Source organism: Pangasianodon hypophthalmus, chromosome 16 (assembly GCF_027358585.1).
Source record: "Pangasianodon hypophthalmus isolate fPanHyp1 chromosome 16, fPanHyp1.pri, whole genome shotgun sequence".
NCBI lineage: Eukaryota > Metazoa > Chordata > Actinopteri > Siluriformes > Pangasiidae > Pangasianodon > Pangasianodon hypophthalmus.
In genome coordinates this window covers 21291895-21434769 of record NC_069725.1, presented here as the reverse complement: position 1 = coordinate 21434769, position 142875 = coordinate 21291895, and the positions used below count along the sequence as shown (strand labels likewise).

Sequence of the window (142875 nt, the reverse complement as noted above, 5' to 3'; positions counted from 1 at the left end):
AAACAACATCTCACTTGTCTATTCGAGACTAATTATGACCTCGATTGATGTAGAACATAGACAAAATTAGCCGACCATGCTAGCAGTGCTGACATTTCTACTGCATTTAGGCCACACCCACTTTGGGTTTAAATCCAAATACAGATACAGATACAGACAGTCGCATTGCGTTGCATCTTAACTGTACACATATATATCTACAATGACAATAAAAACTGTCTTTCTAATCAATATAATGATATTACAAGCTGAAATAATTCTAAATAAATGTTGGAACTAGCACAGGTATCTTTTCCCTCATGCCAGTCTTTTATGGCTTTATAAAAGAAACAAGTTCACAGCATTGTTTGTAATAAGTCCACCTAGAAAAGAAAGCGTTGAATGAATTTTAATGACAACAAGGACAAGCAATAAGTTTTTCTGGAAAAATGGCTTGCCCTACAAAAAAGAATAACTAAATGACTCATAGTGGTCTCTTATATGGCAGTATTGCAGTATCAAGTCACTGGTGACTTGACATGATATAACCACTTCTCTTGATCTGTATGTGTATAATGTACGCAATATACCCTGAAGATTTTGAGATAACACAAATAAAGATTAGAGAGCCGGGTTGGAACGATGCTCTGTTTGTTTCCTCCAGATTCTCAGATTTCTGTATTTTTTGCTTTAGAAGAATGCCCCTAAAGGCTCAATGTTCCCAGAGACTTCAAGAAATAAACAAATGGCATTCTTTGGTAATGCAGCATGTTCTGAATGCTGCCCACAAAGATCAATAAATCAATAATTCAATATAAAACGCAAAACTAGGCACGAAAAGTGAGCTCTTTTTAATTGTTTAAATTGGACCTGCTGAAGCATCATAAATACAAGGCCTTTGTTGTATCCCCTAACATTATAACTACACCATATATCACTGTGAAAACAGGAGCCACTCCCTCATTAGCCCACACACACGCACACACACCACACACACACATACACACAAACAGCTTTTGCAAGAACAACGTGAATTACAGAGAAACGATAGGAACAAAACAAAGGCACCAAATTGCTTTATCCCTGTAATCAATTCTTCACTTCAAGAGCTCTGTCTGAACAGAAATGGCCAGGCGATGCATAATAGGGACCGTATCATGAAAAATCTTTGTCTTTCAAGATTATAAAAGCAAATTACATAGCCGTGCTTCATCAGCGCAATGAGAAAAAGCATGAGCAGGAACTACTAGCTTGAGCAACAAGATAAAAAAAGTGTAGGATTGAGATAGTCACTGAAACGTTACATACAAATTAATATGGAATAAAACACCACAGGACCTAATGTTATAGGAAAATAATCAACGATGTGAAGCAGAGTCACTGTTACCACCGTGAAGTTTTCCTCTAACAGCATTTCCTGAAGTGTTTTATTCCCCTTATACCAAAACAATTCACCAATGTTTACAATTCTTTTTATTTATTAGAGAACATTCTATTTTTTTATCCATTTATAGCTACATTTAATGGTGTGGAACATCCATGAAACAAGTCGTTCCCTCATCAACGTCTTGCTTTTCACTTTCTTGAAGTGAAAAAGACAAAAACCAAACAAACAAACAAAACAAACAGCTTTTCATGGCACAGAGAAACCATAAAGCGTAAACACTTCTGTCCTGAAGACTTTCACATGGCGGAAAACTTACTGACTGTTACAAAGCTCTGACATTGGAGACTCCTTCCATAAAAGTACATATGATACATTTACAGCTACATTTAATGTTGTGGAACATCCATCAAACAAGTTCATTCCTTTTTATCACCTATGTTTTTATCACCTATACAGCAGCTATAAACAAGCGTTTCCTTTCTTCCTCACTCCAGCTCCTCTATCAGTTGCTCATATACAGCTCCGTATTCCTTCCTCGAGACGTAACTGTTAGTTCATTTTGACACATCTACATATGTTTTCTGATCCTATCTGTTATTATTCTCTCTGGTTGCCTTGCTGTTACTTGATTACCTGTACCCATATCTCACAGGATCTTATCTTTCTCTGGTTTTTTTTTTGTTCTCCTACTCTGTCGCTCTTGTTATTTACACTTGGCAGTCTTTGCACCATTTCTAACTGCACTGACAATGGCTTAAATCTGGCCACCGGCATTTGTTCTACAAATCCGTCCCAGCCGTAGTACACACAGAGTGGGCGCCTGTATATATTACTATTGTAGTGGCTCGTTTCCTCCTTCAGTGGACAGCTAAAAGGGGCAAGTCTTTTTTTTTCTGACTGTTTCACAAACATCATAAACCAAACTGTCAATGTAGAAAAACAAAAGGAACAAGACAAAGTGCAAATTGTTTTTCTGCCTTGTTTTGCTTTTTCAAATTCTTTGAATTCATGTTATCCACTTACATACATTCATATACTTATACATGTTTAAAATAGATACATTATATATTTTCTGAAATAATTTTGTTCACATGGGTCACTCCTAGCCACATAAGGAATAAAACACTTGGGAGTGTGCTGTTCTAGGAAAATAATCAATGTTGAGGGGATGTTATTTTTACTACCATGAAGTAAATTATTTTCTTATAACAGCACATGCTGAAGTATTTCATTCCTCTCACACCACTGCAAATTGCTATGTTATTGATTAATCAATGACACATTGTATATTTTTATCCATTTAAAGTTACTTTTAATGTTGTGGATCATCTGTGAAACAAGTTAGTTCCTGCTATCACTTATAACTTGCTTCTTCACCAACCTCTCTATTATCTCTCTTTTTAGGTTAAAATGCAGCTGGTCATGTTGGTAAGAAGCCGCAAAACACCAAACCTTCTGTCCTGAAGACTATAAAGTGCTGACACTGGAGACTCCTTTCATAAATGTTGAATATCTCCTCACCATATCAACGATTGTCCTTATTATTAACGTTTTGTTTGTTAAATAACAACGCACTTTTTATTTTGTTTATTATTAGGTTTAGATTATGCAGAGTATCCAACATATAAATCCCCAACACCTTCTGACCAATCAGATTGGAGAATTCAATAGTGCTGTGGTATAAATACACATTTCACATTGTTAATCAACAGGTTTTATTTTTATTAAAGCTCCATCGGGGAAATGACAGCTCTGGTTATAGTTACTTCATGTAACAAGTGCCATCTGATGTTTTATCAGGGAATATTTTATCCTGTTTGACCATCTAATCCAAAATAATGTTGTTTTTTACTGTTTATTGAACTTAATCATTCATATTACAAATAATAGCCAATTTAAATGACTTAAAAAGACTGTAAATGTGGAATAAAGCAAAACAACATGTGAAAGCGGGTGTCCAAAAGTAGCACACAGCACCTATTTATATCACAGACAGCTGCCTGGCAGGGAAACTATGTCCTGTGGTAGAGACTGGGTAAAGAGCCTCCTGAGCACCTGTGATTTCTGTCCACTGCGTCCTTGAAACTGGTGGACGTTGCACAAATGGAGTCTACAGCACCAAACAGTGTTGTACTGTTTCATTGTGTAATATTTCAGATCATGAGCTTTTGCAAAGGAACCGTGGCCAAGCAGCAAACACATGAACCGAGCAACACCATCACAACGTATTTCTATTTTGCATTAACATTAAATCGAAACCGTCCAAGAAGACAATCAGTCTTACTTCACAGTAAGTTTATATCTCTCTTACAGGCCAGAGAAATAAGGAATAGTGAAAAACACTCAGCTGCACAGCACTTATCAGGGGTTTCTCAGGACTTTTATGTATAAAATATTTCAAATAAAGTTGAATCTTTTGTTTGTTTATGAGCACAGTCCAAGTATTCACAATCCAAATATGAATATCATTATTCAAATGTGCACAATAATATTTTGGCTATTTGTTGGAGCCAGAAAGCGGAATTTTCCTCTCCCAGAATAAATTGTTTATTAAAATTGTCATTACGGTATTATATTTATAGGCTCAATTGCTTTTGGATTAAACCATTTTAACCAAAGTGAATCAAAAACTTCTCAGAACTCAACAATACATATAATAATATGATATAACAACTATTATTAAATGATTGTTAATCATGTAATAAATTTGACAGTGGTGACATTTTATGTAGTTACAGTGATGGAAATCACAACAATTTCCTCCGCTGTAATGAAATAAAATGTCACGGACCCCCTGGCTATGCTCCGGATCTCACTTTGAGAACCATGGCCATGACTTCTTAATGAAATGGGAAACATATCTAATAACACAGACCCCAAGTTCCTCAACATTATTACTGTAGAGAGGATGTACATGTATTTAGGCTGAATCCCAAATGGCTTGTAATTCCCATTTAATTGGACTACATAACACAGGAAATAGGGATTTTACACAGTGATGTGCAGTAGGACGCGTTTTAGAATACTAGACATGAGGTTCACAAATGTTTTACAGCCAGGGATGCTTTTAACATTAAAATAAATGACATCGACCCCCACTAAACATAATCCATCTAGTAAAATGTTAGGATATAGTCATATTACATACATACATATAATATTTTCCCTATTTATGGAGCATTTTTTTCCTGAAATTTCCACCTACAAAACACATTAGGACCAAGTTTAAATTACTTATAGGTCTGTTTCCTTTTGACATTTTGGATGTGACCATTAGTAAAGGCTAATATCTGTAAGAAATCAACAAGCATAGCTGTAAGACGCGATCTGCGGGGTCCAAGCACTCTTCATAAATAACTCGCCCAGTGCCCAGTTCTTGCCAAGAACAATGTGAATTACAGAGAAACAACAGGAACAAAACAAAGGCACCAAATTGCTTTATCCCTGTAATCAATTCTTCACTTCATAATAGGGAAAGTATCATGAAAAAACGTTGTCTTTCAAGATTATAAAAGCAAATTATATGCCCGTGTTTCATCAGTGCAAAGAGTAAAAGCATGAGCAGCAAGAAAAAAAGAGTGTAGGATTGAGATAGTCACTGAAACGTTACGCACGAATTAAATAAAAGAAATAAAACACCACAGGACATGCTGTTATGGGAAACTAATCAACCATGTGAAGCAGAGTCAAATTATTCAGAGCAATAAAGAGTGTGTAGATGAGCATACTTATTACTTATCAAGTTCTGTGACTCAATTGTGTGAAATGCCTGCTGAAGACAGCTTTGCTTTTTGAAGTGATTCAGTCATCATTAAAAATCCAAACCCCAAATTTCAGTTCGAAATATAGGCCACTATCTATAAAAACTTGATAATAAATATAATAACTTATATGAATAATGTTGATGATGTTGATGATGATGATGATAATGGGTTGTGATTGCCAGCACTGTAACAAACTTACAAGAATAACCCCAAGAAGAAACCCCTTGACTATTCTTCACCTACCCTGGTGGTCCCCATATCCCACTTTGAGAACCGCAGTACTAAACTGTTCAGCTCATTTGGTAGAATAAACGATAACTCATACAGCTTATATCACAATTATCAATACACTGATTTATATACAGTACACTCTCAGAAACAAAGGTACCAAACTGTACAGGTAGCTGTTGTGGTACCATCAAGGGTACTATCTTCTGTACCTTTAGTATATATTTTTATATACTTGCATGTGATGCACCTTTAATTAGCTTTTAGGGTCATGCTTTAAAGGTACTTCAGTGGTCAGTGGACTTTAGTAGAAGGTGCACACTAAAGGTGCAGAAGATGCCTCCCTTGAGGAAACAGGTTGGTATCTTACCTGTAAGATGCACTTCATTGCCATCACTGAACCTTATAATAGCCCTATGAACCCCTATGAAGCCTTATAACCTAACTAACAGTGCATGTGAATAACACTGAAGTTTAATCCGCACTCAAATTCAAAATGCATCAGTAGACTTACCGTAAAAACGAGATGTTTAGCGGTTGCTCCTCTTATATCCTCTCCTCATTAACATGTTGCAAGAGCGGCTTGCTGAGGCTGCGAGTGTGCTCCGTGGGAGCGCGCGCTGATGTGCCCCTACATTCACGCGCTCTCTGAAATAATGACCGGGTTGCCAGATTGGAGCGGATGTGTCAACTTCACCTCAAAGCTAGCTTTATAGCACTATGCAAGCAGCAGTACAATGAAATTCTTACCTTAACAAGTAACACAAACGTCCCAATGATTACAGTACACAATTTTCTAAACAACTGTAGCAATAAAAATCTTAATACACTTTATGCTGCAGTGTTACTGAATTCTCAATTCTGATTGGTTTAAAAGGTATTGACTCATTTTTGTATAACATCAACTGTTATAATTTAATTGTGTGTAATTACTGATGTGGTGTTTTCTGTAAGGAGATGTTTATGTAACATTTATGGAATGAGTCTCCAGTGTCAGCACTTTGTAACAGTCAGGAGGTAAGGCTGTTCCGACATCTTTCCGACTCGAGAATTTTTTTGTTAACATGACAACCTGATTTCTGTTGTCTTATTAAAGTCAAGAAAGACTAAAGTGTGGCTGGTGAGAAAAACAGCTATTTACAGCTGCTTTAATGTAAGTGATAACAGGAACTAACTTGACGTTTCACAACATTCAGTGTATCTATAAATGGATACAAAATATGGCATATTGTTATTTAATAAATAAAACAATGCTAGCATTGGCAGATTGCTATTGTATAAGAGGAATAAAACACTTCTGGAACATGCTGTTATTGGAAAATTTTGGGGTGGTAACAGTAACTATGTTTCATGTCACTGATTATTTTCCTATAACAGCATGCCACCATGTGTTTTATTTCTTACTGAACCAAGGGTAAATTTAGGAAATATATCCTTAACAATAATGAACTCACACGCTAATTAAACCAGAAATACCATCTTCCCATGGTAGAGTGAACGCTTTTCTGCTGCACCACTAGGACGACTGATAGAAATTTTCGTTATGGGCTCGGCTCTTTAATCATTTTTTCCATGCTGTCACAATAAACTGAAGAACCCCTTCCCATCAACACTTGCATTATGGTTCTTTTTGGTGGGAAATGGTTCTTCCATGTAGCTCCAACAAAAATGGTTAAAGAACCATCCATCAGAGGATTCTTCCATCAGTCTATTTTTTTTTAAGACATTGAGAAACATTTTTTTTCCCCTGACAAGAGCCTGACCCCTTTCCTGTACGCCTGGGGTGTGGAAAATACAGAAGGATATTGCATCATCAGAAGACATCTGTTGCGCCATTAAGGAATGTGGAAGGGGTCCAAACACCAGTCACTATCACAGTTTAAGACAATTAAATATGACATTTGCACAAATCTATTAATGTCAAACCTTACAGTTACAGAAATCACTAAACAACAACAGGACATGTATCTAAAAACCAAAGATTCCAACATGGGCAGCATACTGGCACATATGGCAACCTGAATTTTATAAACCTAGTCCCAAGTTTATACCTAAATGACAGTTGACTTGGCTTGAAATAAACCTGGCCGGAAATAAAGTGGTGCATAAATGGATGGTGTGTAACTGCTACTATTAATAATAAGTCTTTTAAGAATACTGTGTAAGTTATAAAAAAAAAAAAAGAAGAGGAAAGAAAACAAACCATTAAAACTGTGTACTGTCTAAAATTATAAACATATTATTGTGATAAATCATAAAAATCAGTTAACTGAAGACTGTACATAGATGAAATGCCTCATGTGTACGAGGAATTGTGTTAAATGCTTTTATTATTATTTTTACATATCACCCCATTTTATGTGTATGTTTTATATAACTAATTCAGAAAGCACCTGAATGTTGCAATAATCATTTCTTCATGTCTGCGTTGAATATTTCATAACCTCTGCATTTCTTACACAATTCAATTTCATGCTTCACTTAACAGGAATGTTCATTTTGCTGTTTTGTCTGGTTTTCTGTACAGTTTCTTTCTGATATACTCATTATTTCTACATCTTCTCATAACAGCCTAATTACTCACTCTAACGGATGTTGACTGGATGATTTTTCATTTATTTATTTATTTATTTATTTGTGATTTAAATTTCCTGTTCAATGCACCACAGCCTAAAACATATTTTTATGTAATTTTGCCCCCTGTTGGTCACTTATATAACTCCAATAACAGAAAAAAATATATCAAAGAAGAAGAGACATTAACAAATAATAGAATTAGGCTATCTATTAAAATGATTATTTCCAACATGAAACTTTATATGGTTGATTCAGTTTCTCTAATAAACATGAACAATAGTTTTTAATAAATATTGTTCATATTGTTAATAGCTATGGATAAGTGAATCCCTGAAACTGAGTAGAACTAGGAATAGAAATAACTGTAATTCATTTCAGCGTGATAGTACTCTTATTAAAATACAAAAAGGAAAGAATGTGCAATGCATATTCAATAGCGTTTCCAGTGGAATATTATAAATTAGATGTTAAAATATGGGGAATAAATTGATCCACTCTTCCTTTATCTCTAGTTAGATGATTCAAAATAAGAGAGACAGATATCTAAGGTTAAGTGATCAGGATATACACTTCAGCTTCCTGGAGGGTGAATTTAATGCTTTAAGTTCATCTAATGATTGACGCTTCAGTATTGTTGTGGATTAAATAAAACAAACTAAATAAAAGAAAGAAAGAAAGAAAGAAAGAAAGAAAGAAAGAAGAAAAAGCTAGAGGTCTGGGTTTTCTCCTTTCCAAATTTCTTCTGTGGAAAAAGAATAAGAAAGGTCAGGGTCAAGCTAGTATTTAATACAGACATGAACATGAAAAAAAACCAAACAAACAAACAAAAAAAAATAAAATGTGTGTATCTATCCTATTTCTTATTAACCTTGGAAAGGAATTCTGGCTATAGTGCTTTTTGGCAACTCAAGAATTTAATTCAATACACATGCTAGCCTTTGGGGTTTTCGCTACTCAGTGGGGTCTTTGTTAGCCAGGGAGGTCCTTGATAGTCAGTGGGGAGAAAACATGTTGAATGATTGTAGATAAGGCACCAGCTCCAGCACGTTCACATCAGCACCTTTTAGTTCTCAGTCTAACTGCAATGTGTGGATCCAGCAGACTCACGCAGCATCTCGTGGAACTTGTCCTCTCGTGTCTCTTTCCAGGAGATGAGTGTACAGACGTTTGTTGGCATGTTGGTCTGCAAGTGGGTAGTGTATGCCCTCAGCACGGAATGAGCTCGGGCAATGCCCAGACACACCTCAGCTTTCTGAACGCATGGTTTCAAGTCTAGACTGCATGCCATCTCAAAGGCCTTGGTAAAATACTCACAGCTTCGCTCATACTGAGCCTACACACAAATAATAATACACAAATTAGCGGAGAAAACATCAACCACAAAGGACAAACCACATTCTCTCTCTCTCTCTTTCACGCACACACACACACACACACACACACACACACACACACATACAGAGGTGCTCTTTCTTACTTGAGAGATGTGTATGGAGCCCAGACACATGTAGGCGTCCTGTAGATTTTCATGCTGATTGTTCTCCTGACAAACCTCATGATATTTCTGTAAATGCTCAATGGCGTCACTTATTTTATCCTCACTACAAGACACACACAACCACAAACATCAAATATCAAACAGAGATATTATGTAAGTAATAAAACACTTGAAGTCCTGCTGTTATAGGAAGATCATTAACAGTGGGGTGATGTGATGCAGCCAGTTAATAATCCAAAAAAAAAAAAAAAAAAAATGCAGCTTGTCATGTTACAGGGAAACTGGAAAGTGTCTTACTGTTACAAAGCACGGACACTGGAGACTTCTTCCATAAATATTTAATGACGTCTCCTTACAGAAATCTTCACCATATCAACAATCATATATTTTTAATTTGTTCGTAAAAGTGTGTGTGTGTGTGTGTGTGTGTGTGTGCACACCTCTCCAGAGATTTAGCAATGGCCTTATAGGCTTTGCCGAGGCTCTCCATGTCTCCCAGGGCTGTAGAGATCTCCATGAATATGTTCAGGAACTGACGAAACAAAACAGTTTGATAATGTATGAGTGCATGTGTGTGTGTGTGTGTGTGTGTGTGTGTGTGAGTGTGTGTATGAGGTCAGTAACCTGTTTAGCAGTTGTTTGATTGCCCATGCTCTGATAGGCTAGTCCAAGTCTGTACGCTGCCTCGCCCTCCATTTTCTTATCACCTGCTAAAGAAGGGATGAAGAGACAGAATAGGAAAGATTAAGAAAAGTTTGTGCGTATTTCGTTCCACCATGTGATTGTTCATTATTACTATTATTATTATTATTATTATTATTATTAGATTTCTTTTAATCACTGCCATCACTGTGATCAAAATATAGCTTGGTATATTGTGTAATGAAATACTGGCTCATGACTAATGTGTGTGTGTGTGTGTGTGTGTGTTTACCTTCTTTAGTCATCTCGTAGGCCTGTTTGAGGAGCTGAATAGCCGCTACGTATTCTCTACACTGCAGCTGCCTCTGTGCCAGCAGTGTGTAAACCCTGCAGAGACTTTCACATGAGCGAAACAGGTGTGTGTGTCCGCTCTCGTCCTGCCACGACTGTCCCACTGCCAGGTGGTGAAACATCTCAAAATGCTCCTGCGCAAGTTCCAAGTCTCCTGTAACACACAGTAACACAGAGACACACACAGGCATACTTACACAGAAAGATATCTCTAATCTATAAATCAAAGGACAACCAAATTGTGTTGTATTTCATTGTGTTCTTATACCAAAGGAGGTGTTGATTAATTTTCTATAACAGCAGCTCGGACAATAGTTCACAGGTTTATATTAATGCTCGTCATTATACGTTATCGTTTCTATAGCAACAACTCACTCTTAGGGATCTGCATGGTGGGCACTGCATGTATGATGAGGTTTTCTGTGAGGAGAAGTTTATTTAACATTTACGGAAGGAGTCTCCAGTGTCAGAGCTTTTTAACTGTCAGAGTTAAAGCTGTAACTTTAAGCTTTCTGACCAGCGAAAGTCTTCAGGACAGGACTTGGTAACATGACAAGCAACATTATATTTGTCTTATTAACATGAAGAGATGGGGGAAAAATGGAGACTGCTGAGGAAAGGACTGTTTCTACCTGCTAAAACGTAAGTGATAACAGGAATTAACTTGTTATGCGGATGTTTCACAACGTTAAATGTAAATATGAATACAACTAATGGATACAAAGCATGTTATGTTGTTTTATATACAAAAACTTGTGATTATTGGTAATTTGCTGTGGTTTAAACACTACGGGATGCACTGTTCTAGGAAAATAATCAATTTCTGGGTGGTAATAGGGTGGTATATTTTCATATAATTCGTATATAATAATGTTTTATACCTTAGTTATTATACATTAATAACTAAGGTATAATAACTAAGGTATTATACATTAATAGAGACACACCAAAATATTCTGGTGATTGTGTCACATCTTTCTTTCTGGTACAAAAACTATTTTTAGCTTTAGGTCAACTTGTTTCCAATTCATTAAAACAAACACTTTGAAAGAAACAGTTCAGTAAATTGAATCAAGTGCATGTTTGTGTTACCTCGCTCTAAATACAGGTGGGCGAGGTGCGCATTGGCCTCAGCCTCCCTCCTGCTGGAGTCCATCTTGACTTCACGGGCAGCCTCGAGGCTGAGCTTGTAAAAATGACGACGCAGCCACATGTCCTCTGGCTCTGAGAAAAACTTCGCCAGGGACAAATGACTCTCATACACCTCCACATACTGATCTAGAGAATGAGAAAGAAAGGAAAGATTTGCATTTTAATTCTATCGCATTAGAGTTCAGTGTAATTTCCCTAGCTGTAGCATCACCGGCTCTTTGAGCAGCCTCAGCACGGGTCAGGTGCTCTTTCAGCTTCTCCAGTTTGTGTGGTTGCTCCTCCAGAGAGCGTGTTAGCCACAGCTTGCTGTCCGGACCTGCAGCTAAACGGTCTGCCTTCCAGCGCTGCAGCAAAGAGAAAAACTCTTTAAAGGAGCGAGGAAATCCCTCCTGCAGCATGGACACGCAAAGATTCTGGTGCAGACTGTATCGGAATCTGGAGGAAGAGACAGTTTATTATGATGGATAAGAACACAAGAAAAAATCCCAGATCTTACATAAAATAATTATTTTTCCTAAACAAAAATATGACCTTCCATATGGCTTCTGTAGCTCATACAGGTAAGTAACTATGTTGTGCAAAGATTAATAAATACAGTATGTTCAGATATTAATTCATACCAAAGGATGTGATGTCACTAGTGAGAGACATAGGATTCCCATTTAACTGTGTATAGGTCTGATTTGTAGTTGCTTCAGTAAATAAATAAATAAAGATAATAGCACACACTTGTGTTTAATAGTAATATATATATATATTATAAAATAAATCTCTTCTGCAAGTATAAAGGAGTCTGCAAATGTTTTTTTTTAACACTGAATAGGTTCCTGACTACAAAAAGTTTAAGATGTGCATATGTTACTTTGTGAAATCATGTATATAGTGTGTTGACTTGACCTACAGCGTCATCTACTGGCCAAATAATAACACGCAACAAGTTATGTGCTGAATGTTTATCTAAAGTTTTTCTTCGGTATATCTATTACTTTACATTAGCTGAAGGACTACAGATGAACAGTGGGAACAGTAGGACCTTCACTAACTGTCCACAAATAAACACTCACTGCGCTATTTCACCAGCATTCATCGTGGTGGTTTGGATCGTCTCCCTCTCACCAGAGCCTCGGTTGGGCTTTTTCACTTCCTTTCTCTGCAGGCTAGTGACATCAAATAAAACACATAAAGTAAGCAGCTACACATAGATAATAATTTGAGTGTAATGATATAATCACTTTGTGGATGTACAGAGAACACAGCAACAAGTTTCATGTGTTAAGGGAGACAGAAGTGGAAGGAGAGAAGGATTTTGCAAGTGGAAGTCAGACCTAACTATAACAGTCTTATAACTAAACCTCTAACCAATTTAATAACTATAACAGACTTATAACTAGTCTTATAGCCAGTCTTGTAACTAGTCTTCTAACCAGGGTTATAACTATAACTGTCTTATAACTAGTCTGCTAACCAGTCCTACAACAACAACAACAGCCTTATAACTTTTGGGACTAGTCTTACAACCAGTCTCACAATAACAGTCATACAACTAGGCTAGTCTTCTGAGTAGTCTTAGAAATATAACAACCTCAAAACCAGTCTTCTAACAGTCTCATAACTAAAACAGAGGTATAACTAATCTTCTAACCAGTTAAATATATCAGCCATATTACTAGTCTTCTAACCAATCTTATAATTAAGCATTCTCATAACTAGTCTTCTAACCATTTTATACCTATAACAGTCTTATAACTAGTCTTCTAACCAGTCTTATACCTATAGCAGTCTTCTAACTAGTCTTCTAACCAGTCTTATAACTATAACAATCTTATAACTAGTATTCTCACCAGTCTCATAACTACAGCTCTCTTATAACTAGACTTCTAACAAGTCTTATAAGTATAACTGTCTTTAATTAGTCTTATAACTATAACAGACTTATAACTAGTATACTCACCAGACTCATATCTATAACATTTTTATAAGTAGTCTTCTAAACAGTTTTATAACTAGTCTTATAACCAGTCTGATAATCATAACAGTTCTATAACTACTCTTTTAACCAGTATTATAATTATAGCAGACTCATAACCAGTCTTCTAGCCAATTCTACAACTATAACAGTCTTATAACTAGTCTTCTAGCCAGACTTTGAACTATAACAATTTAAAATTAGTCTTCTAACCAGTTTTATTTATGTAACAGTCTTCTTACAATGACTCTTACTCTTCTTGCCAATTCTACAAATATGACAGTTTCATAACTAGTCTTCTAACCATTCTTATTTCTATAACAATCTTCTAACCAGACTTATAACTAGTCTTCTAGCCAATTCTACAACTATAACAGTCTTATAACTAGTCTTCTAACCAGTCTTATAACTATAACACTCCTATAAGTAGTCTTCTAACCAGCTGTATAACTATAACAGTCTTATAACTAGTCTTCTAACCAGTTTTATAATTATAATAGTCCTATAAGTAGTCTTCTAGACAGTCTTTGAACTATAACAATTTTAAAATTAGTCTTATAACTAGTCTTCTAACCAGTCTTCTGACTAGTCTTCCTGGTGGTATGTTGCTATACCTGGCTTTGACAGGGCTCTTCTCATTGATATCTGGGAGAAATCGTGTTTTCTGGCGGGGAAACACTGCTGAAGCCATTCTGATGTGATGTCTAACTCCACAAGCAGCCAGGTTCTTCCACAGATCAGATAAATGATGACTTTAACCAGACAGGTGACGTAACCGTAACCTCACGCCAGGTCTCGTGCGTCTTAAATCTACTGAGCTAGGCTAACTTTCTCAAACAATTTTAAAAAGTGATTTCCCAGAAATAAAATGGATTTGTAGTCTTATTTTTAAAACATAACGTGATGTTCTGTACTTCTCTACGATGCTCTGTTGACATAAAAAGTATTTTTTAAAAAGTTTTAAAACTTTATTTAGTTGTAGCTAGCTAGTTTACCAGATTATCCGCATTCCTTGGTTTCTGTGGCGAACGTGAGAACGCGTCGTCATAGCAACATGTGCGCATGCGCTAAGCGCTTCGAGGGCCCAGCAGGATGACCTCCATTTTAATTATTCAGGTCACATTTCATCATTTACTGTATATATCATCTATTTATATATATATATATATATATATATATATATATATATATATATATATATATATATTATAACATTAAATTATAACATTAAATTTTACATATTATAACATACAATTATTATAAATTATAATGAATAAAAAATTATTATAATTATAATGTTACATATTATTATTATTATTTAGTTATAAATATTCTACATATAACATTAAATTATTATAAATTATAATGTCGATTAATAGGTACTGTGTGCCATTTAAGATGCCATTTATATACATTAACAATTAATTTTCTTTCATTTGAGAGACGTGCCACATTTTTAGATTTTCGTGAAACAAATTTTATAGATAAACAAAATTAATTAAAATTTACTAAGTAGTCATACACATTGACATTTTCATGCCTTCTCATTGGCGCCCCCTGGTGGCCCCCTGTATGAGATCCACTTTTCTACACCTTACAGTATAAAAGACAGGTGACTGCTGGGAGCCATAGTGTAAATAAATGTAAATGGTTAACAGTAGCTGGCTTTGTGGCTCAGCCTTATCAAAAGATATGGTTTTTATCTGCGTTTTACAGATATATAGTCAATTTCTCTGATGCACCAATTCACATCTGACAAGAAACTAATGGTGTATTTTTTTCATTGCAGGTGCAACATGAATATGGACTCCACTAGGTTATGGTAAACAAATTAGCTGACACACTACATCAGTGGTTCTCAAAGTGAGGCCCGGAGAACCCCAGAGGTCCGTAAAGAATAGCTAAGTGGTCTGATATTTTAATTTTTATTTACAGATTTGGGAATCCCAATTCATCATTACGCAAGTTATTAAATTGATTGAGTTCTTATACTAGTTATTAGTTGTCAGTTGTCTATCTAACTAATTGTCTATCTGACAATTAAACCATTTAAGTTCAATCCAAACCTCAAAAACAAGTAGACGTATGCAAGTAAATTATGTCTTCTTGGACTTAATGTGTTCTGTCAATGCCTATAGACAAAATATTCATGTAAATATTCTTAACTGAGTAAATGATGTTCATGAAATAAATCTGTACTGAGGGAGAAATTTATTTTACAGTTAAAGGAATTGCTGGCTACAAAACATTTGAGAAGCGCTGCACTACAGCCTGTGAAAGTGATGACCTCCCAGGAAGGCCAGATGTTTACTGTCCTCCTCTGACCCCAGAAGAGCTTCCCAGAGGACCAACTGCTTGTCCAGTGCAGTCCAGCAGAAGCAGGTTAAACAATTCCTATCCAAATGAATCAAACGTGCTTCTCTTGAGTTTGTGGAGCAGCAGTGTTTGTTATTGGAGCCAGAAAGTCAGCTCTTTCCAACCAACAATTTGTGCGTTTATATGGAAAAAATCTGGGTGGAAGTTTACCACTTAACAGGGCTTCATTTTCGTAGTGCATTACGTGGGTGTATGTATGTATGCAACTCATATCATTTGTGTGTGTGTGTGTGTGTGTGTGCTGAAATGTTCCTTGTTATCAAAGAAAAATCTGAAATGGGAAAGATTTCTTTGAACAACCATATACAACTTTAAAAACTAGTTTATGAAGATGTTTTTGCCAAGGCAACACTAACGTAACTTACAGTGGCCACAGAACAAAGAGCTCATCTGAGGCGGATTTATGAGACCAGCGCGCTTGTGTGAAAGGAAACAGCAAAGTTACATCTATTAACCAGCCTTCAGCGACTGTAATGGAAGCCACAACAGAGTGGTATTAAATGTGTAATATCCAACGAAGAAAAACACGTTTCCAACCACTCGTGGCGTATTAAGGATCTAAGTGAAAAACAAATTAGGTCTCCTTGTGGCATTTTTAAGGTTAAAGGGGTTCACATGTAATGCCAAATTAGCAGGCTACGTAATGACTTCATTACGACATGCAGTGTGGCAGATATAAAGAGGACTGTAGTACTATTACATTGTAAGATTGTAAGACAATTAATAAAAGAGACAAAATTTAATAATGGTTAAATAAATCCAGTAGAGCCAGGGGGTTTGCAAAGCGATATTTAAGACAGGATACAATCCAAGTGCACATTTTTACAGTTAAGGATGAACCCTGTTAGGAAAAACCACATTCAATTAAATGAAATTAAATGACATTTTATTTATATAATGCTTTCACAATGAAAATGGCCACAAAACGGAAATTCGGATGTAGATTTAGATCCCTAATGAGCAAGCCCGAGGCGGCTTGGCGAAGAAAAACTCCCTCAGATGATGTGAGGTAGAAACCTCGAAAGGAACCAGTCTCAAAAGGGAACCCATCCTCTTCTGGGTGACACCAGATAGTAGGATTATTAGTCATTAATCACTACTCATGGCTCATGTAAATACTGTCACTTTGTGGCATAGTTGAAGAATGGGTAAGTAAGGGTTAAGCTCCGCCCCTTGTGGTTAGAAGGGGTGAAAGAGTAAATACGCCTACCTATATGCTATCAAAAAAATCATATGCCAATGCTAATGCTGATCCGACACGTCGAAGTCCTTTCCAGATCCACGCAAAGAAATCCATAACGTGCCTCTTGATTTTCTGAACAGAGCCTTCTTCATTGTCCACGCCCACTTTGGTGTCCTCCATACCTCCTTTTGATGGAGGATTACTGGAGTGACTACGCTTATTTTCTCTAGCTTCTTGTTCTTTCATCTCTGTCTTTTCTAACCCTTGTTTTTTCTGGTTTGTCTTCCTCTGGCCCTCCACAACCTCCTTCTGTCTTTCTGCCTCTGTCTTTCTTTCTGTCTTAGCCTCCTGTGCATTCCCATCATTCTCTCTGGAAACACCTGCTTTGGCGTCCTCTACATCTGCTTCTGATGTAGAATGAGCGTTACCCTTCATATCTTTCATTTCTTCAATCTGTTTCTCCAAGATCTTTACTCTTTCCTTGAGGCACTCTTGCCTTTTCTTGGCTTGCCTTTTTATCTTTTTCTTACTATCTCTCTCTATCTCCAACTCCTGCTTTATCTTTTCTATCTCTGTGTCCATCTTCGTCTTCATTTCCTCAAACTCTTGCTCCATCAGCATCTGTCTTTCTGCCTCTCTCTCTCTTTCTAGCGCTCTCTGCCTCTCCCGCTTCCTCTCCTTCTTTAAATCCTTTTCTTTCTTTTTCCTCTCCCTCTCTTTTCGTTCAACTTTCTCTTTCTCTATAGCCTGCTGAATCATTCGCTGAATCTGTTCCTCTCCTCCGTAGCTCTGTGTCTGCACCTGTAATGAAAATAATATTTTCTTATATATTAACTTCTGTTTTTCATCATAAATGATGCACTAGTACCACCCTAAACTTGAGTAATTTCAAACAGCATATCCTGAAGTGTTTTATTTCTCTTATACCGCAGCAATTTGTCAATGTTTACAATGTTGCATACTGACTGTTACAAAGCACTGACACTGGAGACTCCTTCCAAAAATTTTTTAAATAAATACAAAATCTCACCATATCTGTTTTTTTTTTTTTTTTTTAAATTATGGCACATTTTTTAATCTGTTTATTATTAGGCTTATATTATGTGGAGCATCCACATATTAGTAGTTGTTAATAAATTTTCTATTAGTAGAAAATGACTCAACACCTTCTGACCAATCAGAGTTGAGAATTCAACAGCGCTGTGGTATACATGTATATAAACATATTGCTTACACTCTCTCTCTGTTTCTTCTGTCTCTCTCTGTCCTCTGAGCATCCTCTCACTGTCTCAGACAGCAATACATCATCCTGTATGACAAAATGTTATAATAATACATTTTATTTATAAAGCACTTTACATTTTAAAGAAAATCTCAAAGTGCTACAGAAAAGAGTCATAATAACATACAGCAATTAAAACCATCTGCCAACTGAGATTAGTACAGAAATTTAAACTCTAAATATTAAATAATGTCATTTTCCCTTGCATAGCCTATACTGTGAGTATGAATGATTATTAATGCACTATGTGCTGTATAAATAGGTTCATGTAGTATGAATGGAACTCCATCTCATTGCCTCTTGTTTGTAAATCCGGGTTTGATGATAAAGTGGAACACTTCTGCCCTCTTCGCTATTTAACTTGGACCTTACCTTTCTCTGCACTTGCAGTTTCTGCTTCTGTTCTTGTCTCAGAGTCATGCCAGGCCTTTGACTTGCTTTGCTAACCACTTCACGCATGAACCCCGCAAGGGCCCGTGTATATCTTCTGTCCACAACCTCAGACACAACCCACTGCTGTTCCCAGCCCTCGACACTGGTGGATTTCAGGATGCGGTTCCTGTGCTTTTGACGGAGATATTCCAACTCGGCTCTTTCCTCCTTGCTCAGAGGCTCCACACAGAGTAGCTTACTTATTTCATCCTGCAGGACTTGCGTATCCACGCTCTCTTGCTTTTTATTTCGTTTAACAGCCCGTCTCACTCCTTTCTTCTGTTGACGCTTGAAATTGGAGACACAGAAACATCTGACTTTGTTGTTCACAGCAAGAAAATTACATCTTAACATCTTTCAAAGTGTGAATATAGTCCAATTTATCTCATATTTCCTATTAAGATCGCAAAAACAAATATAAAAAAAATTATTAAACCTATTTGTAGACATGTGGTACTAATTTGAAAACAAAATGTGTAAAAGCATCTAAAAACAGGCTGAATAATTTTTGATTCATAATAAACTCATAACAAGAAAAAGTAAATAAATTCACCCATATTCAAGATATTTTCACTTGTTAAGATTTCATTTTTGCGGTGTATATTTTATTTAAAATGCATCTTTTTTTAAACTTTATTAGTCTCACTACGAATACTTATTTACATCACATCAGATCTGTCACACTCCTACCACTGATGGGAATTTTATCCATAGTTGGTTCCAAAATAACTAAATTGACACGATATTAATATTAAATCAATCAAACATACTTTTCATTCTTATGTTTCATGCCTCTCTTACCTCATCCTGGGCCGTTTCATCTTCTGATTCATCACTGTCAACCCTGTTCATTCAATAATATCAGTTCATTAGACAAAAAAACATGAACGGTGTGATTTTGTTTTCATGCTATAGAGCTGCAGATCATCACACATGTGCACGTTAATCATACAGTAACATCATTTCTTCTTTAATTTGTGTACTCACCTATACAAATCCTCAGCTTTCTTCTTCTGGCCTCTTGGCTTTTTCATGTTCCCAGGTTTCCCTATAGCGCTTTTCTTAGGATTTCTTTAAAAGACATTGATTTAATGTTTCATTTTTGAAATTCATATCAAATTATTCTTATTTGCTGTTAACAAATGTTTTTAAAGTGGGTTATTTTGTGGAATCAAGCACAACAGCATGTGTAATAGATTGCCCCACATTATTCCTATTATGCCATTGATCTTCACAGACCTTGTGATATCAGGCAATGTTGCTCAACTGTAATAGTTTCATTGTCAAATTATTAATAGACATTAGATTTTAGCCTAACATCTTATATCATTATATAATCTACCATCTTATATCATTATATAATTTAATGTAACATAATGCTTATTTTACAAGTCAGACATGTCCAATAAACATTAGTCTATAATGCAAGCAGTGAACATACACACCTCAGTTGGAGCTCCTCTTCCTGAGCAAATCGGCTCCTTTCAGAATTGATTGCTCTCAATTTACTAATCATTTGATCAGTGAACTGCATCTGATTTTGCATCATCTCCTGCATCACCAGAAGCTTAGCCAATTCTTCCATTCTATCCATATCTGTTACATACAGGAGACACAAACGCACAGAGTTTCAGGGAATGACTTATACTCCAACAAACGCATGATAATATAGTTTATTAATATTAATATTAATATTAATATTAATATTAATATTAATATTTTTTTTAAAAAAATTTACAGATTCCTAACCCTGCTCCTGGACATTGTAGTGTTTTCCCTGCTCCCAACACATCTACACAACTTCAACTGAGCTGATCATTAGCTGATAGGGCGCATTTCAGCTTTATTATAATGTCTAATGTATTAAAATTAACTCTGAGGTTAGTCCTGCTATAGCAGTATTTGGTGTCCCCGAAGACTGGAGTCAGTTTATTTCTGGACAGTTTGACCTTTTTGCCTTTACATCTGTAACAGCTATACTCTATCATTTATTTAATTTGAAACTCCCAGGTATTATTCAGTGTCTCAAGGATAATACATGGACTCTATTTTCATGGTCACGGTGCTAAGTATTGGTCTACAATAATGATTTAATCGTAATAGTAATGATGTCTGGTTATAAGCATCATTATAAGCAAACATGTTGTTTAAAGGGTTGGAAAATGAGTTTCTTTGCAAGTTTAGTTTCTTTTTTTTTAACAAAACATTACATAGGCAACATAATTTTAAATCTGCTTCACATTTTTTATTTCATTAAAATATTTCCTAATGCATGTGGAGTTGTTGTGGGTGAAAGTGCTGGAGAGGCCATTTGACCTCGTGTGAAGTGCAAAAGTGATGCTCTTATTATTTTTATTATTATTATTGACTATAATGTAAATAAATTGGATATTTAATACACTAACTTTATTTATTTGGGATGGGTAGACTGGTATGGTTAAAATAGAAGCTTAAATATGATTTTTTTAAATGATTGTTAATAAAATCATAATCTAACTGTGTAATTTAAACTAAAAAAGCTAGTTGTCTTCAACCACAACATACCTCATGAGAGAAACAGCAGTGAAGTAAACTCTAACACCTCCAAAACTCTGCTGATCCTCTCACTCTGTCTTACTGTCCGTCACGTGCTGTGCGTTATTGCGTCACAATCGCGGTGCGCGCTGTTGCCTAGCGACCGCGATGTCGTCATCACGTGCGCTATAATACACTCAGCCTCGCGCTGTAGTGATGCAGGACAGTGATGCTCACTGACATTCAGGTGAATGTCATAAGATTTCTTACAGACATGTTATAAAAACTTTATATATCTTAATAAATACATTAGTCTTCAGTAAGCGCTTTATTCTGGACAGGGTCATGGTAGAGAGAGAGAGAGAGAGAGAGAGAGAACTTGCATGTTTTATTTTATTGTGGTTTTGCTCTTATGATGTTAGATTTTTATATATTTATAGGTTTATATATTTAATATACTGTGCATGCTTTTTTGTCTGTGCTTCTGCTTTGCATGTTTCAGTTTGTGTTTTGAAGAGTTTTTTGAAGTGTTTTGAATTTTTTTGCATGTTTATAATATTATTTTAATCATTTTGTAATTTCAATTATTATTATTATTATTATTATTATTATTATTATTATTATTATTATTATTATATGCATTATTTCTCATTCTCTTATTAAATATATTGTTTTGCAAGCTCAAACCATCTTTTTAACATCTTTTGAAATAAATGTTTTCTTTTTTTAAAATTCTGTATAAATTCATTAAGATGCAGGTGCAGGCATTTAAAAAAAAAAAAAAAAAAAAAAAAAACTTGCTTCCGAGAGGAAAGTAGAGTCACATCCCACATTTGGCTAATTTGAACATCTGTCTTTCAGCCTCCTCTGGGCCTTCTGCTGACAAACACACACACACACACACACACTGAGGCTCATCAGTAGCAGATGTGTGTGAACAGTGTGCACAGCAGCAGATTGTGTTTACGACAAAGTGGAAGCAGAAACTAAAACTGCATTGAGTAAACAGTTAATGAAGCAGCGCTTGTTTGAAGCGATGTGTCTCTGTTTCCTCCTGTAAAAGTAAAGTAAGCAGCTTTCCTGTATTCTTACTGGGTGTTATTGCTGAAACCAGTCTGTAAGTCACATCTGTGTGAGCAGCTTTGTTGTGTTGCTGTAATTAATCAGGGTAATGGTTATGTATGAGCTCATCTGGCCGAAAGAAGAGATCATCTGAGTTAGACTTGAGGTAGTGGCATTCACTGTGGGGTCAGAGTTCACAAGGTCGTGACAGTAATTGCTTCCACAGGTTTGCCTCTTGGCACAGGGTGACCTTCGATCTGCTCTGAAAGAAGTGTGTTCGTGATTCATTCTTTGGGAAATTTCAGTGGTTGAAAAAAATGATTATAAAAAAGATATCTTCTTTATCTATGTATTCTTTCCATCCATCCATCCATCCATCCATTCACGTTTATCTTTATAGGCTTCCATGATAGCTGTAATGAAGGCATCAAACGTGTGTGGGTGTGGGTGTGTGTGTGTGTGTGTGTGTATGTGTGTGGTCCAAAACAAATTCATGTTAAATAGGAAAAAAAAATCATTGTGTTGCCTCAATCACACTATACGTAAATCACATTTACTAGCTAATAATCCTCTTATTTCTTTTACTTTCTGACACACAAACACACATTTGTCTGTTTTAATATTTTTGAGGACTTTAAAATTTTTTTGTGTTTTGAAATTGTCTTATTCTACTGGCTCATAATTTTGTTTCTTTCTACAAATAAATGCAGACGACTTTAGTCTTTAATATTTTTTTTTTATTAGATGAATTTCCTGATATTCAAGATATTTGTACTTGATATCCCTTTTTTTGGTGTATTTACATTAACCTATGAATTCAACAATAATAATAAGACGAATCTCCCTCTATACATTGTATTGATGGGCCTTATTGATGATATGAAAGATGGTAAGAAAGCGTGAAACATTTGATCGCTGTGTTGAAACAGTTCAGTGGGTTGGGTGGAGAATGCTGGAAGCTTCTTGTGGAAGCACACAATCCATCTAAGAGGTGTCCCTCGGGATCTTCCCAAATACACACCCTGAACAATGTGTCCTCTGTCAGACCCTCAAACTGAATGTGCTGAATATGCTGAGCGAATGATCATCACAAGTTTTTTTAATAATTCAGAGCGATCGAATGACCAATAAGAGTCGACACTTTTGACTCCCAAGCAGCTCTCTCATTATTTCTCATTATATCTCCCATAAATTGTTCAATTAAATCTTACTCTGCCTTCTGATGAACAAAATATTATCAACATCACATTTTACTTTGCATATTTATCTAAAATCTATTTACAATCTATTGCATTTGCAGTGACAAAAACAGTAATAATAGTAGTTTTCAAATAAAAATTGAAAATTTAAAAGAGAGAGAGAGAGAGAGAGAGAGAGAGAGTCAAACAGACATCTTAACATTCCCTAAATTGTTGCTGCTCCAAACTAATCAAGCGTTCATAATTTTCACTTGGTGTATTTCATGATTATCATGAATACAGAATAGTTATTTATTTTCAGCGTGAGTGTTACATGATTTACTTGTCTTTTCTACAATTAAAATAAATAATTAAATGACTCTTCAGCATGCGAGTCAACTCCCACCTGAAAGAACTGACTCAAAGAGTCAAATGATGATTATCATAAATAAACAATAGTTTTTGATATCCAGTGAAAGCTTACATGAACTATTTGTCTTGTCTACAATACTACTACTACTACCACTACTACTACTACTACTATTACTACTACTACTACTACTAATAATAATAATAATAAATGGCTCTATAGACATGTGAGTCAACTCCCACTGTTCACCAGAAAGAATCAACTCAAAGATGCAAAAAATATGATTATCACAATTACAGAATAGTTATTCATTTCCATTAAATGTATTGCATGATCTATTTGTCTTTTCTACAATTATATTAGACAAACAAACAAACAAATAAATAAATAAATGGCTCATCAGATATATGAGTCAACTCCCACTGTTCACCCAAAGGAGTCGACTCTAAGAGTCAAATGATAATTATCATAAATAAATAGCACATTATTTTTTCAATGAATGCTTACATGACGTATTTGTCTTGTTTAAACGACTACTACTACTACTATTAATAAAAATAATAATTATCATCATCATCATCATCATCATCATCATCATCCAAACTACAGACTCTGCAAGTCAACTAGGATAAATAAAAGGAATATTAGCAAACACTGTAGCTGAACTACGTTCTTAGAGGAAGAAAAATCTGAAAGTAAAGTTCAGTTAATGGTGAACATGCATGTAGTCTGAGGTTTGAGAGATAAAAGAATGCAGATTCTTTGTTTTAAAACATTACTAGGCTGTAGTGTGTCAGCTAGTCAAATCATTTTCATCTAGTTTTGATCTAATTTGAGAGGAAATCCACCGAGTGGTCTATGTGTGTGTCTCTCTCTTTGTTACTATAGGTTTGTTTTTGCTGACAATCAGTCATGTCTGTAGTGTTTGGTGCCTCAAGGGATATTAAATGTCACACAGTGTATGTGGTTGTACTGAAGTGCTCGAGTTGAAAAGAAAAGTCAATTGAAATGGGCTTTAAACAGTTTCCAGTTACCATTTAACAGGCTGAGCTTTGTCGTTGTGGAGAGATTTGTTAGGTTATATTAGAGTGTGTGCATGTGTGTGTGTGTCGTTGTGTGTGTATGTGTGTGTGTGTGTGTGTGTGTGTGTCTTTGTATGTGTGTGTGTGTGTGTGTGTGTGTGTGAAATGGTCTTTGGGATTGTTGGTGGGGGGTCCAGTGAATTAAATGTGAAACAAGAACTGGTGCCAGGAAAGCTACATCCCACAGATAGAGAGATAGAGTTAGAGAGAGAGAGAGAGAGAGAGAGAAAGAGAGAGAGGAGGAGGGAGGAAGGAGGAATTATAAGAGGAGTTCAACTTCTGTCTTGCCCCAGCTGTCAAAACAGCCTCGTACACACACTCCTCTGCATGCTCAAATGCAAGACGTACACTTCTCTAAACTGCACACACTCTCCCAGGACCTTAGAAGAGATTTTTAATTCAGGAGAGCCAAAAGATCCTAGAACGACATTTCCACAAGGTGAGTGAAATATATTTATTATTATTTTCCACATAAAATCTGTACTGTGGGGTGCAGAATTCTGAAATCAGTAGTGAGAATGCTCTTTTGTAATTAAATTTTTTTTTCATTACAAGGTATATTATCAGCAGCTTGAGCGAAAAGCAGAATATCAGAAATGTTTACATGAATTTCTTAGCTTTTGGTATGTCCACTTTTTGCTTTAATGACAGCATGCACTCCAGCTGGCATGGCCTCCACAAGTTTGCGTAAAACCTGATGATCCTTGTTAGGTCATCTGAACACACTGTTCAGTGGAAGGAATCAGACTTGAGGAAACTCTAACTTTTTGTGCAAAGGAGCTCACATGGGAAACATCACAAAATTGTCAAATTTCAAACTGAATAATGATTTAGAAATAGTGCAGAATGTTTCATCTTGAATATTCAAGATATTGAACATTTCCTTTCTTTGTTTTAACAATTTCCAGTTTTAAATTAAAAACAGATAAATTTATGGACCACACTATACTTGTTTTCCTCTTTGTGCTCTTTGTGTGACATTTAAAATATAATCCTAAAAATTGTGGACATTAAATATTGACTTAAATATTGTGATACATATCAAAAATTTGTGTGAGATTATATATATATATATATATATATATAGTTTTATATAATAATTCTTATAGAAATGAGTGCTGTCTAAACTTCTTTCTCTTTCTCTGTCCCTGTTTTTTGCCCTGTCTTTTTCTTTATCTCTCTTATTTCCAACAAAACCAGAACTGTTTACTTGTTCAGCTGACGCATTTCCCCTTCATTTCTTTCTCGATCTCTTCATCTCTCTCACTAACTGCTCCAATTAAATGCCTGTTACTTCCAAGAACCAAGCAATAATTTAGCAAGTGAATTACAATTTATAAAAAAAAGATAAAATCTAAAATAAAGAAAAATGTGATATCAGTAGTGCCATTCTAACATCTTGATTTTCTCTTTCTCCCCTAGTCAAATTTCAGAAAAAACACCCCTCTGGCCTTGCATTAAAGCGTGCCGTCCCACGATGCCCTGGGTCACGGTGCTAATAGCAACCATATCCTGTGCGCTGATGAGACACGGCCACTGCCAATCAAACTCCTCAGAAGACTTCCTGTTCTCTAGTGACCCAGTTGCCATCCTGCTTCCTGGCCTTCATGCCACCCTCTCACCTCTGACCCCAAGTGAGGGTGTGAGCACCGAACCTAAACCTGCCACTCTCGCCTCCTCACACTCCTCATCATCCCTCGTTTCTGGGAACGGATCAGTGCATGCTCGTCCTCTTTCTCCCCCACCAGCGTGTTTGTTGTCTATGAAAGTCGCGTTTAAGTACGTGAACACGGTGCTGTTTTGTGTCATCTTTGTGGTGGGCATAGTGGGTAATGCCACACTGCTAAGAATCATATGCTTCCACAAGAACATGAGAAATGGCCCCAATGCCCTGATTGCCAGCCTGGCACTGGGAGACTTCATCTACATCGCCATCGACATCCCCATCCACATCTATAAGGTAGAGTAGTCACCACAAAACTGCACAGAGCAGCAGTATTTGTTACTTTAAATAGTTTGGACATAAAATATTCTTTTGTTTATACCACTCTAGCACCAGCATACGCCTGTAGTCTTTCATGTTATGGAGCAGATTGTCCAAATTCTTTGTATTGTTGTTGCCATCCGAGCATTTTGTAAATCACTCTAGATAAGATCATCTGATAAAAACAAAAAAAGTCGAAGCTTGTGGTACAAACAAAGACGACATTCTTTAACCTTAAAGTGTGGCACTGTGTGATGCATTTAAAGCTTTTATTTGTTCATCCTTAGTTTAAATTAGGCTACTAGTTTGTTTGTATTTTCCGGTATATAAACCAATCCCACGCACCTGTCTAGTTGAGAACACTTATGAACTGGAGTGATGGAGCTGAGGTTGAGAAAATGTCAGAGCCAGAATTCACACACCATGCAGACAGTGCTGCAATTTCTACATCTGGGATTTTTTTCCAGTGTTTTGCGATATTTCTTGAGGCCGGAAAAAGGACACACCCACTGTTGGTTTAAGTGGGTGTGTCCTTCAAATCTAAAATAAAAAAAAAAATAAAATCAGATACAGATACAGATCTTGGCGTTCTAAGCAAGTCCTGAGTTTTGGGTTTCAGGTTTCCTTGAGATAAAATGAACACAGGAAATGAATTTGGTAGATGTAGCAAAGCTCATTGGATCCTCCTCGAGGAGTGCTTGCTTCATGGGCTGTGGATCAAATAACGATGACCAGTGGAGTGGTGGCAGTAAACCCTGTCATCTTTTGGCATCTCTTGGTTTCAGGATGCTATTACAGCTACGATTAAGATTTATGTCTATTATTACATCTATTTATTTGGTAGATTTGAAGTAAAGCAACCCAACTATTATTATATTCCCACTAATACTCCATTATTCCCAATATTACCCCATTACTACCACCACTACTCCAGGAAAAATTCTTTGTACATCCCAGGAATTGAGCTATATTATCCTGAATAGCTGCCAACTAATGCAAGGACATTGCTTAATAATATCAATAACAGTATTATCTGTTATAATGAGATCATAACTCATTGATATGTTCGCATAGTTTGCAGGAAAAGTGTACTTAATGTTGCGTCAGATCCTACGCAACATTTCTCTCTTTTTTTTTTAAGACTCTTTTAGATGTGGGTTTAACCATATTAGACCTGCGACATCCACAATATCATTTTTTAGAGCAATGAAATTTGGCTCTGGTTAATAGCACCCCAGTGAATCACAAACAAGTCACACTGAATCAGAGACTCTAGTGAGACTCGAGTGTGTCATGACTCACAGGGGATTCGGTTTGTAATGATAGTCTGTCTGATATTTTTTGACTAGTTTCAAAGGATGAAAGGATTAGACCTTGACACATAGACCTTCAGAACAATGACCCTTATGGCCAGTAGATATTTTACTCCAAATTTCCACAACATGTACAACTGAAAAACAAAAAAGTAGACTTGTATATAAATCCAGGTGGGATTTTATGGTTTATGAAAGTTTATTGCCAAAAAAAAACGTGATGTCTTTTGGTAACACATATAACTGGATCCTGCTTATAAGAGAAGCATGCTGGTGTAGCACTAACACACACACACACACACACACAATCCTCAAGAGACTCTCTACAATGCAGAGTCATCCGGATTTCAAAAGTGTTCCAGTATATTACATCATTATCTTTCACTGCCTGGGCTTCTTCACCATCACTCACATGTACTGATAATGTGTGTGTGTGTGTATGTGTGCGTCAAGCTGTCTCGGCACTAGGTCACTCTGACATGCTTATTTTGGATCTTCTATCGATGTACCGCTCAAGACACATACTACAGGACAGGAAGTTCTCCTTAAATGGTATCTGTCCAGTATTTGTGTATGTGTGTTACGGTACATGAAGACAATGTGTGTTACAGTTTGTGCGTTTCTGGTGTTAGTGTATGCTACTGAAACATCCTAAATGTGTGCTTTCTGTGTTTGGTGTAGTTGCTGGCGACGAGGTGGCCATTTAATGACACACTGTTCGGACTCTTCCTGTGTAAGCTCTTTCCCTTCCTGCAAAAGGCTTCAGTTGGGATAACGGTGCTCAACCTGTGTGCCCTCAGCGTGGACAGGTAGGACACACACATCCACACGTGTAAGCCTGTAAACAGGTGAAGTGTGAATGTAGTTAGTCATTTTTTTAATGTATGGTGTGTTCAGGTATCGTGCCGTGGCCTCGTGGGGCCGTGTCCAAGGCGCGGGAATCCCAGCCTCGACCGCAGTAAAGATCATGTGTATCTGGATTTTGGCCATTCTTCTGGCTGTTCCTGAAGCTGTGGGCTTTAACATGGTCAGCTTTGTCCACAACAATGAGACTGCACAGACCTGCATGCTCAAGCCAGAATCCCAGTTTATGACTGTAAGAACACACACACACACACTAAACACTCTCATTAGCTCTAAGCTAAACTCTGTTTTAACATCTTGCCCGGACACTGTAAAATACAGAGGCAATACTCCAACAAATATATACGCGTGTGTATTAGCATGTTTCCAGTCATAGATTAATAGTGTGTACAAATGTAACTTTTAAATTTCTGAAGGAAAAAGTGAAGTAGTGAAAACATTAGCTAGGCGAGTGGCAAAGTTTTAAGCTAATCATATGCTAGCTTCTGTATAGGCTAACCATTTTGCTAGCTAGCACTTACCTGTTAAGTCTTTTTACTGACAATGTAAAGGTACATTGACAGTAAAAACAAAACAAATCTACTGTGAACATCAACATTTTCCTCACATGTGTTGAGTGATTACTAAAAAAAAGAACTATTAAATAGTAAAAGTAAACTGTGTGTGTAGTTTTACAGAGACGCAAAAGACTGGTGGCTGTTTGGGGTTTACTTCTGCGTGCCGTTAGCATGTTCAGCTATCTTCTACACTCTGATGACCTACGAGATGCTGAATTACAGGAAAGGAAGTCTGAAAATCACACTCAGTGAACACCTCAAACAGGTGAGTCATTTGGAGATGACTCAGTGAATCTTTTATGTTTAAATCCCTAAAAATAGATGAATTGTTTCATCCTGCATTTTACGTACAAATTAGTGAGGTATTGGATAATGTTTTATGAAGCCTTGTAAATTGAAATGAGAATATTTTCTATATTTTTCGTTGATGTGGTAACGCTGCGCTGAATGTGGTGTCTTTTTGACCAAATAACTGAGACACATTTCTAATACTAATGTACATGGTGAATGAATGTGATTCTGTGTGTGTGTTTGCTGGCAGCGACGTGAGGTGGCGAAGGCCGTATTCTCTCTGGTGGTAATCTTCGCTCTGTGCTGGTTTCCTCTTCACCTGAGTCGCATTCTGAAGAAAATGGTTTACTTTCAGCACAACACTCAGCGCTGTGATCTGCTCAAGTAAGAAACATAAGCATGTGCTAAAATCAGATTACTTCACAATTTGTGACATTTATATTTATGGTTAGTTTTCCAAACACAATTTCTTTTTTCTGCAATTTCGATGTTTCCCAGTATTGTCAGAAACCAGGGAGTTTTTGTAATTGTAGTTTTTCAGAGTCTTTTGTTTTTTAGCAATTTCCGAACATATCTGAGGTAAATGTTGATATTCTCAGATTTCTTTTGTTTGCACTCTCACTGTAGCTTTACATTGTCTTAAAAGAATTACCAGCTATGTGCTAGCTAGCAAAATTGCTAACCTCCATTGTTACCTTGGTAACAAACTGACATGGCCCAATGTCTATTTTTGGTGGCTATGGTGGCTTTCCCTACACAACATTGTACCAACATTGGCTAGCAACCTCGCCAAACTTGACCCAATGGTAGCCCAACGTTGGCAAGGTGGATTTAAAGATAACTGAAATTCTGTTGGCTCTGATGGTCCAGTATTGGCCCAATGGACAAAATGACATTGGGAAATATTGGCAAGGTAGATTTAAAGATAACTGAAATTCTGAAATTCTGTTGGCTCTGATGGCCCAATGTTGGCCCAATGGAATGGTTGACATCAGTTTGTCAGTTTGCTACCTGGGCAGCTAGCTTATGGCCTGCTTCAGTAGATTTTATTTCCACCTTCCCATGTCAAAGCCACAAATGTGAAAGTTACATTTAGAAACATTTTTAATCTGGGATTGGTAACATGCTAAGAGCAACATTGTGATAAGCACACGATTTATATTATATAAATCCAGGTGTTTCTCTAATGTCTCTGTGTGTCTGCTATAGTTTCTTGCTGGTGCTTGATTACTTCAGCATGAACCTGGCGACTATAAACTCCTGCATCAACCCCATCATACTCTATCTCGTCAGCAAGAAGTTCAAAAACTGCTTTAAGGTATATATATACTCCTTTTATCACTTACTCTCACTCATCACTCATCATCTTTATTTCTTATCTGGTCTCTTACTTCTTCATATGTAGCATGATAGTAGTAAGAGATTTGTTTGTGTCTGTGATTAATAACTGCACATGTTGGAGTCTGAGGCTGTTTATAATATGGAGAGAAAGTGGGGGTTTGGCAGATGGACAGTATTTTGTTAACTTTCTCTCCATTCTTCCTCAGTCATGTCTGTGTTGTTGGTGTTATTCGGGTTCTCTGCTGAGCAGCATGGGGACCAGCACCCAGTGCAAGACCCCTGACCTACAGAATGGCCTTACAGACCGCACAACGTTGCCCAAGGACAGTTACAACTGAGGACATACACTTAAAGGATCGTGATGGTCCAAGAGCAACTGATAACACATTGAGAGGATGAACATTGGCTGCAGAGATGGCTGAAGATTCAGAAAAGAAAAAGTATTTTTTTTAATTTGTGCACATCACTTCAAATTCTCAAATACAAACCGCACATTTTGATGCTGACTTTGTCAGGTTGATAGTATTATTGTAGAAAATGGCTATATTCTATATTTCTATTGTATTATTATTGTTCTTATATTGTATTTATTCAGGTTAGAACTTTAAACAGTAACAGTAAGCCAACAACATCCTCATATACTTTTGCAATAAGGTATCTGGGGTTTCATTTAGGCTGTATTCACATTATAAGTTTGAACATTGTGGGGTTTTTTCAGAGCTGTGCAAATATAAAAATAGACTTGTTAGATTAGATTCATGTGTTTTTTTTTTACATAACACAGTTGCACATCATCAAGTGCTAGCTTAAAAGAAATGGACTGCAAAAACAGCAAAAGTTCTTCGCCTGGCTCTTTTCTACTTTCTCATCTTGGTTATGAACAGCTGCCAATCTCCACAGCACATAAATTTTATGATGAAGGCTTTCGCTGCTGCTTTGTTCATTTTATTGCCTTTGCAGTGGGCTGAGTTTCCCATTGTGGTCATTGTGGATCATTGTGGGAGAGCGAGCATCACATTGTAAAATTCTCTCTACTAGTTAAGATGATCCCGAACTTTTACAATGCTTTTAGAAAACTGCATCATGTTGGCTTGTAAGTATAATGTGCTGTTTTCATGATGGATCTGGCTCCGTTCACCTTGTACTTGTAAAACAAAAACGACAAAATCTTTTATCTACAGCATTCATCCAGTTAACCTTTACCTCTCATCATTCCTAATTGTCATGAGTAACATTCAAAATTTCCAGATTTTTACTTGGTCTGTTATTATTTAATCTAAAGATGTTATTTGTTTCAAGGCTTGCCTTTTTTTAAAAAAGGAAATCCACCAAGATCACAGGAATGTATCAGTAAAGTACTAATAATCAGACAGATTTGTGTTTATTATGCCCTGTATCATTTGTTTTGTGATTTAATGAAATAAACTATATATTTAAATAAATAAATACTTGGTTTTCTACCTCTTGAAATTCTGGATTCTGACTGATTAGAAAGTGTTGATTAATTTTCTCTAACAGCAGCTGCAAGACATTATTGTTTCTATAGTAAGAGCGCTAACTTATTAATTGTGTTATTCACTTTAAGCAAGAGAAAAAAAGAGAGGCTGGTGAGGGAGCGACTGCTTCTAGCTGCTATAACATAAGTGATAACAGGAACTGACTTATTGCACAGACAAGTTAAAGTTAACTATAAATGGATGAATTGTATGATGTCATTTGTTAATAAATTCAAATAGTTGGCATTGGCAAATTGCTGTAGTATAAGAGAAATAAAACACTTTCTGTGATTTTATTCCTTAATTGAATTTAGATGTACATCCTTCTGTGCTGAATTTCTTCCCAATGAAAAAGCGATGGAAAGTTCCTCTAAGCTGCAGTAAAATCTGTTCCTGTGTCTTAAGAATAAAGTGAGCAGTTAAAGAATTAACATCAGCACAGCTCCACTTTCATGTAGTTAACTAATCAGAGTTGTGGGTTTGAACATATGTTGTTACACATGTGAGCAATTACACTCTTTCCCCACCACTACCAACCCCCTCGTCATGTCCCCTGACTCTCTCTCACAGCTTGTCACTCTCCCTCCCTCCCTCCCTCCCTCCCTCCCTCCCCCCGCCTTGAATAAGACAGAATGCTTATGTGCAAACACACTCTCACAGGGTTGATTATTATATATTGATGGATGGAGTAGTTTGCATGTTCTCTCTGTGCTTCGGGGGTTTCATCTGGGTACTCTGGTTTCCTCCCCTCATCCAAAAAACAGGTGTTGTCTGATTGGCATTTCCAAATTGTCTGTAGTGTGTGTGTGTGTATGTGTGTGTGTGTGTGTGTGTGTGTGTGTGTGTGTGATTGTGCCCTGCAATGGGTTGGCATTCTGTCCAAGATGTCCCCCGCCTTGTGCCCCAAGTCCCCTGGGATAGGTTCCAGGCTCCCCCGCAAATCTGTGTAGTATAAACGGTACAGAAAATGGATAGATGGATGGAGTAGGGTGGGATGTTGGTGCAGCAGGTAGTGCCCACATGAGTTGATCCTTCAGTTTCTCTGTTTTTCTCCCATTTCTGCTCAAATGTGCTATTTTAAAAAAAATAAATAAATAACACAGTACTGATTTTTAAAATATTTTTTCTTTGTATTCTAGACAAAACTATACAGTATAGAGGCAGTACGATGTGAACGGATACAGTTGTCTACAGACACTGGAAAGATGTCTCTCGTCGGATTTGTCGATGCTATGCAACTGCAGCTTAAAACCCGATCAACATTTTTCTCCGCACTGCAACTGAAGTTCTAGTCACTCGCTATCCAACAATCCCTCATGCATTTTTTTCTGACAGCTGTTTCCTGTTGGAAATAAACGGGAGGGAAATTTCTGCACCATAACACTTTCAAGATTCAAACAAACAAACAAACAACAAAAAAATGCTAAGTCTCTGGTTTTGTGTAACTTGTATTTTGATTATACAATGATTCCTTAATCTACCTACTTTTAGTTTCACGTTCTTTACAACCGTGACTGTATTTCACCTCCTCAGTCACTGCTGGTGACGTGCTACAGATGTGCCTGAAAAACATCAGCCCCGAATAGAGATCAAATCTAGGGGGCGTGTCACTCTATGTAATCACCTGACATGACTGTCACTGATAGGCTGCATGAATCTACAGTCTGGGCTAGAAAGAAATCAGCCTGAGCCTTGCTTCTAGCTTATTTGTACCATTCTGTAGCCTGTTTATTCACTGTTGGTGGTGCTGTTGACTTCCGTTCCACAAAAAAAGTCCATTTTAGAACAAGGACAAAATCTTTAAAAACAACAAAATCTATTGTCTGCAGCATTCATCCAGTTTTACCTCTCAACATGCCTAACTGTCATGAGTAACATTCAAAATTTCCAGATTTTTACTTATTATTTAATCAAAATAGGTTATTTGTTTGAAGGCTTATCTTTTTTTTAAGACTGCAAATAATCTGATGTGGATGCCAGACATTAAACCTGATGTCTTTTAAGCTTTGAAAAACAAGGAGTCTAATCCTATAAAAGGCAGGCTCCATTATACACCCTTTAAATGTTTGTATTTCCACCTTGCGCCCAGTGTTCCCAGTATTCCCAGTGTTCCCAGTATTCCCAGTGTTCCCACTAAGGTTTGCAGATAAACAGTAAAACATTTCATTTGGTGTAATACACGCCTGTATGGCGGAATCGTGATTTGGATTGGCTATAGTCCATCTAATCTGACTGCACAGATTGGATGCACAGGCTGCGCGTGGTGCGTCAGCATCCTTCCGGTTGACCCAGCTTCAGTCACATCGTCAAAGCGGCAGGGCTCACAGGGCTCGCGCAGCTCGGGATGCACGGAGCGCGTGTGTAGGGGAAATGGCGCGGCTGTGCGCGGGATGGCGCCGCTGGCTCCGGCCGCTCGTCGTGACGGTGTACGCGCTGCTCGTGGCCGTGGCTTTACCGCTGGCTGTGTGGCAGCTCCAGAAAGCCGAGGTGCGTCAGTGCATTCCTAATTCATAGGCTGTTTCTATGCGATGAATATGCGCCTGTGCGCTTGTGAACACGGGAGAGGAAGTGTAACGTCCAGTGCGCATCACGAGGAACAAAAACACACCTTCTGCTGTGAGGCGGTGTTACACAATCATGTGTGTTCTTGTGTAGAAACGCTCATCAGCATCATTGGGAATAACAGATCTGTGATGCTTCCTTTCACTTGTTAATAGTGTGTGTGTGTGTGGGTGTGTGTGTGTGTGTGTTGCAGGCTGGAACACACACTAAGGCGTGGTTCATCGCGGGTGTGTTTGTGTTTTTAACCATTCCCATCTCTCTATGGGGCATTCTGCAGCATCTTGTGCACTACACACAACCTGAACTACAGAAGCCTATCATCAGGTACCTCACACACACACATAGGCAATAGGTCTCATTGTCCATACACACACATACACACCCACATACACATACACACATGCATACACACACATGAGACTGGGTGTAGATGATATCTGAGCACTCAGAGGTGTGTAAAAGGGAAAGATGTGGATTTAATGTACTAGGCTAAGTGAGCTGGGGCTGACCTGTGATCATCCCGGAGACAAACATAAGGGGTGAGGTGTATTACGCATGTCATCTTCTGTATATTCTTCAGCCATTATCCTGAAATAGTGTACGATACACTGTTTTAAACGAAACATGCATGACACACATCAAGGATTCATCATGTGGGTAACACAAAATCTGCAAAATCATTTTTCAGAAACACAAAACCCTTGGTGAGATGTGTGTGAAGACGGGTCTGCGTTTATTTTATTTTATTTTTACAACATTGTTTTCCATTTATAATCATGAGGTTGTGATTCATCCGCACTGTGACTACAGGTGATTGCACTGGTGATTGTGGTGCCATTTAGCAAGTGCAATATTTAAAAAATGTATTTATTAGCATTATACAGAGGAAAAAACAGAGAAGCTCGTGAAAAAAAATGACTGTACAGCAATAATAATACAACTGATTTGTTTTACGGCTGGACTAAAACGTTAAATGTAGCTATAAACAGATAAAAAGTATGACGTGTCGTTCTTTATTAAATACATAATTGCGTTTCTTGGCAAATCCTTGATATAAGAGGAATAAAACGCTTCAGGATGTGCTGTTAATGGAAAATAATCAACTTCAGGCTGCTAAGTGGTTTGCATTGTGTCATATAACACTACAGTGTTGGAAATTAGTTTCCTGTAACAGAATGCCCCCAAGTGTTTTATTCCTTTCATGATGTATATATATATATTTTTTTCAGAATATTATGGATGGTGCCAATTTACAGCTTAGACAGCGTAAGTAACCAACACGCTTTCTCTTCCATTCAAACTACTAGAATGTGTTTGAGCCATGTGTTTGTAAATCTGTGTGTGTGTGTGTGTGTGTGTGTGTGTGTGTGTGGCAGTGGATTGCTCTGAAGTACCCCAGTATAGCCATCTATGTGGACACGTGTCGCGAGTGCTATGAGGCGTATGTCATCTATAACTTCCTGATGTTCCTGTTGAACTTCCTGGAGACGCAGTACCCGAACCTGGCGCTTATTTTAGAGGCTCAGGAACAGCGCTCGCTTCTGCCCCCTTTGTGCTGCTGCCCACCATGGGCCATGGGAGAGTGAGTGAACACACACACACACACACACACATACACCAGGGTAGCACATGTGAGGTCTGTTTTGTCATCATCATTATGAAATGTGAGTGTGAAGATCTTGTAAGTATGCAGAGAGAAGGTCTCCATATTTATTTCATGTGAGCAGTGAATTGAACACTAAATTGTGTTTGTATTTTTTACATCATCCTCTACCACAGTAACATATTTCTATACCTCTTCCACACCTTTTCCTCACTTATCAGAATCTGCTGTGCTGGTAAAAGTTATGCTGGGAACTAGAAACTGTATAATTGATGGACAACACTGGCTGCAGTACCATTTGTAACCCTACACCCAGTCCTTATTAAATATTACTTGGGACAAGCCAAACTAACAGGACTGTTTCTGAACATTTAGGAGTCATATGTGACAACTTACTCAGCGGCCCCTCGCTCACACCAAACATATTATCGTATATGCAAGAATGAACGGAATTAATACTTCATTATCTTGGATGAGGGTTAAAATCTGGTTAATAAACAATACAATAAAAACCAAACACAAGTGCTTTCAATTGGTTCGAACACTGACGACGCACCAAAATATTTCATTACAGCACCTGAAAATACGACTAGGTACGAACCTCAGGTAAGGTTTGAACTCAGGAAAATCATTTCCATCTGAGTTGCTATAGTTCTGAAAAGAACTGTATGTGATTGACGTTTCAACCACATGAGTGATGATTATGTTTAAATTCAAAAACAGGCTACTGTTGTCATAGGGAATAGTAACAAGCTAGCAACTTTAACTTGTATTAGCCTAACACTTCTTACCTAGATACTAGCTAGCCACTATCTTTTTCCATTTCAATTACATCAGCAAGCGGAAGCAAGAATGTGAACAAATTACCTAAATCCAATTAATTAGTATTTTTTTTCCCATTGAGTTTTGGGTCCATTTCTCCTCTCTGCATTTTTTCCACCCAAGATAAATGTAAATGCTTTATCTTCACCACTTCTTCATGCTCTTCTGACATTAGTTACCTAATTTCATTACGTAAATTGCAGTTTCTGACTGCCTCACACGTAAACCTTTTCATCAAACGGTAGTAAAGTGTGCTTTTTTGCGTGTTTTAAAAATCATGGCGCCCCCTGGTGGTCTGAGGGACCTAGTTGACCACTTATAGCACTTATAGCAAGAAACGGCCCTGTGAAGTAACATTTAAAGTCAAAATTTTTGCAGGAAAAAACCCACAGTGCTCCTGAATTCTTGATTCTGATTGGTTGGAAGGTGTTGATTAATTTTTTATAACAGTGGCTCTGCCAATAATTCAAATCACAGGTTTACATATACTCGGTGTTCATGGGATAGACTCTGGGTCCACTGTGACCCTGACCAGGATAAAGTAGTTCGAAAATTTAATATCATTTATATCCTGATTTTTTTTAGCAATTTTTAAAATAAAATTATGATGGGTCTTTGTACACAGGACTACATAAATAACATAAATAAACCACATTTGTGAGTGTGTATATATATAAGATATATATTTAAAATATATTTATATATATAAAATGTGTTTTTTTTTTTAGTCTGCCTTGTAAAGCCTACCTTGATCTGCTTCATTCTATAAAAATTTATAACAATAAGTTCTACTCCCATCCCCAGGGTTCTTCTGTTCAGGTGTAAACTGGGAGTTCTGCAGTACACCGTCGTCAGACCTGTTACTACTGTAATAGCGCTGTAAGAGAACATGTTTGGACAATGTAGTGAACACACACACACTATACAGTACACCTGTAAATGCACACAAAAACACTGTGATGCTGTGTCTTTTCTATCTCTAGTGTGTGTCAGTTGTTTGGAGTCTATGATGAGGGAAACTTCAGTTTCAGGAATGCCTGGACTTACCTCGTCATCGTCAACAATGCCTCCCAGCTGGTATTCATCTTTTGAATGCACCTTCTTATCTAAGAATAAGTTAATTAGTAAATGAATAGACTTTATATTACAGTGCTGTTGAATTCTTGATTATTATTTTCTATAACACAGTAACTTGCACAGGGATGCGTATGGCAGACGGTCATGTTTGCTAAAAAAAATTTTTTTTAAATTGTTGATATGGTGAGGTTTTCTGTAAGGAGATATTTTGGAATGAGTCTCCAGTGTCAGTGCTTTGTAAAAGTAAGAAGTAAAGCTGTAAAGTTTTTCGACAAGACAAAATCTTCCAGGCAGAGGAGTTTACGGTTTCTTGGTAACATGACCAAGCTGCATTTTTTGTTGATACTTTAGTCAGTACAGGTCCTAACATATAAACATATGCTGTGTGTGTTTTCAGTTTGCCATGTACTGCCTGCTGCTGTTCTACCGCACTCTGAAGGAAGAGCTGAGCCCGTTAAAACCCGTCGGGAAATTCCTCTGTGTCAAAATGGTGGTGTTTGCCTCATTTTGGTAGGTTTCTGCCCTAACGTTATCTCTATAATTGTGGAATTTGTGAAATTTGGAGTGCATCAAATTGTCTAATTGACCACCATGTTATCAGGAGTTTGAAGCTTGACCATGCCATGTGAGTTCAAGAGAACATACATAGTTGTGATCTCTAGGTGGGATGGCTAGGACTTTTCCTCCATCTCCTGTCAATCAGAGCAACACCAGATAATCATGGGAGCCTGTTAGCTATCTATGTAGAACAGATTATTTACTGTTCTCCTCCAACAGTGTTCAGCTGCTCTATGATGATGCATGAGGGATGATTTCAAAGGTTGATTTCAAATATATGATTTCAAGGGTTGATACCTTCCTGCTCAACCAATCAGCACTTGTCTGGCACAATATACACACAATAATCTGGATTTTGGAGGTGTGCACGTCAGGCTGTCTATGCGCCTCTACCATACTGTTAAAATATACAGAGAGAGCACTTGTGCAGTTGTCCATTATACAGTTTGTGCTGTCCTGGTGGTACCAGTATGCTGCCCAAAATGGGAAACTATAACGTACGTAAAACACTACGTAAAAATTGTATTTGGATATTTTTTGGTAGACATTATAGCAGCTTAAAATTAGCACTAGTAGTAGTAGCTGTTGCTGAGTACTGGTCCACAAACATTTGTCTACAGTGAGGGTGAGGCAAAGGGGCAAGCACAGAAGAGTGTACCCTGGTCCTGTTCTGAAAAACTTTGATTGATTGAATATTGATCGAAACATAATGAGCACCTGAGGTGCCATTTTAGTTGGAAATGGAGCTCCAAAGTCAGCTAAAATGCCCGACTTCAGCACCGTAGATCACAGAGGCATGGGGCTGATGTCATTTGAAAGCTACTGAAAAGCTCTGGCGATCTGAAGCTATCAGGCACTTCAAAAGTCCAGATGATTCCTGTTTTGGTGATAGTGCAGGCTCTCTATGTGACCAGTACTCACTCTATATTTTAACTCTATGGCCTCTGCACACTACGCTTACCATAAAACTCTCTCTCTCTCTCTCTCTCTCTCTCTCTGTCTCTGCATTGTGATGCAGATAATGAGCTTCAATGCAGGAGTATGAATCATACAATAAATAAATAAAATATAGCCATTAGATTATGTTTTTATCTATGGTTCACTACAGTCACTTTTTTTTCTAAGGTATCTTTGCTTTAAACCTTTTTTTTTGCTTATGACACAGTTTTGTGACTGAGTTTACGCCATATGTTAATTCTAATAAAACATCCAAAGTGTGTCAAGTGTGTCAGAAACTGAACTGTGCTGTTTGTCAGATCGCCATGTTGGGTGCTGTGGTTCATTCTCAGCTCTTTGTTGTCCCCTGCAGGCAGGCTGTGCTCATCGCCTTTCTGGTGAAGGTTGGAGTCATCTCTCAGAAGCGCACATGGGAGTGGGAGAGTGTGGAGGCTGTAGCTACAGGGTTACAGGTACACAACCGGGGCTAATGACAGCAATAACAGATAAATGTATTGACAAAGGTTTTAATATGAAGAAGCAGCCACATCTTTCTTTTCTAGTTTAACTGTATAACAAAGGAAGTCTGCTTTTAGTTTCATTGGTTTGTCATTTTTTATGGCTGAAATAAAATGATCAATAATGCTTGTATTTCATTTCGAACCTTTTGAACCTGTGGCAAAATTCTGTACCAGCATTAATGCTAAGGAAATGTTCAGCAAACTAAACGAATAATCAGTAATAAGTGTAAAAGTAATAGTGTCGCCTGCAACATGTATATGTGTAATTAATGACTCTGTGCATGTGTGTGTAGGACTTTGTAATTTGCATAGAAATGTTTGTGGCTGCCATTGCACATCACTACAGCTTCAGTTACCGTCCGTATGTGCGTGAGGATGATGAAGGCTCCTGCTTTGACTCTTTCCTCGCCATGCTGGACTTCTCCGATATACAAGCTGATATTTCTGAGCAGGTCCGCAATGTGGGTACGTATCTGCCTTCTTTTCCATTCTGTCTCCCTTTCTTTCTCTCTCTCTCTCAGTTTCTGTCTGAATCTGCCTCTCTCTCTCTACACTATGTCTGTTTTTTTCTCTGTATCTCTATCTGCCTGTCTCTCTCTGTCTCTCAGTCTCTATCTGTGTTTTTCTTTCTATCTCTACAACATGGGTATGTATCCTTCTTCTTCATTGTCTTCTCCTCTGTCTCTGTCTCTCTATGCTTGTCTCTTTCTCCCCCTCTATCTTTTTGTCTCTTTCTCTCTCTGTCTTTCTGACTTGCTCTGTTTTCCGCACTGTTTTTACCCATTTTGTGACATATAATGAGAAGTGTGGTACAGAATGACTATTTCCTTATTAAGCTATATTGGGACAATTGTATATCATCACACTGCAGTGTTTTTTAAGTGTGTGTGTGTGTGTGTAGGGCGCACAGTGCTCGGACGTCCCCGTAAGCTGTTCTTTGGCTCTGAAGTGGACATCGTGCAGGGCGAGCACACTGGCCTCCTCTCAGGGGCATCTCACGAGCGACTGGGCGTCGACCCCCTCTCTGTCCCCGCCTCCCCGAAGGGGCAGTACCAGGGCCTTGGCCAAACAGACACACCTCGCTCTCGCTCCGCCCCCACTGGCTTTAACCCCTCCTCCTGGAGGAGTGAGAGTTGTGTAGTTCCTGCAACTACCAATCAGAACACAGGAGTTAAGTCATAGTTGTATTGTATAGATAAAACGCACATCGGCAAACACACAACACATACGTACACACACATACACACACAGAGCAGATGCTTAGCATATTTACAAGCTGAAAACACAATCAACACATACTAAAACATGTCCTAATGCCTATGAGATGAAAGCAAACTGTTCGTATAAAGGTCGTATTGCAATCTGAGTGTTTTTGAAATTATATCGTGACTTCCCGATGTTCAAACATCTGGTTTTGTAACTGCGTGCGCTGTAGTGCAGTGGTATTTAATATGGTTTGCTTTGTAAAAGTTGATGTTGAACTTAAGTGCACTGACCGTGTTATATTGTCTCTTAAGTAAAACGACAGGGTTGCAGTTTGTATTTATGAGCAAAGCTTTAATAAAAATGTATTATAATATTTCAACACTGTAATATGCGTGTTTATGTGTGAGCCTTAATTAATTAATTCAGCTAATTGAGTTAGCATGTACAGTATTCTTGATATTAACAGGAACTCTGGACTAGAAATTTGACCTTAAACCTAAATAAGCAACACACACAATATTTATTTTATTAACTAATAGAAATGAGCTGTACATAAAATGAACTAGAAAAAACAAAAGTGTGGAACAGATATTGAAAAATAAAAAGGATCTGATCCAATGGAAAAGTTTGGAATTGAATTTGGAAAAGCTTTTTTGGAACTGGAAAATGTTTAAATGTAGTACCAGTACCTACAGAAAAAAAAGCAAATATCAGACGCCAAACCTGTCTCAGCAGATTGCTGACATTCAAACTGTGTGAATGAAAATTTGGGTCAAACATATATTAAAGTTTATTTATCACATTTAATTAACACACACACACATTTTACAAAGTAACAACAAATGAAGTACAAATGAAACGCATATTCAATACATACATATAAACTACTGTAAGTGCATTTGTAAATATACACAACACACAAAACAAATCAAACCACTAAAGCAGCATTAAACCCCCCTGTACAAGCTGGTATCATGTATGCTAACAACATACAGTAATAAGGCCATTAAAGGAGCAGTTTGTATTTTTGGAGCCCTCTGAGGTGAATTACAATTGCAATGAAAACACTAACAAACCTTTCTCTTTCCTTAAGCTATACATTTAGAGTGGCAAAAGGAAAAAGAGGCTGAGCTGAGTAGCTGTGTTTCATCTGGGGCAGAGCTAATGTCTGGACTGAGGAAAAAATGTAAAGAGAAACCTGAAATTAAAAAAAAAATAATAAAAAAAAGTTCGCTGCAGGTTAATATTGTGAATGACATTCGTTTTAAAGTATTCTTATCTGTGAAATCATGTAATTAATATATGTATATAAACACTTTAAAAAAATTACAGATTGCACCTTTAATTTGCAGCCTTATCCCACTGTTGCCAAGTATGAAATGAAGAAGTAGAAAATATTTCAGATTTTTTTCCCAGCAACTGAAGACTTTAGGAAATAAGCATTTAATGACACAAACGCTTGTTTAATTTTGGACGCAATTTGCACTGAGGTTTTTGTATTTTTTCTACTCCTCCATGAATAAGTCCGGGCGTATGGAGTGTTCCTGCGCGATGGCTGCCAGCTCTTTCAGGAACTCAGCGTAAAGGAATGTGGCAAATACACCATTCCTGGACTGAGGAGGAATCTTGGGACATGGAGGAAGAGATTTCAGCAGCCGGCCGGAGACGTGCCCATTGAGAAACCAGCCGAGTCCGTTTTCCTGCAGGAAATCCCGCTCTGAGAGACAGTGAGAGTCAGGGGAAAGGGCAGACAAATGGAGGAAACTGTTTTATGTCTATTGCTAGTTTTAGCCCAATTTGGCCACACCGTAAATTAAAGCTTGTGTGGAAGGTTGTTCTTGTGTCATGAATACATTTAACCCATTTAGCTTCCATCAACCTAGAACACATTACATGTCTAAGTTTAGCAGACTCCCCTTCTGAGTAGTGGGTTTGGCCACACCCATTTCAGCCACACCCATTACTGGCGTGTCCATTGAAAGTGTCCATAGAAAGTAAAAAAGGCGGAGCTTAGAACGTATTAGAATATTAATGAGTCTGTGATGTTACACTATAAGAGAATGAACGCTAGCAGTAGCGCTCAAGTAGGACTCATCTTTGACTTGCCTTCATGCAGGAGTAATAATTTTTTTATGATCTAATACAAAATGGCCTCCTTATATACATTCACTACATTTGCTAATACTACATATACTGTAATATTATGCATTGTATTGTCGTGTGCACTACATACTGAACGCTGTTTGAGATTAAGAAGCTAAAAGTGTAAATGTAAAATCAGTTTTAGGACACATACTTTGTTCTTTTTTTATATTTAAGTTCAAGCATAAATTAAAATAAAATAAAATAAAATATGTCAGTGAATGACGTCTGTTTATATAAGTCCTGGTCCTAAATAATGCAACATAGTGTTTACAAAGTGTTCAGAAATAAAATATACAAAAATTCGAACAGTATTTGAATACTGAAATTTATTCATAGAGCCCTAACCAAGACATGCACAAAAATCATTTTCACCTCTATCCTTTAAGGCTTCGTCTCTGAGCAGCAGATACTGAGTGGCATCTCGTACCATTTGAGCAAACTCGGGCCTGGACGCTGCATGCTGCTCAATCTGGCAACCCACAGAAACCAGCACCTGAAATACGAACACGCATAAGTCGCTGCGAATACAATCTGCATGCTAAGTGAGTGATGTATTACTGAAAAATATGAGACCTGGTAGAGAGAGCGGACGCTGGGGTGGAACACGGCTTGGGTGTTGAGCAGGAAGCAGCGCAGCAGGGGTTGTGGATACGCTGCCAGCTGAGCCAGGATTCCCGTCACCAGCAGGTTCACCTCCATGGAATTCTCCAACATGTTCTCCAGGCGAGAGAGCAGCACGCTGATGAAAGGGCCTGCAGGAGGGCATAAAAATCAGTAAATTGTGTCCCTGATTCAGGCAAACTCTTTGTCTAGTTAAGGCTCCCTCTCTGAGAGCAAAAAAAAACCCCACCTGTAAATGGGACACGTTTCTTTCCATCACCGTCTCTCTGCTCTGCTCCTTCATTCATCTCACCGTCTTCATCATCAGTGCAAATGGAATTAAAGTCAGTTTCAGTCTCTTCGCCGTACAAGAGCGCAGTCAGCCTCTGGAAATAAACATTATCTCCCAGCATGCTCTGTTTATCCCATTCAATGAGCTGGAGGCACTGGGAAATAAAGTCCTCTCCAGTACATTGCACAGAGGAGGCATTGGATGTATCCTGAGGTTGCTCTTCTAAAACCGTGCTCTGGTTCTTGTGAATGTGAGCAGTTTTATCGTACGATTGGTCTGTATTCTTCTCATCAATAGGTCCGTTTAATAGAAGTGAAACTTCTTCTGATTCCTGATTTTGTACCTTATTGTTTACGTCATTCTGTGTACTACAGTTAGTGTAAAGGTGTGTGTTGCTGTTCGTTTCAGTTTGCATCGTCTTTTCATTTTGAATCCCGGGAACGTTTTTTAAGGACGCAATCCGGTCATCTCGTGTATCCCTCTGCGCAATGAGATTATAAACCAATACATCATCCTGGAACTCGGACTCTTCGACGTAAGACCCATGAATCAGCATGATGGCACTTTTCCGCATCTCCTGAATGTGTTCCGGAGGTTGAGGATGCTCTACAATGTGGAAATTCTCGTTTTCCTCTCTGTCTGGAGCTGCGTCATAACTGTCGTCCCACTCCAGCTCTGGTGTCCGACTCAAACTCGTGTGCTGTGGGGTTGGGGGCTGGAGTGGAGGAGTTTTGAGAGGTGGACACTCATCCTCATCCCTCTCTCCATCCTCTTGCGCCTCGAACTCCTCCTCTCCTTGGTAGTCATCAGGTGAGGGATTGAGTCCGTCGTAAGGGGCAGACCATACCTGACACGCCTGCACACTGGTGCCGATGATGCTGCGTGCGTCACTCAGGTACTGGAGGTAGTTTTTGTACATCAGTAGCTCAAAGTTCATCCAGCTGGAGTCTCCGAAACCATCCACACCCAGGAAAAGATCTTCAAACCCTGGAAAGAAAATGCACACCAGTACATTTATAGTAGAAATATTAGAAATATTGCATTATAAAGATCAAGATAATAGGTACCACAGTTTATTAATATTCCTCATGCTAATTTAATTGCTGTATTTTTTTTAAAGTTTGGTCCGCACTGATTGAAGGTTCAGGTTGAAGAAGACTCACTAGTACACAAAAATAAATCGTTTTAATGAATTGTGGTCATTTGTGTTTTCTTCTCTCTATATATTCTCTAGGGATTCTGTTAGCAACATCCCTTTCTCCACCATTAACCTTAACGACAAGTTATTCTGCACCCAGCCCGGGAGCTTTCACACATGGTAGGAGTTGACTTGGACCAGCAATCATTTCTGGACAGCATTTGGATTTAAACAATTTCAACACTCAAGCAACTGTTTTGTCATTACCCATGTTCCCCATTAGCAGCCCTTCGGTGACCTTTGACCAGAGGATATAGTCTGGTTTAGGGGGCAGTGTTGGAGAGGTGCAGGGTCTGTCCATGAGGAACGAGGGAGTGAGAGAGATAAGAGCAGCAGCGCTGGAAGAGTAGCAGTCTCGCTCTCTGAGTCTACGCCGTCCCTTGCACTGCAGGTGAGAGCACGGAATCAGATACCTGAAGGAGGAGAAGAAGATGTAGGACACAGAGGAGGAAAAAAAGTCTATGATATGATTCACCACATTAGGAAAAATAATATGAATAAATCTATAATATAATATTATTACTTTCTCATCAAACTCAACAGGAAGAAGGTAGGAGAAACAGGAAGTCTTAGTGTTCACCTGAGAATGAGCTGCAGCATGACGTCCTCACAGTACAGACCAATCAGAGTGCGAAACAAAGCCAGAGATACCGTTCCCAACTACAACACAGAGAAAAAAATAGATACTAGTGGGAAATAGTCTAAAGGAGTGTCTGATGGGGTCGGGGCTAGTGACACTCTTCACTGCTGATTATGATGTTTAATGTTGGCACATGACAAACATCACACACAAACCTGAAAAGGAGTGTTGATTCTGCTGACGAGCGTATCAAGAATGTTGACATTGTCATGACGATGCTTGAGGATGAAAATAAGAAATGTCTGGAGGAGGGCGGGGTCAGAGATATGCCGCAAAAAGAGCTCCAGATAAGCTGTTGTTGTCATCACTTCCTCCAAAGTCAACTAATCAGTTAACACACAGAGCAGCACCAGCTTAGACCAATAAGAGATCACAGGGCAAAATAAATAAGGGCACATTATCAACCAATAATCACCTTGTGTAATGCAGGAGCCATGACTGGCACAAGGAAACCGTTATAGATGTACCCAAGCAGCTGATCTCTGACAGAGTGATGGGCCACCTTGAAACAAAAAAAAATAAAAATCACAAAACAGTAGGTCTCGACTGGACTGAGAAACAGTTATTGGAACTTAACCACACCCCCTAACAATGACCACGACCCAAACTTGGCAAATTTTCTCAAAATCTTTTCCTGAACAAACTTTTCACTTTTCATGCAAAAGCATTTAGCCTATCATGAGTTACAGCCATTTGAGTAAATTAGACTCTGCATAAATTGATTAGCATGTTGTGGACATATTTTTACAAATCTCACAAGTTGGATAACTTCTAAGGAACAGACACCAATTTTTTTGATGATAGTCCAGAAGTCCTAAGACTACTTGGCAAAAGTAGGTGTCACATATTATGCAAATTAGTAAAAAAAAAATAAAAATAATAATAATCGTGGTGGAAATTATTGGGTGGGGCCTAAATGGATTTGACTTCAGCCAAGCAATAAGAGGAAAAAGGAACAATTTAGGTTTGTTAAGATAAAGGGCAAAATGTAAACAATTGAGCTATAGTGCCATCATGAGGTGCAACTTGGTAATTTCATTTTTCACGTGGATGAAATTTCACGGTTTGATGGTTTGGGATGCATGTTTCTGACATGGGCCTCACCTTACACACGGTGCTACAGAAGTGCAGAGAGTTGAGGAACTGTACGAGTGCTGGCACCTGCATCCAATCTGCTTCCTCCAAACGGTGCCATCCTTCACTGTAGGCCTCGAGCTTAGCCGGAAGCCAGGAATACAGACCACTCAACCCTGTGGCCAAGACCTACACACACACACGCACGTAGTATTGGTAGATTACAGATTACAGATTACAGATGAATTCATGTAACATGTGGTGAGAGGTGGGAGTCAGGCGCGTAAACTCGGTATTATAAAATCAGAAGTCCATAACTTGTGGGATGCGACCATCACCATCATGAAGTTTTTTTTTTGTTTTTTTTTTGTATAACAGCATGTTCTGAAGCGTTTTATTCCTCACGGCTAATTGCCAATGATTACATTTTTTATATATTAAAGAATGACACATCATACATTTTTCATTTTATATGTAACGATTATAGTTAATATAGTCCACTTGACAAGTTGGTTCCTGCTATCACTTACATTTTGGCTGCTATAAACTGATTTTTTTTCTCTCTTTTGAAGTTAAAGAACAAACACATGTAGCTTGTCATGTTGCTGAAAAATGAGAACGTGCCAAATCCTCCGTCTTGAAGATTCTTCTGTGGCAGAAAACATAATGGCGCTCTTACATATGCAGTGTTTTCCCCTTGGAGTGGACCAAAATAAGTGGACAGTTAGATATTGTATGAGCCAGGAGATCTCGGTCCAGTTCCCTGAATCAACCCTGAATTGTTTACCTTTTCCCTTTGCATTTTCCATTTAGTTCTCACCACTGAATGAATGGGTTTTATGACTATATGCACCTTTTAGGTATGTTCAATATGAAAGCCAACCAAACAACACAGCAAACCAACCAAAAGTATGAATTTCACTTTTGCTTGGCAAACGTGCTAGTACTGACTGCTAGCATGGGAGACTCCTTCCATAACTGTTCAAAAAGTCTCAAGTATACATTTTTCTTCGTTAAAGAACAGCACATGGAGCATCCGCTATACTGCAATACTTCAGAAACTATAACACATTAAGAGAAAGTTGTGATTTGCCTTGCAGCCGGAACTATGATCAGAGCTACTGTTATAGAAAATTAATTAACACCACCTGACTAATCAGATTTGAGAATTCAAAAGTGTTGTGGTGCTTCTGTCTGCTTGTAGGACAGGGATGTGAAGGGCAAAAACTCTGAATAATCCAGTAAAAAAACAAACAACACTCCATTTACCAAGTGCAGAGATTTGTGTATGGGATTAACATCCATCATGGATTAAAAAGGGGGGTGGGGACATGCTACCATGTGGTGAAGGCTTAGGAATGAAATCACTAGTGTGTGTGTGTGTGTGTGTGTGTGTGTGTACAGAACTGAATGGAGTTGTTATGGCTTTGAGCCAGTGATTGTAGTAAAGCCAGTTCTCAACACGTCCCTCTCACTTCTCTCTCTCTCTCTCTCTCACTCTCTCTCTCTCTCATCATAACATTTCACAGGAACAAGTCAAATTCGACAGAAGTCACTAGTAATTCCCATAAACACGCATCTAATAAATACTAGTCATGGACTTAACAGTAGGCATTTATCATCGTTTTTCCCGGAACAGCATGGCTGATCCAACAGAGCGTCTAAGTTATTGGGGTAAGAAGCATTCATTATTCTCTCTCGTCCCCTCTAGAAGAACGGCTGGATGTCACACTAAGCCTCCCCTCCCTTTCCTCTTTCCTGTAATTACAGTAATGCTGTTATATAAGGGTTGAGTGTGTATGTGCCTGGCTCTGCACTCCCAATAAACATACTTCATGAAGTTTTTACTGTTACACAGAGAATTAAAAATATTCCACCCACTCAGTCTACAAGATGCAGAAGCCCATAAACATAGACCAATATGAGATGAAATTAAAAATGTTTCATAACAAGGTAGTTGTGGGATGAATGTGGTCAGTTTAGTCTAGGCACCAGGTCACTGTAAAGTTGTGTCTCTTGTAGTAAAAAAGTTACATTTAATTGGCCTCATTTATCAATCTTTTTAGTGAAGCTGTATCTAAATGTTTTCGTACACTAAACTGAACGTAAAATTCCCACCCAATTTGTTTTGGTAACACTGATTTTCTTCATACTCCTGTCCATATGCTGATAAATTACAAAGAGGGTTCATGAGAGATTTACGTTTTATGAATGTGCACAAAACTCCATAAAAGGCAAAGCACGCAGAGAGCTTTTGAAAAGACAAAATGACAACTAAAGGGTGTTTTGTGCGCATTCATAAAACGTAAATCTCTCATGAACACTCTTTGTAATTAGCGCCTCCTAAGTGCGGTGTGTGCTAAATGCCACTGCGGAGTGTCGGCTACCATAGACAAACGATGACTCGTCCTCTATTTATAGGGTGCCATAACTTTTGACCTAATTGAATAGGCTTATTAGTCTTAATTTATGAATGTTTTGGATTGCTTTCTTTCAAGTCAATAATATGAAACGACTCAAAATTTGTGTGTGCAATTTAGACAATAAGTGATGTAAACTTGACAGCGAAATCTGTTTATAAATTTTCTGTAATTCAGAACAATTATATATTTTGAAGCCAGTCAATCAAGGTTAACGTAAGTGAGTCTTCTTTAATGTAAATTTATAAACTCGGGAGCTCTTGTAGGATACAAACTAATGTGAACACCACATTTATTGTGTAAATGCTCCTGCTAACGATTTACGAATAAATTTGTTCATATTCAGTTTGACAAACAAAGCCCAATGTTAGCAAACATGACAGTAAGAAATATATATAACACGACTACGCTGATACCACTCACCGGGCAAAAGTAGGTGTTCTGGGTGATGTAATTGGCCACAGTGATGTCACGTGCTGACAACGCCACAATGAGGGCGAGAGCATCCCGGGCCTGCACACCCACCGGCCCGTCTCGATGCACGAAAGGCAACAGCAGTGAAAAGAGCAGGAAGTTGGCAGCACCCTGATCCTGCCCACTGTGGAAGAGGAAGAGCTGGAGGGCGGAGTCATCATGTGCCAGCATGCAACACAGCCGGTGAAGCAGTCGCACCAACTCGGCCTCCACCGGCGCTGAGCTGGAGCCACAGGAGGAAAGCAGCATGGCGAATGGACGCAGGATGGGCTTGTGGTGCAGCAGGGGCTGTCGTGCCCGTGCCACCAGCATCTCATACATACACAGCTGCTCCAGCTTCGCCGCCTCTGTAAAGTCACGACGCAGGCTCCACACGAACAGGCGCTCCATCACGTTCTCCAGCAGCACAAACTCCAGAATGGGGCCCATGGCTCCGCCCACACCGCACTCCTCCTCCGTCAGGAGGAACAGCATGTGCTCCACATAGTTTTGCACAGCACTTGCTTCATCACAGGAGATCGGGCCTGAACAGAGATGGCCGCCGTTGCGGGTCGGCTCGTGCTTTTCCAGGATCCGCAAAACCTAACAACATGGTGGCGTGTTAGACGATTGACAACTTTGTTTTTGTAAAAATACTTGTTTTTATGTCAGACTGAACTGTTCAAATAGGACAGCAGTGATGGTATTCCTAACTGATTGAAAACGATTGGATGATCTTGCATTACCTGTGCCCAGTGGTTTTTGAAGACAATCATGCATGTTTCTGGATCTACGCCCCTAAGATTTAGGGTCTGCCCCCTGGTACCACTGGAGACCACAGACGCCATCATCTTGCCAGTGAGTGGGAGGAGCTAATCCATAATGCAGTTGACATCTGGATCCCTTCCATGACGGCCAAACGACAGTAGCACGGCCAGATACAGAGGAAGCATACTACTGCTGGTTAAGGACAAAAGAGGTCAAAGAGAGGTCAAAAAAAAGTTCCCTGGTGGTCTAGGAGCTAAAGATCCCGCGCTCAAGCCTGGATAAAATTGGAGGGTTGCATCAGGAAGGGCGTCTGGTGTAAAACCTGTGCCAAATCACCATCATGACAACAACATTAAAGATACATGATAACTGGCTAATCACTACTTGCCCAAATTACACACAAAATATTTTACTTCTTAAAACGCATGCATCTTGTGTCTCTTTTATAACACTTTATGCAACCAAGTAGACTGATATCATTGTTTAATGCACCAGACTCAACCTTGATAAAAAAAAAAATAAAATAAAAAAAAAAAGATTGATTGTGCAGTTTTACTACTATGTTAAACCAAAGAAGAAGGAAAAGAACACATTTGCAATGTTGTGGAATGTCTGTGAAACAAGCTAGTTCCTGTTATCACGTACGTTATAGCAACTATAAGCAATCATTCCATCACCAGACTCTCTTTTTTTCTCTCGTGAAGTTAATATGTCAAGGAATGCAGATTCAAAATGGAGAATTCAACAGCACTATGATGTAAAGTTCAATAACAACATATGGGATGTTTAAGACTCATAATGTTCTCTTCTATGTAGCTTGAACACTTATTACTGATATATTAAACATTTGATTAACTAATACTTAAAGATTTGAACGAGTATTTATAGTTTAAGTGTTAGATCTAGGCTGGACCTCCCGACTTCCCGACTGTTTTGTTCATCCTTGGCGGCCCCTAGCTCGTCCCTATAGGGTGGAGGCCCTGATCTAACATTCCCAGCATTCCTCACCATTCCCCAAAATTCTAACCTCAGCATGGCCATGACTGTGAGGAGACTTCTGTGCTGAGACAAACGAGAAGAGAGGTTTAGATACAAATGAATAAACAGAAACATTATCCATTAAACTGTAAGAAATGAAAGTGCTTTAGGGGAATGCCTGTGTGGGAGGGACGAGGAGATCTGTAAATATGAGTCTCATAACTAGATCACCTCAGGGACAAGAGTGTGTTGCCAGATGTTGAAATGGTGAATGGCTAATTTTTTATTAAATCTCCAGGGGGTAAGGTTAGGGATGAGGACCCCACGTGCACACACACACACACACACACACACACACACACAGGTACCTTTATAAGTCCATAAGCAGATAGGATATTAAAAAAAAGAGAGAGAGGGAGAAAGACATATTTGCCCAGATGTGGTATTTTTAAAAAAAATAAAAAAAACAGATGTTAATACTGGATTAAGTGATTCACTTAAACCCACAAAAAGCTCATAAAAACTCATAGGACACATATTACACAAAATATGAGAAACGTTTCTCCTTTAGAAACCTAATCAGCACATTTTGACTTCTTTTATGAAGCAGTGCTTTTAAGCTCACAGGTCATTTTCAATCAAATGTTAAATGTTAATTAAAATGTATTTTAAGACCTGAAAGACATTTCAACAAGCTGCATGTGAATGTGGGCGAAATGATATTATAATGATATGTTATAGCATTGTGCTGTTATGATTTCATGTTACACGTTGATTAATTTTCTATAACTGCAGCTCTAACGGCTCACAGGTTTATATTGATGTACTCTTTCTAATTCGTTATCATTTCTATGGTAACAGCATACACAGGGACTTGGATGGCATATTTTTAAAATGAGTGTAATCGTTGATATGGTGAAGGTTTCCGTGAGGAGATGTTTATTCAGCATTTATGGAAGAAGTCTCCAGTGTCCAAGTTTTAACTTTATGCTTCCCATCACAGGAAATTCAGGACCTAGGGCACTCCAGTTTTTTTCTTTTTTTTTTTGGTAACATGACAAGTTGTATGAGGGAACAAATGTTTATCACTATAATGTAAGTGATAACAGGAATGAACCTGCTTCGCAGACGTTCCAAACCAGATTCACATCTGATCTGTATCTGAACCACTTCAGTATTACAGAGGAAGCTCCTTTTTGGGGGATCAATTCTTCTTCTTCATCTAGGGTCAGAACTCTGCCTTCTGCCATGCTTGTTCTTGTTCTTTGTGAGATGCCCACATTGCGGTACATAAACATGTCATCAACTATATCGTCAGTATCACGGGATGACAAATTATTATCATGGGAAGGAATTGTACTGGTATATCAAGGACAATATAATACAATACAGCACAGCCCTAGTGTCAACCCATCACAGGGTGCTCTTGCTCACACACTATAGACAATTTGTAAATGCCAACCAGACTACAATGCATGGCTTTGGGCTCGGGGGTGGGGGGGTGCCAGGGTGCCCGGGGGGGCCCCCGGGGCACGTGAGGAGGATCTAAGCTCCACGCACGCAGGACAGAGGTGGGATTCGAACCCGCAACCCCATGGCTGCGAGACAAGCGTGCTAACCACTAAGCTACCGTGGCCCCTCCTCCTTTGGGCTTGCTTTATTTATTTATTTATTTATTTATAGTTTAAGTTCCTTTCGTTCATATTTCATTTACTAGCCATAATACAACACACTAACACATACAAAAGAATACAAAAGAATAACAACATCTAACAAAAACACTATAATAAGCACATTTTAAGGTTTAAGAGCTCACACTTGTTCAGGCAGAAGTAAATCCGGTATAAATCTTACCCGTTATATTCTGCTGTGAAGGAATTTATTCTGTCTTCTGAAAAGGAAAATCCATTAAACTCTTGTAAATTCTCATCCACTGATTAAATTCCGTATGATTCCCGAAATGAAACATTAAAAAAGCTCGTTTATGTTAATGGAAAATCGTGGAGTTTATGCCGGACAGCTCAGGATCAGAATAATCCCGCCGGTTACACAAGGTGCTCCGGATTCCCCATAATCCCAGCCCACTCATTTACATATGCAAATACCCACAGACCGGCTCGTTCCCAAATCACTGCCTCCTCCCTACAGGAGTGCACGATAATAGAGCATGAAGTAATGAGTTTTACAACCACAAGTAGTGCACTATGTGTCTTATAAGGACGCCATTTGGGCTTCAGACCTGCATCGTTGATAGTTTGTAGAGCTGAATGTAGCTTAGTTAAAGGTTAATGTTAAATACATTATTAAAGAACAGATTTTTGTAATAACAGATAAAGAAACTTATATTTGATGTAGTAAAAATTAAGCGTAGTACACAAAGTTTCCAGAGAAACCGGAAATAAATAAGTAAATGTAGCCTAAGTCTTATCTTCATGTTTTCGACGCCATCTTGTGGTTACTAGCTAACAAACACACTTAGACTTTAATGAAACATTTGTTGATCAAAAATGGTAAAACAGTGACAGGTTCTCTCTTTTTCGACAGAATTGGGGTAAATTTTTGGTCAGAAGTCTGTAAACAGGGAGTTTATCATACAATTAAGTAAAACAAGTTTTTGTTTTAGTTTGTTTTTTTCTTCAGACAGTGTGGGGAAAAATGTACAGCTATTACACATGCATGCACTGAGAGTATGAAAAATATGGCTAATTAACAAGTGTAATTATTATATTCTAACCTATAGGCTAGTAAAAGTAATTCAAATACAAGTACTAAGCTACTTTTACTGTATAAATGCTGTGCATCGGTAACGTGAATGGTTTATTCAGGTGTCTTCTTCAGTCTGTATGTTTGTTGTCCATCATTTGGGAGGAAACTAAAGAGATTTGGGCCCAAAGTCTATTTGTTAAGTAAGAATTTACATTCAGAGATGTACAATATGTTAAAAAATAAGTCAGATCGATATTCACCTGTTGGTAATCTATCACCTGTGTGTGTCCCTTCCGGTTATTAGGCCAAAGGAAACTAAAATAACACACATGGCCTGGATAATGTGAAATCTGACTCTCTGACTCTTGATCAAGTTTAACAAGGTGTCATACAAAATAATCCATCAGATTTACGCATTTAAAACCCTTGTTGTCCACTGATTTCAAATGAATAGAGACAATAAATGTGTTTTCTTTGACAGTAGCCCTAAAACTATTCAGCATTTTTGTGGGTATGTCCCATGGACTGGTGCAAACTTATTAAAGAAGAGACTAATGTTAATATTTGCTTTGAAGAAATGTTAAAAAAAAAGTCATGTTAAAATTCAGCCTAGGTGATAACAACACAAAAAAAATATCATTTGTAATTAATAATGTCATTATTATTAATATGATTATACAGTATGTAATGAAGTATCGTAGACATACTGGAATATTATTAAAGTAAAGGCTATGAAATATAATGGTCTAGTAATCCTGTTTGAGCTTTTATTTAAATCTATTCAAAGGAATATCTGCAGACTATTTCAAATTGCAGAAACTGAGAAGCTTTAATTTGTTTAAATTAGCTTTTTTTTCATAATTTGATTTCATTTTTTTCATTTTTCAACCAAACGAAAGTCAATAAAATTATAGGTAATTAATTAAAATCACACGACTTCTCAAATGTCCAGTCATAGATAAGGGTGGAGCAGTCTTCAAACACGAAGCACCCTGTGTGAAGACCACCCAAACGTCAGTGACGTAGTGTTTGGGCAAAATTAATATTAAGGGTATAATTTTTTTTATAAATAAAACAGTCCTGATAGTTTTAAGCAGGATGTGTTTATGATATGTTTGTTCATCAAAACTATTATAATATGGTGTAAATATACTCTGTATTTGGTATTTCCAATCAAATTTTCTATTGTCCTGCTTTAGGAAATATGGATTGTGCAATAACAATGGTCATTTACAGGGGCTTAGTCTTTTAATGCATTATTTTAGATATTTAAGGTAAAGGGCAAATTATATTCAGTAATTGGGGGTGGCTGCATTTCTATTAAAATGGTATGATTGACTGATTAATTTGTTTATTTGTTTGTTTGTGGTTGTACCCTGTAGTATTCTTGCCTTTTTAAAGTCAGGGATAATGTTAGGAATAAATGTCTGACTTTAGAAGACAGCAATGAATTTCAAAAACACAGATATTCAAATATTCATAGCAATTTAATAAAATTCCTTCTACTTGATTCTATGCATTAATGATTCATTCAACGGAATGTATTGCACATGCTCTTGTTATCAAATGTTGTTTGCATTGTAATCTTTTTTTTTTTTTTAAAAAAAAAAAAAAAAACACTATCAATATAGGCTGCATATGCAACTTCAACGTCCTTTGCTTCCTCTTAATTCTAAAATTAATTGCAGTTTTATTTGACAAGTGTAATTTATGGAGAAATGTCACTCAGTGATACTTGTGGTCTGGCGCCTCCCTGGTTTGTTTTACATGCACACACACAAGAACTTCCTGTTGACGTCATGACGTGGGAGCGTACCGAAACGCTCGAGCGATAGTTCTGTTGGAACCTGTTGTAGTTTCAGATAATGAACTACATTGTTTTATTCGGAACGGAGCTTTCGTCTGGTCTTTCCTCTCCATAAAGGTTTTTTTTTTTTAATTAGCGGTTGAATTGCTTTGTATTAGGATTAAACGTCAGAGAGAAGCCCTGCTTTCTCTCGCTCTTTCACTCCGACTGTTTCCACAGGACTATCTTGTACTCAGGACAGGAGAAATGCTCTTCTTGTAGACTAAGCTCTTGTCTTTTTTTGTCGAAAGAAGAGATATCTTGTTATCTGCTCTGGATATGGCTGAAGCTCGAGTGGAGGATGAAGAGGAAAGTTTGAGAGAGGCGCGTGAGGCCGGCGGCGCGAGGCGAAACCCGCGAGCTTCAGGTGAAGTGTTTCGGTGACGCGCGAGCTTCACTTTTCATCCTCATGTTAGCATACATGTGTAGAGGTGTTGGGGAAAAGGTGAATAATTAGCTCAAGTTAAAGCTGAGCAAAGTTACTTAGACTGGCACAGTGCAAAATATACATGACCAATCCCTGCTGGAAAACAACAACAACAACAACAACAACAATACAAACCATCACAGGAATTCTAATGGTTTCCACTACAAATACCATTACATACAATCAGCTAACCACTAAAACCATTACCATTACTGGTCCCTTAATGGTGTCCACTAGACATAACATGCCACCAGAGAAGAAGGCAACAAATTAGCAGTAGAGACCCACAGGGACCATTACAGTTTCCATTAAAACTAATACAGTGTTCATTATAACCATTAAAACCATTACAGATTACAAAGGGATCTGTTTTTTTTTCCAACAGGAATGAAGGCGTTTGTGTTTTCAAATAATTTTGCCTTTCTCATCTTGCTTTGAGGTACCAGGTTAATTTATTCATGAACCGAATAATGAGTTTGCTTAAATAATTCTGGACATTTTATGAAGTGGGAGGATTTCTCTCTGGTGTGTGGAATGGCAGGAATGGTGCTGAGCCCTACACACTTTCTAGACAAGAATAATCATTAAAAAAAAATGATTAAAATAGACTGTAATCATCCAACTCAAATGCAGTTTGGGCATGACTAAAACACATGCTTCTTGTCTTGTAGAATTAGTGAGGGTTACAATCATGGATTGAATGGATCATGTGACCAAAGCCACCAGTCATGTGATCATAAATGGCACTGTCTGGTGTGACCTACATAACTCATGTTTACTCACTAGCCATTTTATGTACACTTTGCGAAATAAGGGTGCCTTCACCATTCCTTGTCATTGGTCTGGAACCATCAGAACCATCACTTTGTAATTCTGCTATCGAACACTTTATTATTATGACTCTTACGTCACTATTATGATTCTTTTACTGCTGCTACTACAGTCAGCAGTTTACACACAGTTGTTGCACCAATTTTTTCAACTGTTCTGTTGTGCTGTTTAGTTGACATGCACTGTGCCGTGTGTTTATTTTGTATTCTTTGCACACATCTCACACTGTCATGTATCTACACTTTTGCTGTGCCATGGTATTATGTGTTGCACCATGGTCCTGGGGAAACGACATTTCATTCCAACGTTTACAAGCTATCTAGAGGAATGACAATAAAAGCCACTTGACTTGTTCAAAGTACATCTCTTACCTGGAAACGTTGGACTGTAATCAAATCCGCAGCAAGGACTAGCCAAGTTCAGTCAAGCCTGAGTCTTAACGGGGTTGAGGCTAAATCAAGATTGAGACAGAAAATCATCTTTTCTTCCACCATTAAAACATTTACTTCAGCTACCTGTCTTCAGTAATGCACTGCACCCACAATTAGCTTTCTGTTTTAGGTTTATGTTTTCTAGAAGACGTAATTGCTTTGTGCATATGAAAAAAAAAAAAGACAGTATGACCATTAAATGCCCACACTTCTGGTCAAGACCATATTTAGCCAGACTGATGCCCAAGCCCAAGACAAGTCCAAGTACAAATGGCAATAAGTCAGAGACAAGTCCAAGTCGATACAAAACTCGAGACCACACTTGTGTCCTACAGCCTTGTGGTACGGTGATTATAGTACATCTTTAAAAATAATTTAACGTGCGTTACTTATGTACCTTTAAAGCGTTACTCTAAAAGCTAATAAACGGTACACAGCATGCAATTTCCCAGGTAATAGATACATATTAATGGTGCACTAGATGTACCCTTGATGGCCAGGAGTGTAGCCAGATGTTTTGCGGTGAGGTGGCCAGAACTGAATTGAAATGAAGCTAATTAAACAGTCAATGAACGTAGATGCATATAATAAAATAGCCAGTGTTTCTATAACCCTGGAACTACTGCACATCCTGCATTGATAGTGTTTAGTAATTGAGTTACAAACATTTCCTTAGTTGTGAAACCAAGACGCAGATTAAGTGGACTGCCGTTTGAATAGTGCCAGTTATATACCCAGATTCTGGGACACACACACACACACACACACACACACACGCTCAATTATGTTGTAAATTACAGTTGAGAGGTTTGTACTGTTCTTTCTCTCGCTTTCTGGCTCTCTAGTTTGGGGTTGATCCAGGGAAAGAGAATGCATTACTCTACCAGACTCAATCAGCAGGTTTTTATTTATGTTTATTATTTGTTCATTTAATGTGTTCATTTGTTCAGTTAATGCACCTAATTAAATCTCTGGCTAATGGTAGTTGAGTTGTGGTGACAACCAAGTGTAAATAATATATAGTAATACGGTGCTTGGTCCTGAGTATGGTATGTGAATGGTTTTGTCGTAGTGTTGGTTATTTCCAGTTTCCTTTTGATTATTTTATTTCATGTCTGTTGTAATCTGTGAGTAACCTTCTGCTGTTCTGTCGTGATTACTCCAGTTTTCCGTAGTGCCCGTAACATCGTGGATCAGATGGCGGTTTTGACGTGTGTGTATGTGTGTGTTTCAGAGCGAGCAGATAGGAACAAGCCTGAACAACGCCAGTCCAGGTAAGAGGGGGGAAAAGAAACATGTTTTCTCTAAACTTACTGCACTGAGCTTGCTGAGTTGATTTTGAAAGTATGTGCATGAGCACTTTTTGTTTTTTTTGTTTTTTTTTCCTCCCCAATCCAAAGTCCAAAACTTGTTGTCTCAGAAAGCCTCTGGATTGAGTCTCTGGCTCTTATTTGAAATCTAAAAAGGGAAATTTTGGGCTAAAACAGTAGAAAGTCTTTCTTCGACCTCCTGTGCTGGAAATACTTGTTGACCTAGGTCAAGAAAAAACAAGGTATTGGTTGTTTGTTGTCAAGGGATAATTGAAGTTTCTCGTCATGTTTGTGTTCTTGTCTGGCTTTATGGCCGTGCTGAGCGGGTATGTAAGCACACAGACTGGGAAAGAAGTGTAATTTGTCTGAGAAAAGCACTTACGTGTTACATTACATAATGCACAAGGATTGTAGGCTCTGAGGTTTGGAAAGGGTCTTCTAACTTTCATGAAATAGGGAAGTCTTATACCTTGAATGACAAGAGCTAAAATGACAGTGGATACAAATATTAAAGAAAAAATCTGCTTATTCAAATGTCGATCAGCCAAGACATGTTTGCTGTCTAAAGTTTGCTTGCACTATGATTTGAACGAAGCAGACAGAGCTGGACAGAACTTGTCTTTCCTTGATAATTGTTAATTACAATTTACTAAAGGACAACGTGTCGTCCTTTTTTTTATCCATTTGTAGTTACATTTACTGTTGTGGAACATATATGAAACAAATTAGACCCTGTTATAACTCACTCCTGTTATAAAGGCTATAAACAGCCATTCCCGCAACATCCTCTCTCTCTTTTTTTATTTTTTTTTTTTATTTTTTTTTTTTTATTTTTTTTTTTTATTATTCTTGAAGTTATTTAAACCAAAAAAAATCAGCTTGTCATTTTACCGAGGAACTGGAAAGCCCTCCGTCCATTCTGAAGGCTTTCCTGTGGAGGAAAACATAAAGGTACAGTTTGACCTCTGGCTGGACCTGAAGACTCCTTCCAAAAATGCTAAATAAACATCATCTTGCAGAAAGCTTGACCGTATCACCAATTACACACGTTTTAAAATCAGTTGATGCGGAATGTCCAACATACAAGTCTAAATTGTTACTGTAGATATAATAACTAGGGCTAGAAATTTAATTACCACTCTCTTACCAATCAGAAGTGAGAATCCAACAGCAGTATGGTATAAAATGAGTTCATTTGATCATTTGGTAGTATTCGGAGCATGAGAATCCAGCAGACGACAGTAGAATGTCTGTGTTGGATGGGGAATGTTGGTGTGGTTGGTTGATTTTTTTCCCATTACTCAGCACGAGCCCACGTTACTGCTAGGGAGCAAGTTCTCAGTGAGCAAGTGAGTCACAGCTAGAAGCAGTGAAACAGACTTATTTTGGTCATAATTTAAAGTAAACTATGAAATATCATGGGAAAAGAGCTTGCACATAACTTTCTCTTTCTGTTTCAGCACTCAAGGCGCACTCTCGTCGATCAGAGCTGTGATAAAAAGGAGTGAGTACGCATGAGTACGGTTTTTAGTGTTCATGATGCTTGAAGGTATTTTGTTCTGATGTATTTTTTCACTTGGACATTTTTCAGCGTCCACCAGAACAGCTGCTCCGGCCGACCAAAACAGAGAGAGACGGTGAGTGAGGGAACATTCTTTGTCTTTTTTTTTTCCTTTCGGGTTGACAGACCTCAGCTATTCATTTTTAGTTGTTTATATTTTGTTTGTATCTTCCTTGTTGTTGTAACGTTGATCTTGAAAACTAAGAGTTATGCAAACAGTATGTCTAATCCAATTTTGGGACCAGTGCATGATGAAATGATGATGTCGTCCCAATGGCACGTGTAATTAATTTTCCTGTAACAGCATGTCCTGCAGACCTCTGCAGCAACTTGCCAACAGTTAAAAGCAAGATGCGTCTTATTTTTCATCTGTTTGTTCCCTCACGTTTTCTAGAAGTTACTTTACTAAGACAAAAGATGCACAAAGAAACCAGAAAGTGCTCAGTCCGTACTTTCCCGTGTCTCAGAACTTTGTTACAGCTTTAACTTTAAGCATTACAAAGCACTGACACTGGAGACTCCTTCCAAAACTGTTAAATGATTATTAAATTAATCTCCTCACAGAAAACATATCATATGACTCATGATTAACAATGATTACAGGCATTTTTAAAATTTGTTTATGTTGAGCCTCCTGTCTGAGGTGTACTCTTAGACAACACATTTTGACCAATCAGAATCGAACTTTCACGTGCGCTGTGCTATAAAATGGTCTGGTATGAAATATTTGGTAATCTATATGATATTTTAATTGGCTGTTTTCATGCTGCAGACGTCCAGAGATCACCATCCTTGCAGCTGAACCTCTGTCCACAAACTCTTGGTTCCCAGGAGCCTCTGGGGCATTTCCCCCTGCACCGCCCCCTGCTCAGCCATCTTGGACTGGTTCTCTTACAGTACAGGTAAGGAAAACTGTAATATTTGTACTTTTTCTGAAGTACATGGTTGAAGAAATCGTGACTAAACAGTAAAAACACTGACTATACTCCACTGTGGCAGGGTTGGATTCAATTTCAAGTCAGCTTGGTGTTGGTCAGTTCAACTTGACTGATTTTCTTTCCCCAGCTTCCCCCACCTTCATATGAACAGGTGATTAGAGAAAAAAGGCAGGAGCAGAATACCCAATCCTCTGTTTCTTCCTCCTCCTCATCACCCTCCTCCTCATTATCATCAGCCTCTTCATCCTCCGCTCCTCGTCATACTGCCACCATCGCCACACAGACCGATCCAGAGACTTCTGAGACACAGAGCTGTTCCAGACCCTCGAGTAAGTCCTAGACTGAAACGAGTGTGCGTGAACCGCAGTTAAGATTTATTAAAACGCAGTCCAAGGAAAGACTTTCAAAAGCTCGCTGTTTCCCCTTGGGACCCCTTAAGATGCCTTTGTAAGGGCTGTTTCAATTATTCTATCAGCTCAAGTGAAGTTTTGTAGATCCACATAATTGTAGACTTCAGAAGCAGCCCTTACCCAGAAATCTTTGCAATCTCATGCAAAGTCATTTCCCCTTACTTAAAGACTGGCTTGCATACGTTTTTGCCCCCATTTTGAACTTTTCCACATTTTGTAGTGCTACAACCTGGAACTGATATGGGCTTACTTGTAAATTAGTGTTGAAAAGGAAGAGAAGAGGGTCAATTAAATTCATAAAATTATTTACAAGTAAAATATGTGAAGTCGTGATTGCATAAATTTTTACCCCCTTACTGTGAAACACCTAAATTAGTTCTGGTGAAGACAGTTGCCATCAGAAGACATGTAATTAGTTGAATGGCATCTAGCTGTGTGTAATTAAAGGTCCTGAAGTTTTTACACTTGAGCCTGAGGACTGATTCTGGGCTTGTTTGGAGGAGGGGCTCATAATCGCAGGTTTGTGTTCACATAGAAGAACACTTTCCGAACTGTGGATCAAGTGCGCAATTGCAAACGGTTTGAAAAATGGTAGGCACTAGGTTCATTTGTTTGCTGTTTTTTTATTATTTATATATATATTATTACACACTTAGCGGCAAAGAACAGCGCTTTTCCATGCGTGGCATGTTACTGTGCAGGAATATCTGCAAACGAGAAGCCGTTGCACAATGGCCCTACACATGCATTTTTCATGATGCTCTGAGTGCACACAGTCGCACCACAAAGGTGAACTTATTACAGTGCTCCAGTGTCATAAAAGTCTGGTTTTACATATCAGCAGCCGTATTAACGCTTTCCCTGCCATCACAAAACTTGAAGTAATGTGAAAACATGGGAAACATGGAAGGTTTTCTACAGGAGTTACATGACTATTGATTAAATGTGCTGGAGTTACATGACTAATGATAAAGATTTATAAAATAGCTGCACATTAGAAGCTTTGGGACACACCTCCTACATAAGCTTGATGCTGTTGGAGCGGCACTTGTGTCTATATTTATAGATCACAATGTTATAGAGTGGCAGTAACCACAGAAAGCAAATCAAATTAAACAGACAAGTGTACATGCTAATCTGGTGGCCATAAACTTCCTATAATTGTTAGCAATATTAGCTACAAAGCTAATACAAAATAAGTACAAAACTAATGAGCTTCACACACAAAAATCTTTGTCTTATTGACTACATATGGGGTAAGTGTGTTTAGTTCTGGTTGAAATCTTTCTCTAACCAAAAATGTTCCTGTTTCTTGTTTTTTTTCCATTGTTTTTTCCAGTGCGCCGGCCCCCAAAACCACCGCGCCCATCCCTCCCACTCATTCCTAAACCTGCCGAGCCAGTACCTGCACACACACACACTTTGATTGAACTGGGTGAGCCTGATCCACCCTGTTCCACACACACTCCAACACACCCTCCTAGTGGCGAACAATGTGGAGTTCAGACTGACTTCACTCATGCACTGGAACCCTTGACTCCCATCTCTCCTGACTCCTCCCACATTACCCATAATTCTCAGTCACAGGCCCCAGTGAAACAGGAGGTTTCAGCACGCCCTAAGCCACGCCCTCGCTCCAAAGCTTTAGTGCAGTCGGTGATTAAAGAAGAGGTTCAGGATCAACCAATAACAAGAGAGGTCAAAGTTCAGACCTTGGTGCGCCTTAAAGACGATGGCACTGAGAGTGTTTTTGCCGGTTTTACTGACACTTCTTTAGACATTGCATCTAATAAGTATCTACAGGACCTGTTAGATGTCTTTGGTTGTGATAAACAAGACTTCGAAAGTGACCAACATGATGAAAATGACCAAAGTGAGAAGAGCAGTGAAGAGGAAAGTGTCACTTTCGAAAGCTCTTTGGTTTCCACGGTTGCGTCTGAACCTTTGGAAACCATAAAAAGACCAGAACCACGACCAAGAACCCAGAATCCCAAACCACCCATCGCCACAAAACCATGTGACCCAACACAGAGTGTGGAGGAGACCAAAATTTCTTCAGAAGAACAAAATAAGCCATTAGTTCATCCAGTTCCTGCTCCCAGGCCACTGGTGAAAAAATCATCCGTGTCCCAGCAGCAGGGTTCCTCAGAGGAGAAAACCGAGCTCTGTCGACTCCGTCCACCTCCCAGACCTCCGTTAGCTGCACGCATGTCTGGATCTCCCATCCAGGAAGCTCAGCCTGCAGAAGTGCCCTTTAACCCCTCAGGAAAGAGAGGTTCAGAAGATCAGGACTCATCTGTTGCTGCCTCTGGGAAGCCTGTAGCAATCACATCCTCTAGCAGAGGCAGGGGAAAATGTAAGAATATACTTCTTTGTTTTTTTCTTTTGGTTATCCTGCTAATGGAGCACTCGAGAAGATTAAAGGAATACTCCATCATATATATATGTCATATATATCATATATCCAATACAAGTCTAGGAGCAAATGTCGAATTCAATCAATAAATGTTTAAAATGTATAACACAAATACAATACTGAAACCAGTCTGTCAGACAGACAAAACAACACCGGAGCAATAAACTAAAAAGTCAATCCGGTCGCATTTCTTCTGAAGTTTTGTGGTTTTCACGCAGCATCAAACCCACACAACTACACTGATAACACATGACCAGTGATTCCTCCCTCTAAATTTTATTAAGAAATTAATAAAGGAGAATAATTTACAATATTTAGATCTTAATCTACAAAAACTGAAAATGTGTATTAATGCCCCAACAACTCCCTTTAGATGCCAGGTTTTTTTTTCTGTGGTAGTCAGACAATCACTACAGCTACAGTGGATAGAGATTAACATCAAAAATGTTGGCATATTCCTTTAAAGTTGGGATCATATGATGAAAGTGGGTTATCTTGCATTATGCTTGAATCTCATCACTAGAAGGCATTAATGAGTCCCAGTGGTTTGTCTAAAAGGTTTTGTTTTAACAGTAAATATCCATTTCCCTCTCGACTGGGCTACGCTCATACTGTACAGGCTAGGCTATTTCTATTTTCAGCTGAATTTGACTAACAAAATACTGATCCATGCATTTAATATGCTCAGGTCCAGCTAAGCCCCCGTTCCAGAGGAGGCCTCCACCCCCAGCACACACTCCTGCACACACTCCTGCACACACTCCTGCAAACACTCCTGCAAACACTCCTGCACAGGTAAATAATATTACAGTATATGTCTGACAGTAAATGTATTTCTTTTTCGTTTTTTCTTTCGGGTCCTTTTCAGTTCTTGGGTTTTGTTTTCAGAGCCATTGAATACTAGTAATCCTTTAAATTTTTTTTTGTTGTTATTGAGCATCTTACACTTAGTTTGATTGCGATTTTTGGTTACTCAAACTTGTTTTATGGGCATTGTTTAATGTTAAACTTAACTGTAAATGGTTCTAGAATATATGACCTGTACTTTAATAAATAAAAAATTGCAATCGTTGGTGAATTGCTGTGGTATAAGAGGATTAAAACACTTCAGGACATGCTGTTATTGGAAATGAATCAACTTTGGGGTGGTAACATTAACTTGACATTGGGTCGAATCACACCACACTATTCATTGATTATTTTCCTACAAATGCACACCCCAAAGTGTTTTATTCCTTAAATAATCAACAGTTATATTGAGATTAGCTGAAGTTAGTTAATTGGCAAACTTTAGTAATGTTTTTATGTGATGACTGGCTACATTCATTACATACATTAAATTTGTGATGGAGTACTTATTTATTTATTGACTTATTGTCTTATGTATAGTATCTAAAAGGCTAACCATCAATTACATATCTGCAACATAGAGCTGATCATTGGCAATTCAGGAAACTGTATGTATGATAAAGTGGTTTTAGTGAGTATGTGTGTGTTTTCAGGATGCTGTCAGTGCTGTAAACGTTAACAAATCTGGCCCATCACTACCACATCAGTAAGTCTAACCAACACTTTTTTTTTACATTTACATGTGTTTGTGGATTTTAGATAATCATTTGTGTGTACTGACAGTTATTAGTAAGTAGCTATTAGTAAGCAGCTCTGTTTACTTTTCAGCTCAACATTAAACCATTCCTACTCCCTCATGTGTGTCCTTTTTGCCATTATAAATTCGTGTACTCTTTTTATTTTTGTAGAGCCAGTGAGGGTAGGCTGCTTCCTCTGCGTCCTCCTCCAGTCAAGTTGAGCAAATCAGCAAGTTGCTCCCTGACTCATGCTACAACCAATCAGCTCTCGGGTTACAGGGGAGTCAAACGAGGACCACCACTGCCACCGAGACCAAAGCCTGGGCATCCTCTCTACAGAGAGTACACAGTAAGGCCTGCTTTTAAAAAGTTGGGAAGGCAGTGCTATTTGTTGGCATTTCTTTTAAAATCATTCAGGACTTTTGTAATGTGACATTTTTCTTCAAACAGGGATTATCATGTTTATGGGATTGTGCTCAATATGTGCAGAGACGTACAAATTTCAGGTCTCATGCACTCAGCTGGGTTGATAATAAGTGTGTGTGTGTGTGTGTGCTGCAGAGCAAAATCCCTCAAGGAAACACTAAAGTAAACCCCCCTAGCAGTGATCCTGAAGAATCCTACCTTCAGGTATTTCCCTCAAACACACAAAAACACGTACGCATTGTAAATATCGGCTATGTGAAAGTCTGTTCTCATGTCTCCTCAGAAAGAGAAGCTTCTTCTTGTTCTTGATGACAAGGCGGGACCAACAGAGACACCAGGAGGTGTGAAAGGTCAACATCAGGACTCGGTGTCAGAAGAACCCGTCTCTCAGAAGAGTCAGGAGCTGCAGAAAGAGCCACAGACGGAGGAGCAGCAGCCTGAGACAAACACCAGTGTCAGGTTTTAATGCTTCTTCTATTGCAGACATTCTCAGTGACAAACATGACGGTCTTTCTAACCTGTCCTCCTTCTACCTCTGTCTCTCCCTCACCTCCTTCTCTTTCTTTCTGTTTTTGCTTCCTTCCTCAGGTATAGAGCCCACTTTGCGTTTGATGGCGAAGACGGTGAGCTGACACTATGTGACGGTGATGTCATAACGTTAATAGAATATGTAAATGAAGAGTGGGGGCGTGGCAGCCTTAATGGACGCACAGGGCTCTTCCCTTTGAATTTTGTCCAGCTTGTTCAGGAAAATCCCGTAAAGAAATCGACACCTGAGTCACCTGGTATGTAATTATGTTTCGGTACAATACACCACAGCTCTGATGGATTCTCCAGTTTTGTCTGGTCACATGTTGTTGATTAATTTTCTACAGCAACACCTCTGACAAGGCAAGACAAATCACAGATTTACGTCAATGCACTCTTTCTAATACATATAGCAACCACTTACGCAGGGACTTGTATTTTGGAGACTCCACATAAACACTTTAAAAAAGGTGTTTTGGTGAGGATTTATTAATTTAGCATTTATGAATGGAGTCTCCAGTGTCAGCACTTTGGAACAGCATCAATGCTTTGATATGATATAAGAAGAGTAAACACTTTGGGACATGCTGTTATTGGAAAACCATCAACTTTGTAATACATAAGTCCTCTGTTTAATCATTCTTCCTTGTCGTTGATTGTATTCCTAGCAGCACTGTGTTTTGTTTTATTCCTTTCTTATTAAAATACTGTTTTTTTAAATGAAAATAAGGATATTGGCTATGTTGTTCTTTTGTCGTCTGTTTTTCTGTAGCATCTGCAGTGTGTGTAGGAGAAGGGCAGACAGGCCGAGCTCTGTATGATTTCACTCCTGAGTCTGAAGAAGAACTCTGTCTCAAGGTGTGTGTGCATGCATGTGTGCGTGTGTGTGTGTGTTGTTTCCACATTGCAAGTTTTCGCTTGTGTTTTCCAGACTCCAGACTCCTTCCAGACCTGATTACAGCTTCTACAAAATATCATTATATGAATCATCCTTATGGTCTGTGTAATACAGTCCAAGACTAAATTTAGTCTGTGCCTTTGAAAGGTTTGCAGAATCCCTCTGTGTACGTGCATGAACACGTGCATGGATAGCATTGTTAAATTACTTTAAAACACTGCATTTGAATTTCTATTACTAAAAATTAAAACATTTTAAAAACTATGTATTCATATCATATAAACAAAAGAAAGTGATAAATGTCTCTCTCTCAAACAGAGAAAATCAGGAGTGTTGTACATTTATCATAATGTTTTAATTTTAATGTTCTGGAGAAAACAGCATTTGCATTTATTTATCATGGAAATTGTTCTTGGTAACAATTTCCATGAAACTCATACTCATAAAGCATTTAAATGCCATCACTGAGTGCTTCAAGTAAAGTCAATATCTTAAATTTAATCCTCATTATAAGTAAGTTGTAAAACACCGTGTACTTTATTATGTCGCTATGGAAACACTTAATTCTGAATATTTAGATCAATTTTTTAAATTCCTTATACTTATGATCAGATATTTGGAAAAAATGTGCTTTCTTCAGTTTTCATGCATTTATAGCCCCTTGACACATCATTAGGATTTTTTTTTTCAGCTAGACAGAATACCAAATGCCTTTCTATTTATTATATATGCTCACTACATAGGGTGTAACAGGTTTTAGGAAGTCTATATGTAGTGCACAATATGCCCAATACAACAGCATTTGTGATTCAGTCTCAGAGAACATAGAATTCATTAGGAAATAAAATGTATGATGACATGGATTTATTCACGGCCCTTTTCCAGCATCGAGTGATAACATATCCTTGATCTGTAATGGCATCCACAGTGCTTCACAGATGTCATTAAACTGGTACATTAGTGAATGTTTGGGTTTCAAATTTGGTGTTTTTGTCTGTGTGCACGCGCAGGTTGGGGATGTGGTGTCCTCCCTGGAGGAGGTGGATGAGGAATGGTTTGTAGGGGAATTCGCCGGCCGACGTGGCATCGTCCCGAAAAATTACATCCAGGTGCTCTAAAACACGATCAAGATGGATAGAGCGAAAAGTGTTTACATGCGGAAAGTAAAAAGTGTCGTCATTTGTGTGTAATCCAATGGCCTTGGTCTCCTACTTAAATGAACTCCAACACAATCAAATGTACCACTTTCATAAACACATTACTCACTGATTGGTTTGTCTCTTAATGTTTTCATCCTCTAGACCTGTTCTGTTCTGCTCTGTTTATCCGTTCACTGTCATCCCAAAGCCAAATGATGATACTGTAGTGTTGTGTTGGAGTTAATCTAACTGGACTGTGAAGAGGGCCTGACATTTGACAGACTAACGTCATTAGATTTTGAAAAGCTTTTAGTTCTATTAATGTTTTGCCTTTTTTTTTCTTTTTTTGTAATTTGCACAGGATACTTTTTGATGTAGGTTACACCTACTGTACTAATTGACACTGTGAATAGCGATCTCCCACTGAAACTCCTTTATAGTCTGTGAGATGGCTTAATCTGTGGGGAAATGATGTCAAGGAGACTTAACCCAAAATAAATCCAGATGAATTATTATAAAGATGGTTTGTGTAATTGAATATTAATCACAGAGCCATGAAATCACTTGTCTTTGCCTCAGCAAAATCTTAAATGTTCACACCCACAGAAATCTTTTGCACTTATCTCAGTTACGTAAAGTAAAGTTTTAAAATATGGTCACCCCCAAAAAGTGAAAAAAAGAGAAATTTGCATTTATAAATTTCATTCTGACTGTGGCACAGGAGCATGACGGACATTTTCGCAGTCGGAATCTGGTTACAAACTGCATTGATCAGGTTTATGTCCATTTTGCTACAGCACGTATCAGAGCATGACCTTCACTGTGTAAGGACATTGCGGTTAGCTAGCAAGATTAAACATCTTTATGCAGACTGACGGTTTTTACCACTGCATTTGTTAAACTGCCTCCTTATACAGCATGATCTTTGCAGGAATATACTCTAGGTATGATTAAAAAGTTAATAAAAATGTCATGACATTTTGAGGAAATATATTTATGGTTTCTTAACATTGAGGTGTCTAAATGTTATAGATAGAAAAACCCTGATTTCTGTATTTTTAGGATTGTTTGACATCCAATGGCTGTTTCCAGCCTGCCACACATATTTAATATTTGGTTGATTTAAATAGACATCTCATATGTTGATTTGTTGTCCCAGTATGTCTGCTAGGGTTAGATTAATGATTGTGTAAATTGAGTGCATACACAGCCAGTAAAAAAGGCACTATACTGGGTCATCTACACGTATAATTATGTTCCTCTACCCATTCTAAGTAAAGTTAAAAAGGCTATTATGTAATGAACATAGTTGGTCCTGTTTCTCAAAATAAGAAAAATTATTTAAAAAATAATTTAAACCGCAGTGACTCCAACCAGGATAAAGCATTTACTGAAGGTGAATAAATGAATGCAGGGAACGTGTTGCGCAATGCCACCTCTTCTAATATGCTTCCTTGTTAGTCATGTCTCCCAAGCTTCATTTATGGCCACCTGGTCACATGACTACATGTTGGGTCATGCATAGTGACCAAATGTGCACACAGTGATCCAATCTCTATTTTTAAACTCCCACAAACAATAAACCTGTTCTTCCAAACAGAACTTTGACACAGATTCAGGTTTACTCGCATTACAAAACACCACCATTTTTGTTAACACACCAAAACACCTAGTAAAAGTGCCAAGAATCGACAGCCTTTACCTAAACACTCAGGCCACAAAAGTGATCGCAACAAATGTGGGCACAGTTTAAAAAAAAAAAAAAAAAACATAGCAAGACATAGTGGCAGAAATCTAGGAAAATGTTAAACCAGATATGATGTCAATACTGTGTGTTGAAGGTAGGATGAAGGTCCAAGACCAAGTTTAAATGGAGAAGAAATCATCAGAACCTTCAAGTCAGAACAGGTGAATGTATAAAAATGTGCAATGTACATAATGTAATTATGTAAAATTATCATTAGCACATCATAGCTGGAACTGCCTGTGGCTGCTGCTGGTTCTGCAAGTCCAAGTGTACAGATGAAAAGAATATTAGACTTAATATAAATGTGTATTCTTATGCAGTCATGGCTTATTTGCAATGTGCTGTCACCTCGGTGTCAGGCTCTCTTCTGTCACGCTGTACACTACACCCTGATGCTGACGCCATCTTCAGCTCACCGTTATGAGCTCCATGTAGTCAGCAGATGAGGATTAACCAGCTGAGCGGTCACAGCACTGGAGTCAGGATGCAGGTGGATGATGTTGATTCCTCACACTCACAAAAGACTAGCCACATTTATACCACAGCGCTGTTGAATTCTCGTTTGGTCAGAGGTGTTGATTAATTTTTCTATAACAGTAGCTCTGTTAGTAGTTTTGGCTGTAATTCAAATCACAGGTTTATATTAATGTGCTCATTCTAATATGTTATCGTTTCTATAGTATCGGATAATTCACAGCTACTTTTATGGCGGGCCATAATCTAAGGAGGATAATATACAGATTAATCAATACATTTTGACCAGTCAGAATCAGGAATAACTGTAGTATAAGTATATTTAATTACACCCTTTTTAAAATCTATGTTTTGTAGATGATTTGGTGTGTTCAGTGGTGAATAGATAGAGATAAAGGAGCTTGAAAATACCTGACATTACAAATTGAGCTACTTGAGTTTCTGGTGTCTTTTACACTGTCAGATCATTATGTCATTATTGCATTTTTATCAGTCCTATCTTAAAACAAAAAAAAAAGGTCTATGGAGTCAAGAAACACACCAATCCTTTTCCAGCTACTAACGATGTATTGTTGCAGTACAAAGTAAAACATGAGATAACCAACCCTACAGTGTAGACATGAAACACTTGGCCTAAATAGTCATGGTACAAAAGTTAATACTATTACACATATGACAATCATTCCATGTCATTCGCATTCCCATTTTTCTCTTTTAGATGAAAAAATGGATCACTACATTTGAGAAAGACTACAAGGCGCTGATTCATGGACACACACACCGACAATACTGCATTTCTGTTCTTTTCATCCGTTGGATGCCAGCCATATTTTGGCATAAAGCAAAATTGAACACTTCCTGATATCAGGTTGCCAAAGGACACAAACTGCCAAACCGTTTCCTCCCATACTGCATACATAATCAGATGCTTTTTATGTAGGAAATAATATGTCTATTAGATGTCGAAGGAGTGGCTGAAAGTTCTAAGGAGGGGTGGGCGATATGACTATAATATCATATCATATCACAATATTTGAAGACATTTCTGTGATACACCATATGTATCACAATATATTAATAAAAAAACTGTAAAGTATGATGATACTTTGATGTCAAATTGTTTCAAATAATAAAAAATACATACATTTATACAAATAAATTTAAATTAAATATAATAAAATTCTAACATTTTACAATTTTAAAGATTCAGAACCACATTTTAAATTCAAATCAGCTTCCAATGTAAATTAAAAATTATAAAAGTTATAAAAAAAAATAAAAAATAGCTTAATGCCTGGGATATCTCAGAAAGGTGTATCATGATATAATTTACCACAATATCAATATTATATCGTCATATTGCCCAGCCCTAATTCTAAGTATACTGAAATGGATTAATCTACTGACTCGGATCAATGATTTTCACATCGAGACACCGTATATACAGAAAAAAAGAGAGATAGGCAAAGAATGGCACAGCGGAGTATAAATGAGGTTGCTGGTTTGTTTGGAGAATCTGCGAGCTATCACACACCAGGTGCCATCATAGGCATGAGATTGGAGAATACAGGTTCTGGTCTTGTGTTGGTCTTTGCCATACTGTTGTTGTGCAATTTGTTGCAGTCCTCTTATGATTCACCTCTTCCAAAAAAAAAAGGTCATAGCAGTACAATAAATGGGGGGGGAGGCATTTGTTCAGCTGAGGGGAGAAATAGACAGAACAAAATGCGACAGGGTCAGAAGAACGTGAGAAAGAAGAACAAGAGAGAGAGGTCTTGCTGGTCTGGTGTAATTAATCACAGCTCAATGGATTTAGATTTAGCTGAGCATCAAGCTTTAAAGGTGTACTACACCCAGAAATGCTCACATTGGGCCATAGTCAGAGTCAGTGAGAAGGAAAGTTCCTTGTATTCAGAGTTGGGTTATGCACATACTTAAGGACAGCTCATTCTGATTATTAAAATCACCTGCATGTAGTTCACACCTCTGACATTGCCAGATTTTTCTTGAGTAGAAACATCCAAGACAGGGATTTTCAACAGCATCTAGACCACTGCTCCTTTAAACAGAAGCCCCTGAAAAACAGGCTAGAATAAGGACTGGAAGGAAGGAAGGACATTGTGTTTCTATTTTGCTGTTAAATGTAATACGATGTAACATTAAAGCAAGACCAATACAATGATATATGAATAAAACTGTCTGAGTAGCGCATCAGTCTGTGGTTACATCTTACGTCTGAATATCAATGTGCGCAATTTCCGTATTATGGTACTACACGCATTTAACTCAACTCTGAATACAGCCCATAGCTATAAAATAGAAGCTAGTAGGCGCTTATAGAGACAGCATTATTCTTGTCTCTAATTAGGATCCTGTCATCCATGTTAGAATTTCTGGGTAAAGTATTCCTTTGGGTTTTGTTGAGTGAAAAGTTCCTCTCTTCTGCTGGTCCTCTTGCTGTCTACCTTGGGCTTTGCTCTACAATAAAACACATACAAAAAAGTACCATTAAAATCTGCATAAACTTTGCGATGTAATAAATTTTGAGGACAATTTTAGCTCTTACCTTTACCTCGCAGCTCATCCAACTGTAACGAAGTAAAAATGTAAGATGTTATTGAGATGTATTGTGTCTGGCTATGATAAATTGCTGAAATGAAATTTTAATTATGTTAGTTGTCTCACCTGTGTTTCTGTTGCAGTGCTGTCAGGTGTATGTTCAGTTTTGACTGCATCCGATGTCTCGCACATCATATTGTTCTCCAGCATGGCGTCATCCTGTGCATAGACGTGCAAACATCATAGTTAGTGTGAAGCTGGAGGACTCATTCCTTCTGAGATTAGAGATAGAACCAAAGGTATGTTCGTGTGTGAGATTGGATGTGTGCGTGTCTCTTACCAGGACCCATGGGTGAGACAAAACCTCCTCTGCTGTGTAGCGTGCACTCACATTCACCTGCAGCATCTTACCAATCAGATCCTGTGAAGAAACATGGAATAGAATTAAATAAAAAAAAATAATAATTCTCATTTGTTAACATAAGAGTAGCATTATTGTGTTGGTGTACAGCTGTGTGTTAGTGTTTGTGTGGGCTAGTGTGTTAATGTAGAGTTAGTGGTGGGGTGGGTTAATGCATTAGTGTGCGTTAGTGTGTTTGTGTAGAGTTTGTGTGTGTTTTAGTTACTGTCTGGGATGTGTTAGTTCGTTGGTGTGTTTTAGTGTATTAGCGTTGGTTAATGTAGAATTAGTGTTGGTGTGGGTTAGTGTGTAAGTGGCTATTGTGTAGCGTTATTGTGTGTTTTGGTTACTGTGTTGGTTTAGAGTTAGTGTGTTGGTAAGTGTTAGTTTGTTGGTGTGTGTTAATGTGTTGTTTGGGTTAGTGTATTAGTGTGTTGGTGTGTAGTTAGTGTGCTGGGTATTTTTGTGTTGGTGTAGAGTTAGTATTTGTTTGGGTTACTGTGTTGGTGTAGAGATAGTGTGGGTTAGTGTGTTGGTGTTTGTTAGTTTGTTGGTGTGTGTTGGTGTGTTTGTGTAGAGTTAAAGTTTGTTTGGATTTGTGTATTAGTGTAGAGTTACTGTGTTAGTGTGTGTTAGTGTGTGTTAGTGTGTTGGTGTATGTTAGTTGCAGACCTTGGCGCTGGCACTGATATTGTCCCAGTAAGGGGAGGGAAACTCTAGTCGGCCCCGTAAGATCTGTTCAAACAGCTCCTCCTGCTGGTTCCTCTCACTCCGGAATGGAGGAAAACCACACAGGAGGATGTATGTGATCACACCAGCCGCCCAGATATCCACCTTTAAACCATACCTGTCACACACACACACACACACACACACACACACACACACAAAGTGTGTCATCATTATATCTGTAGTCCGTGTGCAGTATCTTACAACTATATATGTATAGTTGGGCTGTGTATATATAATATATACAGAAGTTAAATTCTATAAATCCAGTCTCCAGATATTATCTGTTGTTTAACAGCAGTTACACACACACACACACACACACACACACACACAGTTGTACCCTGTTTCTGCAATAATCTCAGGTGCGACGTAAGTGGGTGTTCCACAGACGGTATAAAGCGGCCCCTCCACTACGGTGGCCAGACCAAAATCCCCCAACTTCAGAGACTTGGTACCATCGGGATATTCACACACCTAAACACACAGAGAGACAGACAGCACTGTGTGATTTTGGTGTTATAATGGATTAGCGCTGTGTGTTTGTGTTGGTGTTTGTAGTAGTGTATGAGTTGATGTTTTGTGTGAGTATTGTATTTTCTGTCCACTGCACAGATACTGTGTTTTTTGAGTGTGTCAGTGGTTAGTATAATAGCAGATTTTTGCATGTGTGTGTGTGTGTGTGTGTGTGTGTGTGTGTGTATACCAGAAGATTCTCTGGTTTAATGTCTCTGTGCACTATGCTCATGCGGTGCAGATATTTGAGAGCTCCGGTCAGGTTGTACACCATGGCACTGGCATCTCTCTCGGTGTACTTTGTGGAAGAGGTGATGGCATCGAACAAATCTCCTCCCTGTGAAATGCACACAAACACATAATAGTCTGTGCATAAAGAGGACATAGGTGTAGTAAGGTTTAGTAAAGTTAAGGAACATCAAAACCATCAGTGTAATTTTTCCCTTTTCATTAATCTTCATTAACTGCTTTATCCTGGTCGGAGTTGTGGTGGATTCAGAACCTATCCCAGGAAAACTGGGTATGAATCAGGAACACACCCTCGACTAGACACCAATTTATTAGAAGGCATCTAACACACACAGACACACCTAGGGGGAAATTACATCTAGTTTATACATAATACAGATTGTGTCTGCAAAAGCAGCAGAGCTACATTGTTCACGTAGTCACTGGCACATACTCCAGAACATGAAGCTGAGCTGGCAATGCTACCTGAGTCCAATATAACCTCATCAGTAGAACAATAAGAATCCTTTACCCCAATCCAACAGACGAAATCAATTTTAACGATTTCCTTCCCAACTTGTCAACTTGTGTACTAGATCTATTACCTATGCTATTTTCTTAAATAAGACTAGCAGTTATCAAACCCCTGATTAAAGAAACCTGACCTTGACCCATCTCAGCTGTCGAAATATGCCATTATAAAACCATCACTCTATCTTCATGATCCTAGTCAAGGTAGCTCACCAGCTAACCTCATATTTGCATACATGAATCGCATACATGAAAACTCTGTCAGGGTTTATGCCTCATCACAGTACTTAAAACAGCACTGGTTAAAGTAGTAAATTCCCTACTACTGGCCTCTGATTAGAAGTTCATGCAAACACAGAGAGACCAGAGCTCAGGACTGAACTGCAGGCAGCAATGCAACCTGCTCTACAGTACTGCCATCAGTCTATCAGTCTGAATCAATAAATATAAAACATTTATCTGCCTTGGGCTATTGAGTGTAGGCCCAACTTCTATGATGCCAGGAGTTCAGGAAAGGATAACTGTCCTGCTCTGTGAGTGAGAAGGACAGGCTTTGTCTCTCACCAGTCAATCTGCATGACACTAGTCAATTGCAATCTGTTACATTATTCTATACTGAATACGACAGCATCCTCCTCTGAGTGTTTTTAGCCAACACACTCCACAAATAGAAAAATGGCAGCTTCACATGTCTCTGATGCAAATTACCTTAACAAGCTCCATGACCAAGTAGAGCTCTGTGGGTGTGTCCACCTCCTCAATTAACAGGATGATGCTGGGGTGCCGAACCCGGCGCAATATTGCTACCTCATTGGCTATCAGATGCTCCTGTATGTGGCAGAGCACCAATCAGAGGCTTTAGCAACATACATATAAAACTATAACTAACTAAATAACTAAATATACTCCCCCCAACCTCTTAATTAGGAACACCTGTATACTTGCTCATTAATGTGATTATCCTGGCAGCCATTCATCTGTCAGCAGTGCAATGCTTAAAATCATGCCAATACAGGTCAGGAGCTTCAGTTAGTGTTCACATCAAACATCAGTGAATTTGACCATTGCATGGTTGTTGATGCGAGATGGGCTGGTTTGAGTATTTTAGAAACTGCTGATCTACTGGTAATTTTCATGCACAACAATGTCTAGAGTTTACACAGAATGGTGCAAAAAGTCAGTAAACAGCAGTTCTGCAGCTAGAAATGGTTGTTGATATGAGAGGTCAGAAGAGAATAACCAGACTGGTTCGAGCTGACAGGAAGGCGACAGTAACTCAAATGACCAATCTGTACATCCATGGTGAGCTGAAACGCATCTCAGAATGCATAACGCATCAAACATTGAGGCAGAAGAGCTACAACAGCAGACAACCACATTGGGTTCCACTCCTGTCAGCCAAGAACAGGAATCTGAGGCTACATTGGGTACGGACTCATTGAAACTGGTCTTTTTGGCATGATTTTATGCATTGTGCTGCTGCCACATGATTGGCTGATTGGATAATTGCATAAATGCCCAGGTATACAGGTATTCCTAATCAATATATAAGCGTCTTCTCACCTTCCCACTGCATTTGGCCTTGTCTATGATCTTCAGAGCATACTCCTGCCCGGTGGCCCTATACATACACACACACACACACACACACACACACACACATGTGCACACACATATAACCGAGCCTCTGTCATTAAATATCTAGCTTCAGAACACAACAAATAATGTGTGTGTTTTTGTTCCGTACCGCTCCACACACTCTTTGACCACTGCAAAGTTTCCGTCTCCGATGACTTTCCCCACCTCGTACTTATCGGTGATGATGGAGGACTGCGGCTTATTTCCATTTACTGATACACCACAGTAAGACATGAGGAGAGAGAGAGAGGGGTGGGGAAAGGAGGAGGCATGAGATTGACAAATGAGAGGAATGAACAGGAAGGAGAAGAAATGTAGGGGAAGAAAAATACATAATAAGACTATATGTTGTTTTTGACTTTTCAGTGCCTTTACTGTTCAAGATTTAAAGGAAACGTCCAGTCTAAAATAAGTGAAATATATTTATATGTAAATGATGTGTTTAGCAATTCTTGTGCTAATTCGTTGGTCGGTGCTGTATTTTCATTATCCCCACTGGCACCACTGTCAGCAGGTAGTCGAACGACATTGTAAAAACAATTCCGTCAACTCAGAATGTAATTGCAAAATAAATCTTGGACACCGTTGAAGATCACGTTCATTCTAAATCTCACTGTTCAGGGTGGATTTTTCCTTCAAGGAAGGTTGTGTGATGCTATTTTGTGATGCTAATTTGTGTATAATATCATCTCACAATCTCAGCCAGCATGCAGCATGTCTTTCACACTCCAACACACACGCTACCATATTACATATTCATTTGCTCAGCAAGTTACTCTCTTTTTTTCCATCACTCACTCATTTACACTGCACACATTAATTTTCTCTCTCTCACTCTTTCTCTGTGTGTGTATGTGTGAGTGAGAGAGAGAGATCGAAAGAGAGAGAGAGAAAGAGAGATCTATTTACCTTCTGGGCTCAAGTCCTCTTCTCCATTCAGTTCTCCAGAGGGGGGAGGGGAGGGAGATACATGACGGGAAGAGATCTTCAGAGCACAGACAGAGAAAGCATAACACACACACACACACACACACAAAATGCAAAACCGTAAACAAATTGGATAGGCTTGGTTCATGCTTGGTTAGAAGTGACCTCAAAGCCTGGAGTAATAATTGGTGTTTCAGAACTGTATGAATCCTATAGCTGCAGGCTGTCCACCAAAGACGGGGGCGTGGCATTAAACAGGAAGTAGTGATAGTGAGTAAAAGCACGCATTATGAAATAAAATGAAATAAATTGACTTTTAGCGTCACCTCATTTGACCAAGCTGACAAAGACGTGCACTGTCTCCATAAGAAACAGCCTAATAAAAATTATTTTAAGTAAATCATTAGAATGTCCTCATACCATTAGCATAGGTGATTAAGCACATTTTGTGTATTTGCTAATTCTAAAAAATAACTTTTAATCCTGTTACTCATTTAAGAGCAAACGATAAGATGAACACTTCTGATTTTCTGAAAGCTTCAGAAAGACACCTAAACAAGCCTTCAGGAGTGTAGTATTTCTCTCACACTTGTACCTTCTGGCTGCGTGGACTTGCTGGGCTCGTTGGGGATTTTGATGACCTCGCAGTTGGGCTCTGACTTCTCGGCGCCTCATTGGCTGAAAGGGGAGAAAGCAGACAAGCCAGTCAACCATCAGGACAATGGCACATGCAGAAGAGGTTTCAATATGTCCTCAATAATTCCTCCTCTGTAAGTGTGAAAGGGTCATGATTACCTGACAAAGGTGATTTTGACCTGAAAAGGCCAGAGCTTCTTGGGACAGTGGACTTAATAGGAGCTGACGACTTTGATGATTTCATCTTACACTCTGAAACAGAGACAGAATGAACAAAACACAGAACTCTGAACTGTCCACGCTGCATGGTTTTCAACAAATACACAAAGATTTATGAGGAAGAAACTTAAGAATGCAGTTATTATTTAGTCAGAAGTGGACTTTTTCCAACTGGCCATTAGTTCTGTACCAAAGGTTCTAGTTGTATTGGTTTTGGTTTAAGATGGAACTCACAGGTGGGGTTAGCAGCACTGTGCCTTGCTGGTTATGCAAACTATGTCAATGTGTGGTACTATATACACAAACAGAAAGCTGTATTTTTTATTGGCACACTCCAGAAAACTGTGGATTTTTTGCTTTTGATAGCAGTTGGAGCTGTCAAATGATAAAGACTCAAAATTAACTCTAGCACGTTAGAGTTAATAATGGAGGAAGTACATCATCTATTTTGATGACGCCAAATAATCAACTAGTCACTGATCCTTAGTTCTCCCCTTTCCATTTGGGCCAGTTGTTATGTTTGAATGCAAGGTGGACATTGTGTGTTTGTGTGTGTTTTGATGTCTTACCATTAACGAATGCAGCGGCCGAGGCTTTCCCTGCATGTCCGATTGCAGCATCGTCCTGAGCGTAGCGGAACTTCTCAAGACCGCATGCAATAAACACGTCATCATCACCAAAAAAGTCCTGCAGGCTTGTCAGCTACAGAGACGCAAAAAGAGAAACCCGGGCTAAATTCTGCTGTAATACAGAATGGCAAATCACATATCATCATGATACAATCACTTTTGGACCATTAAAATCCCCTTGACCTTCATTTACATTAAAGACATTTTACAGTTTCAGCTTCCACTATCAGGAGTGACTGAATAGTGACTCAACACCAGCATCACAGCACACATAAAAATCCTCTTTAAAGATCAATCACATGGCCATTTCTGAATTTAGCTAAATATTTCAACATCATCCTGACACAAGATGGCTTCTGCGCTTGTAAATCACCTTCTTGAGTCCAGTTCCTCTCAAGGTTTCTTTCTCATATTGGAGTTTTTCGTACACTGTATAGGTCTACAATGAGATGACAGTGAGCCAGAAACATTTTACAAAAGACCTACTGGCAGGTTCAGTTGCAATGACAAACCACCAGTTTTGCTGATAAGGTACAGGAGGACACACACACACACACACACACAAACACTTCCGTCTCGCCAAAGAACAAATAAGTCTTTCAAGGATTCCCCTCCTTCCCTGCAGTAGAAAAATGTGTGGCATACAAATGAGCTCTGGTCTTCTCCTCACACATACACACACACACACACACACACACACACACCAACTTGTGTGGTTTCTGTCTCTGCTGAGCCATTCAGGGAGTTCACCCAAGAGGAGCGGAGAATGGTTACCATAGCAACTGGCCTGCAGCCAGAGCCGAACTGGGCTTCTCCTGCCTCCCCTCTCCCCCCTCCCCCCAACCCCCAACACACACACACACACACACACACACACACTCTCTCTCTCTCTCTCTCTCTCGCACACACACACACACACACACACTGCTTAGTAAGCTTATGCTATTACACTATTGATTATGAGTGTATACTGAGTATGGTAAATGTCATGTGTCATGCTGATAAAGAGGGGCTGTAATCTTAGAAGCTGAAACTCTGGATTTTCTACATTCCTCACATTTTACATCTTCTACATCATTATGAAAACTGACTGAGCATGCTAAAATAAACAACCATAGCTACACTCCAATCTGTACACCTGTGTTCTAACTAGAACCCTCAGCTTAGGATGCTGTCCAGTATTGTTAGTGCGCTCAGTTTTGAATTTCCAGAATTCCATTAATCATGCAGACCACTGAAGCCGAAGCCACCTGTGTGTGTTTTTTTTTTAAAAACACTTGAATTATTAATTCCATGCCATTGAGTGTTGAATAGAGGTGGCATGGTGGTACAGTGAGTAGCACTGAGGTTGCCGCCCCACATCTCCAGGGTCCACACTTCGATCACAACCTTGGGGCTTCTGTCTGTTTTCTATTTCTATCTGTTTCACATGTTCTCTCCATGTTCATGTCAGTTTCCTCCCAGTCCTCTGGTTTCTTCCCATCTCCTAAAAGCATGCAGGTGCACAGATTGGCTACACTATATTTCCGCTAGCTGTGTATGAGTGTGCGAATGTGTGCTGAGATGCACCGGCAGCCCATCCAGGGTGTATCCGCCTTATTCCCAGTATTCCTGGGATAGGCTCCAGATCCACAGCGACCTAGAATAAAGTGCTTATTGAAAATTAATGAATGAATGATTTTGCTGTGTAATGTATTACATTTGTTTATATTAGCTTGTTTATATTAGCTAGCTAATGACCACCATGTTATCCAACTCAGTAGCACTTAAGCTTCATGTAATCTTGCAATTCAAATTTGTAGATATTAGTTCAGTGTCTGGCCAGAAACTGTCTAATTTCACTGGAAAAGGCCATGTGACTGACAATGACCAACCACAACTGTTGTTTTTGTGTGCTTGTGACAACAGTGCTACAACCTGGAAACAGGTTGGATTACTATATTCTCACCAAGCAACAGTAAAGAAACAGTGAGGCAAAAATCTGGTGTGACTGCTACTTTATAATAAGCAGCTCCCCAAGTTTTTTACCAACCAAAGAGCCCACAGTCCCGCCTTCTTGTTTTATATCGGCTCACAAGACGGTTGTCGTGCAGCAAAAGTAACCGCTACCATAAGCAAATGCATCTTTTATGTCCTGTGACCTTTCCCCTTCAGTGAATTGCCATCTCTGTGCACTGCTTTAACTAAAAATTATCTCCTGTATCATCGTAGCAAGGGGTCAAAAACTGTAAACCTCTGTTATGTTGAGCATTATAAATACAAGAATACTGCATTTCACTTTGTGAATAAAATGGCACATTTATATTTGAAACTTTATCTTGTTTCCCTTCAAAAGTATGGAATTTTATATTCGTAGAAGCCACCTGTTGCAGCACAGCCCATCTGACAAGAGCAGAATGTTGACACATTGCCTGAGTGGTTAAACACTGATGATTCCTATTCTGCACACACTAATACGTGTCTCCTGGAAGTACATAAAATGCTACCCACCTGCTTCCCGTCTAGTGTGTACAGCTTCTTCACGGCTCCAGAGTCGAGCTTAATGGCCTCTGTAATATCAGCCAGCACCTGCTCGAAAGAGTGAGCCGTCTTTTTATTCAGCAGCACTCTGACAGCCTTGCGTGGCTTCACACCACTCCGGATCACTGTCACCAGCTTAGGTTTGATAAAGTCTTTACTCTCTTTTCCCTCCCCCGGTGCCCGCTGGCCCCCGCTCGAACCCGGACGGCCCACCACGGCCACTGCACCTGTCCCCGCCAGCCGAGAACCCCAGTTAGGATTCACATTCTTAGTGTAGTCCACTTTCCTGTAGGGCTCATTAGATGCACAAACGTAGCTCTCACCTGCAAGTGAAAAAGTTTATAAAATTGTTATACCTAATAATATCATATTACGTTTCTCATAAGGTCCTTTACAACATTTTGAAATACCATTTAATTAATGATCCAAAAACATTTTTAAAAAATTCTTTTAAATTGAAAGACCATGAAAGTCCATTGACTGTCCAATAGACCTCTAACAGATGTTGAATGAATGTCAAATGAAAATCGAATGAAATTTGAATGAATGTTCAACAAAAATCGGATGAATGTCAAAGCAAAGTCAAAACTCAAATGGACATTGAATGGATCTCAATAGAAAGTCCAGTGGAAGTCCAATGAATGTCCAGTGAACGGTGAATGGAAACAAATGGAAATCGAATGGAAGTCGATCTCTCCGAATATTTTTTCAGTGACACGTTTGAACGTTAAACTTTTCTTTGATGATTACTGGACTGGACCACGTCTGGGAAACCTGACAAATTAATGACCAGTTCTCGACATGCAACAAAGCCCTAACTCTAAAATACAGAAGGTTAATGTTTACCTAATTTTATATTAGTGCCATGGTTGTTATTGTTTTTGTATGGATTGGTTTCCTTTTTCATATAGGAAAATCCTCCACCTACATAAATGGATTTCCCAATATTGATCTGAATGCTATTTGAGGCAGTAAACTGCTAAAATCAATCACTTTGGATTTGTGCTCTGTGGATGGCCCTGGCACGCAGCTGACTACCAGAGATGTCAATATTGCTGGAACCCATTAAAACCTTCGGAATTGGAATAACCTTAGAATGTCCGATTTTAATTGACTATGAGATTCCCTTACTCTTTTATTTACCCCAAATGATACAGCACCTTCATACATCTCTGAATATATGAAAAACTATGTTCCAAATCGTGTCCCAGATCATCTAGTTCTAGCCTTCTCCAAAATTTGCCATTTTCCATTTATTACTGATTAAAAAATCCCTTAAAGGAAATTCACTTTATATTTAACTTGCCTTACTTTTACATGACCCATTACATTTATATTATTTTAATTATTGTACTTTTGTCCTATTATTAGACACTTTTTTCTTTTCTCAGTCACTGATACTATTCTATTGATTATTTGATTATTTGGCCAGTTTACTATTTTATTTTTGACTACCTTTTGTTTCTTTATTTCTATTTTACTTCACACTGCTTAAGTGTAAGAAAGGTGTAAGGAATGAAATAATATTTGCACAATAAATAAGAGACAAATAAATCTCCCCTTTCAAACGTGGAATTAGTTCAGTCCGCTCTATTCAACACCTATTGAAATACAGGTAGCTGTGGTTAATGATGGAATTGGGTTTCAGGAGAGACAATAAAGAAAACAAAGTGCAAAACAGAGATAGAATACAACTGGTTAACCAGCACCCTGTCCACAGGGTATATGTGGGGTCAGGATTTTGTGCTACCTTGCTGCATTAGAGAGAGAGAGAGAGAGAGAGAGAGAGAGAGAGAGAGAGAGGGCAATGTCAAATTTTGGATTTCTGCAACTCTAAGCATAAAATGGATTAGAGAAAATGAAAACACAGCAATGAGACAGAGGAACACACAGAAGCAGACATGAGCGAGGAGGCAAAGTGAACGTGAAATGTTAACAGTGTGTGTTGTAAGGTGAAATGAATGGTGTTAATGGTGGCTGTAGTTTTGTAACATGCCTAGTAAAATGAAACGAATGGCATTAATAAAATGTGACAGCTTTTATTAGAGGACGCGAAGAAGACTCCAGGAGCAGTGTATGAAGAAAGGGCACCAAGTCTTTTCTCTCTGCTTGAGTTTCATATACAGGATGTTAAGCCTCGCAAATGGCTGCAAGCTAATAGACTGGAGGCCTGTTAAAAGTAATATCTGCTCTGGAAATGACAAATCAATTTATATGATTCAAATCAATGCGACCATTAGCATCACTCATGGCTCTGTGTTTACAGCACTGTCAGGGCAGGCATGCTGCTGTCAGCAAAATGACCGGGGGTGGGGTTAGGGGAGGCGTGGAGAGGGGGGAGGTTTTGTGTGTGTGTGTGTGAGTGTGTGTGTGTGTGTGTGTGTGTGTGTCCACTAATCTCAGCCAGGTCCATGGTTTTACATTTGCTCTGCCCTCAGTTAAACCTTGTGCTGTCAGAATGAAATTTGGATTCCCTCTCTACTGGCCAGAATTCACTGGGTTACCATGGTGACCATTCCGAGGAGCTCATTGGCTACTTCCAAAACCGCATAGTACTGTACGTGCCCAGGATTTTAGACTTAAGGGGTTACAGCACCTAATTATGTAGAGGACAAGGTTGCCTTTGCAGAATGAATGGCTAAATAATGGCATTACTGTACTGATTACATAGAGTGCAGAGATTGTGACTAAATATTATTTTTAAAATTATGACTTAAATAAGCATGAGCTTGATATGCTTCAATAGGAATTGCATGAGTAATAGATCAGAGTCAGATTTGGGATGGCAATTGGGGTAGCATGTTTTTTTTTTTCTAGGGTGCCACCCATGCAGTGTGCCAGAAATAGTGACTGCTATTTTAATGATTTTTTTTTTTTTTTTTTTGTTGATAATTTAGTATGGAATTAGTGTAGTGTAGTTATGGAGGTGTACAGTATGAATGCCAAGTATGATTTAGTTAAGTTGTAATAATATAATATGTAATATGATCTAATCTATACATTTCTATTATTAATAATTTTGATTTATTAGCAGTAATATATGAAATTCCATTTCCTGAGGCCAGGTCGATCCAGCAGGTCTATCCTGTCTGGTGTTCCTGCAGGTGCTCCTTTGTCTTACCTTCCACCAGCTCGTCTAAGCTCGTCACCCTCTTGCTGCCGTCCGCCGTGTAGATGGTGCGGACGCCCTGCGGCAGGTGCAGGTTGTCGGCGAGCGCGCGCGTCAGCTCAGCCAGCAGCGCGTCCAGAGACCGGAAGCGGTCGTTGGACACGGCGTAGACGAGCCCTTTGAAGTAGCGGTCCCCGTTGCGGTAAAAGCGTACCTTGCGCGCCCGCTTCTCGGAGCTGAGCGCGCGGAGAGTGCGGGTCCGGTAGAAGCTGCAGTTGGCGCTCTGAGCGGGGCTGGGCACCAGGCTGCTCGCCCGGGACCCGGACTGAGAACCGGAGCCGGTGGCGCGCGTCGAGCGCCGAGCCTTGTCCCGTTCGTCAAAGTGCTCCAGCTCGATGCTTCTGTTCAGAGCCATTTTTTACCTTATATGACACGTTCTGGTTATTTATGTGCTGCAGAGGGAGCCCGATGCGCTTTTTGTCACCGGCTCCCGGGTCTACACGACGCGCTGATCCCTCACGCCTGCCGGGGCGCGCTCAAACGGCGGGGTGACCCCCTCTGAGAGAGGGGCGGCGTGCGGCACGCGAGCATCATTTACTTCTACACTCGGCACAAAAGCGTAATACACGTACTGCACCTCTTCTTCCTCTAATAGATTCTTCCATGAACAGCTCACACTACAATAAAACACTGCAGTCAGCCGGTAAGCGCCGCCGCTATGACCGGGAATAATCCAGATTCAGTGTAATCGATTTCAGTCCGAGGATTGTGGCATAAAAATCCAAAATCCGACACCGCACTTAAAAGAAAGTTAAATACACTAACACGAGCACCACACTTCAGCACACAGCCTGTGTAAGTCCCACTGGAGGATGGATGCTCGCTCCGTGCAGGTGCTGGGCGCGCCGCGCTGTGACCGGGGCAGCATGGCCGCTGACGAGAACGCGCACATCCTCTCATCCGGGCGCGCGCCTCGCAGCAGGTGAGGGGCCTGTCGGGAGCGCGCATCAGCTTCTGCCTAGAGACCGGTGTCCGCTGGGTCTTAGTGCACCACGACGGGTTACTCTGTGTGTGTGTGACTGTGTGTGTGTGTGTGTGTGTGTGTGATAGCCATCACTGTCCAGACACATTATAAGTATTGTCCTGCTGTGAAACCCAACCGGAAGTCTCCAACACATAAATCCCCCTCCTAATGCCATTAAGTACAATAGAGCTCCATTGTCTGTTCCACACTAACCCTATTATTTTCTCATGTTATTTATTATTATTATTTTTGGTGCTAATTAAAAGCACAAAGAGATCTGGAGAGAACCACAGACACACACTGTCAGAGAGGAGGCAGAGAAAATATTAGCAAAACAGCTCTTGAGTCTTTTTTTTCCTTTTTTGAGTTTTTTTTTTTTCCATGAACACACTATCTCAGAATTCATATATGCACAGCATACTGTACAAGTAACACTCCATCCAATTAACACCGTTTCTCTTCTGCTTTGGAAATGCTAGAAGAAGAAGAAAGCAACTGATAGCCTTGTCTATTCAGTGCAGAAGGAACATAGGCAGCTAGCTAGGGCACCATCTACAGGTGACGCCATGTTGCACTTCATACCATATATCTTACATCCAGCATGTGAGCTTCCTCAGCAAATGTTTCACTGGCGCCATCCTTTATAACTCCCACAGCGTTGCACTGAGCATTGCTTGTGTATAAACTAGGCATTGAGCATAGTTTGTGTACTAAGTTTTTGTGTATGTTTGTGTAATTACTGTCATTATCATACATTGCGTACTTTCCTGCCAAATTTTCACCAATTCCAGATTTGCTTGTGGCATTTCACTTTATTCATTACCTGCAGGTCAACAGTCACCTACCTCTGCCGTTAAAATCTCCTTGTTTTATACATTGTGACAGATGAAAAAGAGGTTTTATCTTATGTGTGCAACATAGTATTGACACCCCAAGGAAACAGGAACAGGAACATGGTCAAAGGCAGCAATATATCATTTTAAATATTCTTTATGTCTTTATGTTTGCCACACGTTTTAAAGAGAAAATACTATTTACAAAAAAGATGTGTAACGTAATATAGTATAATAAGAAGAGTTTTTGTTGGAGAAAAGATAATGTTTCTCATGTTGTAGTATTGTTGAATCATTGTGTAATGTTTATTTTACACACTAATGAAACCAATAATGAAAGCAGCCAAATGCATGCTGCTGCTCATGCAGCTGTCTACCCTCTTCTGCATACATGAGCTCAAAGGCGCTCAAGATTGGCTAGTGTCGCTCTGATTGACAGAAGTGAGAGTATGCCCCTCCCACCCAGAGAGGACAGCCAATCTTGACTCCCAACCACAGATGGTTGTGGCATCATCGGGATTCGAACTTGTCAGCTGTTATACTACATGTCAATTTATGGAATAGTCAACAAACTATTCTTAAAGGAAAACTGACCCAGAACAATTCATAAAACTGTTGAAAATGCTGAGAGTGTTGACATTTATTTCTTTGTCTTACTACAATATTCACAAAACATGAGAAAATGTACTTTATTCGGGATTGTATACAATTTCGTCTGAATAACAGTTGTGTCTGACATTTGTTGTGCACTATAACATTTTATACCACAGCACTGTTGGATTCTCAAATCTGATTGGTTAGGGCTTTTTTATTCATTTTCTATAACAGCAATTCTTACAGTTGTGCCAGCAAAGTTTATATTACAGTAATGCGCTCGTTCTATTACGTTATTGTTTCTATAGTAACAACTAACACAGGGACTGTGTGGTGGATGCTTCATATAAACTGATTTAAAAATGTCTAATCATTGGTATGGTGAATAGTTGATATGTTTGTCAGGATATGTTTATTTAGCGTTTATGGAAGGAGTCTCCAGTGTGTGTTTTTTTTTCTAACACTGTGTAACTTTAAGTTTTCAGAAACATCTCCAGGACTTTGTGCTTTGTGGTTTCTTGGTAACACGACTGTTTAGAGTTGCTATAATGTAAGTGATAACAGGAACTAACTTCTTTTGTAGAGGTTCCACAACATTAAATGTGACTATAAATGGATAAAAATTATGACGTGTTGTTCTTTAATTAATATAAAAATTGTAATTGTCGGAAAATTGCTGTGGTATAAGAGGAATGAAACACTACAGGATGTGCTGTTATTATAAAATAACAAATAAACTTTAAGGTGGTAACAGTAACTCTGCTTCATCACACCATCTCTTCATTGATTATTTTCCTATAACAGCGTGCCCCTAGTGGTTTATTCTTTACATAAAGCACTTGAGATGACAAATCTTTTACACTTGTAACAGGAACACCGTAGATCATTATAACATCTGAATACAGATCACGCAACGTATTCTCTTTTAATTTTTTTTTCACTAACTGTGCTCATCGGAAGACATTATAAATTAAACAAAGTCCACAAACAAAACGATTACCTTCATGCTACTGGATGTTCAGTCTTGCACTGACACCAGGATAGTGTTAGAATTTTGCTCAGTTTTATTTGCTATTCGTTAAAGAATCAGTAGTCATTTGGAAGCACTTAAAAAGTTTAATACCAAGGAAGCTGATTGTCAAATTGATTAAGAAAATAACTTCTTAAAGCAAATAAACAGACCTATAACCACTACACGTGTCTATATGACAGATTTCTATTGCATTAATAAGCACTTCTCTTATCCAATCAGTTGAGAGTAGTGTATTCTGTTCTCAGACTCTAGACTGTAATATCTCAGATCTCTGCATAAAACCGCATAAGTGGAAAAAAAAAGTGAGTTCGCACCATTGAATAGGTGTGATATGAAATGAAAATCAAAACAACACAGGAAGAATACATTAATTCATCCAGTCTGAGTGATGTCATTACCTAAAGACATATTTCCTCTTATTGAACTCGGACTTCCTGTTATTGAAATGTCTTCGTTTTGCATGAAACCAACGTGGGTCTCTGAATCACTGGCAAATGTTGTGGCACAAAATTAGAAGCCTGTGTGTGAGTGTGTGTGCAGGTGTAGGAGTGCAACTGAATGTGGGGGAAAAAAGTGCAGTAAGTGTGTGTGTGTGTGTGTGTGTGTGTGCATAGGTGTAGGAGTGCAACTGAGTGTGGGGAAAAAAGTGCAGTAAGTGTGTGTGTGTGTGCATAGGTGTAGGAGTGCAACTGAGTGTGGGGAAAAAAGTGCAGTAAGTTTGTATGTGTGTGTGTGTGTGTGTGTGTGTGTGTGCATAGGTATATGAATGCAACTGAGTGTGGGGAGAAAAGTGCAGTAAGTGTGTGTGTGTGTGTGTGCGCATAGGTGTAAGAATGTACCTATGCATGGAGAATAAAGTCTTAAAACGTGCAGTGTGTGTATTTGTGTTTTCATGCTTATGTCTGGGTGCACAGGTGTAGGTATGTATCTTTGTGTGGAGAATAACGTTTAAAAATGTTTAGCATGTTTGTGTGTGTGTGTAGGGGGGGAGTGCATAGGTATAGGTGTGTATCCGAGTGTGGAAAATAAAGTGCAGTGTGTGTGTGTTTTTGTGTGTGTTTATGTTTTGTGTATATGTGTGGGTGAATAGATGTTGACTTGTGTGTGTATTGGTGTGTGTTTGTATGTGTGCAGAGGTGTAGGAGTGTATCAGTGTGCGAAGAATAAGGACTAGAAATGTGCAGTGTGTGTGTGTGTGTGTGTTACCACGTTACCACAATGTTAGACATTAAAATATAAACAAACATGGAACATGTTTGAGCCTCTTAGCTCCAGTGAAGTGAAATTGTAAAGCTACAGCATACAAAGACATTCTATACAATTGTGTGCTTCCAACATCGTGGCAACACAGCTTGCAGTTTATAGTTTATGTGCGCACAGGTGTAGGTGTGTATCTGTGTGTGGAGCATAAAATCTAAAAATGTGCAGTAAGTGTGTGTGTTTGTATGTGTGCACAGGTGTAGGAGTGTATCTGAGTGTGGAGAATAAAGTGCAGTAAGTGTGTGTGTTTACGTATGAGTGCAAGTGTAGGTGTGTATCTGTGTGTGCATATGTGTGTTTGTGTGTTTATGTGTATACAGGTGTAGGTGTGTATCTGTGTGCGCGTGTGTGTTTATGTGTATACAGGTGTAGGTGTGTATCTATGCAAGGAGAATAAGGTCTAAAAATGTGCAGGAAGTTTGTGTGTGTATGTGTGTGTGTGTGTGTGTGTGTGTGTTACTGTTATACATTAAACATTACAGTATAACCCAATCCTGATGCTGTTTCCCATTGTTCTAGTTTTACATTAGGTACAATTGGGCCGTGGGTAGGATGTTGTGTGTGTGTGTGTGTATATTTGGTTTCTTTAAGAGTCAGGTAGAATGTCACGCTGGTCCACTCTGACCTGAAGGATGTCTGACAAGCCAGGTCTCTTCTTCAGTGCCTAAAGAGGGTAAGGAGAAGAATCAGTCAGAAAAATTCCTCAACTCATCGAATAATCCACAACACAGAACATTCGGGAAAAAAGAAACATCTGTATGACCTGCAGGCTGCTGACCATCTCACTAAAAATTCTCTTCGCTTCTTCACTCTCAGGGTCGTCAAAGTAATCAGCAGAACTCATGAGCACGATGATACACTTCAGCTTCAAACACACACCTGGAAATAGAGTGATGTGGAAAATCCAACTGAGAAATATAATGTGTGTGTGTCTATGTGTGTGTGTGTGTGTACACTACTCACTATGGAAGTGCAGGATGGCTTTGGCAGTAACAGGTGTGTAGTTGAAGATGAGTGTGTGTAACTGCTGTAGTCCTTCCCTGCACAGCTCTGCTGCCCCCTGTTGGCTCATCTCACTCATGTGGTCCAACTCCAACACACACACACCGGAGCAGTTCCTCACTGTGGACAGTGGAGTGAGAGGGAATATGTGTAACAGAGAATGGAAAAAAATAACTTTAAATATATATTTAACATCTTAGCATCTAATGTCACCGTTCTCATCACTCACCCAAAGAGGCTAATCCCTGAAGACCACAGCCAGCTCCGCCCACTCCCACCTGATACAGGTGAGGCCAACACCGGCCAATCGTCTGCAAGCAGCGGTTACTAAAGCGACTGGGCTGCTGGCTGAGAGAAGAAACATGGCAAAGATTGTATCCACAGATTATATCCATATTCATCCATATTATTAGTGATGTCCAGGCTGGAGATAAAGATGGTGATGATGATGCTGAAGATGATCATGATGATCATGATTGTTATGATGATGATTATGAAGAACACTCACCATGGCTGTAATAGTTACATGTTCAGGTTGGTGGTGATGATGATGATGATGATGATGATGATGATTATGAAGAACACTCACCATGGCTGTAATAGTTACATGTTCAGGTTGGTGGTGGTGATGATGATGATGATGATGATGATGATGATGATGATGATGATGATTATGAAGAACACTCACCATGGCTGTAATAGTTACATGTTCAGGTTGGTGGTGGTGATGATGATGATGATGATCATGATGATGATTATGAAGAACACTCACCATGGCTGTAGTGATGCAGTGTGCAGGCTGGTGTTGATGATGATGATGATGATGATGAAGAACACTCACCATGGCTGTAGTGATGCAGTGTGCAGGTTGGTGATGATGATGATGATGATGAAGAACACTCACCATGGCTGTAGTGGTGCGATGTTCAGGCTGGTGATGTCTCTGCATCCTGCCCCTAAAGCCCAGATCACCTCCTGACCTACAGGATCTGATGAGCTCCTAAAAGCACAAATACAGCACCAGATACACACACACATATACACACACACACACACACACACACACACACACACTGTAGTCTGATATGCAAACATGTTTGTGTGTATCCATGTATGAGTGTGTGTATATGTGTGTGTTTAAGTTTGATATTCACCTGTAAGTAAGTCTTTGCAGAGCTCTGCAGTGGCAGCTGACAAGCCACAGTGTCCTGTCCGTCAAAATGTTGGGGCAATGAGAGATGGTCAAAGACACAAGACTCCGCCCTGCTGACCTTAGCACCGCCTCCAGCCCCTCCTCCAGACACCCTCTATAAAAAGGAGGAAAAGGAGAAACAGTATGTGTGTCTGTGCATGCCAGTCTGTCTTGCTGTGGATATTCACGTGCCTTGTGTTAAAAATTATTTGTTTGTGTGTGTGTGTGTGTGTGTGTGTGTGTGTGTGTGTGTGTGCATATATATATACCTTGTGTTCTTCAGATACTCCTCTTTACTCTCTTTCTTGGCACGAGAGCGAGGTTTTAGGTGGCATAGAATGAGCGTGTGTGTCCGACTACACCACTGAGCCATAGTTGACATAAACTACACACACACACACACACACACACACACACACACACACACACACACACACACATGACATTATAACAATGTACAGAAGGTAAAACACAGAACTTAAATTGATTATTTTATAATCAAATATAGACGGGTATGTGTGTGTGTTTGTGTGTTTATACAGAATTGTCATACCTTTGATGAAATGCGGCTATTTTCTAGTGTTACTCTGGTCCACACTGCAGGGTGACGGGCAACACTCCACCAATCCTTACACACCTACAACACACACACACACACCTTTCTTAAAAGACATAAAACACAAATCATACCCGCCAGTGTCTTTAGGATTCATATAAAATTCTTTCCTGTTTCTTCCTTCTTTCTTAAATTGTCAAAAGTGTAAAGTTACAACACACACCTGTGCAGCAATGAGGAGCGAGTGTGTGTCCAGGTAAGGAAAGACGCAGAAAAGCCACGCCCTCCTCTTCATTCGCTTTGAACACATTACTGATCGGTCAGGCCTGTTGCCATGACGGAGCGGGTGGCAGTGGAAGGAGGTGTTATCTGTGCACATCCAACAACACAGGCAGATGAAACATCTACTCACTGACATCACGATGGTGACGTTTTTGTGTAACATTTATGGAAGGAGTCTCCAGTGTCAGTGTTTTGTAACAGAGAGTACATGTTCCGCTTAGTCACCAGAAAAAGATTTTGTAGCCGATATAGTGGTATCATCAAATATCGAATCGTTGCTTTAAGCATTGGAATCGTATATTCGCAGGTTCAGTGGAATCTTCATATATCGAATCATTTCCTTATGAACCAGAATAATATCATATCTTATCATATCACATTGAGTGGTATCACCAGATATCGAATTGTTGCGTTATGAATCGTATCGTATCGCATCATAGCAGATTCAGCGGTATCGTCAAATATCGAACCATTGCTGTATGAATCTGATTCATATTGTATCAAAGCAGACTCGGTGGTATCATCAAAACTCTAATCGCTTCATTATGAATGGGATTTGTATTGTATCATAGCAGATTCAGTCGTATCATCAAATAACGAATTGTTACGTTATAAACTGGAATCGTATCATAGCAGATTCAGTCGTATCATCAAATAACGAATTGTTACGTTATAAACTGGAATCGTATCATAGCAGATTCAGTCGTATCATCAAATAACGAATTGTTACGTTATAAACTGGAATCGTATCATAGCAGATTCAGTCGTATCATCAAATAACGAATTGTTGCCTTAAGAACCAAAATCGTATTGTATCTTATTCTATCAGATTCTGTGGTATCATCAAATATTGAATCCTTGCTTTATGACTTGCTTTATTGAATCCTTGCAATCGTACTGTATCAGATTCAGTAGTATTGTCAAATGTTAAATTGTTGCATTATGAAGCAAAATTGTGTTGTATTGTAGTATCACCAAACACTGAATTGTTGCCTTATGAATCGAAATCGTATTGTTTTGTAGCAGAATCGGTGGTATTGTCAAATATTGCATTGTTGCCTTATGAATCAACATCACAACGTATCGTAGGAAGCCTGAATATTACACCCCTACTAGTAAGTGTGTGTCTGTGTGTGTGCATGTGTGTGTTAGTGTTACCTCTCTTGTTGTATGTTCTATAATGCTGCTGCAGACCCTCCTGTGACTCGGTGCTATAGACAGACCAGCTGTCTGAATCAGCCTCCGTGTCTGAAGGGTTCCTCTGGTAACACTGTGGCTCACGAAGCACTTCACAGACCCCTGACCTGATTAGAGCACACACACACACATATATAAAATGAGCAAACTTATCATCAGACTTATATTAAGACTTAAAGAAAGTCAAGTTCATCGACAGTGCTCCAACACACAGGAGACAATACAGGGCTAACAGAGGCACAACTACTCATTCAAACACAACAGTGTAATACACAAAAAATGTTTTACACACAAAGATGCATGCATGCCCTACACAGGATGTTATTATTACCTGTGAACTGGACTTCCTGTGTGATCACATCGTGAATAGCAACACCTGGAAATCCCTGATTCGCTGTAGCTCCTCTAGAGGAGGGGACATAAAGATACATTAATATAAAGGTATGTTATACTTTTGGCGATTATGACAAGACATATTCAAGAAAAAAAGAACAAATCTGCACTCAATGCAATGGAGCAGCCTTGTGATGATATGAAATTTATACATGATGATTTTCATGGCGTAGAAGATAAAGATATCACTGTCTAAAAAATTCTGGATTGCTTTTCCAACCAAACACTAGACATATACCTAGTATCACAGACCTACCGGTGCTGCCCTTTAAGCCAGAAATCCTGCACTTTGGTTAACTAAATGCTTTTTTTATTATGCTAAATAAGCTAGATGTGAGCCCTCCTACCCGGTGAAATGCTCCTCCGGCAGCTGTGAAGGATCCATCAGGTGATGTGATGTCGGTGTGTGTGTGTGAGGGTGTGTGCAGCTCCTGCAGCTGTCGCTCTGCTCTTTCTGCTCTCTCCAACAGATTCTCGATGAAGCTCTGCAGGCGAATCTTAGCGCTCGCTTCCCTCAGAGCGGTCTCTTGGACAAACCTGTCCAAATCACAAACCTCTCTGATACACACACACACACACACACACACACACACACAGCATTAAATTTAAATAGCAGTTTCAGTGCATGGTGTATGAAAGGTTTTTTCCTCATGTTATCTTTACTTGAACTGAAGTAATGCCAAGATGAATAGATGATAATTACAGTGTAATATGTGGTAAGTTGAGGCAGGGTGCAAGATCAGTGTAGTGTTTATTCAGGCTAATCCAACAATCACATCATTGGTTGTTTGTTTCTATTAATAGATGCTTTCTTACCTTCATAGTTGTATATACGGTGAAACATACATTCTGATGCCTTTCTTCAGCTTACTAAAAACAGCTTTGCAAGTGTTCTTCAGCTTACTAAAAACAGCTTTGCATGTGTTCTTACATATATGATGAATGATCATATATGTAGCTCCTCGTTAGCTCCTGCAGAAATCGGGTGTAATATCATGGCATTGTCATTATAGTGGACAAGCTGGAAGCACACGTGCCCTTTTTCTTTGTAATGTGGAAGTGTTTGTGTAAGTAGCCCATGTCTGAAAATAGAAAACTAATTTCAGCTGAACTGGGGACAGGTGAGCACAATCAGGGAACAAACCAATCACTAGACAGGGGGCGGAGACAGACTCAATATCAAAACAAAACTAGTGACTCGTATGGTGGATGCTCCATATAAACGGATTAGATAGCGTATAATCATTGATATAGTGACGTTTTCTGTAAGGAGACGTTTATTTAACATTTATGGAAGGAGTCTCCAGTGTCAGCTCTTTGTAACACTCAGAGGTAAAGCTGTAACTGCAAGTTTTCCAACATGCCCTCAGGATAGAGTGCATTGTGGTTGAGGCTGGTGAGAGAAAGACTGTTTGGCTGCATGTAAGTGTTAACAGGAACTAACTTGTCTGTTAACTTGTCTATTAAATATAACTATAAATGGATAAAAAGTACGATGTGTCATCTTTAATTAATAAAAAATGCACTTGTTGGCAAATTGCTCCACTATAAGAGGATTAAAACATTGGGATTTGCTGTTTTATTAAAATAATCAACATCATGGTGGTAAAAGCAACTATTTTCCATCTATTTTCAAATTCCCGCCTTGTCATATTCCTTACACACAACCGTTTATCAGAACAGATTTAACACATTCAAACACATTCATGACTACAGTCACACTCACTATCAGCTGAACAAGGCTTCTCAAAGCAGAAAACTTTTTTATGTCGTGTCTTTAGTAATATATTGTATATGGCTGTCTGTGTTGATACACTGCCAACCCATTTCCATAAAAAGAACAAAGACTGTGAACTCAGTGACCTATTTACACAGACACACATGCAGAGTGTGTCGAGTCATGCCACTCAGCGCCCTGTGGTTCTGCCCATCTGCCCTGTCAAAGTGCATTTCTACAGGCAGTGAAGCGGACGCCCACAAAAACAAGTAAAGCCCTGAGAAAAGCTGCCATGGCAACAAGATGTTAATTCCAGCACCGTGCAATTTTACAGGCTGCAGCGAGGGCGGCCTGTGCTGTTTCAGACATATGCTGAGAAAACAGTGAGGAAAAATGAAACAGAAATAATCACTCACAATAGTCACTCACTACCATCTCAATCTTATCACATTCAACACCAACTTCTGATCTGAACTTGATTTAATACAATCTCTTTAGCTTTAAACTTCCTGCTTTACACTTGCCTTTCTTTCTTTCTTTCCTTCTTTCTTTCTCTTCTCTTCTCCCCTTTAGCAATGGATAGTCTAAATGTTTTGGACACCTTCCTTTCCCTTACGGCTTTCCAAGATCTTCAGAGCAATTCTGGTGATGCTATCACCCTTTATTAACCAATGTTACTGTCAGGTAAAAAGTGGCTAATAGAGTGGTAAAGTGGAAAATTGGTGGTTATGGTTCTGTCATGGTCCTGGGGGAATTGTGGGTTTGACGCTGTGGACTGCCAGAGAGACGCTATTAGGCCCTTGAGAAAGATCCTTATCCCACACCTGGTTGACTATTGGACGGAATTGACTTTTACCTCAATTCTATTTATCCAAACTACCTCAACATTTTTTTGGATAAGAGCATTGGGGTTGATTGCAACAGCAATGAAAACACTCACAAGTCTATATCTTGACCATTCCTCCGTTAACACCCTCAGTGGGTATATTAAAGAAATATTTTAGCATGGTTAGAAATTTGTCATAAAATGCTCCCAATAAGAGATATCAAATATCAAAAATCCAAAAAGTTTTAAGCAGACCAAAACCTTGACATTAAGAGTTATGGTTATCATACCATAACATTTTATACCTGTCCATCTCTAATACACTTACTGTTGTTTGAGGCTGAGCTCCTCTTCCCGCTCCATCAGCTCCTGCCTCAGGCTTGCTAGCATCTCCACAGAAACCTCCACCTGGCGCTCCAACTCAGCCGCCTTTTCCTCGGCTTCCTGCTTTTCCTTCTCCATTCTCTCACTTTCTCTATGAGCCCTGTGCACCTCCGCACTCCTCCTCTTCACCTCTTCCTGCAAGGACCCCAGCCGCATGGACACATGCTCCTGAACCTCCAGAGTCAGCTGCTGGAGCCCAGCCTCCATGGCTAACCTGGCTAGCCATGGTGTGCTCATCTGGGCTAGTGCTCGCTCAGGCCTGGAGAACGGAGAGAGTGGGGGAGAGGCAGTGGAGGACAGGACTGAGGGAGTGCACTGGTGGACAAGCAGCTGAGCCAGAGGAGCAGTGGCTGAAGGAGCCAGGCTCAGTGCATCCAGGAGCTCCAGATGTAAGGGCTGGCTGAGCTCACTGTTCCCCAGGGAGGAAGTGCTCTGTGTCTGGGCAGGAAGAGCCATCACAGCCCCTTCAGATTTCCGTCTTGGAGTCAGACAGATCATTTGGCATGTGTGGGTCTTCAGTACATCCCCAAAACCGCACAGCTCTCCACAGTCAGGGCAATGCTTTGGCTGCTCCGCAGCAGTCGACATCCTTGTTTGCCTGCAAGGTGTATCACAATTACAAGTAAAACACTGACAAGCTCTCGCATTTCACCCAAACAACCTGTCCCCTCTTTTAAAACTATGTATGCCTTGAGAATTGCCTATTAGGGAAAAAGGAGGCAGAGCAGATGCTGCAGTTATGAGATGTGGCCCATAAAGTGGTAAGTTCCAGACAGAATTCTCTAAGCACATTTCAAGGCAGAATTTAGCAGCTTATCACTCTCAGAGGAGAGCTTTATCTATCTAGCCACATCCTTCTATCAATGATAGAGCAAATATTTTTGGCCACACTTGTACGATGCTTGTATCATTTCACTAGTGGTCTCACAAGATGGAGCTCTTCACCCAGATGTACGCTGTCCAAGCATGTTACCTATTCTACTGCTTCTGCAGATGGTTATCTGAGCTGATCAACCTCACTACTGGCAATGAAACATCTAGGCCAGGACATGGCATTTTGCAGCTATTGCGTTTTGTGCTATGCCTCCTAACGTACATACTTCTGGCCCTCTATTTCCTGCATTACCTCTCCTTTGCCATATTATCTAACCCCATGCATCTACTTTCAGTGGAGAAAGAGCAGAACAGTAAATAGGTCAGACTATGTCTTCTGTTTAGCACAGCATGGCAACAGTGCTCCATCTTCACCCCCTATTTGCTGTCTAATTCTAATAAGAGTAGGTCTGAAATAAGCATTAAAACACACAACCTCCTTTTCTTTGTGTGCGTGCATTATATTTGGAGTACAATATGCGGGTGATGTCTAAGACCAAGCCCAATACTGGGCCATTACATAGTAATTAGTATTCCACTATGTATTAACTAGTTAATCTTAGCTTAGGTACAAACAGTTTTATTTTGAAAGAGTCATTTGATTAGACAAGAAGGGTCTTCTATTACCCAAATATGGTCAACTATATAACTATATAAGCTGGCTATAACCAGTGCCTTTTATAGACATTAGTGACTGTCCTGCACTTGTCTTCCTTCATCCTGGAACATGTTTCGATATTCAGAATATCACAATGATAGAACGAAATTGCTAATTATTCGACGATGCCATCTGGAGACTTCTAGCTACTTTTGAGCATACGGTAGCTACTTTCCCCTGAAAACACTTCCCAAGGCTTTACACTAATGCCTCTCTGTTCTGCTCACACTTGACTGAATTAAACACACATACACTCTCTACAAAACCTGTATATACACCATCCATCTTATTTATTCATGTCTTGGTGTCATCCCCCTGAGTCTCATGTGTGTGTGTGTGTGTGTGAGACAGAGAGAGAGAGAGAGAGAGAGAGAGACTTTCTGGTTATCTGTTGGAATGTGGACAGCATGCTAATTTTCCAGGGGTATTATGATGACACAAAACTGGGCAAACCCCCAAACCCGGAAGAACTGGAAGATACTTTAATTTCTACATTATCCAGTATAGATAAGGATATGGCATTGTTTTTTGTGTTTCCTGATCAAAATAAATGATCTGTCTATTAGGGTAGTTTCCTAGAATTGCATTTTTACATATAATTTGAATTTATTTACAATAAATTGCTATTCAATATCATATATAAGGCTGGTGTTTGAATGGGTATGACTCTTGTTTGTTCAGTCAATGATCATTTCTAATGTACCTGCAGCCATTAGTCGAAAATATGATACATTATATACGGTATGGATGATTTAGTCACTAGAGCAACAATCACGACACATCTGGATTCATTTGGCTTAAATTTATTAGTGACGCCAGTACAGTGCAACGCGACCCAGCCAATCTTCAGCTTTAATTCATAATATCATAAACATAGACTACTTCTAATGACGACTGCTTCACCAGCCAGCTTAAAATGGACAAACTGATCCGGTAGGCTACTCACTCAGTTTCCCTGCGTGTCTCTCCCGCACATTGCGCCTCACACACGCACCGTAGCGCATCAGCTGCAGCTATAATGGCTCCCAACCCTTTTACACATCCTTCCGTTACCCATCTTTGTATCTGACCTCTTTTTTTTTTTAGCTCAAGACCAGGCGATGTGAGAGCCCCGGAACCCTTCCTCGAGAGCGCGTTCATTTGTCGGGGTCGCTTCTGACGTCACGGCACGTCGGACGGGAGCGCGCATGTGGAGTGGTTGAGGACTGGGAGTGTTAGATGTATTAAATATAAAATAATAACCTATTGTATATCGTATATTAGACATAGATGATACCAACAATGTGTAACTAATAATGTATTAGCCATAAGATGTTTCCATGTTTTGGAAATTGAAATCTGTTACTAGAAATGGACAAAAAAAAAAAAAACCGTGGTGCGACATTGATCAGGATGATGCATATTGATTATCACAAGGACACACACTGTCTAGGTGCATGTCATTAAATTAGAAATGGCACAGATGTTTCTGGAAAAGGGTGGTGCACACATCTTCAGCTCTGGAGATGAAAAGAAAGGAGGATTCAGGCTGTTTAGCAGCAGAGGGCGCTGTGGAAATATATAAGAGGTGGAAGTGAAGTTCAAGACTATGAAAAAAGATATGTATGTGTGTGTGTGTGTGTGTGTGTGTGTGTGTGTGTGAGAGAGAGAGAGAGAGAGAGAATAAATCAGATGTAACAAATGTAATCAATAAATAGTCCATTTTATTTCATTCATAAATTATTTGGAATACCCATTAGGCTTTAAACAGCGTGGCATTGCACAGTAACATTTGTTTTTTTTAAAGGCAAATAGACAAAAAAAGATATCTGCACAACTATGTGTGCTACTGAAACTCAACTACTATGTTGATGTCTTCATCTGCATTTGGTTCGCAGGGAACCAGTCAAGCGCGCTCCAGTGTCAAAAGTTGAATACAACAATCAGATAAAATCTATAAGAAGATATTCTTCTCTCATTTTGTTCAGTAGAAAAATAACCATCGAAAATATACAAATATAGGCTTCTTTAGTTTCAGATTTATACACAATGAAGTATCAAAATACAACACAGAGACCATAGAAAGTTGGATCATGTGCATGCTGACATGGTCTAGCAGTGCCATACAGTTTTAATAACATACTGAATAAAACATGCATTTTCATTAATGGCAAAAAAATGACAGTCGATGGAGAGTCCAAGTTATGTGCAGTTATTTATGACCTCGTCAAAGCGGGGACAGCGCGGCGCCTGCGCACCGGAAGTCCACCGGAAGTGCTGAAAAATAGCGCCACTTTTCTCTTCAGTCAATCCCCCGGATTTTGCGTGATTGCAACTTTCAGCTTCACGCTTCCATCTGGTGAACCGGCTCGCGCAGGTGAACTGTGCTTTACTTTAACCAGAGGCTTTCCTTCATAGCGGGTGAACAGAAAGGGTTAGTCTCAACAGCGCGCGCTCACACGAGTCCGGGTAAGGCGAAAGCGCGTGCAGCCAAGAGCTCGGCTTTCTGCTGCATCCTCTCCCTTTGCTTGAGGTGCACCCGCCAGTGCCTCTTTCTTTCGTCGCTCCTGGCGAAGCGGCGCCCGCACACGTCGCACGAGAAGGGCTTCTCACCGGTGTGCGTGCGCATGTGCGTGGTCAGGTGGTCGCTGCGGCTGAAGCACCGCATGCACACCCGGCACTGGAACGGCTTGTGGCCAGTGTGGATGCGCACATGGCGGTTCAGCTCGTCAGAGCGCGAGAAGCGACGATCGCAGTTTTCCACCGGGCAGGAAAAGGGCTTTTCACGCGGGGCGCCCTTCCTGGTGCCCTTTTTAGTCGCTTGACCTCGGCTTCTGGTGGTTGAAGCGTTAGAGAAGAGCAGAGAGTCCAGCACCGAGGAGCAGTTCAGATCAAACACCTGGCCGTTGGGGAAGGCTGCCCTGTAGAAGGCGTTTCCGGTAAGAGTGGATGGAGTGGTGGCGGGAGTTTGGTTTGATGAGGCGCTCAGAGGAGCGCTGTGTGAGCACTGCTCCGCGCAAACCGGCTCCTGTTTTATCCAAGTGTCCAAAGCAGGAGTGTCCAAAGAGTCCGTCTCAGGACAGAGTGGGGAAAGCAGGTCGATGATGTCGTCCAGGTCTGCGTCCTGATCTGAGAGGCGGGTGTCTGATACCCGCAACTCATCAAAGAAGTCGCAGCCGCGGCAGTCCTCTTCGCGCTCCTTTTTAACAGTCACCGGGAACAGCTGCTGCAGGCTCGCCACATCCATGAAGTCATCTGAGGGATCGTTGCAGAGCGGCTCAGGGGATCCCAGCGAGGGCGTGGAGCTGCCCGTGGAGCCCACCGAGCCCTGCCTGTAGAGCGCGCCGCCGCGGGAGCTCGCGCTCGCCACCGACTGCGAGAAGTCATCGCGGTGGCTGTCATAGATGGGATTTGTGCAGATGCCCACGATCTCCGTGATCATGTTGAGGAGCGCGTCCGCGCTGCACGCGGCTGGCTCGGTGTGGAAGGTGCCGGTGTATGTGAGCGGGGAAGGAGGCAGACCGTCAGCCGAGCTTTCACTCAGGTCTGGGAGGAAAGCAGGATCCGGCTGCTCAACTTTAGGCTTCAGAAGCCCCTCAAAGTCTGCGAGGGTGGGAGTGACAGAGGAAGGGAGGGAGAGAGAGAGAGAGAGAGAGAGAGGTGTCATTACATAAGCTTGCACCTACTGATGCATAGACTATATGACTCACTGCTTTGGGTCTAATGAAATCTGTGCATCAATTAGATCAATCGATTAGGCTACAGATATGCATCAGTTTTACTATTTCTACAAAACTCAAAATTGTCAAAATTGTAATTTGCTTTAGATGTGTTTTCATGCAAAGCTTGGTGGAATGCATGCCGCGGACTTACCGGCATCACGCTCGGGCTGAGCGCCGTTTTCCGTCGCTGCGCAGAGAAAGTCCAGCGCGCTGAAGTCCACTGTACTGATCATAATGTTTCCTTGGCTGTGAATCAAAAAGTGCGGTGCAAATCCACAAGTCACGGATCAAACGATCAAATCCGCCAGCGTGTGAGTGAGAAGTAATCAATCTCCGGTTTGGGTTTCGGGATTCCCTGTGCGTTCCCGTTAGGCGCAGATCGTTCGGTGGGTCTTCGGTTGCTCTTCGCCGTCGCTACGTTTACCGGAATCCCTCGTCCCTCTTTTATACCGGTCGGCTTAACCGGGACTCCGCCTCTCTCTCATCTACGTCGGCTCGAGGATTCCCCGCCGTGTACCGACTTCGGTCCGTTGCTGCCCATACATGGGCAGAGGATGTGACGGGGTTTCCCCCTCCGAAAATGGGCACGGGGGAATGTGACGCAGAGGCGATTGTCCTGAAGACCGATGCGGTAAAACAGACTGAACAGGAGACTGAGCTGATTGTGGATGGATTGCTATTAAACACTAATGCTAAATGTCTTCTGTTTGTGGAAAATATTGTCTAGTGAAACAACAAAGCCTTTAATCTTATCCTAATAACAATCCGCCATTAAACCTGCTACAGCATCTCCACTGCTGAATGTGCGTATAGAGGAGTGATTTTATAAACCCAATCTGACACACATTAATGCAAATACATCCTGCCAGCTCTTTTTTTTTTTTAAATCTGCATAGATGTTTAATAGCTCCTGTTTGTGTTTTTTGCGTTACAGGGTGTGATTGCTTTTTCTTGCTCGCTGAACTAAAACCAGTATATATTTATTTTTTACAAAACAGGATGAATGCAAAAGACATGAGGCTGGTCTGAGATCCACAAGTCGCCCTGGTTTGCAGCAGAAGCTGCGGCTGTGTGCAGCTTTCAGCACCGCGGACAGCGACCACAACACTGCGGCTGCAGCATCCGCCATCCGCGCTCTCATCTTTCATCCCTAGGCATCCTCTCAGATTTAGGTCAAAACTATCCTAATTTATGGCTGAACTTCTTGCCAGACTACATTCCTGCTGAACAGCATAATGCCTGAAAAGCGTGGGTTTGGCAGGTGCTGAAATCTCTGCTGCAGCCATGCATGCATACCTGTGTGCATGAAATCAGATTAGTGGAGCATGGCGCCGTTTTACTGCGTGTTATGTAACGCACGATTTTACACTGGGAGGAATCAGCCAGACATCGGTGTAACAGTATAACAGCTTACTACACCATCCAGATTCATGCGTGGATTCATGAAATGCGTTGTAAAGCTGTTCCCCAATGCACTTGTTATACTACTCCATATTCAGCCATGCAGCTGTGTGAGCTCTATAGTTTCAGACATGTCACTTGTCCATAACGCTTAAACTTCACAGCATTGGTTTAAAACAATATGTAGATCTAGTCTTACAAAAAAAAAAAAAAAACTCTGTCCATCCATGATATGTCACATTAACAACGCTGATAAACTGCCTTTTCTGTAATATCTGTGTGTAATACTGTGTAGTCTCCTGTAGTTCTGTGTTGTTTTATGTAGCACCATGGTCCTGGAGGAACGTCTTTTTCATTTCACTGTGTACTAATTAGCTGTATATGGTTGAAATGACAATAAAAGCCACTTGACTTGACTTGAATATACAAAAAAAGTTAATCATGGACATTGTGTTACTGATGCTGAACATGTGCAGACACTAAGCACTTTGCAGGATAATATGAGTTCAAACGTCATTCATAACTCTGGAATACTGCCATTACTACTACTACTACTACTACTACTACCACTACTACTACTACTAATAATAATAATAATAACAACAGCAGCAGCAGCAACAACAACAACAACAACAACAATAATAATAATAATAATAATAATAATAATCATCATCATCATCATCATCATTATCATCAGCATCATCATCATCATCATCATTGTTGTCATCGTCATCATCATCTCCATCGTCATCATCACCACCATCATCATCATCTCCATCACCATCATCATCGTCATCGTCATCATTGTCACTATCCTCATCATCATCATCATGTTTTGTACGTAAAGTTTTACATTGAAAGGTAATTATGTTCCAGTTCACTCACTTTCAGTAACCGCTTTAGCCCGGTCAGGGTCACGGTGGATCCAGACCCTATCCTGGGAACACTAGGTGTGAGGTGGGAAAACACCCTAGATGAGGTGCCAGTCCAATAGCAGGGCACCGTACACACACAAATTCACACACTTCTTCACACCTGGGGGCAATTTCTCAAAGTCAAGCCGTCTACAAGTAGGCTGTTTTTGGTAGGTTGGGAGGAAACTGGAGAACCTGGAGGAAACCCATGCAGACATGCGGCAGATGTGCAAAACTGTGCACAGACAGTAAGCTCAGGATCAATATGGTCCAATTATCTAGCTTTAATTAAAAAAAAATACACTATATGCTTTACACCTTTTTATTTTTTCTGAGTGAATCCTTCAGTTCATCTGCTCTCAAGGCTTTCGGGGAAAAAAAAGATATTTAAGGGTATAATTAGCTAATGGAATATTACTCTCATTAGACAAATAAAGACCATCATATTATTATGATATTAACTATTTATAGAACCAAAATATGTTGCATTTTATTAAAATGTAGATTGAAAAAAATCATATAAACAGCACTTTTCGTAGTTAGACATTACTGGAATTTAGGTTGACATTATTAATAATGTAAATATTAATAATATTAACATTAATATAAATGAGTCTTTACGGTTTGTAAGTGTGACATTATTATTATTATTATTATTATTATTATTATTATTATTATTATTATAAACACTGTAGCTTGACAAACGATAACAACGGTAGAGGCTGACCTTTAAAATACTAAAAATAAAAAAATAAAAAATATAAATAATAAATTAAAAAAAAAAAAAAATTAATTACACTGTGGGACTGAAACTTTTAAAATTATATTTCTGCTTCCGGATATGTTGACCATAAATGGTACTGTACCCTACATAAATAGAGATGTCCGTGATTCACAGTGTTTTCCGACGTTTTTGTTTAGGATTTTTCCCTCGTGTGAATCCCCTCGCGTGGGAGATCACCGGGGCCACCCGCTCCCTTTTACACACAGCGCGAGCTGTCAGCACGAGGCGGCTTTTCCGCGCCTCCCTTCCCGAAATAGTCCCGCCCACAGAGCGCGCGCCTGCCTGCTGCTTGCTGCTTGCTCCTCCAGAGGCGGAAATGGCAGTCTGTGAAATGAGCTCGCCTCTGCATTAGCCAGCTAGCGACAATGATTAGCAAACAGCAGACGTGTTGTCTTCTTTCTCACGGCAAAAATAGACACTTTGTGCATGTATTAGTCATTCTAAACAATGTAAGGAGCAACACGACGATAATTAGACAGTTATTGCCTTTCAGTTGAATTAATATGCAAAATGGGTGACAAAACTGGTTAAGAAAAGGGCTCATGTATTCATGTCATGCACACGACACTGAAACACAACCTATATGATTTATATTCTCTAAAATAACTGTGCAGCTTGGCCTAAAAATAACCCAGTTCTGGGTCAATTTGGAAATCCAGCTCTGGATTCCGTTTGGACTAATCCACCTGGTTGTTTAACCCAGTGAGTTTGGGTTAGGATGTTGAGCTAGCATGCTAGGTTGATTGTTAACCCAATTTGTTAATAATTAGCCTATGTAACAATCCAAAATTAGGAACCTTAATGGTAACTGTAAATATATTTATGTAAGAATTTAACCTAATCCTTAAAATATTCTTACAAAAAATACGAATTTGCCTTATTTATTACAAAAAGTCAACTTCAGCCATATTTCCCCCTCAGATAACATTAGCTACTTTCATTTAGCAGGCTAGCGAGCCAAACTACACTTAAAAAGTTATTTCCTACATAATGTCTAGTTAATACAGAAATCTAATTTTTAAAACTTTAGTTAAATTATAAATTAAATATGAACAGAAACTTTCATTGCTTGCAGTTGCAGCTGATTTCACCATCACCCTGAGCACTGGAGCCCCACAAGGTTGTGTCCTGGGCCCCCTGCTCTACTCTCTCTACACACACGACTATGTGTCCTCTCACAGCTCCACTTCTGTAGTCAAGTTTACTGAAGACATAGTGGTTATGGGTAGCTCTCCAATATCCAGTATCTCCAACCACAGTGAGGCCACCTACCTTGATGAGATGGAAAAACTGGAAGCTTGGTGCCAGGCTAACTGTCACTCTCTGAACATCAGCAAAACCAAGGAGCTGGTTGTGGACCTCAGGTAGAGGCAACAGTGGAACTACACCCCACTCGAGATCAGTGGGACCCCCGTGGAGAAAGTGAGCAGCTTCAGGTACCTTGGGGTACATATCTCTGAGGACTTGACCTGGACTCATCACATCCAAGTTCAGGTGAACAAAGCCAGACAACAGTTTTAGCATCTGAGACTGCTGAAGAAAATTCAGGGTCTCCCCAGCGATCATGAATACATTCTATACTATACTATAGAGAGTTTACTGACTCAGTGCATCCAGTGCATACTTCAGACTGCAGCATGACAGATGCAGTGGAAAATTCCAGAAAATGAATCTTGATGCAACACTGTCCATGCCTCTTCCCTTTCAGATCCACATTCACGATCCAGCATGTAGAGTTACCCATTATCAATCCAATTTGAGTCACGTGAACCCTACCTAATCCAACACGCTAAACCCAGCAACTAAGTTGTAATAATAACCCACCATTTTCAAAATACATGGAAATATACTAATTTTATAAAGGACATAAAGGACTGTTATGGCAATGATGGCAAATCATTTCTAAAAAAAGATTTTACAACATTTAAAGATTAGATTCTGTTCTGACATAATCATATTTATAGTTAGCATAATTTTGGGTTGCTAAATAATAATGTTAATGGTAATGTTACTTCTAGTCAAAAATTACCTCACGTTTCTCTGAAACATTATCTTGGATTGTTGGCCAGCACTGGTGTCTAGCCCAGTAATGTAATCATTTTTTACCCACAAGTTGTTTTAAAAACTTGTTGGGTTTCCAAATTGACCCAAATTGGGTTATTTTTTATAGTCTGGCTATTGTTACAGTGTGCATGCAGCTGCATTTAAAGTTGGATTCTGGGCCAGAAGTGATGCAATCAACTATATTTAATGATTTTGTAGCATTTCATTTTGTAAAATAACTTCAGGTCCATATCTTGTTCTGGCAGCCATATTCGAATAAGTTTGCTTTGCGTGGGCCAGATGAAGGTGAAAGTATGGTTCAACACAGGTCCATCTTTAATTTTATATCTGAAATTAGTCATTAATGGACAGGATTAGAGTTTAGAGCAACAGAAAGCTGATCATAGCTCAGTCTCATGCTGCTAGAAGAATGTGAGCGCACATAGAGACACTGTACTTCTGTCCTCCTCCATGTGAACATCTGAGTATCTCTGACACACTGGGTTATATTTAGAGTTGAAACATTCATCTTACAGATCCGTTTCTCTCTCTGTCCGCAGTGTGTGTGTGTGTGTGTGTGTGTGTGTGTGTGTGAGTCCTTGGCTAAGAGATGTACATGGCCTTGACTAAGAAAGCGAGTCTGGCACACATGCACTGATAGTCATAATGTGCGTCAAAAGTCCACACTGCTCACACACCAGAGACTGAAGAGCTTCTTATATGAAGCAGATGGAGGAACAGGTGACAGAAAGAGAAAAAAAAAAGATTTCAAAAAGATGAAAGATGATCATTAAGCAGAAATCACTGATTAAATATAGACTATTCTATACCTTTCTCTTGCCTTCTGATATGAGCACGTGTTTACAAGAAGAGGGATAACATATGGACACATACATACTAAAAAAAAGACTTTTAACAAAGAACATTTCTCAAGGCTGATGTGGGATAAGTTACAAAAAACCCGAAAGAAAGAATCCATTCTATGGATTGCAATGGCATTTTATAACCCTTTATATTATTTTTAATATGTATAAAGTCATTGTGCACTCACATTGGCATAATTGATTTAAAGCAAATATACACAATATACTTTTTTATAACTATCATGTGTATCAGATTCAAAATCAGATTCATATTTAAAAATTGATAGGGCAAATATATAAAATCAGATTGTGGATTAATAAATAATAATTTAATATACAGAGATATTTCTTATTTTTGTTTTCCCATAATGGTATTTAAAAATGGGAAAAAAAGAAGTAAAGTTTTCCAGAATACTGGCTTTACAGAATAGAATTATGGGTTATGCATAAAGTATCAATCAATAATTATTAATATGGATATATATTCCACTGACCCTTTTTGAGGTGTTTAAATAAATAAATAAAATATTAAGAAAAAGTTCTAAAGTACAGAGTCATTCAGTGTAAAGGCATTACAATTTTTAAAACATAAAGTGGCATTTTTTGTTGCTTTAAGATCTTTTCTTTGTCTTTGACCCCTAAAGTATATACACAAATACTGTATTTATATGTGTATTGAAGAACATCTTTTACACTGATTAGTTTATGGATTTTTCTAAATAGATATAGAGAGATGCAGATGATGACCACATCAACAGGTTTATTATCAGTTCCATGACCCTCAGGGTCTCCATGACCTTTAACCCCTGACGAAGGCTGTGTGAATGTCCCGCCTCCTTCTGCACTGTAAATGCTCTGAGCTGGAGCCTTGGTTTCTTCATTCCCACACATCTATACACACAGAGAACACATTTCATACACATCAACAGTGACTTGATCAACTGTACTGCCATCCACATACACACACTCATCATGGACATCACTCTATTCAGCTCCCCTGAGACTCTAACACTCTACTGCATTGTTGGTGTTTTGCTTCTGCTTGTGTTGAAATGCATGCTGGGACGGCGCCAGTCCTCTGGAGGTGTCACAGCGCTGCCGTGTTTGCCGAGCGTGCCTGTTCTAGGCAGCCTGCTGCACCTGCGCTCACCTCTTCCTCCACATCTGCTCTTTTCCAAGCTGGCCATTAAATACGGGCCGCTCTTCAGCCTGTACATGGGGCCGCACTACACGCTGGTGGTGAGCAAGGTGACACTGGCCAGAGAGGTGCTGCTGCACCGGGGCAAAGACTTCGCTGGACGGCCCAAGATGGTGAGCACACACTAATACTGCTTGGATATCACCTAGAGCTGTTATTCAGTTCACAAAATGGCTTTATCTGGGATGTGTTTGTGTTGGCAAAATAGAGTTTTGAGAAATTATACCATATAACATTACTAACTATTTCTTCTGTGATAAAATGCGGGTCAAAAATTTTCTAAGTTTCCTAAATAAAATAGAACAACGGTCGCTCTCAGGTCCTAATGAGATACTAAAGTGGCTTTTCTTAAAGCTTGAAGCTTTCTGGATGGGACCATGTAAATATGCTAAGGATTTCACTTCCCAAAATCAGTGTATGCCCAATGTCACTCTGTTTCAGTTAATAATATCTCCTGGATACTGTAAATTAGTACTCAGGAACTGCTGCTGTAATCATACACACTGTCATGTGCTCATCTCAGGACTTTTATTCACAGTCTGATTGTAATGAACATACTTAATGCTGTTTGTCTTTAATCAAAATCTGTGTACTCTAATAATCCATAACTGCACTATTCCACTAGTAGATGACAGGTAACCTTTTGAGCGGGGGTTCTCGCCACTATCACATCTGCCTTGTTTATTAAGGGTCTAAATCTATATCTGGATTGTCTGTAGAGAAAAGCACTAAACAAATACTACACTTTGTGGGAAGAAAGGTCAAGCCCGGAGATACAAGACTCAGAGAAGTCTAGCATTAATTGTGAGACAAATATACGTTGTGTTCATTACAGCAATCAAGATCTTTTTGTTTAATCACAAACATCTTATTTTATAATAATTTCTTACTAAGATTTCTATTTTTTAGCTATTTGATTCAGTGTAAGCAAAAAAAAAAAAATTAAAAATAGGGTGTTCACAAAGCTTGTTCATAAGCTTGAGATGAGAATGCATTTTAGATGCACATGAATCTTTATAGAACAGAAAAAAATATGAAACATACTGTAGGTCCTAAAGTATGTGTTACTGTATGTAATACATAAAGTATATATTACTATTATATTCATCATAGTGCTGAATATTTGAAAATGAAATTTTTATTTGTTTTCAATCCATTCCAGGATTAGACTTTACACTATAGATAACCCAGATCTCTGGTTTAGAAGACATAGACATAGACACTGACCAGTTGTGTGCCGGTCAGAATACATTCAGTGACTTGATTTGACCTTCTTGCTTGAACACGTTTCCCGATGTGAAATACAACAACGACCTTAGTTCTGCATTTTTCACCACCAAATAAACACTGCCCTCCCTCCTCATTACCAACACACACACACACTGCTCGATCATCCTGTGAAACCTTGTCCTCTGTAATTTGTCAAGGTTACCACAGACGTGCTGACTCGAGGAGGGAAAGACATTGCGTTTGCAGACTACAACACACTGTGGAGGAATCATCGCAGACTAGTGCAGTCCTCCTTTGCGCTGTTTGGGGAGGGCTCCAGCAAGCTCCAGACTATTGGTATAAACACACACACACACACACACACAGAAGGGCAGGATGAGTGCACATGTACGTACATCATGCATTTCTCATCCCTTGAAGTAAGCAAAATGCATTGATATATTGATGATATATTCATTAATAGTATTATATAAGGAATAAAACATGATGGGCTGTGCTGTCATAGGAAAATAATCAACTACAACAGAACATCCTGATATGTTTTATCCATTTATTGTTACATTTAATGTTGTGAAGTTAGTTCGTGTTATCACTCGTGATCTTGCGGCTATAAACTTTTTTATGTGAAACACCAGCCTCTCTTTTTTCTTTTTTCTCTCTCTTGAAGCTAATAAGACAAAAAAACAGCTTTTCATGTTACTGAGAAACCGCGCAGCACCAAATCCTCTGTCCTGAAGACTTTGCTGTGTCGGAAAGCATAAAGTTTCAGCTTTACATCTGACAAAGTTACAAAGTGCTAACACTGGAGACTCCTTCAAAAAATACTAAATAATCCTACTAAATAATCTCCTAAAAAAAAAAACTAATATGAAGTAACTTTGTGTGAACAGCACAAAGATAATTCAAGGTAAAGAGGTATTGTTCCTTCCAAAAAAAAAAACTTTATGTTAGCTAGGTTTAATTATAAAACTAACTAGCTACGTCAGTACCATTGGTAATAACATCATAAAGAATATCATGTCCAAATCTGCCTCTGGTTTGCATTTGTTTCCTTACTTTTCTTTTTAATTATTATTTTTTTTTAATATACCATGCCAAAAAGGTAATATATTTATCTTTTAATAAATTCATTAAGAGATAAAAATAATTAACCTTCAAGACCTAATGTGTACATAGTACATGTTGTATAGATATACATCAGCTTTATCCATATGTCCTGTTTTTGTGTTTGCAGTATTAGATGCTGCAGATAACCTGTGTTCGGACCTGCAGGCCTGCAGGGGGCAGTCTGTGGATATGGGTCCAATGCTTATGCGAGCCGTCACCAATGTGGTGTGCAGGCTGGTTTTCGGGTCGACCTATGATGCCCACGACCCCGAGCTCCAGCAGGTCATAGAATATAATGACGGTATTGTCCAGACCATTGCACGTGGAAGCCTTGTGGATATCTTTCCTTGGTTACAGGTTTGGAGCTGAAACCATCATCAAAATTACACATCTATAGCACTTCCTTTTAACTCACTGTAACACAGAGATTTGTGGGAAACTTGTGGAGCTGTTTTCAACAGATTTCTTCTGACAAAAAGTCAGGACTTTTTTTTATACTACTGGGTTTTTATGTATTTGTTGTTTTTTTGTTTGGACTTTTTTTTGCCATTGACATCCTTTGTATATCTTGTATATATTGAAGTGATATGAAAATTTCCATTTTGTATGTATTTTCACAGATTTTTCCCAATAAGGACTTGGCCAGGCTGAGAGATTGTGTGTATATCAGAGACAAATTGCTGACCACGAAACTGGAAGAGCATAAGGTAGAGCATAAATTGTCACCCTTGCATTTGAGTAATTAGAGATCTTTTTTTTCAAGACTATTATACATTTCCCTCTTACAAGCCTACTTTATTCAAACAGCTATAACTCATGAATTTGCAAACTTGAAACTTGAAAGGCATTTTCAGGGCAAGATTCTGAGGAAGTCTACAAAGTTTAGGGTGTGGTCATCCATTAAACAGCTGTTTCTCAGAAACTACAGGTCCAGTCAAACTGAAAGTTTGTGTACTGCATCGGTATGCTAATCTGTCATTGTATTTCTAATGATTACTGGTGCTGTGCTTGACTTAACTGGGAAGTGTGAAGTTGGAACTTTGAATTATGTAATTTCCAACCTCTACAATGTGGGGGAAAAAATGGATGCCTCCATGTTTGTCTATTGTTAGCAACAATCTGTCCAGCTAACTGTGATGTCTGATGTATATTTACCTCCTGAAAACGTTAAAAGATTTCACAGGGTTAGCGTTGAGATAACGTCAGGAAACAAGAACAGTATATTCAACACAATGTTCGTCTATGTTATCTTTAGTGTTCTGTGGAACTTGGTAAGAACTGGCCATTAGGGGTGCCATTTGCAAAGATGCTTGGACCCCGCAGATCGCTGCTTGCTTGTGACTGTATTGTTTAAAGTGTTTATTAGAAATTTGACTTTTGCTGGTATCTGAGCACAAAGCATATTTAGGTTGTATATTTCATAAATTCAATTGTATCAATCCTGGCAGTTGTCTCTTACACCTGGGGAACCACGTGACCTCCTAGACGCTCTCCTGAGTGGGTCGGGTGGTGAGGGCGGTGTCACAGATGATCACATTTTGATGACAGCAGCTGAAGCGTTTGGAGCTGGAGTAGAGACCACATCCACCACTTTACTCTGGACTATAGCGTTCTTACTACACTATCCAGAAGTACAAAATGCACATATATACAGTTTATAAGCACAATGTCTAATGTCTATTCTAAGGACACTGCATTCTTACTGCCCTGCTGAAGGTGCAAGAACGTCTTCACACCGAGCTGGACGAGTGTGTGGGCAGGAACCGACACCCTTCTTTGAGTGACAGGACCAGTCTGCCATTCCTGGAGAGCGTGTTATGTGAGGTTATGAGAATTCGCCCTGCCAGTCCTATCCTCATCCCCCATGTTGCTATGCAGGACACCAGGTAACCATGGCAATGCCGCAGAGATCACTAGTGCCACCAAAGAGGAAAAACTTCTGGTCACCATGGTGATGCACAGATACAGATAAGACAGGAATGCAAAGCCAAATCCAACCACTAACATTAAAAATAAAATAACATACTGTTATGTTTACAGCTAAATATTACTTTCCGATATTACGAATTTGTTGTGGCGGAGCCTGTAAAGCTTTAGTTGTTTCTAGCAAATCATTGGACACTGTCTTTGCCTGAAAAATTGTGGGATTGATTTTCATGTTTATTGCCTTGTTTGCATTAATACAGAGCCAGAAATGAGAAATTACACAACAAATCTCTTGCTCTTTGCAGTTTAGGAGGTCATGATGTTCCGAAGGGAACGAGAGTCTTGGTGAACATCTGGGCGATCCACCATGACCCAAAACACTGGGAAAACCCTGACCAATTCAGACCAGGTACACACAGCTCACACACTGTTACACCACACATGCATTACTAAATGTTTAAACCGCCACAGCCTGTCATGCTGAACAGTGTGGGATCTTACACCGGGAAAACTAAACTGAATTATTTAGCTAATGTGAAAGTTTATTTTTATTGTTTTAAGAATACTTAATTTTATTCAAATTATCTCGATGCACAATTTTCATCCATACGCAGTGTTCAGTCTTAATACACTATTTCTAGCATCTTAGCATGTGACTAACTCATCAATTTACTCCAATAAAGTTATTAAAAGTATGCTGGATATTTGTAGCATGTTTACTCCCTCTTTCCCAATCTCAGACAGATTCCTGGATGACATGGGTAAGAGGATAACTCCACCCAGTTACCTTCCCTTTGGGGCGGGGCCCAGAGTGTGTGTGGGCGAATCGTTGGCCCGGATTGAGCTGTTCCTGTTGCTCAGCTGTCTTCTGCAGAGGTTTCATTTCAGCGTCCCTTGTGGTGCTTCCCTGCCTGACCTGTGTGGGCGCTCTGGAGTCGTGCTTCAACCACTACGCTACCCGGTCACAGTAAAACTGCGCCATTGAACACAGCCAGCAATGATATAACCATATCAACATTATTTCTAGGTGCAGCCTGTTCATTCAGTATGCTATAAGAAAACATCAGCTAAAAAAAAAAATTAAGGCTAACAGGAATCTTCTTAACAAGTCAGTATATGCAGGTCAAACCTGTTAGATGTTAAAATAAACATCTAAGACAAAATTTGTAGAGATACCAGGAAAAAACTGGTGGATCGGATTCTGGAGAATACATATCGGATATCAGATCCTGTAAGAAATAACAAAAGATTGGAATTGGATTTGGAAAAGAAATTCATTTTTGCAAACTGGAAATGTTTACATGTGAAGAAAGTTGACTGTTTTTTCTTTTGTTAGGATTGATTTTTATTTTTATTCATACTTTATTATATTTAAAATGTAAGTGATTCTTATTTTAAAGAGTTTAACCATCAAGTGATACTCAGTGTTCAGCTGATGCTGAAGGTAACAGTACAGGAAAATCGGATCATTTTTTTTACTGACTTTACTGACTTGGTAAGAGGATTGCCTAGCTTGAAAATGCATTTTCTGTGGCATGTTTTTTTTTTTTTTTATATCAATTGTTCTTTAAAAAGTTAAACAGTTTGTTTAAATTATATAACAAAATATTATTATTAGGTAACACACTAACATTTGTAATATTTGTAAAAAAAAAAAAAAAAAAAAATTAGAACTCTGTAAGAGCTATAATTTGCTTTCAGATGAACAAATGATGAATGAATAAGCTGGAAGTTTCACTGATTAAACAACTATATTTCACTGGTTTTCAAATTTGTCTCCATCCACTGTGATTACCACAAACATTAATTTTACAATATTGTTCATTTCAGTTGTTAAATTCCACTGATAAAAAAAAGTATTTTTGTAAAAGTTTTTTTCTTTTCAGAGGGACTAATTCCCTCTGTACATGGTCATCACAAAATCTAAGCAAGTAGCGGAAATGATTTGTTTACTAGATTTACTGCAGTGTTGGAAAGTTAGAAAAACTACATAACATTATAAATTTGCGTATTTTAAACATTTATTGTGTAGTTTAAAAAATATGTAGGTTTATAGTAAATGAGTTTTCTGAAAAAAAAATATTTCAAAATTCTTGCCTGTGGTCATCACACATACACTACAGATGCAAGAGTACTGCGCACACACACACACACACACACACACACACATTTAGCGAGTACACAAAAAAAATGACGAGACAGGGGTTTCAGTTGACTTGTTTAGTGGTAAGAATAACATTTTCACACCTTTCACAATCTCACAGGGACATCAAACATACTCTATTGCTCAGACTAAAGAAGGTTGTCATAGTAACGCCACGGCAGCACCATGGGAACGCCATAGTAATGTAAGTGTAACTCGGTACTGATGCCATAGTAACACTAGAATCGACACACACATCTCTCAGCCGCGGATTACATTTTTACACCAGCTTCTAGTGCTGCACTCCAAATGACATGGCATGCTTAGAAAATATATCATTTCACAGAGAGCATATATATATATATATTTTCTGCACCTACATATATATTTATTTGTATGTGTTTTTCCCATATTGATATTTGTCTTCGTTGGAGAGCAGTTCGGAGAGTCTTTAGGCTGCTTTTGTGTCGCCAATGAGCAATGCTGTTTCCGTGTTTCCACATTTAGACGTAAGAAAATGCTAATAAAATTAAAAACGAAAACAACAAAAAAACAATGTCCTGAGGTTTTTCTTTTTTTTTTTTCTTCTTCCATGATTGAGGTGCAGCATTTGTTTGGCCAAGCTGGTGTTCTGAAACTCTGGGAAAACAAGAAGAATGCAGTCTGGTGTTTTGGATGTGTGTGTGTGTGTGAGAGAGAGAGAAAGAGAGAAAGAGAGAGAGAGAGAGAGAGAGAGAGAGAGAGGGAAAGTGTGTGTTGCTTTGCGTGAACCAGTGAGGAACCTACATTCAGCTGATAAGCTCCGATTAACATCAAGCACAAAATGGCTGTCTGACCTGGTGTGAACTACACTACCCAGAGGCACACAGGACAGATGTGTGTGTGTGTGTGTGTGTTAGAGTGTGTTATTGCATCTTTACTGTCGGCAGCGTTTAAACCAAACGGTTCAAGCATCTTCATAATCTATCGATGTGTACGACACTAGATCTAGTAGACTAGATCTCTGATTCTGCGTCAGAGGCTATGATGCAAGCCGAGAAACGAGAGAGAGGGCGAGAGAGATAGATAGAGAGATAGAGAGATGGGGGGGTGTTGGTTGTTGCATGTGCTACTGAGTTCACAGAGGAACATGGTGTTGTTGTACCACCATGTCACCATCCCAGACGGGGTCATACACAAAGGTTACTGTGTGTTTGAGTGTGAGAGTGTGTGGGTGTGTGTTAGAGCAGAGTCTGTGGCTCTAATGTCAGTCTCTCTGTTAGCACAAAAACAGGCTTTTTGTTAAGCACTGGAGAACTGAGGACATTTATCCTACAACAGAGAGAGAGAGTAAGAGGGAGAGATAGAGAGACCTTCCTATGCTATGCTATTAAGTTAGAGGTTCACTTTTCACCACCCTACGATGTCAGTCCTAATGCAACAGCACGGCTAGTTTAGACTCGGACTAAATGGCAATCCACTTTGCACAGCCGAAGGCTCTCTCAGCACCGCTGACGCACAGCCCTTGTATGCTGGATTTCAACAGCCCACCTGTCCGTCAAACGGTTTCCATGGCTATAACGACCGCATCGCTGCGCGCCGGCGTGGCTGAGCCGGACCCGCACGTGTCTCCGAGCTCAGAAGGGGAGAGCTGGGCACGTACGGAGCAGTCGGCGCTGTCGTGGAGGTCGTCACTTGTAACAGCGCTAGGCTTGTCCTCTAAACGATCCCTCTCTTCGTCTTCATCGTCTTCCTCCTCCTCCCCATCATGGTTGATCCGACAGCGGCAGACCTCAATCCCGGAGTCTCCGGTTAGGCGGCGCTGCTGGAAGTGCGTTTGATCCACGTCAAGATCGCACACTGCCGAATCACGCCGCTCCGGCTCCAGGAAGTCGGGTGAAAAGACTGCAGGTTTGGGCGGAGACTGTGGGTGAGGGGCTGAATGGTGTGTCTGTGTTGGCTCCGCCCACTGCACAGGAGAGCTCTGCTGCTCAGAGATGGCGCCTAGAGGGTCAGAGATCGGGGATAAGGGAGGAGGGAGGGGAGGAGAAAACGGAGACAAAGGAGAACAGGATGGAGGAGAGGATGAGGGGATGGCGATGGGAGGATAAGATGTATTTTGGGACATATTGCTGGGTGGATGAAAGAGGTCGAAGTCAGTGGTTTTATCGTCTCTGGTAGGACTGAGGTTGGACACTTGACCCTTGCTGCTAATATCATTAGTGTTGTTACACTGAGGTACGTTAGAGCTTTCAGTGATGCTGCGGTTATTAACATCATTTGAGTTACTAATTTGAGTCACGTTACCAGTTTCATTCGAGTTAGCACTTTCTTCAGCGTCACTGATCACGTTGTTGTTAACTGTTGGATTAGTGACTGTTTTAACAGTCCTGTTGCCATTACAGTCGAGGGAGGCGGAGTCTGGCAAGTCCACCTCCATCACTTCTGCTGAGGAGGTGGGGCCAGGCTCATTAAGAGGCGGAGTCGAAAGAGTCTCAGAGTGTTGCTCTGTGGCACGTCCAGAAACTGAGTTAATGGGTACCGCTTCGCTGTGAGAAGGCGTGGAGGTGTGGCTAGTGTCAGTCTCGTCTGTGAGCTGGGCGGAGGAAGGGGAGGAGCTACAGGGCGAAGACGGGCAGCAGGAGTCGCATGAGCAGCTGGTGTAGTTGTCAGAGCTCTGCGAGGACAGCATGTGACTTGGCCCGGGATGGGCGGAGCCTCGTGGGTAAGCCACCGAGCTGTAGGGAGGGGGCGGGGTGCTGGGCTGCGCCGCTACTTCCTCATAGGATGGCAGTTTGAGTGATGCAAGGAAACCTGCCGATTAACAACAAGACAGGCAGATGTGTGGTATCACTTAATGGAAGTAAAACAGAGACAGAGAGATGATGCAAAAAAGGGTGTGTCCCAAATGCTAGTGTTTGGGTTGTTTCATTTTTGGTATCCACATCAAATTATTTGCAAATAAGGAGGATTATGTTGGACCTTTCTGGAACCAAACGCAACAGCAACACCAATTTATGTATGAAAAATACACCGTGCCTACCACGCTGTATTAAGCATTGACAATTATTAGTTACAGATGAAGCCTAGCATTTGAGACAGAACCCAAAAAAGCGAAAGAGAGGACGGATGAGAAAGAGAGGAGTGTGTACTGAGGTCCAGCATGGAGGACGGGTAGCTGCAGGCTCCGTGGTAGGCCATCAGGTTGATCTCTCTCTGCCTCTGCTGCTGCTGCACTCTCTGTTTAGCCTGGCGGTGTCGATACGCACAGCAGCAGCTGAACAGGATCAATACACTCCATAAGAGCCAAAACCCTGCGACACACACACATACAGCAGATATTACATACACTGACAGATGACGTGAACACTCACAAACTGAAAAGTGGATCCTGCAGATCTGCAGGATCCTGCAGATGAATTGTCTAGTGATTGTATTTGCCACAAAATTCACTTTGCTATTTGTCAGAACAGAGGGTTTTTATGACATCCAACAGAATGACAGAAGTGGATTGTGTTACACTTACAGTGCCATAACTGAGTTATCTAGCATACCTACATAGTGTGGTATTACAGGGTTCCTGCCATCTCCTCATGAAAAAATTACAGATATTCTTTTATGACTGATTTTTCTTGCTAATATTTAAGCTCATTATGCCACAGCGCTGTTGAATTCTCCTCTCTGATTGGTCACAAGGTGATTCATTTACCACAACGGCAGCTCCGTCAATAGGTTTATATTCTAATATAATACAATACATTCTAATATGTTATCGTTTCTATAGTAACAACTCTCAGGGACAAAATCTCTACATAATCTAAGTCTAATAATAAGTGGATTAAGAAAACTTGTTATTTAACAAAAGTCATATAATCGTTTAATCAAGCTTTCTGTAAAAGGCTTTTTTTTAAACATTTATAGAAGGAGTCTCCAGTGTGCATGACTTTCCAGAGCATCATGCAAAAAAAACATAGCGCCTCATCACACACCCTGCCAACTCATGATCTGCTTTACTTACTATGTATAAGCTAACAAAATGTTAGCATCAGGGACCAAGACAGTATCTTAGCAAGCTACCTAGGACATTCTTGTAATAATTACTGTAGCTAAATGTTAATGACACAAAATTCTGTTTAAACTACTTTTGTAATGTTATTGCTTGGTTAGTAAGATCTTATCATTGCTCTCAAATGAGCATTTTTTTTTAAAGAAGCCACATGGAGAACCTTCACTGTGCCACTGACCTATTACTGGCACAGTTACAATGGCTTATTAACAATTTTCCAGTGATGTTCATCATCAAATTAATGAGAAATCCAATGATTAAGAGGTGGAGTTGTTGGTACAAACCCTAGACTCAATGTCCCAGAATGCAATGCGGCTATACGACGCAGCTGTGCTGAGTTACAGGAGCGACTCGGTTCGGTTAGTTAGCGATCTATTATATAACGAGCTTTGAAAGCTGATCTGTTTGAGACTGAGAGAGTGTACAGACGAGGAGGTGAGAGAGCTGGACAGACTAAAGCACTAAAGTGCCGCTGCATCGCTCTCTTTAGGTAGAAATAAAGCGAAGGCTAAATCCCGCTACACCACTATCAGCAGGCAATTCCTGGGTAATATAGGAAACCGTTAAGCAAGGTGAAAACAGAACAAGATGTCAGTGAAACAAGTTTAAACTACAAATTTCATCTTGGACGTTGTTGAAGTTAATTATAAAGATTAATATGCAAGTCATTCAGGGTGGATTTTTCCTTTAACCAGACAATTTGTCAGTTATGACGATGAATAGTGAATAAAAGCTTGATGATGAAGACCTTTTCACTCTGTACAAACTGCAAGCACTCATTGAGAGTGGGTCGATTATGGCTTTGTTATTAAAATAGCCCAAACATTCACAAAAATGTGTCACTAGATCATTTTTTCTGTGAATCTCAAAGAAACTAAATAATGACAGAATTTGAGTAGGCTGCTTCATATTAAACCATGTCCTAAATATAATTCAGACATTACATTTATTTATTCGCTGACGTATTTATCCACGTAAGGCAGAATGCATTTCAAGCACGTTCATGTTTCATGAGGGAGGACGTTCGGCAAAATATAGACTCCATCTGGGAGCCGTGTCAACTGCCATGTAGTTCTCTGATCACTGAATGATGGCAGGCTGTATCTAATCTGTGTGAAGTGTAAATATAAATTGCACTCACACCACAGCTCGTAGTAATAAGTGCAGCAGCCGGTCTCCCCACAGCAGTGGCCCGTCTGGCAGAGGTACCCGCTGGCACTGTTGGCACCGGGACAGTAACGCGGGCTGCCCAGGAGCGGCAGGGTTCCCGTGCTGTGGTACTCCATCCCCTCCAGCAGAGCGTGGCGCCACCGCAACAGCCGCTCCTTCTCTTCCTCCACGACCGCTGCCGTGGCAACAGTGGCCAACAAGCCTCCTTGCAATCAGGGTGTCTGAGAGACAAAGGGGACGGGGGGAAAAAAAGTCAAGAGGACTCTTCAATCACACAATGATCTCACATATAGTCTCCATGGACATGTTCTTATGCTAATTTAGAGTGTGTGCATATGAAAGCCAAGCAAATATTGCATGGTTTTTACCCTTTTCTGTGATTGGAATGCTGATTAAAATGGTGATGAATTTTTTAATAGAAGCAATGATACAGCATTTTTCATAAATATTTATCTTGGAAATGAAGCACAATGCCACTATCTGTTTATATGTGTTTAGTGCGCCAAATATCTGTATCTTTATTCACGTTTTAAACCGCAAGTACAGTAGGTGTGGTTTAAACCGGAAGGAGTTATGTTTCTTTTTTTTTAAATTAAATATAACTCTACCTCTATGCCCTGGATGTAGATGCACTATGTAGTGATAAATTCACATATTCACAATTTATTTTGGTTTAATTTAATTTGAATCTATTTATTTCTGTAAAGCTACTTTGTGACCATGTCCATTATTAAAAGCGCTACACTAATAAAATTGAATTGAATTGAACTATGTGAACTCTGGCTCTAACAGTTCCACAACCTCAGCTACATCACATTATTTGAGATTTTCTAACAAATATTGTTGGTTTTATTTCTAGTAGGGGGTTACTACGAATGCTGTAAATGCACTGGTCTTTGACTCGCTCGTGCCACTTCTTGTGTCTTTTGGGATCCCAGTCCTGATACACACCTGCAGTCTCAACAAGACTGCCTGTGAACCTTTCTGGCAAGTTTTCTAAAACAAAAATAACGCTCCTCATATTTATATCTGTTTAGAACACATTATCTGTTCACTCCAAATATTGTATTCCTATTTGGTTACATCCCTAGATTGTGTGTGGGTTCTATCCGTTCCATGGCTACGTCCAAAACTGTACATTATACACACGATCCATCTAATTAACAGCCTTCCTAAAAATTCCAGGACCAGGTTTGGGAAGCTGTGCTCTACTGCACTAAACAGTACGTCAATATAGTACCTATGTGTTACCTATGACTTATTGGCCAAGTTTCATGGTAAACTTCAATCTGAAAGCACTATGTTGACCTGCTATTTAGTACTGCAGCAGCGTTTTAAGCACTCTTTTGACATCCTGTTATTGGCTCACTAAAGTTGCTGGTTGTAAGATTTTAGAATTTCGCCTTCTCTGCTATAAATCTGCTTCTAATGGAAAAACATTTCGTAGCATGAGTTGTGCTGCACCACACAGATTAATCTCACGGCTACGAGTGCCAAGTAATATACATTCAGAGAGAATTCAGGGCTGTGTCCCAAAATGCATAATGCACACCAAGTAACGACAGCAACTGGATATTACAAGCTATTTAGCTGAGTAGTATGCAGTTTTGGATGCACGTTAAGGATATAATAATCTGCAACTGTTTCCTCAGTATTACAGAAGCATTATGAGAAAAAAAATAAAAACCTTTTTGTACATCAACATGACAGAATTATTGATTATAAGGTGACAAAGCAATAAATATACTCTCGCCAGTATGACTTTTATATGAGTTTTAAATATGAAATAAAAAAAAAAAATACACAGAAACACCTACTCTTACTGGCTATCATGACTTCTCTAGCTAAAGAACTTCACAACCGGATAACGAGCTTCCATCCAGTTAGCCTTACTTGAAGAAAAAAACTAAATCTCAAAAGCAGAATCCATTTTCCTCCTTAAATATCATACTGACTCTTCAACTCGCAGACTCCCAATTCGTTTATTTACACTCTCTAATGTTTACTCTTTCTCTCTCCTGATTGGCTGCCGGCTCCTTCCAGTCACTGTATATTCTGACTTATTTTGTGCCTAAATTTGTGAAGTGAGTTGGCGTATGACATATGCATAAAAATGTTCAATTCTGACCTGACACAGCACTGAAGGAGAATTACTATTATAGGATTATCAGGACAACTCAAAAGTCATAGCAACCCAGGAATAACATATTACAGAGTAATTCTGTCCCCTGACTCAATAATAATGTTAATTTTTTTCATTATATATTATATTATATATATATATATATATATATCTGCTAGTGTACATAGCGTGAATTTGAACTCTTTCCAGCCTTATTTGAGAATTTTCTGCATGTAAGGAAAAATAAAGAATGTTCAGCTAATGATTCTTCTGCATCTATTTTTCATTCTGCATAATCCTAATAAGAGTTGGTAACTGAAAATTCACAAATGCATTTCTCCCTGGACATCGACTAGACAGTGGACTACAGGAAACACGTAAGAGCATACACCCCCTCACTATAAACGGAGCTGCAGTAGACAGGGTCAACAGCTTTAAATTCCTTGGTGTCCACATCACCGATGGTTTCACTTGCATAACAGAGCTGTCATAAGGAAGGCACAATAGTGTCTGCAACCTCAGGTGCCTGTCTGAGCTCCAGAATCCTCAGGTTGTTCTGTAACTGCATCCTAAGAGCATCCTAACTGGTAGCATTACCTGCTGTAACTGTAAACCTGCAGAGAGTAGTACTAACTGCTCAGCGCATCAGTGGAGGTGAGAATCCACCCCTCCGGGACATCTGCACCAGACGATGCCTGAGGAGGACCTGGAGGATCATCAGATACCGCAGCCAACAGAACTACACTGTTATAATCTCAGAAATAATCTTCTTATATCACTTGTCACCGCTATTTACAAAAATTTGTACATCATAATTGTATAGCTTAATACTGAGATCTACTATGTATTTATTTCATATTATGTATACAATACTGTATATCCTTTTTTTCTATTTTTATATTACATTATCTCTATTTTATTCTTCTTTTAATTGACTGATTTGTTGTTGGAGTTCTGCAAATTAAAGTATTTCACTCTCCTTTTATAATGGTTATCCTTGCATAAACTGTGATGTGAAATAAATCCAAATCTAAGCATTTTTGCGTACATATTTCTTGACTATTTTTTTTCAGATTGAGGAATATAAGGGTAAAGTGCATAAAAAATACACGTGACAGTAGGAACTATATACTTTGCCTATATCTTTATTGCTTATTGGTAAAGGTGAGCAATAATGATTAATGCATTAATTAACTAATTTGGATGGAAACATGCCAGCAGACACAGGAAGTGAAAAATAGATCCAGATTTCTGTTTTCATGCAGTGCATAACCTGCAATGCTAGTTTTATTCCTGTGATTAATAATCTCGCTCAGTCTACAGTAATTATTGATCAAGTTTTGATCGCAGGATAATCTGGTGATCTTAACTTGATGACTCGATTAGTAGGCTGAGATCCTCAGAGCTGATGCAGCATGTTGACCTGAACTGATGCAGACATGAGAAATAAACCATACATTTAATCTGTACTTAAGAGGAGAATTACCTGGTGAAGGATGCTGCTCTTTATACGTTCTGCCACAGCCATCTACATGAACAACACAAACAAGAAATTCAGTGGTGCAGCCTGGAAATAATACCCATGCAAGACCTGTCTGAAGGTCCAGATTTGTGCATTTCCTATGGTGATAATTAAGGATTTGTGCGCGCGCGTGTGCACGTGTAGATTATCTTATGCGAAGGGCAGCTCAATAAAGCAGCCATGTTTAGTACTAACTGTTGGTACATGATCTGTGCTGCAAATGTCACAAGGAGTGAGCCATCATGGCTGTTCTTATCGCCCAGAGCACACGTCAATCAGAGGCAAGCGCGCGATAACAACAATAAGCCCAATGATGAACAATGACGTTTATCTCAGATTTGCACAGCAAATACTGCGCGTGCAAAATAACGACTGTTGTATCCGAGGCCCTGGCAATGAGCTCCAGACGGAGACGCAGTTGCACCGATGCGTCTCATGGCCGCTCAGCGCGCGAGACGTCTCTCGTGATTAGCGAGAAAACAGGGGGAAATTCACGCACCGTTCCGCGCGCAGACGAGTGCCCTTCCGACCCATTCCGATTCTCAAAGCCGCGCCGTCCGACGTCTCTAATTCCTGCTGCTCTCTCCATCCTCCCGAGCCTGCGCCTCGCCATGGTCCCGATGCGCCATTGCTCCCCGCGTCTGCATGAACATGGCGCTCGCGGTGGATTAACGGCCAAACCGGGAGCGCCTGCGACGCGCTAAGCGTGAAAAAAGAGGCGGAAAGGCCCCGCTGATAATATATAAATATATATATAATAAAAAAGCGGATAGAGAGACTGCAGGACAGGGATTACATGGACGGGAAGCGGGCTTCACGCTGATTGGCTGGGGCGGGTCAGCGTGACAACCAATCACAGTGCTGCAAAGCGGTAGCCTGCATGTCTCATAGCAACAACACACAGAGAGTGAAAAACATCCATCCATCCCTCCATCCCTCCATCCATTTTCTGTACCGCTTATCCTGCATAGGGTCGCTGGGGAGCCTGGAGTCTATCCCAGGGGGCTCGGGGCACAGGGCAGGGGACACCCTGGACAGGGTGCCAACCCATCACAGGGCACAATCACACACACACACACACACATTACGGACAATTTGGAAACACCAGTCAGCCTACAACGCATGTCTTTGGACTGGCGAAGGAAACCGGAATACCCGGAGGAAACCCCTGAAGCACAGGGAGAACCTGCAAGCTCCGCACACACAGGGCAAAAGCAGGAATCAAACCCCCAACCCCAGAGGTGCGAGGCAACAGTGCGAACCACTAAGCCTCCGTGCCTTCCAAGTGAAAAACATGGAGACATGAACACACAGAATAACATTACAAATTTACCAACTGTGTGAGTTCATACAGGTATGCCCGCCCCTAAAATGCATAGCTACACCAATTATACTGAACACTGAACGATATATTACTTATAACACGGATAGTTTCCTCACAGCTGTGACCGCATGGCAACAATTCTGCATTAATGCACCAGGGTTTAAACCTGTAATACCCTTACACATAAACCAGTTATTCATAGAATGCACTAATCTTTACCTGTTATGTTTCTTAGCAACCAGATCTTACTGTTAACAGTCTACATTGTGTGGCAGAGGAATTGTTTATAGCAAATATTACTAATAATAAATTAAATGATTTATTATAAAGCAGTAAGTTTTGATCCACTAATTTGATTGGATAAGCAGTGTCCCAAGAGCGCTGATAATTTAGCATAATAGTAAATACTAGGACATTTCACTGTATGTATCACTCCGCTTGTTTGTGTTCGCTACATAAAATTCTAGTAATAGTTTGTTACACTGAAACCGTTACTACACTTACTACGAGCACAAAATAGCCTACTAACATATCATTTACAGGTAGGTTTTACTGATGTTCCTTCATTTTCACAAAAACTGTAACAAAAATGGCCAAAGTAACCAAAAGAGTCATTATATCTATTAACAAACATCAGAATCTAAGTATAAAAATGTAATAATAATAATAATAATAATAATAATAATAATAATAATAGTAATAATAATTTGCCCATCTTTTCCTTAACTCAGACAAATCACATGATTCAATGAACAAAAATAACATTTCTACAAGTGTTTACTTCTTCTTATATACTTCTCTTTCTTCTCTCTACTTCTCTTTCTTCAAAGCTACTGCTTCCTCCACCCTCTCTGGTAGAAAAATGGTACTGCAAGAACATTTGATAACATGGGTTGTGTGGCAACCAGCCATTATGACCATCTCCTCAGTATTACAGTATGATCTGAGAATGAAAAAATTACTGGGTAGCATTGCTGGAATTTGTAACTACTTGAAAATATGCATCCAACAGCAGAATGACACACTCATAGCCGTGCATTACACACACTACCATGTCAGTGTCACTGCTGTGCTGAGAACGAGCCATCTCCCAGATTCAGAGACGGTCCTCTGATGATCTCTTTGTGAACAGCAACAGATGGCTACAGTTAGCAATTGTTCACCTGTATAGTACAATGAATGTAGATACTAGCTTTACTTAATAAATTAAACATATACTAAGTGTATATCTTTAAAAAAAAAAAGATTTTTGTTTCTGTACTCAATAGGGGTCAGTAGTTCCAGTTCGGATGTTGCTGTTTTGAGGTATTTCTGCTTGGCTGGCTCTTTTTTCTTGCAGTGGTATTTGCATATTTTCTGCAAATCAGTGCTGGAGCAAAGCTTTTAAAGACAGAACGAATACCCCCATGGCTTGGATTCTATTTGAGTACCACTCACATTCATCCCGAAATGTCTTTTCACTGTATTTCCATAGAACCTTATATATGCATGACTACAAATGCCTTTATCATTACACAAGTAGAGAAAGATTCAGTATCCATTTTTTATCATCATACTGATTCCCCTATATATATATATAGATTAGATTCAACTTTATTGTCACTGTACAGAGCCAATGAAATGCTGTTCTTCACATATCAGCTTCCTAGCAAGCTGGGGTCAGAGTGTAAAATCAGCCATGATACAGCACCCCTGGAGCAGATGTGGTTAAGAGCCTTGCTCAAGTGCTGGGGCTTGAACCCCTGACCTTCGAATCAGTAACTCAGAGCCTTAACTGTTCAGCCACCATAGGACGGGAATCCAATGCGATCATCTACTGTTGTAACCCATCCACCTCAAGGCTTGATGTGTTGTGTATTCTGGGATGCTTTTCTCTTCACTACGGTTGTAAAGAGTAGTTATGTATGAGTTATTTGAGAGCAAGTCTAGTCATTCTCCTCTGACCTCTGCCATCAACAAGGTGATTCCACAATGTGTGTGTATACATGTGGGAACAGGTGTCCAGTCCAGCCGTGTCTGTTTTAAGGGTGCTTAGAACTGATAGATGAGAATGAGAACGTACTTATGAGTAACAACTCGATTTGGAGTCTCTTTTTAAGGGCTTACCAGATCACTAAAACTAACTAAGACTTGTTGATCTACTAACTTGCTCTACTAGCTTCTCTCTTACATGGTTTAGTGTGATAGTGTTCTTAGCCACTGATTCAACTTGTAAAAGCTTGAAGATATCATTTTGATGGAGATGTCTGTACATTGCTCTGGATAAGAGCGTCTGCTAAATGCTGGAAATGTAAACGTAAACTGTAAATAGCAGCCCAGTTTTGAGATTTGTCTCTTAAATTAAGCAAAGTATATAGTCAATAGTGGTGTATTTGAGTAATGCAAATTCCATACTAATTCTGGATTAGGCTAAATTCAGAAACTAAGCAACTGCAACAACAGACACTTTGGATAGCAAACGTGAATTAATGTGTCTACATAAACAACCAATCTTTATAATCCACACTACTACAATTAAATGAACCAATTTCATCCTAGTATATTAAAATCTTCTAAAAAAAAAAAAAAAAAAAAAAGACGGTTTTATGATGTTACACTTTAAAATCAGTGTCCACTTTTAAATTAAACATTATTTAAATATAATAAATATAATAAAATAACCAAATGAACTCTCGGAGTGAAAAGAATGACGCCATGTGGTTTTCCCTCATTCAGTTTCAACAGTTCATGTTGGGACGATGCTGTTTGCGCGTATTTACGCTTGGCTGACTGTTTTTCCTGCAGTGGTGCATATATCATGCAAAATAAGGGCGTCAGCAGGGATTTAAAAAGAGAGGGACAATAATTGTCATACGTATGTGGCTTGGAGTGTAGCACATATACTCATCCTCTGTCATAAATCATTCTAGTTGTAATGAGTGTAAAATGGGGGGTTTTAATATAATGTGTGGCGGCCTAGGAAAACCCTTCATATGGTTACATTTTCTACCCAAACTAGCTTTCCTGAACGGAAATATATTTCTCTATTGCATGAATCACAACCATTAGTAAAGTCCAACTCCACTGAAGGACCAAGAAAATGATTGGCTAACAGCAGGTGCTATTTATTGATTTCATTTGCATTTAATTTACACAAGGAATAAAACATGACAATGCTATTATTTTCCAGCACGTGAAGTGTTTTCTACCACTTAAACTAGAGCAAATTACCAATGATTACATTTTATAATGAATCAGTGAACAATGTGTCATAGTTTTTATCCATTTATAGTTGCATTTAATGTTGTGAAATGTCAGTTAAACAAGTTGGTGGTAATGGCATCACTTATGTTATAGCAGCTATAGACAGTCGTTCCCTCACTAGCTTCTCATTTATGTCTCTTGAAGTTAAATAACCACAAAGCACAAAGTCCAAGGGTTGACACTGGAGACTCCTTCCACAAGTGTTAAACAAACATACTGAAAATATCACCAACAATTATTCACCAAAAACATTTTTCTTTGTTAAATAACAGCGCTTTTTTTTTTTTTTTCAAATAGCATATACAAATTATAATACTGTATATCATATTTGCCTCATGCCATACATCATGGTTAAATATCCTTAAGAACTGAGAAATTATTTGCATTCCCTTTTAACGTGCATTTGGTTTTCAAATAAAACCACAAACAAACTGAGTAGCTCTGAGTTAAACGTAGTCAGAGAGAGACGGCTTACTGATCTGTGCAGTTCGAGGTAAGAACCTTCTAATATGTACGTCTACTATTTCATATTTCTTTATTTCTGTGTTACATGACAAAAAAATGTTTGTGTATACAATCTTGCTGTTGCCTTGGCTAGCAATTTTTCCCTCTGTTTAACAGATGTCCCTAAAGTGTCTGGGTCTTTCATTAGGTAAACTATGATATTAAGTATCAGATTTATTGATAGAGAATTATTTAACATCCATTTACAATTATCTTAGCAATTTAAACATGACAGATGTATTTATATTTAGGTTTTATTCTAAGCATTGGATAAGCGAATGTATCATTTAGAAAATAATTTTCTAAAATAAATTTCTTAAATTGTTATGCAGGTTTAGGCATTTTCTTATCACAATGGATGCCGTCCCACCAGCCCCGTAAGAATGGAGTTTGAATACAGTAATTTATTAAGAATTAAGTCTTAACTCATTAACATTTACAAAAAATAATGTATTTTGTTATAAATAAAAGGTGTTATTTTCTTTCCAGCCCCCGTTTTCGTTACAGTAACTACTGCAACTGTAACTGCAACTAGTGGTAGTACTGCTACAGATACTACTACTTTTACTTCTACTCCCACCAGCCAGACGGCATCTTCTAAACTAAGAGTATACGTGCGGATGAAGATAAACAGCAGTGAGGATCTGACCAACCCTACAGTAATGGAGAACTTTCTTCAGAAGGTGTGTGTCTGTAGGAAATAACTTTATGATATATATGCAGGAAAAGAGTTTAGAATAAACATCTCGTATTGTTGTGCAAGTACAGATATCTGATAAGTGATGAATGTACTACATGAGAAATAAGGTCATTTTTCTTCCTAGATTAAACTTTCCAGCATACAGTTCTCAAAGGTGCAACTAAAGTGGACTCTCCAACCACAGTGGGAAACTTAACAGAGGGTAAGATGTCACTATCACTATCACCTTTTCATAGCCATGTCACGAATTAAGCAAGTTTCTACCGAAATGCTGTTGAATTCTTGATTCTGATTTGTCAGAAGGTGTTGCTCCTGAAGGTGTTGATTTGTCAGAAGAATATTGCCTTCTGTAATTAAATTATTTAATGATTATTTTCCTATAAGAGGCTTATTGCTTATTTTATTGCTTACTTGCTAAATGTCTTATCTTATTATCTTAAATGGCTTAAAACAGTCTCCTGATTGTAAATTGCACAATAATTTCTACAAATCATTTCAGATGAAATTCATATTGTCCCAAACAGATAAAGTTATGGTTAGGAGTAGGATAAGCAAGAATATGGCAATTTACGTTTATGTTTTTTTTTTTATGGATGTACAGTAAGATCAATAAATATTTTGACATTGACAAAGCTATTGTAATTTTAGATGTCTACTACAGTATATTGCAGTTGAAATTGAATAATGAATATATTTCAAAGTGCAGACTTTCAGGTTTAATTTGAGGGTCTTTACATGCAAATTGGGTGAATGGTGTAGGATTTGCAGCACGTTTTATATGTGGTAACCGTTGCTGTTAACTCTCAATATGAAGTCCAAAGAGCTGTCACTGCCATCATTAGTCTGAAAAATCCAAACACAACCATTAAAAAATAAAGAAAGAACAAACTGGTGAGCTCAGGAACACCAAAAGTTCTGGAAGACCACGGACAATAACTGTGGTGGATGAGAGAAGATTTTTTTCCCTGATGAAGAAGAAAAACCAATTTGCTACAGCTGGCCAGACCAAGAACACCCACCAGGAGGTAGATGTATGTGTGTCAAAGTCAACAATCAAGAGAAGACTTCACCAGAGTAAATACAGAAGGTTTACCACAAAATGTAAACCATTGATAAGCCTCAAAAATAAGAAGACCAGATTAGAGACCAGATTTGCTAAAACATCTAAAAGCCTGTGCATTTCTGGAGAGATGAGATGAAGATGAACTTGTAGCAGAATGATGGGAAGAGAAGTGTGTGGAGAAAGGAAGGAACTGCTTATGATCTGAAGCATACCACCTCATCTTACTGTGTGGGTGTGTATGGCTGCCAATGGAACTGGTTCCCTTGTATTTATTGATGATGTGACTGCTGACAAAAGCAGCAGGATGAAGTCTTTGTGTGACTCATTATGTGATAGACTATTCTTTTTCCCAGAGAATATTTACAGTAAAGTTGTTTTTCATTCTGACTTACAGGTGTCAGTAATGCATTTTACGACCTTCTGGCATGAAGAAGACATGGCCAAAGGAGAGGAAGAAGAAAAGGAAAGAAAAGGAAAAGAAAGGCTCTGGTGTAGGGTTTTTTTGTGTGTGTGTGTGTGTGTGTGTTTGTTTTCTGGGTTAGCATTATGTAAGGACTTTGGTGTTTGAGAATACATCTAGCTATCATGTAACGTTTCCTTACCTGTTTATTTATTTTCTACATCACATTTTCGTTCTGGGAAAATGGACGATATTGTACTTGGTGAAAATCAGAGTGGGGTCCAGCTGTAGCCAAATAAATCATTATTAGAGAGTACATTTTGGTAGAGATGAGAGGTTTTAACATTATCCATTTGCAGAGCCGGAGCACTAGACCTGCAGCAATAGTTAGACCTGCTGAAGTTGCAAGACACCATATTTAAGTTTTGCGCCCCCTAGCATCAGGGAATGTAATATAAAGTGAATTCAGGTATATTGAGACAGGGGGACATAAACCGGACCTGATAAGTGATAAGTCAAAACTTATGTTACTAAGTCCTTGTAGTGGAATGCATGATGGAAATAACAAGACTTAATTAATGTTATGTCACAGAATTTGATTTAAGCATCAAACTGTTTTTCTAGTTTATTTGTGGTTTTCTGCTGTAATTTTCATCGAGTTATCAAAATATTGAAGATTTTCTGAACACTTATTGTTGTTGGGTGATGATCAATCTGGAAAATCTGGATTTTTTTTCAAATCCTCTTATTGAAATTTTTTCACTAATGTCATAAGTCTGCTTCAAATGAATAATATTTTAAACTTGTCACTCAGGATGATATTAAAGGCCAAAACCAATGAAAATGCATGCTTCATGTTAATCACACCACCCAGTTGAGGATTGTTTTTCTATATCATGTCCATGTATTTAGCCTAGTTAAGATAGTTTCCTGGCATGAGACTGGGATAACTAATGAATTTAAATTTTTTTCACCCTTGCAGAGAGTAAAATAATTACAAAGAGTTATAGCAAAGTGAGGATGAGGATGATGAAGGCCAGCATGTCGCCTCACCTGCGTGCAGGGGTGGAAAATACTTGAGTAATTGTACTTGCGGTATTTATATTTTACTTGGGTGTTACTGAAATTAAATACTTGTACTCTTACTTAATTACATTTCCAAGAAAACAAAACCTGAAATTCCTTAATTTCATCACTTAAAAACATTAACATTTTGCTTTCTAATACTTCAGTACATTTAAAAGGAAACTTTTACTTGAATACATTTTTGGCTTCCACTTGAGTAAGATTTTGACAATTTATCAATACTTAAGTATCATTTCTCAGAACTTTTCACACCCCTGCCTGTGTGGCGTTAGACTTGGCCCATGTGTTCAGGTCATGTGTGCTGCTGTTCTTTCTGAAGTCCAGCATTGGCATCCTCTTCCTCGTCTCGTCCTCTCATTCACTTCCTGTCCGTCTCCCTCTTGATGGGACACCTTGGTCACCATGGGCACCTCGAACACTTCCTCAAAGGCTGGGGTCTCCTTGACAACGCCATTTTCTCAAAGCTGGGCTTTGGTGCTTATTCAGATAAAAATGTAAATTGAGTGGGAAAAGAAGCTTCAAGCACATCTCTACTTAACACACCTCTCACTCTTTTCTTGACTGCAAGTTCGTTATGTCTATAATCAAAGAAGACACAAGACTGGAGTTGGTATAATCCTGTTTTTTTTAATGCTACTTTTAAATGAGAATTTCTCAGAAAGTAAATTGAATATGAACATTACCATTACTCTAAATTAAAATGCCATGTATACTGATACAATATAATCTCATGAGTGCAGTATAGAGATGCAATTATGGTTGTTCATCAGGTAGAGGTTCCTAACAGTTACATTCAGTATACAGTACAGTAAGACAAAAAAAAATCACTGAGCTAGTTTTCCAACACTACTGACCTGAGGAGTGAAGTAGAGCTGTAGATGCTGTACTCACTCATGTCCGGCAGTGGGGGCAGTGTGTGTAAGACAGAAACCGAGATAGTGAAAAATCAGAAATACATGCTGCTGTACCTACAGCAATAAATACAAAATACTTTGAGTGTATAACTAAAAAACCTTCTCTTGTACAGTTTTGGTTTCTGTACTCACTCATTCTAACTCGTAGGCCCTCATTTGAGGTGTCAGTAGTTCTTGTCTGACAGTGCTGTGTAGACTGATTTCTGCTTGGATGACTATTTATCTTGTGGTGCATATAGAGTAGAGAGTACTTTATCGATCCCCTAGGGGAAATTTGGTGTCACAAGAGCCACAACACAAGAGCAACAAGGAAGACTAAGACTTAACAGTTCACAAGAGTGAACAATTAACTCACAAAATACCACAAACAAGAAGGACAAATATACATATAAATAGCTCTTCAAGTTATTTACAGACTGAGATTCCTGTACAGATTAACTGTATGAAATATATTACGGGTTGGTAGGTTTAAAACTGTCCATTAGACATGTGTGATGAGCAGTTGTGGTAGTGTGTGTATTAAAATGTACAGTAATCATAAGTTACGTGGCAGTGCATGTGTAAAATATGTTGTGCAATAAGCAGTGTAGTAGTTATGTATGCAGAATCAGTAGCCATGTCTCCACATAGCTCCCTACGAGCTCCTGTGAATGAATTGTTGCTATAAACCGTATTAATATAATAAATCTGTGATTTGAATCAACATTGGCACTATTGTCAGAGCAGCTGTTATAGATAAATGGGAAATGTGGAGTCATTAATAAACAGACACAAAAGTCAGCTAACATTATAATTTTATTGTGATATAATTATACATATAAACATATATACATTATAAATTCAGTGACTACGTATAAACTCTGTACACTATTATATTCTATTGTGTGTTTGGATGTTCTGTGTACTATCTGAGCCTGTGTGGTTCATTCACATTTCTTGAAGGACGGGCCCCTTTCAGCAGAATTTGCCTAATGCGGTTGTTCCTGGTTAAATTTCCTTAAGGAGTTAAGAATGATTTGCATTTCCTGCTAAGAACATGCATTTGGTTTTCAAATAAAACCACAGTCAGTTTGATTTGTACAGTAAGGTGCTCAGAGAGACGACTAGCTGATCTGTGCTGTTCGTGGCTTTCTATTAAGTCTACTCACTATTTTTGTTTCTTAATTTCTGTTACATGATTAAGATAGTTAGATATTTTTCTCTCCTTCTGTTCAGTAGATGTCTCTGAAGTCTCTGCTTCTTTCATTATGTAATTTATGATATCTAACATCAGATACAGAGATATCTGTGACACACAGCTTTATTCAGCATCTATTTCTTGTCTTTCATTCAACTGTCTTATCAATTTAAATCTTAATTGAATCATAATCTTAACCAGATCTTTTAAGCATTGTGTGAGCAAGCGTGTAATTAGAGACTATAATATTCTAAAATATTGTTATACAGGTTTAGTCATTTTCTTATTGGAATGGATGCTGTCCCTCCAGCAATGTGAGAAACGAGTTGAATAAAGCAATTCATTAAAAAAAAATTAACCAATTTCCCAACCTAATAGTTATGAAAGTAATGCGATTTGTTTTGTAACTGAAAGGTATTATCTTCCTTCCAGCATCATTTTTGAATGGAACATGTTCTTGTAAATAAGGCATTAATAATTACACTGCTACTGCTGTGATTACTGCTGCTGCTACTGCTTTTACTACTACTACTACTACTACTACTACTACTACTACTACTACCATTGGCCCAAAAATTCAGATGGTGTCTTCTACAATAAGAGTATACATGTGGATGAAGATAAACAACAGTGAAGATCTGACTGACCCTACAGTGATGGAGAAATTTCTTCAGAAGGTGTGTCTCTTAGAAAGTAGCTGGATTATTATGCAAGTACAAATATCAACTCATGAACATAGTACAGGATACATAAAGTCATTTTTCTTCATAGATTAAATCTTCCAGTACACAGTTCGCAAACGTTCAACTGAAGTGGAATGTCCAACCACGTACAGGAAGCTGAAAATGTACAGAAGCAGGTAGGACGCTGCTATCACTGTCACTGTCCTGAATTAATCACATCTATACCAAAAAGCTGCTGAATTCTCCATTCTGATTGGTTGATTAATTTTCTATACCAGCAGCTCTGACAATAGCTGTAATTCAAATGACAGGTTTATATTAATAAATAATAATAATAATAATAATAATAATAATAATAATAATAGTACACAGATTTTCAAAAACGTGCTGTTATTTCACAAAAACATATAATCATTGATATGGTGGAATTTTCTGTAAGGAGACATTTATTTAAGGTTTATTTAACATTTATGGAAAGTGACCTGAGTGTCTAAGAGTAAATTTCGGGTGCCAAATGTATAAAGTTTAATGCTGTTTTCTATCTGACTTTTTATTTTAATATTTGAGGCCATTCTGATACATTTAGAAAGTGATTCATGTAAAATTACAGCTTTAAAGTGTTGCTCTAGACATAATGTAAAAAAATGTACACATCAGAATAATGTACATGTAAGGGTCAAATATAAATCGAAATGTTAAATGGAAATGTTACACCCAAATATATATATTGTAATTGTAATTTACCTTTAACATTTATAGGTCTGTCGGTGTCTGCACCTGCCTTAGTGGTTCAACCACTGAGTCTGTGATTACGGAAAATCACTCCATACCTCCACTGTTGCTGTTAAGATCTGAAACCTCCAGTACTCAAACCTCAAAACCCCACACTGCAGAAAAATAAGTTGATGCACATTTACAATGTGTGCTTCAACCTGTGGTTCAACCTTTTTTACCTGAGTTTCACTGTAAAGCTACGTTATGAAGCAAAGTGTGGGAAAAAGAAGACAAAGGGGAACTCCAATACTGTGGTCTGATGAAAAAAAAAAGTAAAAATGAACCAACATGAATCGTCCTACAGACCTGTATACTCACTACAAACAGAGGAAAGGAACTTCAGTGAATTAAGTTACTGCTTCAGTGACTGATTCAGTCAGTGAGCGAGGTCAACTCAGGAAAGGAAAATAGGTAAGTATTTATTTCAGCTAGAAATATAGTTGTTAATTTGCTGTAGTATAGATACACACACCCAATCCTTGCTTTGCTTTCCAGAAAACAGCACAGTGATGGAGGCCCCAGTTGGATTTGTGCACAATAATTCATTTTATGAAGATGAACTGTACAATGAAGGATCCAAGGCTGAAGAGAGTCAGACTCAAGTGCTCATAATCTTCAGCGTTGTGATCCTCCTCAGTCTCATTGGTAACATCCTGGTTGTTGTGATCAGTGTATTCTACATGAGGCTCCGATCACTGACCATCATCTTCATACTCAACTTGGCTCTGTCAGACCTGCTGTCCACTGTTGTACCACTGTTCTGGGTTTGTGACTACATCTGGGGTTTGACTCTTGGAGATGCAGTGTGCAAAGTTGTCGACTTCATTGACTCAACTGGATTTTACAGCAGCATCATGTTCCTGGTATTGATGAGCATTCAGCGCTACATGGCCAGGGTGCACCCTCTCTCAGGCTGGAAGAAAGGACGTTGCTTCACACTCGTTCTCGTCTGTGCGTGGCTGGTGAGCATGTTGGCAGCAGTGCCAGTCACAGTGCACGCTGAAGCATATCCTGACTCAAGACATTGTATGTACAGCAGCATTACTGCACTTGTTGCTTTAATGTATGAACGCCACATTGTTTTTGTGTGCGCCTTTTTGGTCATGGCTTTTTGCTACATCAGGATTCTGCAAACCATCTTCAAATCACCAACAAACCAGAAACACAGAACTACAGCACTTGCCTTCTTTCTGGTAGCTACATTCTTTATTTGTTGGGCTCCTTATAACATAGTGAATTTTATTTGGCTCTTAGATTATCAGATTGGGTTTTATAATCAGGTCTTAGAACATCTCTACTATGCCAAATACATCTGTGGCCTTCTGGCAGCCACCCAATGCTGCCTCAATCCAGTGATCTATGGTTTATTTGGTGTAAAATTCCGTAAGACAGTGAGAGAGATTTTTCAAAGGCGAGCTTTCAATTTTGCCCAAATGAGGATGGTAGAACTTCATTCTGGGAGTTTTGTCAATTTAAATAATCAAGTCCCAGAGCTGGACATAAAGACTTGACTTCAGAGATACTGACATTTCTAACAAGAAAATCCTAGCAAAATTCTCACATGTGCACAAAGCAACAACAAGAAAACATCAAAGCAAATAGTTTGCTGTGACTACTATGAATAATAAGCAGCTCAGTTAATTGATTAATTTTTTCCTCTTTTGTTGCATTGCAACCTGCAATTAAAATGGATTTTTTTGGGGGGGTTTGTATCGCTTGATTTAGATTAACATTTATGTGAAAACAATCATTACTCTTTGACGTTTACTCTCAACTGGACAGTTGGAAGCTGCATTTAGCTTTATGATTCTTTGTGACTACGACCCCAGCTTGGACAATGTTTGGCTCTAAATAGGGGATTTTTCACACTCAAAACATTATTGTGTAATACATGTAAGGGTTTAATGACTGGGTGTTAATGAATTATTTTTGACTCCTGCAATATATTGGTGAATTTTCTTTAAAGTATGATTTATCTCATGATACATTTATACCTTTTTTTTTTTTAATATTCAAAGTGTATTTTTTCTATAAAGGTGACATTAGCTTAAAATCTGTGATATAAAAGAAGAATATAGATATGTAGATATGTAACACTGTAGTATATGTGGAGGCAAATTTATATAATGTTTCTTATTATGAAATTATATTAAATCAAATGGAAGAATATTTGGTCTGTTATTACATTCTATTGTTCATTGTAAGCATTTTAAAAAAGTTCTTCTTACTCTATTGGCAGATAATTTTCTTCTTTCTTGAAAAAAAAAAAGTGCTTAAAATGAGAAAAAAAAAATTATCTGCAATTTTTTCACAGCGTATCATTGCAATTATTTGCACTGCAATGTATCAACAAAAAAAAAAAAGAAAATTTAAATAAAGCAGAACTGTGTTTCTAACAAAATTATTTATTGATTTAAATTTTTTTTTTACATGCTATACAGATGTGACTGCTTAGGGGAAAATGAGAATGAGGAATTTGTAAAGAGATGAAGAAAAAGAAGGCTGGATAAAGATAACAAGAGTATGAATGTGGAGAGCTTAGAAACTCCACCAAACTAAAACTAAGTGTTATTTATGTGATTTATGGGATAAGAGGATATCAGATAGCCGTCGTGCTCGTCTTGTTTTTCAAATGAATTCAGTCTTTGTACAATATAGTCATATCTGTATTTAATGTACACAAATCTAGATTTACAGCATTTCTACTGAACACATTATACAGTAGCTTAGCACTGCATTTTAGCATTACATTACAACAGCAACAGGATTTGCTGTCAATCAAACGTTCACAGAGCTAAAGCGAACCTGGAGCAGATCCTCAATCCAGCGGTGTTTAGAGCAGGTATGCACACTGAGCAAATCGAGATGAAACCTCAAAGATCTAATCTGGCTGTAAAATGTATGAAATGTGGTGTGGAGCATGTAGGAGAAATATTCAGCCCTTAAAAACCAAACATCTTACACATGTCTGGATCTGTTCAGGCTTAGGGAAATCAGCCTATACATACATAGTGCATCTAGTTGAATTAACCTAAAGTAACATGCTCAGTATAGTGACTGTGTTGGATGATGGAGACTTGTTTTGCTGTGAGTAAAGCAGGAATGAGGTGTAACACACTGATCATATCAGAACTGTTACAAAAATGAAGAGAAAGTATGAAGAGAAAACATGTTCGTTATTGGTCACTCCCATGCGGTCACACTCATTTGCTTCTTGGGATAATGTTTAATATATGTTTGGTTTCTGGAATAGAAGTTTACATTATATTAATACAAAACTACAAACTATATTTTTTATAATAGACAAATCTACAATATATAACACAATAACGTATAGACAAAGGGATTACACCACATCTGGATGAATAATGCACATCTCATTATGGATAGCAATGCTAATGTTAAAGCTACTAGACAGCAGTGTAACACAAGGAATCAGTCAGATAGTCCAAGTACCCATGGGCATACATAAACATGGTTAAAAATATCCATAATAATGTAACAGCAAGACTTGCAATATTTAACAAATGCTTGATTAATTCTAAATTTAAATACTGTTACATTATTCGTGCTAATTAGGATGACGGATTTTACTCTTCTGCAAAAACATATGCACATAGTCACATATTAAAAAACAGAAAAAACAAGCCTTAAAAAAGGGTAAAGACCATTGAAAGTGATGCTCTGTCCACATCATTCGATAGTTAACAGAATTAATTCATCCCACAGCAATAGCTTTTTCTCTATCAACCATCACTGTGACACTGCAAGCATAAGACTTAAATGTATCCCCTAATAAGGATTGCAATTTATTGCACAGCTCTGGCAAATTCTCAATTCTGATTGGTCAGAAGGTATTGATTAATTTTCTATAATAGCAGCTCTGAGAGTAGTGCTGACCGCAAGGTATATCACAAGTTTATATTAATGCACTCTTTCTAATTTCATTCAAACCTTATTATTTCTATAATAGCTTA

At 39.0% G+C, this 142875-nt stretch overlaps 12 protein-coding genes and 1 long non-coding RNA gene across 15 annotated transcripts in view; 6 read left to right on the top strand and 7 right to left on the bottom strand.

The window, feature by feature from the left end:
- The window catches only part of calcrl2 (calcitonin receptor-like 2), a 28144-nt gene extending 22120 nt beyond the window's left edge, over window positions 1-6024 (bottom strand). Inside the window, exon 1 of the mRNA XM_026921199.3 lies at window positions 5873-6024. The gene's annotated coding sequence lies outside the window, so the exon portion shown is untranslated. The remainder of the gene's footprint in view (window positions 1-5872) is intronic.
- Window positions 6025-6585: 561 nt separating this feature from the next.
- ttc29 (tetratricopeptide repeat domain 29) lies at window positions 6586-14567 on the bottom strand. Of its 2 annotated transcripts, none has more exons than XM_026921100.3 (10): window positions 14159-14567; window positions 12643-12735; window positions 11790-12013; window positions 11519-11704; window positions 10368-10580; window positions 10058-10143; window positions 9874-9965; window positions 9413-9536; window positions 9043-9268; window positions 6586-8677 (listed from the first exon to the last, which is right to left on the bottom strand). In XM_026921100.3, the coding sequence occupies exons 1-10, from the start codon at window positions 14233-14235 to the stop codon at window positions 8643-8645; spliced, it is 1356 nt and encodes a 451-aa protein (XP_026776901.1). In that variant the 5' UTR covers window positions 14236-14567; the 3' UTR covers window positions 6586-8642. The 2 variants fall into 2 exon arrangements, with proteins under 2 accessions (XP_026776901.1, XP_034167575.1); XM_034311684.2 differs by having other exon boundaries at window positions 10058-10140.
- A 10701-nt stretch (window positions 14568-25268) lies between these two features.
- ednrab (endothelin receptor type Ab) lies at window positions 25269-32819 on the top strand. Its single transcript, XM_026920132.3, has 8 exons — window positions 25269-25462; window positions 26446-26983; window positions 29002-29129; window positions 29218-29416; window positions 29854-30006; window positions 30283-30416; window positions 31242-31350; window positions 31580-32819. Exons 2-8 carry the CDS (start codon window positions 26501-26503, stop codon window positions 31709-31711), a joined length of 1338 nt encoding a protein of 445 aa, XP_026775933.2. The 5' UTR covers window positions 25269-25462; window positions 26446-26500; the 3' UTR covers window positions 31712-32819.
- Window positions 32820-35093: 2274 nt separating this feature from the next.
- On the top strand, window positions 35094-42533 carry LOC113530756 (transmembrane protein 184C). The gene is made up of 10 exons (XM_026921046.3): window positions 35094-35356; window positions 35625-35755; window positions 36661-36697; window positions 36808-37013; window positions 38661-38735; window positions 38840-38933; window positions 39331-39443; window positions 40801-40900; window positions 41242-41413; window positions 41850-42533. Exons 1-10 carry the CDS (start codon window positions 35240-35242, stop codon window positions 42128-42130), a joined length of 1326 nt encoding a protein of 441 aa, XP_026776847.1. The 5' UTR covers window positions 35094-35239; the 3' UTR covers window positions 42131-42533.
- Window positions 42534-42673: 140 nt separating this feature from the next.
- Window positions 42674-54777, bottom strand: LOC113530283 (FHF complex subunit HOOK interacting protein 1A). Of its 2 annotated transcripts, none has more exons than XM_026920122.3 (12): window positions 54577-54777; window positions 51723-51936; window positions 50947-51579; window positions 48134-48292; window positions 47445-47531; window positions 47185-47352; window positions 46970-47049; window positions 46597-46802; window positions 45150-46178; window positions 44873-45051; window positions 44672-44792; window positions 42674-43871 (listed from the first exon to the last, which is right to left on the bottom strand). In XM_026920122.3, exons 2-12 carry the CDS (start codon window positions 51825-51827, stop codon window positions 43660-43662), a joined length of 2979 nt encoding a protein of 992 aa, XP_026775923.3. In that variant the 5' UTR covers window positions 51828-51936; window positions 54577-54777; the 3' UTR covers window positions 42674-43659. The 2 variants fall into 2 exon arrangements, with proteins under 2 accessions (XP_026775923.3, XP_026775924.3); XM_026920123.3 differs by having other exon boundaries at window positions 51723-51933.
- Window positions 54778-57176: 2399 nt separating this feature from the next.
- Window positions 57177-70694, top strand: wu:fy63c09 (uncharacterized protein LOC797544 homolog). The gene is made up of 15 exons (XM_026921215.3): window positions 57177-57641; window positions 60198-60237; window positions 61734-61777; window positions 61865-61910; window positions 62607-62736; window positions 62900-63101; window positions 64522-65538; window positions 66287-66393; window positions 67101-67153; window positions 67356-67533; window positions 67746-67814; window positions 67894-68069; window positions 68199-68395; window positions 68911-68996; window positions 70047-70694. Exons 1-15 carry the CDS (start codon window positions 57554-57556, stop codon window positions 70152-70154), a joined length of 2541 nt encoding a protein of 846 aa, XP_026777016.3. The 5' UTR covers window positions 57177-57553; the 3' UTR covers window positions 70155-70694.
- Window positions 70695-71225: 531 nt separating this feature from the next.
- On the bottom strand, window positions 71226-88029 carry LOC113530257 (serine/threonine-protein kinase DCLK2). The gene is made up of 16 exons (XM_026920081.3): window positions 87050-88029; window positions 83899-84251; window positions 81349-81481; window positions 80720-80812; window positions 80520-80602; window positions 79907-79982; window positions 79107-79209; window positions 78923-78980; window positions 78068-78187; window positions 76791-76937; window positions 76428-76561; window positions 76028-76202; window positions 75296-75376; window positions 75082-75174; window positions 74963-74984; window positions 71226-74874 (listed from the first exon to the last, which is right to left on the bottom strand). The coding sequence occupies exons 1-16, from the start codon at window positions 87450-87452 to the stop codon at window positions 74858-74860; spliced, it is 2091 nt and encodes a 696-aa protein (XP_026775882.1). The 5' UTR covers window positions 87453-88029; the 3' UTR covers window positions 71226-74857.
- Window positions 88030-89501: 1472 nt separating this feature from the next.
- On the bottom strand, window positions 89502-101988 carry si:ch73-290k24.5 (F-box only protein 41). The gene is made up of 14 exons (XM_026920376.3): window positions 101808-101988; window positions 99275-99928; window positions 96751-96961; window positions 96342-96415; window positions 95972-96117; window positions 94755-94900; window positions 94529-94612; window positions 94245-94360; window positions 93938-94090; window positions 93688-93783; window positions 93013-93131; window positions 92745-92903; window positions 92545-92660; window positions 89502-92445 (listed from the first exon to the last, which is right to left on the bottom strand). Exons 2-14 carry the CDS (start codon window positions 99916-99918, stop codon window positions 92368-92370), a joined length of 2142 nt encoding a protein of 713 aa, XP_026776177.3. The 5' UTR covers window positions 99919-99928; window positions 101808-101988; the 3' UTR covers window positions 89502-92367.
- Window positions 101989-102567: 579 nt separating this feature from the next.
- egr4 (early growth response 4) lies at window positions 102568-104991 on the bottom strand. Its single transcript, XM_026921203.3, has 2 exons — window positions 104714-104991; window positions 102568-104443 (listed from the first exon to the last, which is right to left on the bottom strand). The coding sequence occupies exons 1-2, from the start codon at window positions 104793-104795 to the stop codon at window positions 103296-103298; spliced, it is 1230 nt and encodes a 409-aa protein (XP_026777004.3). The 5' UTR covers window positions 104796-104991; the 3' UTR covers window positions 102568-103295.
- A 6416-nt stretch (window positions 104992-111407) lies between these two features.
- LOC113530739 (steroid 17-alpha-hydroxylase/17,20 lyase) lies at window positions 111408-118209 on the top strand. The gene is made up of 8 exons (XM_026921016.3): window positions 111408-111878; window positions 113193-113331; window positions 114230-114459; window positions 114723-114809; window positions 115551-115733; window positions 115819-115988; window positions 116334-116437; window positions 116769-118209. The coding sequence occupies exons 1-8, from the start codon at window positions 111540-111542 to the stop codon at window positions 117011-117013; spliced, it is 1497 nt and encodes a 498-aa protein (XP_026776817.2). The 5' UTR covers window positions 111408-111539; the 3' UTR covers window positions 117014-118209.
- Window positions 118210-118233: 24 nt separating this feature from the next.
- Window positions 118234-127841, bottom strand: si:ch73-290k24.6 (uncharacterized). Its single transcript, XM_026921015.3, has 5 exons — window positions 127530-127841; window positions 126995-127036; window positions 123358-123607; window positions 121303-121464; window positions 118234-120964 (listed from the first exon to the last, which is right to left on the bottom strand). Exons 3-5 carry the CDS (start codon window positions 123500-123502, stop codon window positions 119709-119711), a joined length of 1563 nt encoding a protein of 520 aa, XP_026776816.3. The 5' UTR covers window positions 123503-123607; window positions 126995-127036; window positions 127530-127841; the 3' UTR covers window positions 118234-119708.
- Window positions 127842-132431: 4590 nt separating this feature from the next.
- Window positions 132432-134972, top strand: LOC128320738 (uncharacterized). The gene is made up of 4 exons (XR_008304317.1): window positions 132432-132478; window positions 132591-132784; window positions 132926-133003; window positions 134259-134972. It is a non-coding gene; the product is annotated as an uncharacterized LOC128320738 (long non-coding RNA).
- A 4435-nt stretch (window positions 134973-139407) lies between these two features.
- Window positions 139408-140971, top strand: LOC113530510 (chemokine XC receptor 1-like). The gene has a single exon (XM_026920602.3). It carries the CDS (start codon window positions 139408-139410, stop codon window positions 140407-140409), a length of 1002 nt encoding a protein of 333 aa, XP_026776403.3. The 3' UTR covers window positions 140410-140971.
- Window positions 140972-142875: the final 1904 nt, after the last annotated feature.

What these genes read in the sequence shown, in the direction of transcription:
- ttc29 (XM_026921100.3), bottom strand. Translation starts at nt 14,235, where the DNA reads ATGGCTTCAGCAGTGTTTCCCCGCCAGAAAACACGATTTCTCCCAGAT. An exon ending in AAGAGCCCTGTCAAAGCCAG is followed by an intron (nt 12,736 to 14,158) that starts GTATAGCAACAT and finishes TGATGTCACTAG; the next exon opens with CCTGCAGAGAAAGGAAGTGA. An exon ending in ATTGCTAAATCTCTGGAGAG is followed by an intron (nt 9,537 to 9,873) that starts GTGTGCACACAC and finishes TGTGTCTTGTAG; the next exon opens with TGAGGATAAAATAAGTGACG.
- ednrab (XM_026920132.3), top strand. Translation starts at nt 26,501, where the DNA reads ATGCCCTGGGTCACGGTGCTAATAGCAACCATATCCTGTGCGCTGATG. An exon ending in CAGAATCCCAGTTTATGACT is followed by an intron (nt 29,417 to 29,853) that starts GTAAGAACACAC and finishes CTGTGTGTGTAG; the next exon opens with TTTTACAGAGACGCAAAAGA. An exon ending in TCAGTGAACACCTCAAACAG is followed by an intron (nt 30,007 to 30,282) that starts GTGAGTCATTTG and finishes GTTTGCTGGCAG; the next exon opens with CGACGTGAGGTGGCGAAGGC.
- LOC113530756 (XM_026921046.3), top strand. Translation starts at nt 35,240, where the DNA reads ATGGCGCGGCTGTGCGCGGGATGGCGCCGCTGGCTCCGGCCGCTCGTC. An exon ending in GGCAGCTCCAGAAAGCCGAG is followed by an intron (nt 35,357 to 35,624) that starts GTGCGTCAGTGC and finishes TGTGTGTTGCAG; the next exon opens with GCTGGAACACACACTAAGGC. An exon ending in CAATTTACAGCTTAGACAGC is followed by an intron (nt 36,698 to 36,807) that starts GTAAGTAACCAA and finishes TGTGTGTGGCAG; the next exon opens with TGGATTGCTCTGAAGTACCC.
- LOC113530283 (XM_026920122.3), bottom strand. Translation starts at nt 51,827, where the DNA reads ATGATGGCGTCTGTGGTCTCCAGTGGTACCAGGGGGCAGACCCTAAAT. An exon ending in TCAAAAACCACTGGGCACAG is followed by an intron (nt 51,580 to 51,722) that starts GTAATGCAAGAT and finishes CCATGTTGTTAG; the next exon opens with GTTTTGCGGATCCTGGAAAA. An exon ending in TCTGTAGCACCGTGTGTAAG is followed by an intron (nt 47,532 to 48,133) that starts GTGAGGCCCATG and finishes TTTTGTTTCAAG; the next exon opens with GTGGCCCATCACTCTGTCAG.
- wu:fy63c09 (XM_026921215.3), top strand. Translation starts at nt 57,554, where the DNA reads ATGGCTGAAGCTCGAGTGGAGGATGAAGAGGAAAGTTTGAGAGAGGCG. An exon ending in GCGAAACCCGCGAGCTTCAG is followed by an intron (nt 57,642 to 60,197) that starts GTGAAGTGTTTC and finishes TGTGTGTTTCAG; the next exon opens with AGCGAGCAGATAGGAACAAG. An exon ending in GAGCTGTTCCAGACCCTCGA is followed by an intron (nt 63,102 to 64,521) that starts GTAAGTCCTAGA and finishes TGTTTTTTCCAG; the next exon opens with TGCGCCGGCCCCCAAAACCA.
- LOC113530257 (XM_026920081.3), bottom strand. Translation starts at nt 87,452, where the DNA reads ATGGCTCTGAACAGAAGCATCGAGCTGGAGCACTTTGACGAACGGGAC. An exon ending in CTTAGACGAGCTGGTGGAAG is followed by an intron (nt 84,252 to 87,049) that starts GTAAGACAAAGG and finishes TTTCACTTGCAG; the next exon opens with GTGAGAGCTACGTTTGTGCA. An exon ending in ACACACTAGACGGGAAGCAG is followed by an intron (nt 81,482 to 83,898) that starts GTGGGTAGCATT and finishes GCGTCTCTGTAG; the next exon opens with CTGACAAGCCTGCAGGACTT.
- si:ch73-290k24.5 (XM_026920376.3), bottom strand. Translation starts at nt 99,918, where the DNA reads ATGTCGACTGCTGCGGAGCAGCCAAAGCATTGCCCTGACTGTGGAGAG. An exon ending in AGCCATCCTGCACTTCCATA is followed by an intron (nt 92,661 to 92,744) that starts GTGAGTAGTGTA and finishes CTCTATTTCCAG; the next exon opens with GTGTGTGTTTGAAGCTGAAG. An exon ending in AGATGGTCAGCAGCCTGCAG is followed by an intron (nt 92,446 to 92,544) that starts GTCATACAGATG and finishes TACCCTCTTTAG; the next exon opens with GCACTGAAGAAGAGACCTGG.
- egr4 (XM_026921203.3), bottom strand. Translation starts at nt 104,795, where the DNA reads ATGATCAGTACAGTGGACTTCAGCGCGCTGGACTTTCTCTGCGCAGCG. An exon ending in TCAGCCCGAGCGTGATGCCG is followed by an intron (nt 104,444 to 104,713) that starts GTAAGTCCGCGG and finishes CCACCCTCGCAG; the next exon opens with ACTTTGAGGGGCTTCTGAAG.
- LOC113530739 (XM_026921016.3), top strand. Translation starts at nt 111,540, where the DNA reads ATGGACATCACTCTATTCAGCTCCCCTGAGACTCTAACACTCTACTGC. An exon ending in TCTTACTACACTATCCAGAA is followed by an intron (nt 115,734 to 115,818) that starts GTACAAAATGCA and finishes GCCCTGCTGAAG; the next exon opens with GTGCAAGAACGTCTTCACAC. An exon ending in CCCTGACCAATTCAGACCAG is followed by an intron (nt 116,438 to 116,768) that starts GTACACACAGCT and finishes TCCCAATCTCAG; the next exon opens with ACAGATTCCTGGATGACATG.
- si:ch73-290k24.6 (XM_026921015.3), bottom strand. Translation starts at nt 123,502, where the DNA reads ATGGAGTACCACAGCACGGGAACCCTGCCGCTCCTGGGCAGCCCGCGT. An exon ending in TTATTACTACGAGCTGTGGT is followed by an intron (nt 121,465 to 123,357) that starts GTGAGTGCAATT and finishes TGTGTGTCGCAG; the next exon opens with GGTTTTGGCTCTTATGGAGT. An exon ending in GTCCTCCATGCTGGACCTCA is followed by an intron (nt 120,965 to 121,302) that starts GTACACACTCCT and finishes GTTAATCGGCAG; the next exon opens with GTTTCCTTGCATCACTCAAA.
- LOC113530510 (XM_026920602.3), top strand. Translation starts at nt 139,408, where the DNA reads ATGGAGGCCCCAGTTGGATTTGTGCACAATAATTCATTTTATGAAGAT.